This window comes from Mchenga conophoros, linkage group LG7 (assembly GCF_057382185.1).
Source record: "Mchenga conophoros isolate Kocher_MC1m ecotype Shallow Benthic linkage group LG7, M_conophoros_male_GT1.1, whole genome shotgun sequence".
NCBI classification, from domain to species: Eukaryota; Metazoa; Chordata; class Actinopteri; order Cichliformes; family Cichlidae; genus Mchenga; species Mchenga conophoros.
Window position 1 is genome coordinate 68,387,147 of NC_140532.1, and position 138,729 is coordinate 68,525,875.

Sequence of the window (138,729 nt, forward strand, 5' to 3'; positions counted from 1 at the left end):
TGGTATAAAATATTAACCTTAGAATGAGAAACAGACCCATGGCGGGGCCTTCCCCTAATTATTAAGTTAAAGATGAAAAGGAGCATTTAATGGTGATGCGATGAATACAAACACCTGCAGCTGTTTAATGGCGGGAACAGGGAGTTTAATGATGGCGTGTTTGATCGCTCTTTGCTGTACCCGACCAAAGAGAGCGAGAGAAGGACAGAGGAGGCGACGAGGAGGCGAAGCTGATAAGAGGAGGAGGAGAAGAGATTCAGCCTGCAGAGACTCCACAAGAGCCTGACCACGGCTCAGAAATCCTCCAGCACACGTTACATGATCCTCCTCACTGAGCATGCTCAGACTGGGCTGGCTGTAGTGGATGGTAGAGCAGATCAGCTACTGACTGGAAGGTCGGTGGTTCGATCCTTGGCTTCCCCCAGTCTGCATGCCAAATATCCTCGGGCAAGATACTGACCCCAAGCTGCGTCCATTGGAGTGTGAACGTTGGTTAGATTGGGTGCATGTGGCGTGTTGTATAGAGCGCTTTGAGGACTCTGGCAGAGAGCGCTCTATAAGAATCAGTCCATTTACCATTACTCCTCCTCCTCCTCACCCAGCACGCGCGGACTCCTCCTCCTCCTCATCCCCATCATCATCATCATCCTCCTCATCCTCCTCACCCAGCACGCGCATGGCTGCATGTTGTTGACCTTTGACCTCGGGCAGTCTGACATCAGACCGTGACCCCGGCTCGTGTCTCTGCAGGATCAGCCGGCTGTTCAGCGGTGCAGAGCCCATCGTGTTGGACAGTCTGAAGCAGCACTACTTCATCGACCGGGACGGCGACATCTTCCGCTACATCCTTAGTTTCCTGCGCACCTGCAAGCTGCTGCTTCCTGAAGACTTCCAGGTGAGCCCCTGCAGCAGCCGGCACAGGTGAACGCCTGTTCACGGTTCAGACCAGTTGCATTACTGATGATCTTTATATGGCTGCCCATCCGTGAGCCTGGGTCTTCCTGTTAAAAGGGAATTTTTCCACAGGCAGCGGTCCGCTTGTTGATTTCCTGTTATTGTGCGACCCTCAGCCTGAAGTATGAAGCTCGCTGAGGCACACGTGTGATTTGGTGCTACATTAACAAACCTGTAGCTGTATAACCCGTGAGCTTGGGCCAATCAGTGACCAGCAGAGCGTGAGAGGATCACATGCTGAGCAGAATCTAAATAAACTAAACCGAGACAACCGGCACGCGGTTTAGTTTATTTAGATTTCAGTTTCCATGGAAACAGCTAATGTTTATTTTACTTTCATGGTCAAATTTCACAAATGGGTAAAACAAACTCTGAGGAGACGTGAAGAGTTTGACTCAGAGATGATTGGTTCATACTGAGACTCGTTTTAGCTCGGACTCTGCGGCGGCGCAGACGAGTGTCTTTTACTAAATGAAAGCAGGAGGTGTGTGTTAGCAGCATACTGTTTCCTCTGATCTGTGTGTGTTGTTACTGAGACACCCGGCTCACAGTGAGTCAGACGGCCCGCGGACACACCGCCGCTTTACATAAACACACCCACCCCCACTTCCACCGGGGGGGGGGCTTCGATGCAGCAGGACGCCTGAGGCAGTGAGGGGAAAAACCACAAACCTCCATCTGAGTGTCAGACAGAGAAAATCGGAGGCAAGAGAATTAAGTGTGCTCGGGTTTTCAGAATAAAAGCACCAGTACAGCAGGAAGTGAAGGTCAGGAGAGTTGTCTTTTTTAAAGGGAAATAGGAAGGAAAGAATTAAAGGAAAGAAGAATTGGAGAGAGGATGTGATGTGGAGCTCCTCGTGCTGCTGGGATTCTTCTCTGTGATTGGTAGATTGATCCTACATGCTCCAGCTGTTGATCTGACAGTTTTCAAATACCACGCAGGAAACAGGTCGTCCATCATGAGGTCATGTAATCAGGCTGATCTGTAATTAGCTTATTATTTATATTGATCAGCTGATCGTTGTCATGTGACTCTGTCCTCAGGACTTGCCCCAGCTGTACGAGGAGGCTCGGTACTACCAGCTGACTCCGATGGTGCGCGAGCTGGAGCGCTGGCAGGCGGAGCGCGAGGCCCAGCGGACGGCGCCCTGCGAGTGTCTGGTGGTCCGCGTCACACCTGACCTGGGCGAGAGGATCGCGCTGAGCGGCGAGAAGGTCCTCATCGAGGAAATCTTCCCCGAGACCGGAGACGTGATGTGCAACTCTGTGAACGCCGGCTGGAACCAGGACCCAACCCATGTCATCCGTTTCCCTCTGAACGGGTACCTGAGGCTCAACTCCGTGCAGGTGAGTCCGCTCGCATCGCCAAACGTTCTCCACACGCCAGGAGCCGAGGAGAGGCGGGTCTCATCTGTGCCTCCGTTTCTCCCTGCAGGTCCTCGAGCGCCTCTTCCTGAAGGGCTTCGAAATCAAGGCGTCCTGCGGCGGCGGCGTCGACTCGTCCCAGTTCAGCGAGTACGTGCTGTGTCGCGACCTGCAGCACAGCCAGTCCGTCATCAGCACGCCAATCCGGATTAAGCAAGAGCCTCTGGACTAAAGAGCAGCGGTGACCGTGTCACCTGAGCACGCCGAGCACACCTGGAGCGGAGGCCTCAGGAGGCGGAGCTTGGCTGCCGTGTACATAATGGTTTTTCTAAGTGTCATTACATTTTTATAAAGTGCTGTTTGTATATTTAATGTGTTTGTAGCTCAGCTGTTGTTCTCATAAAAAGAAACCACACAAAGCTCTGCCCACTTTCTCCTTCTCTTTATTTCATTTTTTTTGCAAAGGTACAAACGACTGTAAAACGGCCCGGCGGGCCTCAGGTGCGAATACACAATGTAGGAAATATAAATAGTCCCAAAAATGGCGTCCTTCAGTTCATAGGGCTCTACGCCATCGCCACACAGACCGACATTAAAGCGTTAAAAACCTTCCGGAAACTTTCAAACTGCATTTCAACCACGAGGCTCGAGTCCAGTCGCACGCAGCCGCCGCCAGGAGGAGGAGCACTTCCTGTTTCACCTTAAAGGGACAGTCCGTCAGTCTACCTGCTGAGAGTCGTGACGTTCAGACCCCGCCCCCTTCCAATGAAGCCACTCGTCATCAACATTTTTTCTAAAGAAACGACTTCATGAGGAAAAATGGTTTTTTTCCTCAAACGTGTAGAAAGTTGGAATTTTAGGCTACAGTTGCCCTACGGTAACCGCGGTAACCACAGTTGCTAGGGAAAATAAATAAATCTGCATTCTGCAGATGGCGCTGCATTCAAATCCTCGTGATCACGCGGCCGATGTTTTCCGAGCTGCATGGAAACCATGCCGGAAGTTGTAATAGTTCACCTTCAAAGTAAAAGCTTTGGCGTCACAGGCAACAAGATTTTAGCGCGTTTGCAGACAAGGTGCGTGTTCAGCGGGCGATCACAACAACAACGGGTGGTTACCAGGGCGTCAGTCTGCGTTAACAGGATATTTGTAATTTCATTATCTGAGAAAAGAATCAGCTGGTTAATCAAAACAAACTGGACATTGATTTTTCTAATCGATAAAAAGTTTTCAGGTTGTGAAATCTTGCTAGGTTTTGCGCTCGATTTGCCCGAAAACGCCACGACTTCACCGATCTGACCGTCCGGCTCTCACACAGATTTGTCTTAATGTTAAACTGTTCCTTTGACGAACACAACATCGTGAAAAGAAGCTCCTCCCATCACGTGACGGAACTGAGCCGAAGGATCTGAGCGCGATCAGAAAACTTTCAAAACAAAACGATGAGCCTGCGAGCCTGGCGTCCTGAGTGGGCCAACAGGAAATCTAAAGAGGTCGGGAAAGGTTTGACTCAAAGGCACCTGTTCAGGTACAGCGCTGGAGTCCGGAGGCACTCGCCACCTCATCTCACAGGAGAAGCTCAGTGTCACGCTGCATGCCTGTCAGCTCAGCTCAGCTTTTTATGGCGTCACAGGAACACCACGTGAAACCGCGCGAGACGGTTCACGTGTTGATTGGCGGACTAATTGCGTGGAGTTGCAGCGGAGGAGTTGCTGTGGACGAAAGGTTTCTAAGAGGAAGAGAAACCACAGCAACCAGAAACATTGGCGAAGAACAAAAGGACCCAAAGTGGCGCCCTGACGAACTCCACGCTGAAGTAGAATTTGCTCAAATGAGTAACTAAGAGAATAATTACAGGTGATGTGGTGATGTTCCTCAAGTCAGCGGCTAGACACAACAGAGGAGATCTCCCACACAGCTTCTCGAGGTCCAGCTGGATTGTGGGTAATGGAGGGGGCGGAATTAATAAGGCAGTTTATTTCCTGGTCACATGACTTGAAACAGTATTCAACAGCAGTTTGTTCCAGACGTCACTGCTGGACTCAACTACAGGGGTAGGCGTGGCCACAGCTTCGATAGCATAACCCAGGCCGCGTTTCACACCCTGTTTTAAACTGCATCAACGAGCAGCCGAGCACCAAAACAGACCAGCCTTTCAGCCAATCACAATCTGTCCAATCAGCCTTGGATCTGGTTTCTGATTGGCCTGATCTGGATGAGAGCAGTGGAGTGCTCCGCTAACGGAAGGGCGAGCTGAGGCGGGATGTCCTTTTCTAAAAATAATCGTAAAAGCAGAGCTGAGCGTTGAAAGGTGCCGTAAGGACTGAAGACCAGAATCAAACACCTCCGCTGGAGGACTGGGGGCGAGGGGGGGCGGCTGCGGTGGCTCCCTCCTCACTTCAGCAGAGCCTTGTAGAGTATCAGGGAGCGAGCCGTGGGCCGATCGTGCTCCATACAGAAGATTAAGTCCCTGAGGTTAACTCGTGTGATGCGCTGGCGGGGCTGCTGGCGGGAGGAGCCGGCCACGGAGGAGCCGGCGGCTGAGCCCGAGGACACCTGGAGAGGAGGAAGGAGAGAGGAGGCAGTGAGCAGGAAACAAACATTGAAGGAAAAAACATCCTGATGAGCTAAAGCTGCACTTGCTGTGCGACCTCTGACACACCGTTTGTCTCGCGGTCTTAAAAAGTGCCTGAAGCACAGCGACCTTTGACCTCCATGTTTGGTGCATTTAGAGATGCCGGGTCTATGCCGAGGCTCCGCCCCATGTCTGCACAAGCTCTCCCACGCTGCTTTAATCCCTCGCTGGGTCCAGACCTGCTGCCGGGCCACACCTGCGTGCGGAGGGCGCGCCGGCAGCCGGAGGTCAGGTGACTCCCAGCCCTGCAGCGATTAGTAAAAGTACTGAGCAGCTGCTGCTCCAACATGCCCGTCGCAGCAGTTCCAGTCACACGGTCTAAGGTGAGCCAATCATATTCAAGCATCCAAAACGAGAGAAACTGATGAAGCCCCCCCCCCACGACCGAAAAGGCCCCAATAATCCAGAAAGGCCCTGAGCGATGGGTTCTCACAGAGCTGCAGGTATCTGCAGTCAGCTGATGGCGAACGTGATGGCGAGCTGCAGGCTGACCCGATTACCGAAGCCGACCAGGCTCATGTTGGCGAGGAATTCAGAGCGAGCTGCTCCTGAGGATGACGGATGCTCTTCCTCCCTCTGCTGGATGTTATATGAAGGAAGATGGACTTCCTGTTTCATTCAGAGCTGACAACGCCACAGTGACACCTGCGTGCACGCGTCTGCGACTCAGTCCTGTCAGCACATGTCACGGCGTCCGAGCGCTGCTCCCTCTCCGCTGGAAATTTCCAGCACAAAGAGATTTGTGTTGCCTCTTTCTAATCTGCCCTGGAGCTGCAGCAGTTTGCCCTTCAGCATCCACTGCAGGCCCGATCAGGCTTCAGCTGGGTCTGCCCGCCCCGGACCCGCCCCGGACCCGCCCCCACCACCTCAGGCTGTAGCCTGCTCTGAATGCACGCCTGCAGACGCCTTGTTTCACCAACAGGAAGCACAAACGCTTCCTTTCATTCGGCTTTGATCGCCTTCAGGCTCAGTTTGAACTCCTTTGTTTCTAACAGTGGGGCGCATTCGTGAGAACACCTGAGCAGGTGTCACGGCACAAACGCAGACTCTCCCAGCACCAACCACAGCTGCCCCGACACCGCCTCGCCCCACACGAATGCGACCTCTGTCCCTCAGCGGGCCGTCTAAGCTTGTACCATTAACACTGATGGTGTGTGAACTCACGCTCAGCGGGGGCTCAGGTAAAGGCTCCATCTACACCGACGCCCTGCGGGCTCGTGAACGCCCCTCAGGGTGACTACAGGAGCCACTGCGGTTCACTCTGCAGCGCTGCTGCCACACGGTAAGGTTTGAGCTTCTCATTGAGCTGACTCCTCTGAGCTCAGAGCGTCCACGAACACAAACGGCGTCTGATCCTAACGCAGGCTGAGCTCAGTGAGCTCGCGCCACACACTCCATCGCGTGGTCATTCCTCTCAACCTCCAATCAGGAGCTTCATTTCCTGAGAAAAGCACTGACAGCTGCAAACATCTGGAGCCCAACCCAGTTCATAAGCCAATAAGTTAACTCATTAGTCAAACGAGCATGGCGCCAGCACACCGTTACTAAAACATGAACACAGCAACTCCGACCGGAGTGCCTCGCCCCTGTTGCCCCGCCCCCACGCTTGCTGCCAGCTGCTCTGTATCTGCTAAACGAGCCCAGAAATGCTGGATTTCTCTGTAGGGGCTTGGCTTTGTCTGCGGCTGCTGGGGGGCCAGCCCCAGGCAGGACAGGATGGGCAGGGGGGCACCACCCACCCCCGCTGTCTCAGTTCATTTCAGAAATGAATGGCTGCCCCTGAGGGGAGGGGGAGGTGGCAGAGGGGGAAAGTCAGACCCTCACAGCCCCCAGGCACACACTGACCCCCTTCACTCAACTCTGCTCACATTCACAGCCTGAATTGAGGAGAGGGAGGGTCGTTATATACACGCGCGCTCTCTCGTGATTGGTCAGACACGCTGCAGGTTCTCCACTCTGTGCCATTAAAAGCGCAGCAGCAGAAGAAGTAAACCTACAGTTCCTCTGACGACCAGCGGAGGCAGCAGTGAGTCATCACCTATACGGGTGGATAAAGGTGGAGGTTGTTCAGTAATGTATTCAACTGGTCATGCAGGGGCTCTGAGCAGTAGCGCCCCATGATGCACAGCTGATTGGAAGAACAGCTGAGCTAGCAGCTGACATCATCACACATACACGATGATGATGATGATGATGATGATGATGATGTGGTTCCCTGCTGTGTTCTGTTTCTTACACCACCTCTGAGCTGGTGTCTTACCTCTGTGCCAGCTCCGCCCGGTGAGTCCAGCTTGCGTTTCTTGCGCGGGCCGATGGCGGCGAGCGCAGTGAGGTTGGCGTCTCTCTGTCGCATCTGAGCAAGCTCCTGCTGCTGCATCTGTGGGAACAATCAGAACATCAGGAATACTCACATGACTCAGTTTTTACACTTAATGAAGTCACAGACAGACAGGCGCACAGACAGACAGGCGCACAGACAGACAGGCGCACAGACAGACAGACAGACGCACAGACAGACAGACAGACGCACAGACAGACAGACGCACAGACAGACAGGCGCACAGACAGACAGGCGCACAGACAGACAGACGCACAGACAGACAGACAGGCGCACAGACAGACAGACAGGCGCACAGACAGACAGACAGACGCACAGACAGACAGACAGGCGCACAGACAGACGCACAGACAGACAGACAGACGCACAGACAGACAGACAGACGCACAGACAGACGCACAGACAGACGCACAGACAGACAGGCGCACAGACAGACAGACAGGCCCACAGACAGACAGACAGACGCACAGACAGGCGCACAGACAGACAGGCCCACAGACAGACAGGCGCACAGACAGGCGCACAGACAGGCGCACAGACAGACAGGCGCACAGACAGACGCACAGACAGACAGGCGCACAGACAGACAGGCTCACAGACAGGCGCACAGACAGACGCACAGACAGACAGGCGTACAGACAGGCCCACAGACAGACAGGCGCACAGACAGACAGGCTCACAGACAGGCGCACAGACAGGCCCACAGACAGACAGACAGGCGCACAGACAGACAGGCGCACAGACAGACAGACAGGCGCACAGACAGACAGGCGCACAGACAGACAGGCGCACAGACAGACAGGCGGACAGACAGGCGCACAGACAGACAGGCGCACAGACAGGCCCACAGACAGACAGACAGACGCACAGACAGACGCACAGACAGACGCACAGACAGACAGACAGACGCACAGACAGGCGCACAGACAGACAGACAGGCCCACAGACAGACAGGCGCACAGACAGACAGACAGGCCCACAGACAGACAGACGCACAGACAGGCGCACAGACAGACAGACAGGCCCACAGACAGACAGACGCACAGACAGACAGACAGGCCCACAGACAGACAGGCTCACAGAAAGGCACGCGCACAGACAGACAGGCGCACAGACAGACGCACAGACAGACAGGCGCACAGACAGGCCCACAGACAGACAGGCGCACAGACAGACAGACAGGCCCACAGACAGACAGACGCACAGACAGGCGCACAGACAGACAGACAGGCCCACAGACAGACAGACGCACAGACAGACAGACAGGCGCACAGACAGACAGGCGCACAGACAGACGCACAGACAGACAGGCGCACAGACAGACAGACAAACGCGCAGACAGGCCCACAGACAGACGCACAGACAGACAGACAGGCGCACAGACAGACAGACGCACAGACAGACAGGCGCACAGACAGACAGACAGGCGCACAGACAGACAGACAGGCCCACAGACAGACAGACGCACAGACAGACAGGCCCACAGACAGGCCCACAGACAGGCGCACAGACAGGCGCACAGACAGGCGCACAGACAGACAGACAGACAGACAGACAGGCGCACAGACAGACAGACAGACAGGCGCACAGACAGACGCACAGACAGACAGGCGCACAGACAGACGCACAGACAGGCCCACAGACAGACGCACAGACAGACAGACAGGCCCACAGACAGACAGACGCACAGACAGGCGCACAGACAGACGCACAGACAGGCCCACAGACAGACAGACAGGCCCACAGACAGGCACACAGACAGACGCACAGACAGGCGCACAGACAGACAGGTGTACCTCTTTAGCCTTCTGCTTGAGTCGAGCCTGTTCAGGGTCTTCTTGTCTGGCACGACTCTGGAAGTAAAAACAGAGTAGATGCATTAATCTGCTCATCTTCACCTGTCAGACATCGGCCCACAGCTCAGACATTATTAAAGTTTGGGGTCAAGGGAGCAGGTAACCTCGGTAATCGACACAAAGAGAATCCTGGGTGATGTTGCAACAGCATCCACGGGTGGAAATGATCACCTGCCCCAGGCCACCGTGGCGGGTTTAGATTGAACTCCTGACCTGTTGGGGCAGCAATGCACCACGTTGCTGCTAGTCTGCTTTATGCAATTATGTGATCCCAGCATGTGATGTCGTCAGACTGCATGTCACCGATTGGCTGGTCAGTAGCATCACTCGGTTCGTTCATGAAAATTCAAACCGCCATTTTTGAAAAGAACTGGTTACAAACAACAACAACGGTGTGTTCCCCGAGCGAAAAGCCACAGAGCGAGCAGCAGGTATATCGGCTTTGAAGCGCTCGTGTCGCGCGATGTTCTGACATGTTGCTATGACGACGATCATGCAGGTTAGGTAGTAAAGCATTGTGATGGAAAACCAGTCGATCCAAGTCAAGCCGTGGCGATCCATGGTGAGCCGATCCGAGTACTAATGGAGAAGGCTCTGGAAGGAGGGAAACGGTAACTTCAGGCGTGTGGCGTTGTTACAGTTCTGGAGTTAAGTGGGCGGGCGAAAACAAAAACGCTGGTGTCCAAGGAAGAACCCAAAGTTAGACAGCGGAAAACGGAAGAGAAAATGGCGAGGCATTGACGAGCTCGTTTTGATGAGAGCAGCCAGTCAGTGGTTTGTTCCAACTGTCGGCAGCACGACTAAAAAACTGTGAAATTATCAACCACAAATGGTCTAAATGAGGAGGAGGAAAGCATCCTTCGAGGAATCACAGCTGCGCGGGGTTACATCAGTCTAAGTACATGCGGGACGAGGACCTATATGTTCTCCCCATCTTTTACCTACAGTCTGTTCTTTCAAATCAGAGTGTCTAAGCTCAGGCGGGGACAGAAGCACGAGCTATTAGTGTGAGCTCATCAGTGATGAGCAGAGAGACGCCTGAGGGCACACAGCGAAGCAGAGATCGTTACAGAAACAACCTTTTCTCTGTCAGAGAGGACAGAAGATCCAGGACCGCAAACAGAGCTCCTCAGTTTGGACTTCCTGCAGCAAACACACCTGAAATCTAACCTGCGTGCACGCTGAGGGTTAGACTGCGAGCCGCCGCCTTCATCCAGACGGCTCACGCACTCATTTTAGAAACACGCCTGAGAGTGAAGGTGTGCTTTCACTGTGAGCTGTGATTAGTGGACACTAGGGGTGGAGCTGAATTTGAATACGGTGTTCGGAAAGGCACGAATATCGCGTTTTTTACGAATAATTATTTCAAATAAATACTTTAAAAAATATTTGTATTCGGAAACAAGAAAAACTTTATATCAAAAAGCTGAGTTTCCTCATGAGACTGCAGCGCATGAGTGCACGAGCGAGTGACGTGTGGGCTGCTCCACAGCAACAGAGAGGCTCGGCTGAACTGCATCACTGGTTTTGTTGAATAGATTTTTGTTCTACCTTAACTGGTTTCCGGAGGCAGTTTATAAGTTTCGCGAGGATCTGAAGATTAATCAATTACGCTGCATTATTGACGTCTGCACAGGTGCTCTCGTGTTCGCTCTGTTTACGCAGCTGTTAGCGCGACATTTAGACCAGCGGTCCCCACCCCCGGCCATGCACCGGTACCTGTCCGTGAGCCTTTTGGTACCAGGCCGCGAGTGTTGAGGTTCAGGTGTGAAATTTACGGTTTTCAGGGTTTTATCGTTAATATTTATTGTTTTGATCGTTACCTCAGTTTCTCTGTCTTTTGCCGTGTGTTATCAATAAATTTTATTTGGTACCAGTACTGGTTTTATTTTGCTGCATTTATCCGCAACACCTTAAAGGCCGGTCCGTAAAAATATTGTCGGACATAAACCGGTCTGTGGCGCAAAAAAGGTTGGAGACTGGATTTGGACAACAGGCTGTTAACAGAGTAACGTTAAAGTTCGGTTTAAAAGGTTAAAACAACGCTTGTGTAGTTGTGTCGAATTGTATGCACTTGTGGGAGTTATACAGTGGGGCAAAAAAGTATTTAGTCAGCCACCGATTGTGCAAGTTCCCCCACCTAAAATGATGACAGAGGTCAGTAATTTGCACCAGAGGTACACTTCAACTGTGAGAGACAGAATGTGAAAAAAAATCCATGAATCCACATGGTAGGATTTGTAAAGAATTTATTGGTAAATCAGGGTGGAAAATAAGTATTTGGTCAATAACAAAAATACAACTCAATACTTTGTAACATAACCTTTGTTGGCAATAACAGAGGTCAAACGTTTACTATAGGTCTTTACCAGGTTTGCACACACAGTAGCTGGTATTTTGGCCCATTCCTCCATGCAGATCTTCTCGAGAGCAGTGATGTTTTGGGGCTGTCGCCGAGCAACACGGACTTTCAACTCCCGCCACAGATTTCCTATGGGGTTGAGGTCTGGAGACTGGCTAGGCCACTCCAGGACTTTCAAATGCTTCTTACGGAGCCACTCCTTTGTTGCCCGGGCGGTGTGTTTTGGATCATTGTCATGTTGGAAGACCCAGCCTCGTTTCATCTTCAAAGTTCTCACTGATGGAAGGAGGTTTTGGCTCAAAATCTCACGATACATGGCCCCATTCATTCTGTCCTTAACACGGATCAGTCGTCCTGTCCCCTTGGCAGAAAAACAGCCCCATAGCATGATGTTTCCACCCCCATGCTTCACAGTAGGTATGGTGTTCTTGGGATGCAACTCAGTATTCTTCTTCCTCCAAACACGACGAGTTGAGTTTATACCAAAAAGTTCTACTTTGGTTTCATCTGACCACATGACATTCTCCCAATCCTCTGCTGTATCATCCATGTGCTCTCTGGCAAACTTCAGACGGGCCTGGACATGCACTGGCTTCAGCAGCGGAACACGTCTGGCACTGCGGGATTTGATTCCCTGCCGTTGTAGTGTGTTACTGATGGTGACCTTTGTTACTTTGGTCCCAGCTCTCTGCAGGTCATTCACCAGGTCCCCCCGTGTGGTTCTGGGATCTTTGCTCACCGTTCTCATGATCATTTTGACCCCACGGGATGAGATCTTGCGTGGAGCCCCAGATCGAGGGAGATTATCAGTGGTCTTGTATGTCTTCCATTTTCTGATGATTGCTCCCACAGTTGATTTTTTCACACCAAGCTGCTTGCCTATTGTAGATTCACTCTTCCCAGTCTGGTGCAGGTCTACAATACTTTTCCTGGTGTCCTTCCAAAGCTCTTTGGTCTTGGCCATGGCGGAGTTTGGAGTCTGACTGTTTGAGGCTGTGGACAGGTGTCTTTTATACAGATGATGAGTTCAAACAGGTGCCATTCATACAGGTAACGAGTGGGGGACAGAAAAGCTTCTTACAGAAGACGTTACAGGTCTGTGAGAGCCAGAGATTTTCCTTGTTTGAGGTGACCAAATACTTATTTTCCACCCTGATTTACCAATAAATTCTTTACAAATCCTACCATGTGGATTCATGGATTTATTTTTCACATTCTGTCTCTCACAGTTGAAGTGTACCTCTGGTGCAAATTACTGACCTCTGTCATCATTTTAAGTGGGGGAACTTGCACAATCGGTGGCTGACTAAATACTTTTTTGCCCCACTGTATGTACGTTTATGTTAGTCTTTTGCAGACAGCAAGACGTAGGCTATAGGCTAGTTAACCTTAGCAGAGGTTCCCGTTGTCCATTCACTACTTACTATAACATTAATTAGAAGTGTAATGCAAAAAAATGGATTTTTACTCGAATACAAATACTTCCCCCCCTCAACAGATACAAATACCGGCTGCTTTGCACATCTCTAGTGGAAGCACTGATCACTAGGCAGGCCCATAAAAACACAATTTGATTTCACGTCCACGAAATTATAACCTTTAGAGAAACATGAGCTTTCTTGGTGAGTTTTTCCACACAAACATCACACGTGGAGTTCCACAGGGCTCAGATGTGGGTCCTCTGCTGGTGGACATTCACAGACACACACATCTATCCAACGTCTCCGTCATTGCAGCTCTTTATACGTTGGCTCTGATCTGACTTCGCTGCATGCAAGCTGTTTGTTTTTAAGAGTCTCGATGGACCAGCTTACTTAGCAGAACTTCTGAAACCATATAATCCTGCGGGCGCTGAGGTCCACCAACCAGCTGCTCCTGCAGATTTAACAGCCTTCCCATTGGCTCCTGATCTTTAGAACCTGTCTGGTCTCTCAGAAGCAGAAGCCCGGCCTTTTATACAATTGCAGTTTGATTTACTTGTTTCATTTTGTGTTTAGTTTAGTGATCGTTTCTACTTAGTGTATATTTGATATAACTTTGCATAAAATGTGTTACATCAGGACGGGGAACAGGAAGCTGGTCCTCTTCAAACTCAGCTTCTTTCAAAAACATTTCATTTTAAACTGAACTCTTCAGAAAGGTGAACGCAGAAACGTGTCCGTACCTTGGCGGCCTTCAGCAGCATCTCTCTCTCCTGCTCGTCTTTCCTCTGTTTCTCCAAACGCTCCAACTGCTCGAAGAAACGCAGCTGAGAGCGAACGTCCGACGTCTGCTCGTAGCGCTCTTCATCCTGATGGGGGGGGAGGAGAGAAACGGGACATGTAAACCAGACTCCATTTAAATATCTGCTAATTTAACATCAGCCTGCGCAGCTCAACGGTAACAGCAGATCTACAGCGGAGTCGTCCAGAAACAGCCCGACGGCGGCTCGATCTAAACGCAGGTGAGGCACGCTGCGAGCGTTCTTACCTTCCCGCCGTCCGTGCGGTGCTGCGCGATGGCCGAAACCTTCTCCAGCAGGGTGCGCAGCCGGGACTGCGTGGCGTGGGAAACCAGGTTCACCACTTCTGGCGGGACCTCGCTGACGCCAAACTTCTTAGCTGAGGACGAGAAAACAGAGATCATCAGGACGGGACGCCGCTGCACGTCAGCAGGTGGTTTCTGCAGGTCGATCATCCCGGCTTCATTTCCTTTCTGAATTCGTCTTCATCAGCGCCTACAGTTCTCCTCCTGTCCTCGAACTAGTTTTAGACTCCTCCCTGCATCCTTCACTAAGAACAGCCGACAGAGGAGGAGGAGGTCCCGACTGACTCAGCTGACCTTTGAGGCTGAAGGTGAAACAGGCTTTCAGGCGTGATACCTGAGCAGGTACAGGAGAATCAGGAGACCCGCTGATTTGCTGAGTTTTCACACTGACCTGTGTCCAGGATGCGGCGGAGCAGCAGGCCGCTCGGCAGGAAGGCCTCGTCTTTACACGAGCGGATCTTTGTGCCCACGAGCTCCGAGCTGGTGGCGAGGATTCGGGCGTTCTCCTCATTGAGATTGACGCCAGCCATCGAAGCCACGTCGTTGATGTCGTCGTCATCTCTGCGGGTTAAGAAAAGGAAAGCGGGAAGGTTAGGGATGTCGAGGCTGAGGAAGAACGTGTCAGAGCTCAGGTCCACACTGCGAATGAAGCACAGCAGCGTTCCCCAATCTCATTGGCCCAAAGATGAAGTCACTTCCTGTTTTTTTAAACGCACACACTTATTTTTTATTGCAGTGTATTAAAATATGTTCCTCTCACACCTACACTCAGCTTTGCTCGCTGTGGGCACACACTGCCCCCTGCTGCCTCATCTGTGAACTACGCTTCCAACAGGAAGTGGTGACTAGTCTTTTTTTTCTGTTGGAGCCTTCGCCGGGTCAGAGTAACACTCCGGCTCATCGCAACCCCTCTGACCCAAATCAGGAACCAGTCAGAGCCAGAGACGCTGGACAGTCACTTCCTGCTGTCACAGGTCACGCGTGCTTCATCATCGTGACCTGTGCTCACAGAGGCCCAACCTTAAGAACGCTAACCTTCTCCAGACTGATCCGACACGGTCAGGTGTTCTCAGCTCATGTTTTTAAATGAATGTCACTTGTGCCGTTTCAGGTGAAGCGACCCTCGACCGTCCTCAGTAAAGCCGACCTGTGTGACTGAAACAGCTGTTCTGCACTTCCTGTTTTGATGCTTGTTTTTTGGCGCTCCGGGGCCTCCGTATCTCTGTTCGACCTCCGGGACTAGTGTATCCATCGTTCCGTGTCCATTGTTAGTTTACAGGTGTCACAGAAGCTTTTTACTTTTTAAATAACGTTTTGCTCACCTGAACGTCCCGCCCCCTGGATCGCTCAGCTTCTTCTGATTGGCCTGAGCTGCAAGGTTCACAGGGCTTTTGCTGATGATGGTTGTGGGTCCTCTCACCTGCAGCGTAGCTGAAAAGGGAAAAAAGCATGCTTATTAAAAAAATAAAAAAGCTCCTCCCACCAGCTGTGAAACAGGCCTGATAACCCTGCGGTCTGCTGCCACCTGGTGGTGGCGCTTGCTGCTTTTTTTTAACCTTTAAAACAGCCGATTTATTTAAAACTGAGCAGCTTAAGCTGCGGGAGGCTCCGCCCCTTAAAACAAAAGTGACTCTCCAGGTGCGCCGAGCAGCTCGACAAACTCACCCTGAGGTCTGAAGACAATCGGCGCCCGAGCCTGCACGGTCTGCACTCCAGGTCTGCACACAGGCTGCAGGAGAGCATCATGACATCATCATTACATCATCATCACAGAGGGCTGAGCCTCAGACTTCCTCTGAGGGGTCAGCGTTCACTTGTTTGTTGACGGCGAGTGGCGTGCTCACGGTTACCCGCAGCGCTCCGGTGAGGACGTTAGAGTCCGAATAAACGAGTCTGACGCAGGTTTGCAGCTGGAGCGTTTTTCCAAATTAAAACATCCAAAATATTTTCATATTTACAAGGTCAAAGGTTACAAAAGTCTTTTTGTTGACCTGTAACCTGACGATTCTTACCAGAGCCGCCGTGCCGATGGGTGCGTTCAGACGGACGGTGCCGCCGGCCGGGTTGACGGGCAGCCGCGGCCTGATGGTGGCGGCGGTGACTGAGCCAGGGGTGGCCGGAGGCGTGACCACGGCGCCGGGGGGTGCAGTCATCAGAGACTGCTGGCTGTTGAGCAGCGTCTGCCGCAGAGCGGGGAGGCTTTTCTGTGGAGACACACACGCTTAACACCTGCAGTAACACCTGCAGTATTCGCAGTACTACAGCCGTACCTTGAGGAAGGGGATGAGGTAGGGTTGTGGCGAGGACTTCAGCTCGGCCTGCAGCCGAGTGGTGAACTCCTCGGGCTCGATTTTGGCGTCCTGAAAACATGAAGACGGCATCGTACGATCACATGACCCCATAGGTCCAATCAGGCGGCAGTGAGCAGGAGGAGGAGCTACTTACGAGCAGGTCCTGCACCAGGGCTTTCACGTTCTTCGAGGTATCCGGCGAGGGCGAGTTGTGGGACGCCAGCTTGATGAGCGTGGCGAGGAAGTTCTTGCATTTCTTTACGTTTTCCTGCATTTCCTGTTGAGGACGACAGAGGGTCAGAGACAGGAAGTGCCTCCATCACAGCAGCCCAAACCTGCCGGATACACCTGAACCCACCTGGGACACCACGGTGACTCTGGTGGCGGGCGAGGCTGCGGGCGCCGGTGTGCCGGTCATGGGGGTGGACGGCACACCGGCAGGTTTGGCGACAGGCGTCCCCCCCGTCGTGATCACCGTCGGCGTCTTCTGGGGGGTCGTCATCTTCACCGATACCGGCGTGATGCTGGGCGCCACTGCGAGCGCCTTCTGTAAAGCAACAGAAAACAGACAAGTCACATGACCACCATCAGGCTGACCTCATGTGACACACGCCGCCGCGTTCGCTCTAAATAAAGACCTGGTGTGAAGATGGCGGTCTGATAAGTTTTAAAAGTTTAGAGCTCAGGTGTGGAAGGTGAGGCGGGGTCTAACACGTCTGTCGCCTTCATCACAGGCTAGCGACCACCAGTGTTGGGAAGGTTACTTTTAAAATGTATTCCATTACAGAATACAGAATACATGCCCCAAAATGTATTCTGTAACTTATTCCGTTACGTTACTCAATGACAGTAACGTATTCTGAATACTTTGGATTACTTAATATATTATCGTGCTTTTTACAACTACGTGAATGTACTATTGCTGTGTGATTTATTACTATTACTGAAGGTCCGCGACTCCGAACTGTAGTAAAGGGACCTCTGACTAATACGGCGGGGTCCCTGTCGGCTCGTAGCTGAAAAATAGCTTTACTTTGTTGTGTGGGTCAACTTTTCTTGCGAGAGACAGAGAGAGGCGTTGAAAGGCTGCTGCAACGGAACTTATTGTTTCGGAGGAAAACAGGAACACAGTGTACAGTCGAGTCTTAACAGCTTACTTACAACTGGGCTCGTCAGGCTCTCTTCTTGGCTGCAGTGGTTATTATTATATTTACATGCTTCCAGCTCCCGTTTTTCCTCGATGACAACTCGTACCTTTCCACTCCCCTTTTTCTCCCTCCTCGCGCTCACAGACCCATAACGTGTATGGCAGTCCATTCTCCCTGCAGCACGGACTACACTGCCCATGATGCTACATTCTTTAGAGCTATGCTTGTAGCATTCTGCCTGTTAGCTTAGCACAACAACGAAAAGGCGCTCTCTCACCCAGGAAACACACAGTCGCAGAGAGAGAGAGAGCGTCGCCCTGTAACCATGGCAACCGTAACGCTGCCGCCTGGAACAACAGAACGTAGCTGTCAAACAAAACCCAAACAGTCCTGACAAAATGAAACAGGAAAGTACCGCAGTGTAATCCATTTATTTCAACAAAGTAACTGTATTCTGAATACCACCTTTTTAAACGGTAACTGTAACGGAATACAGTTACTCATATTTTGTCTTTGAAATACGTAACGGCGGTACATGTATTCCGTTACTCCCCAACACTGGCGACCACACAGTTTGACCCACAGCCGTGTGGTACCTGTGGGTACCTGTTACTACAACCTGATTAGTAACAGGTACAACCCCACGCACGCTGAGGCGGTACTAACTGTTAATGGAGCGTTAGAGACTGGTGGAAAAGAGGCTTAAAATAACCATCAGGTGTCACATGACGTGCTGCCAGCAGGAAACACACCTGCACTGCGGCAGTCGTGGAGGGAGGCTGAATCATTCTGGTCTGAGTAGGTGTGGCCAGGCGGACGGTCTGAGGGGTGCCCGGTGCCTGCCGACAGCAGGGAGGAGGGGAAAAAACAAACCGCACCATCAGGTAACATCAGTTCCACCAATCACAAACAAGCACTACAGAAGGACTTCCTTTTTAATTCATTAAAGCCCCTCCCCAGAGCTTTAAAAGGGGAGGGGCTTGACTTCTAACATAAGATAAACTTTATTAATCCCTCGGGTGGGTTCCTCTGGGAGATTCGGTTTCCAATAGCAACACCGACAGAAGTTACAGAACGTGAGCAGAAGATTATCTATACACACATATGTAAAGAAAATATACGAAAGGGATAAAAAGAATAAACAGAATAAGAATACAAGGGCATTGAAGTCTATTGCACCGCTGACTGTTAACAAAAAGTATTGCACAGTGAAGTGAAGAGGCTCTACAGCTTAGCTGTTCCCCCTCCTTTGGCCTCCTTTGGCCTCTGTTCTGGCTGCAGCAGTAAATAAATTGAAAAGTAGGGCTGGGTATCGATTCCGATTCACGAGGTCCTGATTTGATCGATTCGAATCAGGGAAATTTTGTCTCAGACAGTCAGAAATATTATAATTCTGATCATTTATCAGCACATATTCATATTTTTACAGCTTGTCAGACTTTATCAGAGGTGTGAGCATCACAGCAGAGGCCTTTGTGTCAAAGTAAGTGAGCAACACACAAACACATGAAGGAGATTTTCCTGTTCTGGCGTTTTATAGCAGACAACCTTAAAATATTCTGCAGTCGATCAAACACAGAAGAAAACCATGAATCAACATATAAACATGACCTGATGCTGCTGAAGTGAAGCAAAGTTACAGGATTAGAGACACAGCATTTTAAAAAGTTTACATTTGTTCAGTATTGAACAGCAGAAATTACGCTTCCTTGTCAGAGGTCAGTTAAATTAAATCAAATAAAGCACAGCGGCCGACAGCGCTGTGAACAACGGGTGACTGGTGCACAATAATGCAGAAAACAGATTTATAGAGGGGAAACTGTTCTTGAAGTACAGAGAGAGAGCTGTGCAGGAAGTGTGACTTTCTCGTGGTGGAAGCAAAACATCCAAAGTCAGAGTGAGTCCATGACGATGTTTATGTGATGCGGAGTTTGGATCTGCAGCTGGTTCAGTGAAGTTTGGTTGGAGAGACAAAACTACCGCTTCAGAATCGAGCCCAAAAAAGGACGTAAACACAAAGGGCGGACCCCCCGACGCATCAGAATCTGTGAGCTGTCGGCTTTCTCACCTGATGGCACGTACACGGGCACGCCGTTGGGGCTAAACGCCGACAGCTGACTGATTCTGATGCGTCGGGGGGTCCGCCCTTTGTGTTTACGTCTCTGTGCAGAATCGTGTTCCTGCTCGCATTTACTGTTTTAGCTGTTTGGTGGTTGTAGAAATGTTGTGAGGTTTAACCTGAGATTCTGGCGTTTCGGGCAAAATCAATATATTTAAAAATCGATTCAGGATTTGAATGAATCGATATCGCCTCATTCAAGCTAGAATTGATTATTGATTATTGAAACCCACCCCTACTGAAGAACTTGCCTGTGATTGGTCAAGCTCATCAGATTGGGAGTATGACAGTGAAACAAAAATTAAATGTGAAGTAAAAAACTCTCGCACCTGCATTGTGTGGGCGGAGCTTACCGTGGGGGCAGTGCTCACCCGGATGGTGGTGGCGGCCGTCGGCGTGGCGGGTCTCTGCGTGATGCTCGTCACCGCCTGGCTCTGCTGCGTCTTGGCCTGAGCCTGAGCGAGGACCTGCTGGGGGACCATGACCAGCTGACCCGTCTCAGTCCGGACCAGAACCATACCTGCAGGGGGAGGAGGAGGGGGCAGGTCAGGACATTTACTGTAAACTGAGCACTTACTACGCCTGAACGCAACACCTGACTCTTCACTTCCTGTCTCAGCTCTCACCTTTGACCAACCCACACAATCAATCGTTCTCAACAATCTGCTGAATATGGTCACGTGACCCCGAGGAGCTGGAGACTCGAGCTAGTCCACTGATCAGAATCCTTTATTGATCACTGCTGTGGTCGCTGTGGCTCACACAGCAGGAGCAGGAACTCAAACAGAGCCAACGTCAGTCTGACAATCTGCCTGCTGATCAGATTATTGATTTAACATTCACACAACAAAAACCTCAAAGCTGCAACTATGAAACGTTCAGATTAGTCGATTAATCAGTCATAAACTGATCAGCAGCTGATCACTTCATCGATAGCCTTCCATCAGAGGCTACCAGCTCTCAGCAGATCAGTTACTGAACAGAATCAGGTCCTCCTCAAAGGGACGATCGATCACTGATCGGCTCACAGATCAGCTGGGAGACTGTGGGTCACCTGGTGTGTGTGTGTGTGTGTGTGTGTGTGTGTGTGTGTGTGTGTGTGTGTGTGTGTGTCCTCACCTTGGGGCATGGTGAAGCCCTGGGGCAGCTGGATGGTGGTCTGCTGCTGGGGCCGGACAGCCAGCGAGGGTTGCGAAGTAGCGACCCGGGTGGTGGCGGCCACCAGCCCGGGTCTCTGCTGCGGGATGGAGGTGGCCACCACGGCCGGTCCGGGCGGCCTCACCACGGCCACGGCTGGCTGGGACACCCCGTTGACTGCGGGTTTAGCCCCGGGGGAGGGTGACGTGCTGGTCCCGGTCTGAGGGTGGCTGATGGGGGCCTGGACCGGGGAGGGGGTGCCGGTCAGTATGACCGAGCTTCCGGTGGCGGGCTGGCTGGGCACGAGCACCTTGGCGTGCATGAGAGGGTTGTTGTGGTTCACGACCTGAGAGGCGGAGGCGGCGGGGGCTGCCGGCGGGCCGCCCTGCGGGTCGAGCCCGTTCTGGGCCGCCGGGCTGGGGAGCCTCTGCAGGACCGCGGAGGGGGAGCCCCCGGAGTGCTGAGGTACGGGGAAGCCGGGCTGTGAAGTCGCGGGGCCGGCCCCGGCGGTCGCAGGAACACCGGGAGAGCTCACCAACTTGGCGGCTCCGGTACCGCCGTTCACGCTCTGCAGTCCGGGCGGAGAGCTCCTGACCGCCTCCGCAGCGCTCGGACCCGGGACCGCAGCCCGGGGGAAGCTAGCGCCGGCGGCCGGAGCGCCGAGAGGTCCCGGTCCCGGAGAACCGGCGGGCGGAGGCGGTCCGACCGCGGCCAGGCTGGCTCCCGCGGGCCCGGCGGAGGTAGACGAGGGCAGCGGTGCGGCGGACGGCGGCTCGCTTGCGGCGGGCTCCGGGGTCAGCACCGCTCCGGGATGTCCTTGTTGCGGCTGCTCCGCGGACTCCGCTCCGCGCACTTTCCCTGAGAAGTGGCCCGCGGCCGACGGAGCCGCGTCTCGTTTCCCGGCGGAAAACGGAGGCGCGGGAAGCTTTCGGTCGCCTAGCTGAGATTCCAGAGAACCGACCAGGTCGCTCACCGCCTTCTCGTCCACCTCATTGAAGAGCATGTCCTCCAGTGGGTCGGAGGCTCCCGCCATCTTTGATGCTGGACCGTTGTGCAAATCGTATTTTAGAATGTACGCATGCGCCGAGGATCCGGCTCGCTTCCGAGCATAGAGATAGGAGAGGCAGATTTTCCATTAGAGCCGCAGCTCTTTGTGTACAGGTGAGTTCGCAGGTGAGGGCAGAGTCCAGCCACTCAAAACTTTATTTGAACACAGGTTCCGTTCCGTTCAATTCAGCCAACGAGGACAAAGAGGCTTCGTATATAACCCGTAAAAACAAAAGTGGAGTAAAAGAAAACAAAAGGATCCAGGAGAAACCTGATCAGATTCTATCTATCAATCAGATTTCTCAATAATCTGGTCAATAAATCCTGCTGATTTTATTCCACACATGTTTACATCTGTGAACTGTCACAATCCACCACTTCAACAGAGCCACACGGTCCTTCCTGCTTCCAGCTCTAAAGCTTCCGTTTTTTAGAGGTGGGCGAGGAGCTTCGGAGGCAGCTGAGATAGTTCGGGAGGATATTTCCTAGAGGTTAAAGACATCTGACCTGGGAAGAGCTCCCAGGAGAAGGTGGAAACTGACCAGGCTTCAGACAAACATTGGATGGTGAATAAATAAAAGAATATTAATAAAGAATCAAGAAAACAAAACTGACCCTTTAATTAAACGTGTTGTTTGGTATGGTGCTATGGTAGAGTAGTTCTATTGTTCCATACGAGGGCCAGCAGCTGCCGTCTCTTCTATCATCCTCAGATCTACAGCTGACGAAGCCGTGAAATATCGCGATGCTGGGTAGTATCGTTAGCCCCCGCGCTCAGAGCCTCAGATGGAGGAGCAGGTAGCCATGTTGTAGCCGCGGAGCGCAGTAGAGTCAACACACACAGACCCCCCCGAAGGATCGTTTCTGTTTCGCGTGTACTTCACACAAGGCGCCTGTCCGTTTCTCTGCTAGAAGCTCCCAGTCACGGACAGCACCATGAGCGGCGGGACCCCCTACCTCGGCAGCAAGATCAGCCTGATCTCCAAGGCCGAGATCCGCTACGAAGGCATCCTCTACACCATCGACACCGAGAACTCGACAGTGGCGCTGGCTAAAGGTAGCACTGCCGCGTGAGTGGAGGGCTCGCGGCTATGCTCTTGCTCGGTTTAAGCTTTGTTTGTGTTGCTGAGTTGCGGCTGCGCGGGCGTAAACAACGGTGATTAGCAGTTTTAGCCGAGCTTAGCACGCTAAACTAAACCCATTGGCTAACACTATCATGCTAACATTCGTCACAAAAAGCGTGTTCTGCCGAGCTAGCATGAAACTGCACCGACTTATTCGGGTTCAAGCGGATAAAGGGAGGCTAAACTGCTGTGACGGCTCACACCAGCTCTCTGTGCGCAGATAGAGTAACAGGTGATTCACCTAACCGGCTAACGCTAGCCAGTAGAGGAAGCCGACACCATGCTCGTTTCCGGTCAGCCTCACCTGCTCGCCGCACTCTCTGACGTCACTGAGTGCACGTCACAGACCGGTGCAGGCGGAGCCGGGACAAGTAGTATAGTGGATCGCGTGGTTTTGTGGTGCTATGTCCAAGCGTTATGTTGTGCGAGTGAAGCACGGTGTCACGTGACCTGTGACAGAGCAGGAACAAAAAAAAACAAAACAACACACACCAGAGTGAGGGCTGTATGTATATGTGTTTCCTTAGATTTCCCAGAGCCCTCTGCAGGTATTCCGGGTGATCTGAGAGGAGATGTGTCCGGTCTCCTCCCAGCTCAGACCACAGCTCCTCTGACCGCCATTAGGTGCCTGACGATCAATAACTAGGTCACCCAATGCTCTCCTCTCTGTAGTAGGGGCATCACCTAGACTACTGTTCTGCTCTAATTAGCATTTGGTGCTCCATTAGGGTGAATTTAAGAGGGGTGGTTTGAACCCTGTTTCCCCTTTGACCTGTGATTCTAGCAGCACTTTGTTTCCTCCTCTGACAGTTCGTTCGTTCGGCACTGAAGACCGGCCCACCGACCGGCCAATTCCGCCTCGGGATGACACGTTTGAGTACATCATCTTCAGAGGCAGCGACATCAAGGACCTGACCGTGTGCGAGCCACCCAAACCCACCTGCTCGCTGCCCCAGGACCCTGCCATCGTCCAGGTACGCCCGTCCTGAGGAGGCAAGGTCGTGTTTGGCCTGTGGGCTGTCTGATTGGACTTGGCCCCTCTGACCTGAGGGTCCTGACCGATCCACTTCCAGTCTATCTTATGTTGAAATATTATTTCCACCACTTCCTGTAAGCTGAGCTATGTGTGAGAGAGCTTTATTTTAATCTGTCCCCTCTGCTATCACAGGACCTTTACTGTGAAAGGGACAAATTAGGCTTCCTGTTTCAGTTTTCTGCGAGAAATGAAACGAGGAGCTGATGTGACCTTTAACCTTTCTTCCTCCTCCTGCAGTCATCTATGAGCTCCAGCTCCTCGTCCGCCACGGCGCCAACCCCATTCCAGTCAGCCGGTTCCTACGGCCTCTTCAGCCGAGCTCCGGTCCCCGCCTACAGCCAGTTCAACAGCAGCCCGTTGGTGTCGCCGCAGCTTGGTGCTGCAGGTAAGCAGGGGGGGTGGGGTTCTCGCCGGGCATGAAATCCAAGGGTTGAGGGTAGATCAGGGCGATATGGCCAAAAATATTTATCACGATATATATTTGAAAATTTGCGATAACGATATAACTGACGATATAATTGATGCGAGACAAAATACAACTCCACAACATTACTAGCGCAAAAAGAAAACCTTCCATTTATTTTCACTAAAACAAGAAGCTGGTTTTTATGTACATTAAAGCTTTATAAAAATGTAACAGTGCAAATGCAAATTCCTTGCTGAAAGTTTAACCAAAAGGCATTTCCAGTAGAAATGGGCTGACATATCCTGAGCATAACCATGTATAATATCCACTGAAGTTAAAAAGAGGTGCTTTGCAACATTAAACTGCAGTGTGCAGTACGTATTTTTCGGACCATAAGGTGCACGGGATTATAAGGCACATTAAGCGAAACAAAGCAGTCAGATAAATCAAACTTTATTAAACTCATTCTTCTTGCTTCCTCCACTTTTGTAACATTGATTCATTAATGTTGAATTCTCTGGTAGCTGCTCTATTCCCATGTTGTTGCAGTGTATTAATGACTAACCTCGTATTGTGGATGGATTATCTCAGTTGTTCTCCTGACTGAAGTTTGGTCCGTTTACAGCATCCTGCCATGCGATTGCATTTGTTTCTAACCATGAAGAACCTTCACGTTAACTTTTATAAGTGGAAAAGTGTTAGTGTTCGTCCTCCAGCTTCACTGTTTATGTTATGCTAACATAGCTGTGTCGCTAGCGATCACGTAGCACATCATTATATACCAGCTAGCCCAACTTCAGTAACCCTACAAACGTCACTGCTGTTTAGTTTCCTGTCTTCATTTATGTTGGACGTGATAGCAGAGCTGTACGTTTGAATTCAGAAATCTCTCAGTCAGAACATGCTATATCATGCTTAGGTAACTAGCGAAACTAGCGAGCTAACTTCCGCTAGCTTCCTGCTAGCTTCTAACTCCGTTAAATGTAATAACTTTTGTTTTCATGGATGCCTGGAAGTTAAACTTCATAGTTACACCTGGTAAAGCAGCAATGCTGATCGTTTTATTAAAGATGAAAGAATTTAGACAGTTTTTAACTCTCAGTGATGCTGCAGTGTTGTTTGACCTGAATAATACGGAGTTTAGGACCCAGATTACTCCCAGATTTAAGAGCATCTTAGTCCGACAAATATGACAATAACGACGGCCGCTTGCATGTTCTGCAAAAAAATGTGCTTTGTTGTGTATCTGACGGACAAACACCAAACCAGTTCCACATCACTGAAGTTGGGTTAGTTTTTACAAACCAGTTCTGGTTCATCTGTTTCACTCAACAATCGGCCATGTGCGTATGAAAACAAAGGCACTGCGCATGCGCGTTTTACTCATTCTATCGCGATATTTCATTTTCCTATCGTTGCCTAACATTATACCGGTATTACCGTGAACGGTATAATATGGCCCAGCCCTAGTTGAGGGTCTGTCTGTGACCCTTGTGCCACATAACTCATGCCACAGGAAGCGAGCAGGGGTGGTTTGTGGCGTTGGCGTGACTGAGCCATCAAGGCCTTCATTTCCTGCTCCACATGACCTCCACGCGGTCCAGAGGATTAAAAGTCAGCTGCGATGTTGAAGCTGCCGCTCGCAGCGCGTTGTCTGCTCGCCAGTTGTTATAAGAAATCCCGATTGCAGCAGAGACGCAGCGAGAATTTCGCCTTTACTGTTACTGCAAATGTTTGTTTCACGTGATCGTGTCATGGACCCATCGCAGTTCGCCTTTTAATGTTTTTGCTTTATTGTGCAATCTTTACTTTGTGTTAAATGACTTCAAAGGTCAGCACAAATTCCTGCGCTGCTTCATCACCGTGTGATGCTGAAGAGTTGTATGAGTCACTTCCTGTCCTCCTGCAGTGCTGAAGCAGGAAGTGAGGAACACCTACACGCCCTGCTCAGTTTCTCTGATATGAGTTTCTCTCGGCGTGATCATTGATGATCGAGTAGCGCCGCACTAACTGTGACCTTTCCCCGGTTCTGCAGGTCGAACCAGCCCAGGTAACCTGGACCCTCTGAGGAAGAGTCCGGTCCTGGATCAGGCAGCCAGCGCCGCCCCCTCAGCCACCACCACTACTGCACCGGCTCCTGGCCTGGGACGCCGAAGCCCCGCCCATGGCCGCACAGCCTCCTCAGGACAGAGCAGCCAGAAGGCGCAGCACTCGCAGGAGAGCGTGGACACGAGGAGAGGTGAGGCTGTAGATGCGGCGTCGGCACCACACATACCGCTCTGTGTTTACAGTATGAGCCAATCGGAGCGTGACGTCCATCCTCACGGTGTCCTATCAGGTAACTGGAAGTCAGTTGAGTGTCACCTGACTTCCTGTTACCTGCATGTGTGATTGCTAACATGTGACATTACCTCGAAGTGCTGCGAGGTCGTCCGTCATCGTGGATGTGCCTCAGTTCACGTCCTCGTGTCTCCCCCTCTAGTTACCACGGTAACTAATGTCCTCCTCGTCCTCCCTCTATTCTTCAGCTGCCGCGGGTGCTCCGTCTAACAGACGCGGCAGAGGAGGCGGTCACCGCGGCAGAGGACGCTTCAATGTGCGCCGGGACGGCCCAATGAAGTTCGAGAAGGACTTTGACTTCGAGAGCGCCAACGCGCAGTTCAACAAGGAGGAGCTGGAGCGCGAGTTCCAGAGCAAGCTGAAGCTCCGAGGTGAGGTCACCGACGGTGGGCCGAAATGCAGCGTTAAGCGTAACGTTCGTCTGAGCGTGTCCCGTTTCTGTTGTTCGCCTCGCAGACGAGAAGGCACTCAACGGCGAGGATAAAGGCGACTCTGGCGTGGAGACTCAGAATAGCGAGAGCAATGCCGACGACGAGTGCGACCCGCTCGGGCCCAACTGCTACTACGACAAGTCCAAGTCGTTCTTCGACAACATCTCCTGCGATGACACGAGGTACGAGTGCTGTCAGTGTGGGCATGGCTTCTGTACACTGAAGGGGGCGCGGTCACTAACAATGGAAATGTTTTCTGTCCGGCAGGAAGACGAGCGAGCGGTCCGGAGGGTCGGGGTTCCCGAGGTGAGTCGCTTTAACCATAGCCCCGACCACTTCCTGTGTGTAGCGTGCCGCGTCTCTCGCTCACCGCCGCTTGTTTCTCTTGCAGGGAGCGGAGGCAAACGTGGGCGGAGGAGCGGCGGATGAACGCTGAAACCTTCGGCATCCCTCTGCGTCAGAGCCGAGGTCGCCAGGGCTACCGTGGCCGCGGCGGCACAGGTTATCGCGGTGGGCGGGGTCGCCCGGCCAGCCGGGGCTCCTTTGGGCCACCGCAGGGAGGCGGTGGCGGCTACAGGGGAGGATACAGAGGAAACCAGGCCGGCCGGGAGTTCGCCGACCTGTCGGCGTACCGGGTGAGGTCACGTTATTGTGTTTTAACTTCGAGACAGTGAAGGCTCAGGGGGCGGGGTTAGAGGGCTCCTGTCAGACCAACACATGACTTGAGGAAGTAGGAGCTGGAGTTCCGCCCCGTCCTTCTGACCTTAAAGTCCGTCGCCTCTCGGTGCTAACGTTGGCGTTTGTTCCTGTTTTTCTTGCAGAAGGACGACAAAGTGGCGTCGTAGTAACGGTGGGAGGAGTCGTCGGCACAGAGGCGGAGCTTCTTCAGAGGAAGACGAGTAGTTGTTGCTGTTTTGTTGAAAATAATGAAGTTGTGTATTTGTCACCAGCACCGGTGTCGATGCTTGATGCAGCGTAACCTTCCATGTCTGTCAGCGGCAGCGGCGAGAAATCCTCGCAGGCAGCAGCGAGGCGTTTCTGTCATGCCGTCTGTGACGACTTGTCCGACCAATGCCTGCTGACGTAGCTTTACGGGCACTTACTTTCCTCTAACTTCATCGCCAAAATGGCTGCCCGCTCGCTCTCACCTTTTGTAATGTGTATTTTTCTACTGCTGCGTAGACTTCCTGCGTTCTTCTTCGTTGCCGACCCGCTCGCCCTCACGCGTCGTGACCCGCTGTTTCTTTCCCGCGTTTCCTTTGGTTGTGGAATAGGGTTTGGTGTTTTCTCCCTCGGTGTCGCGGTCTCACGTTAGCGTAGCCGCCGACGTGCACACGTCACTGGCGTTTCTTTTTCTTTTTTTCTTCCCGGGTCACACACTAACCGAAAGGTCAAAGTTCACCTTTCTGTCGCCACTTTGTTTTTCCTCATAGTTTGTTTCAGTTGGAGGTGCTGCGGGAAGTACGGAGGACGTTTAATGCTTAAATTAATCCGTTCCCACAGATTCATTAGAATTCCATACTTACCATATGGAAGGTTTAAAATGCCACCGTTTAGAAAATAACTTGTAGATGGTTCACTTCATGTTCCTTGAGCGTGTTCAGTGATAGTTCAGGAACTAAGATGTCAAATAAACTTTATAAAGAGTGAGAAATGAAACCTGCAGCAACAGGAAGTGCTAGAAATATTTTAATTCTGACACATTAAAAACAAATGAACTAAATCAGGTGTGATATTCGATGTTTGCTGTCAGCTGTGAGAGTCCTAAAGACACGTACAGATGATTGAAATCACACTGACACATTAAAAGCGTCTGCAGACAAAACTGAAGCTTTTTCTTGATTTAGGCATTTAAAGTCTTCCTTAGTAGAGTGCGTTTTGCACTTTCCTCATCGTTAACTCGTTCGTACACTAAATAACTCTGCGTTACGGTTACCCTAACGCGTGAGCCGTAGCCGCTGCAGGAAGTGATGTCAAGTAGAACAAGCACGAGCTCGCTGTAGCATCGTAGGTTAGCAATATTCAAACTCTTGGCGGGTTCTTACTAACGTGAGTCCTGACTCCGCCCCCTCACAGCCAGGCACGTGCAGTGTGACCTCAGGATGCGTTCAGGGTTTCCTTGGCGGTGAACGCATCCTCTCAGTTTGATTCTCGCTGCTGTGATTGACAACAGGTCGATGCCCCCGCCGTCCAATCACAGAGAGACTTGAACAGGAAGCGAGAGATTTTGGACTCGATGTGTCACAGGACTTGATTTAAAGGCCAGTACGGAAGCTCATCAGGGCCAGTAAAGGTGCAGAGTAATGGCTGGATGGACTGGAGTTTATATTTGGCCGTGATGGGCCTCCGTAGGTGTTGGAGCTGCACTTTGACACGTGTTTAAAAATCAAACTTGTTGAAAATAATTGTGTTTTTAATGATGACACGAGCAAAATAAATTGAAGTCACTGATTGTGTCCGCCTGCTCATTGTGTCTGCTGGAGGTCAGAGGTCATCGTCAACACTTTGGTCTAAAGGTGATTGATCTGTGTCACGGGGTTACAGGCTGGTGCGGGGTCATCGCGAGCCGCCACAGGTGCTCCAGGTCATCGGTGCGCGCCGCTGCTCGGCGCTCATCGGGGTCTTCGCCTGCTCTTGCCTCAGCATTCCCTCAGGTGAGCTGCGTCTCCACCCGGGTCTGATGATAATTCCAGGTCTTTGAGTGCAGAGACGCGTGGACAGGTTTTCCACGCTGAGCCCAGGTCGTCGAGTCTACAGCAAGATAATGATCCAAACATAAGTCCGAGCCGTGGCAGAACCACCTCAGGAACGAAGAACGAGACGGTAAGGTTGTAAACGTGGAGGTCCAGCACAGTCTCCAGACTGAAACCCCATCGAGCTGGTTTGGGATGAACTGGACAGAAGAGTGAAAGCAAAGCAGCTACAAAGTCCACAGATAAGATAAGATAAGATAACCTTTATTAGTCCCACACGTGGGAAATTTGTTTTGTCACAGCAGGAAGTGGACAGTGCAAAAGTTATGACGCAAAAATTAGAATACAATAAGAATAAATACAGTACACAACTGTACAGAATAGAATAAAATAATATACTATATACAGTAGAATAAAATAAAATAAATATATACAATAAGATAAAAATAGAATACGAATGCTATATACAACTGAGTAAAAATACAACGATGACAGAAAAGATTATTGCACTTAGTATTATTGCACATGTGTGGATGTGTGTGTTTGTTCAGTTAAAGTCTTTATTATGGAGTCTGACAGCAGTGGGGAGGAAAGACCTGCGAAATCTCTCCGTCCCACACCGTGGGTGCCGCAGTCTCCCACTGAAGGAGCTGCTCAGTGCTGTCACAGTCTGCTGCATGGGGTGGGAGATGTTGTCCATCAGGGATGACAGCTTAGCCGCCGTTCTCCTGTCACTCACCACCTCCACTGGGTCCAGAGGGCATCCTAGAACAGAGCTGGGAGAAGATTAGACTTCTGTTGTAGACAGAATGCAGCGGCTGTGTTCAGCTGTTACATCTGCCAAAGGAGACACTTTAAAACATATTTATATGATTTTTATTAAATAAGGGTAGCATGGTGGCATGCCTGTTGCCTCACAGCAAGAAGTTCCCGAGCTTAACGCCGCCATGTGGGTGGGGTCTCTCTGTGTGGATGTTCTCTACATGAGTGTGTTCTCTCCGAGTACTCTGGCTCTCCGCCACAGTCCAAACACATGCAGGTAGGAGGGTGGGGTTCACTGGACATTGTAAGCTGTCCATAGGCGTGAATGTGAACGCTTGTTTCCCCACCTGTCACCCTGTGGCAGCCGGGACAGGCTGCAGTTTGACTGTAGCCCCTATAATACATAACTATGCAGCCCAGTGAGTATAAAATCCACAAAACTACACATCAGGTTTTTCAGTTACAAACACAGGTGTAACTTCAGTTGGTTTTGTTTTTTGTTGCTTAAATTCACACAAAGTGTCAGAAACCTGCAGTGTGATGAAAACACTGGTCACCAAAATTCAAACCTAATTTTTCAGGATTTGTTGGGTTACCCCTCTGAGTCCAAAATATAATTGGACACTTTTGACTACAGTTAGATTTTACGTTTGTATTTTACCTTTAATTTTTCTCCTTGTTGTTGGTCGACATGGGACATTTTTTGTGATGACCTTAGAAAATTACCATTTCTTCCCACACAAACGTGACAATAGTACTCAGGGAAAAGAAGAACTTATTTATATAAATATATGTCTACATCCTCCTACCTATCTATACATAGGTAGGTAGATGGAATTGGAAATGTTAAATATTTGGTTCTGATCAACGAGATCTCAGATTTGTTATAATCTTTAAAGCTGAGTGAATGTTTTGTCCTACCTGGATATAAGGTGTTAACCAAATACCTCCTCAAAAACTGATTATTGCATTTTTCATTAACCAAGTCAAGACCATCTAGTTTAATTTTATGTAAATCTGGAGTCGGTATATTTGAAAAATTGTTCTTTATCGTATTTACAAGGACTGTTGGGACATTCTGTGAGACCTTTTTATAGAGCTCGGATGAGCAACTCATGTCATATTTCTCATTAAGCCTGTTTAATTCAAGTATATCTCCATTTTCATCCATTATATGTGTCACAGACCAAATTTGTTTTGTCATCCATTCTTCCACAAACATAGATTTCCCCCGATTCAATATCACCCTATTGTTCCACAGTGGAACATTGTGGGGACTAAAGTTATGTTTAAACATTAATTTCCAATTTAACAAAACTTGTTGATGAAATTTGGAACGTTTTATGGGCAGTTTACAAATTTCAAAATCACACACTAAAAGGAATTGGATCCCCCCAACTTTGTTGAAAATAAGAGATGGTATCAAGAACCAGATCTCATTATCATTTTTCAAGAAAGATCGGAGCCAATTAATCTTTAAAATGCCATTCATTATTTCAAAATCGATTGCTTTTAAACCCACCTCTTCATAATCTTTTATCACGTCCCTGTTACTAACATAATGATGTTTATTTTTCCATATGAAATTAAAATTCACCTTATTGATGTCTTTTATAATTCTTGGTGGGATGGCTAGGGAACAAGCTGGACAGATTCATCTGGACAAAGATTCAACCTTGGTCAACATTATCCTGCCGAACAACGTTAAATCTCTCTGTAGCCAATGGTTCAGAGTTTTTTTGCATTTGTCAGTTGTATTCTGAATATTCTTTTCTTCACTATCAGCCATGCATTTAGTTATCCAGATTCCAAGATATTTGATTTCATTTTTGACAGGTATATTGTACAAAGAAGAGTGAGAACAATTGTGGATACTCATGAGTTCACATTTGTCCAGGTTCAGCCGTAGTCCAGAAGCATCAGAAAAGATCTTTATTGTATCTAAGGCCAATGGAATTTGTTCTTTATTTTTTAGAAAGACTGTTGTATCATCGGCAAGCTGACTTATTATTAATTTGTGGTTATTTATGTCTAATCCTTTGATGTTTGAATTTATGACAGTAATAGCAAGTAATTCAGTGGCTACAATAAATAAAAGATGTTAGCATAACATAAACAGTGAAGCTGGAGGATGAACGCTAACTTTTTTTCCTCTCGATAAAAGTTAACGTGAGGGTTCCTGATGGTTAGAGACAAATGCAGTCGCATGGCAGGATGCTGTAAACAGACCAAACTTCAGCCAGGAGAACAACTGAGATAATCCATCCACAATACGAGGTTAGTCATTCATATACTGCTGCATGGGCTGGGCTGCAGCTACATGGTAAGGGTTTAAACACTGAGCTTTAAAATAAACAGTGATGATGAAAACGGAGAGAGACCGACAGTGATCACTGACTATTTTAGGGGTGTTTCAGATTAAATAGAACAAGATACAAAGCTTATTTTAATAAACAACAGTGTCATATGCAAAGCTAGGATGGCACTAGGGGTGGCAAGAGAGCATTTTAGGGTGGCACATGCCAGCCCATGCCAACCCCGTAGATCTGCCTTGTCGCAATATCGACGCAACATCGTCACTAATCGGCTTCCATACTTCAGTCCCGCTGCCTTTGAGGACGTGACGGGTCGGGTCTGTGGGCGGAGCTCGGGTGGTGGGTTCTATGCTGTGATTGGTTGGGAGCGGCTCTTTCCTCGCGGTGCTCCTCCCTGACTCCCCACCACATTCAGTCCAGTACCGGCTGCGGAGGGTCGAGTCTCACCGGGGAGCGTCTTCAATTTGTCCACATCGAGCACCGAGCAGCCGCCATCATGGCTCTGACCGCCGACGCAAACTTCCAGAAGCTGAAGCAGTGGCACGAGGCAAACGGCGCGAGCCTCAACATGAGGGCCCTGTTCGAGTCCGACCCGGAGCGTTTCGGCCGGTTCAGGTGAGGACAGCCGGAGGACGTATCCCCGTGGTTGGAGGTCCTCAGCGCTCCGCCCGGTTATCGATTCTCCTTCTCGGACTGTGACCGCAGGTGACCGACAAGGTCACCGATCCGCTCCGCGCGTTTCCGCTGTAAGCCCCCCCACCCCGTACTCCCTTCGTCATCATCGCCCCCCGCCCGGGTACTGAGCCCGAAACCTGCAGACCAGAGGCCCGACACCCGGTGGCTCCCTCCTCTACCGATATGGGTTACTGTTAGCTGCTTGCTAAAACGACTGCTTCCATTATCGGACAGTCTGCAGAGATTTCCTGTTTGTGCCGAACCTGCGCACGTGCTTACTAAGCGTTCACCAACACACCACCAGGCCCTCGCAGGTGGGTCTCAGGTGTGGGGTTGACCTCATACTGACGTTTACGTTGCAGACTGTCACGGGAGCGACAGGTTGCCTGTGGCGCGTCTGTCCGTTAATGGAAGCAGAACACCTGAAGGAAGTTTCAGGTGTTCTGCTTCCATTATCGGACAGACGATAATGGAAGCATTAGCCCTGACATCGGGCGAGCCCCCCCGCCGGGCTCGCCCGATGTCAGGGCGGGATGCGGGCGGTAATGAAGCACAGGAGCCGGGGGTGGGACAACCGGGCACCGGTTCTGCCCGCGGGTACGTGCGCTGTGACGCATCCGCAGACAGACTGTTGAGGGTGATGCTGCGGTCATCACCCTCAGGCGGTTGCTCTGTTGTTGTTCAGGTCCTGTGTTTGGCTGCTCTGTGCGTGTCTGTGAAACTGGGTGTAAATAAAGGTTTTTGGCTCTGCTCACAGCACCACCCTGCAGACGGATGATGGCGACATCCTGATCGATTATTCCAAGAACCTGATCAACCAGGACGTCTTGGCCATGCTCCTGGCCCTGGTGAGAACACACTCGGTCTTTGATTTTGAAAGGCAGCTGGAGCTCACCTGTAGCAGCAGGTTCAGCTAAAGGTGAGCGGAGGAGGCGTGCCTTATCTGCTCAGAGCTCCAGTGAAACAGGAAGGTTTCCACACTTTATTTGGAAAGAGAAGCGTTGCGCCACGGCACCAGTGGCGGGCGCCGTGTCGACATGTCACCGCTTCCTGGTGGTGAAATGAGCTTCCTGAAGTCACCTGATTGCTGCCCGTGTGTTTCCTGTGTGCAGGCCAAGTCTCGGGGGCTGGAGGAGGCGCGGAAGAGGATGTTTTCCGGAGAGAAGATCAACTTCACCGAGGTAACGCCTCCTCACACGTCCACGTAGAAACTAAAAGGGGAACGAAGGTCACGTGACCGCTTTCCTCTAGCTTCACTTATCCATCATTAATCCCACGAAGGTGTTTATCAGGTCGATCGAGCAAAGGTTTGTAGAGCGAATAAATGATTCAGGTGTGTGTGTGCACTCGCGTTAAAGTACACCTGCGCAGGCTCGACCTGTACGCATCTAAATTCCAACTGACACTCAAACGCACCACGATGACTTTATTTTGTTGGTTTCAGAGACGCTCTTCATCCTCCACCTGACACCGCGCAGACTCAGAGCTGCTGACACACACACACACTGAAGGTCAATGTATTGCTCAGCAGCGGCTGATTGAGCAGCTCCTGATCAACACGATGGATCACAAATCTTAAATATTTACGCAAACACGTTTGTATCACTTAAATCAGGCTGTGTGGTGACGTCATCGATCACAGGAAGCTGTTATAATTTTACCAAACACTGTAAATGGCTCCTGTATCAATAAAGTTCAGCCTGTTTGAACGTGCTGATGGATCCTGACCTGATCGGGGGATTCCACAGATCTGATTGATCAGTATGGTGATGTCACACCTGCTGATCTCTAACCTGGGAGCAGGGTAGGGTCACAGCATCTGTTGCCATGGTGATATATCCCAGTGTGAGGTGGCCCTCAGACTCGGAGGTGACTCCGACATCAGCGCGTGCGTTTGTGTGAGGGGGTCGCTGCTAACCCCGTTGTTGTTACCGCATGCGCTCACAGGGCCGGGCCGTGCTCCACGTCGCTCTGAGGAACCGCTCCAACACGCCGATCCTCGTCGACGGCGAAGACGTGATGCCCGAGGTCAACAGGGTGCTCGACAAGATGAAGGCGTTCTGCCAGGTGAGTGTGTGTCTGTGAGCGTGTGTCAATGCGTGTGACGCCTGGAGGTCGTGACCTTTGTGTCGTGTGTTTACAGAAAGTTCGCAGTGGTGACTGGAAAGGCTTCAGCGGGAAGAGCATCACTGACGTGGTGAACATCGGCATCGGAGGCTCCGACCTGGTGAGTGACCGCTGAGCTCTCGCACGCGCGTCAGCAGTCATGTGACTCACTGTGTTGTGGTGCGTTCAGGGCCCTCTGATGGTGACGGAGGCTCTGAAGCCGTACTCGGCGGGAGGACCGGACGTTTGGTTCGTTTCCAACATCGACGGGACTCACCTGGCCAAGACGCTCGCCAAGCTGAACCCCGAGACCACCCTGTTCATCATTGCCTCCAAGGTCACACACGCCTAACTCCTGGGTCTGAGCATGCTCAGTCGGTTGCTTTCAGTTTCGAGAGACTATTGGTTTGAGTTACTGTTTGCTAACTCTCCGTTCCTCACTCTGACCTCCTCAGACCTTCACCACCCAGGAGACCATCACCAACGCCGAGTCCGCCAAAGACTGGTTCTTGCAGACCGCCGCCGACGTGAGTAGACCCGAGCCTGACGCAGCTGCTCTAAAACACACAGTCGCTTTAAAATGGAGGCAGACGGGGTCAGGGGTCAGGGGGTCGGGTGGTGATCTCTCCATCACGCTCACGAGCTTCTCTCCTCTCATCCTCCACAGAAATCTGCTGTGGCCAAACACTTTGTGGCTCTGTCCACCAACTCAGTGAGTCACACACGCAGGCAGACACACACACACACGCAGACACACACACACACGCAGACACACACACACACAGACACACACATGCTCACACGCAGACACACACACACACACGCAGACAGACACACACACGCAGACACACACATGCTCACACGCAGACACACACACACACACACACAGACACACACATGCTCACACGCAGACACACACATGCTCACACGCAGACACACACATGCTCACACGCAGACACACACACACACGCAGACACACACACACACAGACACACACATGCTCACACGCAGACACACACATGCTCACACGCAGACACACACATGCTCACACGCAGACAGACACACACACGCAGACACACACATGCTCACACGCAGACACACACACACACGCAGACAGACACACACACGCAGACACACACATGCTCACACGCAGACACACACACACACGCAGACAGACACACACACACACGCTCTCATGCACACACAGGCAGACACACACACGCAGACACACACACACAGGCAGACACACACACGCTGCTCTAATCAGATCATCTGCAGCCTCTCTGTCTCCGCCTCCTTCAGGCTAAGGTGAAGGACTTCGGCATCGACACGGCGAACATGTTCGAGTTCTGGGACGTAAGTGCGCCTGTTACGATGATGAGGAGGATGATATGACTATGAATGCATGTGACTCGGATGGTTTTCAGCGGCGGGCTGGTGACGTGTAACCTGGGTAACAGGTTTTTGAGTCGACCCTCGTTATTTATTTAATAATATTCGTTTGTGTTGATTCTGGCTCCTTCACAGTTAAATTCATCGCTTTTCTTCAGATTTAAGGAGCTCGTCATTTTTACCGTAGTCGGAGTTCCTTCGTGTTTCTCGTGAGGTCGCTCCTGTCGTGACCTCGGTTAACGCTGCCATCCTTCTGCTGAAAACAAACTGACAGAAAGCGGCTCAGTGCGAGCTCGCTGCTTCCTGTCACTGCTTTTATTTTGACGATCTGCTGCCCTGCCTGTGCTCTGATTGGTGGAGTGACTGTGTGATGTCATGTTTGCTTGTCCTCAGTGGGTCGGAGGTCGCTACTCGCTGTGGTCGGCCATCGGTCTGTCCATCGCTCTGCACGTGGGTACGTCTGTGACTCTGCTGTCGCCGGGGCAAAGTTATCAGTCAGTGATGGCGTCGTCCTGTCAGAGGAAAGAAGGATTATTCTGGACTGAGAATCAAGCAAAGCTGCTCTGCAGCGAGCTGAGCTTCAGCCTGTTGATATGTGCACGACTGAGTTGTTGTCCCTCCTTCTGAGAGCCTGATTGATAAACTCTGGTTTGTTTTGTGTTTCAGGCTTTGAGAACTTCGAGCAGCTTCTCTCCGGAGCTCACTGGATGGTACGCCGCCGTCTCTTCTGCTTTCTTGCGAGCGAGTTACTTCACGTTCGTCCGCTGGACAAAAATGGATTTCAACACGTGTTATTTGATCGTTGCGTCACTCTGAAATGTTTCCACGCTTCCCGTCAAGTTACTGAACAGGACACTTTCACAACTCGGGCTCGAATGTGAAAGGCGAGAGAATGGCGCCCTTTGTTTCTGCACGCGCTCTGTGCACAATACTTGCACACGCTCTGCTGACTGCAGGTGAACATCTCACCTGCAGTCAGCAGAGCGTGTGCAGCCTGACAGCAGGAGCATGAACCTAAACTCTCCTCCCCCCTCCTCCCAGGACAACCATTTCCGCAGTGCCCCCCTGGAGCAAAACGCCCCCGTGCTACTCGCCATGCTTGGCGTCTGGTACATCAACTTCTTCCAGGCAGAGACCCACGCCATGCTGCCCTACGACCAGTACATGCACCGCTTCGCCGCCTACTTCCAGCAGGTCAGTGACGCAGGGAGGCGGGTCTGCAGGTGTGACGCCTGCGTCACGTAACGGGCAGGAGACCACAGAAACCTTACATTACATCAGACTGCGGCGTGGGGGTGGAGTTTCGTGTTCGTGATGAATGTTGGCGCTGATGACCCGTCTGTTTGGTCTTCAGGGCGACATGGAGTCCAATGGGAAGTACATCACCAAAGATGGCGCCCGCGTCAACTACCACACTGGACCAATCGTGTGGGGCGAGCCGGGGACCAATGGGCAGCACGCCTTCTACCAGCTCATCCACCAAGGTGAAGCTCCACCCTTTAATTATGTAACAGTGACCGCTCGTTAGTGAACATCAGGGCAGCTTATCACACCTGCAGCCCCAGCGTAGGTCACACAAACCTTCATGATCCAAGCACAGGTGAGTTAAAATGGTCACAGACGACGTGCCGCGTACCTGGAGCGCCCGAGCCTGAAGCTGAAGCTCCTCCCCCTGTGGAAACACCTGTACAGGTCCTTTTGTAAACATAATCAGATGTCTTTTATTTAATAAGAGACGTGAGAGGGGCACACCTGAGTGTCTTTGATCTGCTGCTTATTGATCTGAGAACATTCGAGATGCTGTGATTGGATACCACAGGGCTCCTTCCACAGATGATTGGTGGCGTCGAATGCTCCCCCCCCCCCCCCCACAGCAGAGGGAGCCGGATTATTCTGGATCACTGAGGCCAGACAGAGTTTTCTTCTTTGGTCTGATCTGATTGGAGCTCGCCGCCTCGTGCGTCTGAACAGCCTGTGATCAATACCCAGAGTTAACAGACTGCTTGTCCTTCCTCAGGCACTCGTATGATTCCTGCTGACTTCCTCATTCCTGCTCAGTCTCAGCATCCAATCAGAAACAACCTCCACCACAAGGTCTGGACATTTAACGTTACCTTAGCCAGGCTGAACTGATTAGCTGGAGGAACCGAGAGCACACCTGGATGATGTAACGCCTCACGGGTGTTGTGTGCTTCATGCAGATCCTGGTGGCGAACTTCCTGGCTCAGACCGAAGCGCTGATGAAGGGAAAGACTCCGGACGAGGCCCGGAAAGAGCTGGAGGCCGCCGGCATGTCGGGAGATGCTCTGGAGAAGCTGCTGCCGCACAAGGTAAGAGCGCACACCTGGACACACCTGTGTGTGACCATCAGAGTAGAAACAGTCAGGTGACTGTACAGCGTGTCGACGTTCCAGCGTTTAAATGATGTTTTTCTCTGCAGGTGTTTCTGGGGAACAAGCCGAGCAACTCGATCGTTTTCAAGAAGCTCACCCCGTTCATACTGGGAGCTCTGGTCGGTGAGTACTGGCTTTTTAATCAAACGTGCTGCTGTGGGCGGAGTCACTGCAGGTGATCTCCGGTTACTGTAAACTTCAGTTGCACCAATAACGTCTCAGGTGTGTCCATTTAAAGAGGAGGAGTCTGACACAGCTGTGTTGTTCTTTCAGCCATGTACGAGCACAAGATTTTCGTCCAGGGCGTCATGTGGGACATCAACAGCTACGACCAGTGGGGGTGAGTCACACCTGGGCGGGGCTAAACTCGGGTTTAAGGTAGATTAAGCTTCCACGTTTGGGTTTTATTTTACAATTAAACATATTCATTTTTTTAAAAATTTTTAACGATCTTGAACGGTCACTTTGCTGCCACTAATAGACCTCCATACATTCCCTTTTTTAAATAACTTAACCCTTTAGAGCCGGTCGGAGCGGGCACGCTCTGTTTTGCGTAACTATTTTTAAATTATTAGAAGACAGGGGCATTGGTACACTTTTATTTACAAAGCTATGCTTGGATTGCTGCCTCCTTATATTTGTACTTTGGTCACAAGGACAAATAGTGGTTCTTACTCCTTGCGCTCAAATGATCAGCTGCTGTTGTCTGTTCCCCTTGTCCGCACAGAGCTGGGTAAGAAAGCCTTTGTCCACTCTGCGCCTTTTTCATGGAACATGTTACAGAAAGACTGGAAACTAACTGAATTGTTGTCTTTAAATGTTTTTAAAACTAAACTCAAAGGCCTACAGGCTGCCTCAATAATGTGTAATTGTTTTGTGTAATTTTAACTTTGTTTGTTCGTATGTATTTGTCTTGAAATGTGCTGCCTCTTGGCCAGGACTCCCTTGAAAAAGAGGTCTTTGATCTCAACGGGACATTCCTGGTTAAATAAATAAATAAAATAAAAAATCCCGGCAGCACTGCAACCACATAAGCTAGCACAATATTTTTTATTTTTTTTTGCATATGAAACCGGAGGAGTTGTACTTACATCTGATGCCATCAGCTTGTCCTCGGTCACAGTTTCCTTCCACATACAGCTTTGCAAAAACTGCATAAAAAGCGCTTGCAGCAACAAAAACATAATATTCCAGAAACACGCTTTGCCGATCCGATCAGCTGTTCATAACACTTCCTACGTCCATCAGCGCGAACTTTTGCATGTCCGCCATGTCCTGCCCGAAACCGGAAGTGACGTCATTTTCGCGGAAATGTAGTTGTTTTTGTTTTTGTTTTTTTTTACCATCAGGGCCTCATGAGCCTATACTGGTGTTTTTAAAAGTTATGTTTGACTTTATGACTTTCTGTGTCGTTTCTGGGATGCTTAGGACTCATATTGCACTGCTGGAAATAGTTTATTTTGATGCACATGCTGCTTTTTTGCAAATTTGCATTATAATATTTATTTTCGTTTTTCCTGCAGTATATAAAAATTGGTGTATTTCAAAAATAAAACTATGAAGACACTCAAAATAAATTTCCTGTGGTGGGAAACTAGTTTGTGCAACTTTTTTGTATTTGCAGTTTTGAGGGATAAACCTCTTAAATTTCTCTAACTAGAAATATATGTTAAAAAAGCAAAAACGATTTTCAATTTTTTTGTAGTTTATTGCACTTTTTTTGCAATTTATGTAATTACTATGCACTTAATGCAGACATATTATTAAAATCTGGGCTATAATTGTTGTATTGATGTATAGCAACTTGAAATGCTCCCAAAGATGGCTCCACAGCATGTAAAAATATAATATAAGCTCTGGCGGACTTGGTTCTATGGTAGGTCTTAAAGGGTTAAAGTTGTTGGGTTTTTTGTATTTAAATTAAAACAATGAATTTTCACTGTATTTATTTTATCACGTCTTAAAACATGTATTCAGAACTGCTTACTCTTCATCGTGACTCCGTCTTAGTCTAGTTTTACATGTTTTCATTTTGTGCTTATGTCAGGTAACCTTGAGGGTCTTTAAAGGCGCCTTTTATTATTATATATCCAGTTGTTCAGTGATGACGTGACGAATCCTACTTCCGGGTCTAAAGTAGTCTGCGTTTAATATGGCTTTTGTGTTGTTAACATGTTTAATGTTTTGTATTTTCTTATATTTGATCTCAAAAAGCTCCTAAAACAGTCAGTGATCCCTGTTGACCTCCCTCGGCTTTTATTACTGCTAATCATTTATTTAAGCTCAGTTTTTAAAACCTTAGGATGTAACTACAGCCCAGCCCATGCAGCAGTATATGAATGACTAACCTCGTATTGTGGATGGATTATCTCAGTTGTTCTCCTGGCTGAAGTTTGGTCCTTTTACAGCATCCTGCCATGCGATTACATTTGTTCCTGACCACCGAGAACACTCACGTTAACTTTTATCGAGTGGAAAAAAAGTAGCTTGTTTATATTATGCTAACATAGCTGTGTCGCTAGCGGTCACGTAGCACATCATTATATACCAGCTAGCCCAACTTCAGTAACCCTACAAACGTCACTGCTGTTTAGTTTTCTGTCTTCATTTATGCTGGAAGTGATAGCAGAGCTGTACGTTTTAATTTGTTTCCAAAACCCCGCAGTCAGGACATGCTATATTGTATTTAGATAGAAGCTAGCGAGCTAACTCCCTGCTAACGTCTAACTCCGTTAAATGTCATAAATTCCGTTTTCATGGATTCCTGGATGTTAAACTCAATTGTTACACCTGGTAGAGCAGAACGATGATCATTTTATTAAAGATGAAAGACTTTAGACAGTTTTTCAACTCTCAGTAATGCCACAGTGATCGTTTGATATATGGACCTGCAGCGGAGTTTAGACCCAGACACGGCTAGTGACGTCAGACTGAACAACCGGATTTAGTCAAACTTGCCTCATTGGTACCAGCGGTCTTCCGTACGTTTCCCTTACAAAATAATTGTTGTTGACCAACCAGCGTTGCTGTGTAAAGTTGTGTTGCTGACCCGCCTCTTTCCGCCGCAGGGTGGAGCTCGGGAAGCAGCTCGCCAAGAAGATCGAGCCGGAGCTGAAGTACGACTCGGAGGTGACCTCCCACGACTCGTCCACCAACGGCCTCATCAACTTCCTGAAGAAGAACTTCGCCTGAACGTTGAGCCGGCGTTAGCCGACCTCATCCTCCATCCTCATTGGCTGAATGATGTTTGTCTTGTCGTACGCTGTGAGCACTTCCTGTCTGTTATCTGTGTGCTAAGAGTCTTCACGTGTAGACGAGTCCTGAAAACGTACACGTTTGTGTAGGTGACCATGCCCAGTCAACTGTGACTTTCAAAATAAAAGCCTGTTTGTCGCCAATGCTGTTTGGTTTCATTGTGAGGTCACAGGAAATGCTTCTGTCCAATCAGTGAGCTTGTTTAAAGGAGAAGTCGGCTTCAGCAGTCAGGTAATTACTGATTACTGATCAGGTGTGATGTTGGACTGGCCTCGCTGGACGACGGGGGGGGTGCTGAGCTGAAGCCTCGCGCTGATGTTTGGGGCGGGACGAGGGAAATGCTGTTGGCGCTGCACAACAAGGCCGTGCTGGTGACACATGAGCAACAGGTAACGCACACCTGTAATGCTCACTGGTGCTGATTTTACACACCTGCTCTGAACTTATCATCCAATCAGAGGTCAGCAGTACCTATGCAAGTCATGGATTCTCACATCAAAGCAAATTTAAACTCTTCTGTGACAGAGCGTGGTGACTCACAGCCAAACGACCGTTTTAAACCTTTTCTGGTGGAACAAAAGCACCTGATCCCAGTTCAAACAGGTGAGTTATGACACAGCGTGTACAGGCGTTCAGTTCCTGCGTCAGCCGGCGAGCATGTTTATTTTAACATGACTCACTGCAGAGCCTCTAGTGGACATCAGGGGAACTGCAGGTGTGGAAGCGATGAAGGGTGCTGAGTCTTGACTTCCTGAAGTTGAACAGTTGTTATTAAGACGTTTAAGATAAAGTAGGATGATTTTGATCTGGATCAAGCAAAGGTGCTCTTATTTTAAAGCCCTAATATTGAATGAACTCTTTAAAGCCTGCTAGGAGTTTAACGTTTGTGTGGAGCAAACATTGATTAAAAACAGCCGCATGCCTGCTCCGACCTCCGTGCACAAATGCATCGTTTGTGCTTCAGTGAGCGCCAGCCCGCTCAGACTGGACGAGCAGGAAGCGATCAGATTTCTGATGGCTGCGCTCCAACTGGCACTCAGTTTACCCTCAAGGGTTTTTTTGCACTAATAAAGTGGAGTAAAGTATTTTGTCAATTATATCATCAGTTATTGCAAATTTTCAAATGTATATCGTGATATTTTTGGTCATATCGCCCTGCTCTAATTACCAGGCCTCTGCAGAACTTCAACACATGCTGATGAGGCCGTTTAAATCAGCTGTGCTGGATCAGGGACATGTCTAAGACCTGCAGGACACCACCTCGAACAGACTGTAGTTAAGAGGACAGGCTGCACAGTGGGAACATGGAGCTGTCGTGTTGCTGCCATCCGATTACAAACAGGCTCGTATTCTTATTAAAGATGTTCGTTTAAGTGGAAATATCTGAATTACACATTATCCTGAGCTTTTTGATCAGGGTTGAATTTATTCTGAAATAAATAACTGAAAGTTAAAACATCAATAACTCAAAGGTACAATTTCTTTTATTTTGAAATTTTAATTTATCCAAACTTCATGTGTGACTCTGAAATTATTTTCAGTTTGAAGTTTTCTAATTATTTCCATATATTTACGTTTATATTTGTTAACACTTTACGTTTCTAAGCCGTCATCTCTAACTGGTTTCCTCTCAGTCACCTTTGGGAACGAGGGGGCCGCCACTCGCCGCGGAGACGAGCTTCTTGCCACCTTCTCCTCCATGGCTCGGGCGGAGGAGACATCTACGCGGTGTTCTGGCCCGGATGTCACGGCAGTCAGCCGAGGATCCGTCTCCCGTGGCGAATGCCGTATGTCACGCTCTGCTGGCAACCCGGCCCAGACCGTTGTACGTTCATTGACCGCCGCCATGTTCGACCCGTTTTTAAACACACCAACTGTCAGGCGGCGGAGCTTCAACACTCGAGCTTAAACGAGACACTCTGAAATAAACACATCCTCCATCTTTTATTTACAGTCTGTGTTTTACTTCTTCAGAGGTCTGAACTAACCTTCACCTCCTCATGACGAGCAAACAAGTGGAGGAGGCGTGGCTTTAAACACCCCTCAGGTGAGTCACATACAGAGTTAAAAAGCAAACAGGGAATAAACATGCAGCTCTCAGGAGCTCTGAGGCTGCTCGTGTCCTCCTCGTGGAATAAAAGCAGGATGTATAACATCCACACAGCTGCTGCTCCACGCCAGCCTCACGTCTAAAAACATCTGGAGCGCGAGCGTCTTCAGTCCTGAGGCTTCACGAATGCTCTCTTCGCCGCCTCGTGGTTCTCCTCGTCCGCCTCCTGCGCCACTCGCTCTCGCTTCGTTGCAAACTTCTTCTTCATGCTTCCAACTAAACTCTCGTACCTGCCGAGAAAAACAGCAGATGAGAGCCTCGCCTCACGCACTGTGTGTGTGTGTGTGTCTGTAATGAGCTACAGTAGGAACACGCAGCGCTTCAGCATCAGAGGGAAACAGTTCGTACCTCAGAGCCATTTCTTCATCTGTGACGTCTGTTTGCATCCGGCTCAGGTCCTCCTCTTCCTCCTCCTCTTCCTCTCTGGGGTTCATCAGAGCCATCAGCTTCTGCAGGGACACACAGGACGGTTCCAGTTTAAATGCTGCAGAGCAAACACTCAGAGAGACTCGTCGTCCTGGGGTCAGGAGTCAGGGGGTAGGACAGAGGACCCAGGGTGAGGAGTCAGGGGGTAGGACAGAGGACCCAGGGTGAGGAGTCAGGGGGTAGGACACACCTGAAGCCTCCAGGTGACAGAGGCAGGGTCGTACTGGGATGCTTCTGCTGCAGTTGTACAGCTGAGATCTTACAGCAATATTTAAACATGAATAAAACAGCTGGTCGTTTCCATGGTAACCTTCAGTCAGACAGTCCCTGCTGGTTTAAATCGAGGCTGATTATTGTTAAAAAAACGAAGAACAAACTGATGTTTCTTAGCTCTGTGTCCTCCCAAACACAGCAGTCAGGTAATCTGACACTCCGCGAGGTCAGGGGTCAAAATAAAAACAGGAAGTGGGCGTGAAATGACACACACCTCGACTTCAGGATTGAAGCCTCTGAAGGAGAGTCGGCCATACTTCAGATCCTCGCAGGGAACGAAACTCCTCTCCTCGATGATCAGGTTCCTGCAGGAGCAGAGACGCCACAGTATTAAGAACACCTCCAGAATAACATCATCCGCCTCCATGATCACATGACCTCTGACCCCTAAGTACTTAAATCACACTTCACTGTGTTCAGACTTCAAACTAGACTCCATTCAGAAAACTGCACATTAAGCAGCTGCATGAAGAAAGTCCTTTAACGACGGTGCGGCGAGGCTGTTATACTCCTAGAGTATTTAAAGTAGAATGGGAGGCAGAGCCTTCAGTTTTCAGGCCCCTCTTCTGTGGAACCAGCTTCCAGTTTGGATTCAGGAGACAGACACTATCTCTACTTTCAAGATTAGGCTTCAAACTTTCCTTTTTGCTAAAGCATATAGTTAGGGCTGGACCAGGTGACCCTGAATCCTCCCTTAGTTATGCTGCAATAGACGTAGGCTGCCGGGGATTCCCATGATGCATTGAGTTTTTCCTTTCCAGTCACCTTTCTCACTCACTATGTATTAACAGACCTCTCTGCATTGAATCATATCTGTTATTAACCTCTGTCTCTCTTCCACAGCATGTCTTTATCCTGTCTTCCTTCTCTCACCCCAACCAATCACAGCAGATGGCCCCGCCCCTCCCTGAGCCTGGTTCTACTGGAGGTTTCTTCCTGTTAAAAGGAAGTTTTTCCTTCCCACTGTCGCCAAAGTGCTTGCACATAGGCTCGTATGTATTATTGTAGGATCTACTGTACAATATAACGCACCTTGAGGCGACTGTTGTTGTAATTTGGCGCTATATAAATAAAATTTAATTGAATTATACATTTTGCTTGAACTAAAGTGGGCGGAGCCTGAATGACGCTCATACGTACTCTTTAGCCTTGAGCTCGGGTAGGTCCAGGTACCAGTGCTCATCACTGATGATCCTCCGCTCGTCCTCCTCCAGCTGCTTCTTCGTCTCTGCATCCAGACGTCTCTGCATGAACTGTGGACACACACACGTCACCTTCAGCTGACGTTTCTGTGAGGTTTTAACCACACCTGCGCTCATGAATGATTTACTGCACTCAGCTGTGATTGGCTGAGGTCTCCCTGCAGAGAACCACAGCTGTTTTTCTCAGTGTGAAATCTTCCACATCTGCAGACCAGATTTTTAAAGTAAAGGTGAAAATCAGCTGAGAGGGTTTCATTCTGATTGGTCAAGGCATCAGGCCCCAGAAACATCTTCTCCACGTTGGTTCAGCCTCCCCAGGAAACAAACCAGCACCCTGTAGGTTGTAACCGCCCCCTGGATAATTTCCCCCAGGGATCAATAAAGTATTCTGATGTTATATCCGGTTCTGATACAGTTTTTAAAGCATGAATTTCAGCCGTTGTTCCCATTATTAGTGACGTAAAACAAATACCTGAGCATCCACACCGGTTCAGATTCGCATCACGTGACAGATCATTTTAAAGTCAGAGCTTATCTTTAGTGTCTCATACTCATACACACATTATTTATTAATAAATTACATTTACAGCCTGTTATTAACTCTGCTGAACGCCGATTTACTCTCCAGGTCACACTTGACATCAGGTAATAAAATTTAGCTTCTGTGTGAGATTTAAAACTTCATGTGAAGCAGAAAACCTTAAATCATCAGATTTCTGAGTGGAGTTATGCGCCGGCGCATTACAAAGCTAACGTTCTGCTAGCTATCGGCTGCTAGCTGCTCTCGCGTGTCCGTTAGCACGCGCAGCTTCACTCACCTTCATCCGCAGCAGGTTTTTGGACAGCTTCACCGACTCACTCGCCATCTTTAATCCAAGAGAATGCGGCTAACCGAACCGGAGGACCCTCGGTGCTGCACACCGAGCTAACGCCACGCTAAACAGAGGCAGAAAGAACCGAGCGCCGAGCTGCTTCTCCAGCCCTGCTAATCGAGCTCTGATGTGCAGCCCAGGGGCGGATCTAGAGAAATTTTCTTAGGGTGGCATGAGGGTGGCAAAGAAATCAAATGGGGTGGCAAAATCAAAGCCTTTTCCCCCCAAACACTCATGCAGGTGGTTACATGTGGTTACATGATTCAAATGCAGTAAGTATGCACGTTTTTCATATAAATATAGTCGATAACTTAATTATTGTCTGTAGCCCACATGATTACACACTTTAGTTACATAAAACATGTGAGTTTTGATGCTATGTACTGTATAGCCTGTATGATAAATAAATATGTAGCCCAATAAGTATAAACTCCAGAAAGCTACACAACATGGGGCGCTTCATTTACAAACACAAGTCTAACTTAAGTTTCACTGTTTTTGTTAGAAAACAGTCACATTGTTGCAGCTTAAATTACACAAAATGTCAGAAATCTGCACCGTCATGAACAAACATGTAAACCTCATTTTTCATGATTTGTTGGATGAACCCACTGAGGTCTGAAATACAACCGGCGATGTGTGACTCCTTTGAGTTTACGTTGTTTATGTCCAACACAGACATGTTGGGTAAATGTTTATAACTTGAAATGCAAATATAAAACGTACATTTTATAAACATAAACAACTATTTATCTAAAAATGCAGCCAATACACCGTTTGTTTCATTTTCTACAACCATTTAAAAATATTACTAAAACTAAAATGAGAGAACAATCAGGTGTGGCAATAAGATGCCCCACAAATGATGTGTGCCAGTAAAAACAAGTTTGTCCACCAAAAGACAGAAGAGCACAGGGACAAACCTGCAGGCCCGACAACAGCAGGTGTATCACTCCGCTGGTTTTCTACTTAGTGACAGTGTTTACGTTGCAAATGTGCCTCTGACAGTCATTAGCGCCCTCACTGACACACTAAACAAAACGACTACACAACAGAACGACTACACAACACACTAAACGTCACAAATCTGCCACATCTAAACTCTCTCTCTCGCTCTGTCTCGCTCGCCCTGTTACCGTCACTCCCCAAACTTTTCCCTCTTCCTAAACAACCAAATCCCACATGTTGACTTTTTTTTAATTGGTCGACATGGTGCATTTTTCCACCAATAAGAAAGAGGTGGCTTTTTTCCTTTCTTTCCTGTTTTCGTGCTGTCCTTACAAAACGCTTAAAACACACACGTGACGACAGTGTTTAGAACGAAGCGTGGCTGATATATATATGATCATAACTCTGGATTTACTGGCCTGTAATTAAAATTTAAAAACTTTGAAGTCCGAACTTTCAATGTGGCTGAAACAGAGACTCAGCGTGGCTGCAGCTTGTTGCTGTGTCAGCTTACATCAGTCATGTGATCTGGGGCCCGTTCTTCGTACGTCGCTTACTACATCCAAGATCAAATCATCGCGCTAACCGTGAGCTCGCTAATCCGGTTCTCCGAACACACCTGCTGTTGACGATTAGTACAGCTGGATGAAGTAATGTGAGATCACTGGGTGTCGTAAAAGGGGCTACGCATCGAGAGTAGAAACATTGATCGGCAACCCTCTGATTGGTCGGCGAAAATGTCGAAGGAGCGCGCTCGGTATTTTTCGGCAGCAGAGCAAGAACTCTTGAGTGAGGGATTTCAGGAGTTTCAGAGTTTAATCAGAACGCAAGGGAACACTGCAAAGGCTGCAAAAGCAAGGAGAGAGGGCTGGCAGGAAGTTGCTGACAAATTAAACTCGTAAGTAATTTAATAATAACAATAATAATGGATTGGATTTATATAGCGCTTTCCAAGGCACCCAAAGCGCTTTACAATGCCACTATTCATTCACTCTCACATTCACACACTGGTGGAGGCAGCTACAGTTGTAGCCACAGCTGCCCTGGGGCAGACTGACAGAAGCCAGGCTGCCATATCGCACCATCGGCCCCTCTGGCCAACACCAGTAGGCGGTAGGGTAAATTTATTATATTATATTACATTATATCCTCTTTCACATTAGAGCCACAACAGGACCCACTAGAACATGGGAACAAGTAAAAGTGAAATATAAGAATATTCTACAGAATGGTAATTAATATTTATCACTTATATTGCTTGTCGTCTCTTGGAAAGAGACCCTGAAATAATCTGTTTGTTTGTTCATAACAGCAACCAAGAAAAGGGCAGAGCAACAAAAGACAGGTGGTGGTCCTGCACCCCCTCGTCAACAAGTTGGTTAAGTGAATAATACCCTCACGGGAATATCGATATCTCTCTATGAGCACACTGTCGCGCTGAGCTAAAGGATCCTGTCTGTCCCGCAATATACGCTGAATTCTGAGGACTCTCCTTATCAATCTTGCACCTTCCGCAATGGGTTGCTCGCGTATACGGACAGGACATGGCTGCGACAGGCTTCCCAAATCCACCTTCGCTTTTATAGCCGTGGTCTCTCATCTTGATTACACGAAGTAATTTACAATTACTACTCTGAAATATGAATTACATCTGTAATAATCACATACATGTAATAGAATGTTAATAGTTCATTTCCCTTTTTTAGGGAATGACCTGTATGTATCTGTGTGACATCAATAAAAGGATCAAGTGCTGCATTACCTTTAGTTACATTGATGTTATTTATTTATGGTGAAACAGTGGTGGAATATCGCTGTTGTTTTCGTATAAATGAAGCGGACATACCTGCGTGGCCGCGATCTAATCCTGTTTACATAAAGTAAACCTGCTCCCGAGCAGGTTTACGCTTACGGCTCTGTTGCTATGACAGCAAGTCCCGGATGGGCTTCGGGGAACCGAACGATCCAAGATCACGCGAAATCGTCAACAATCTAATCCAGCTAACCTACTTAGCGAGGTACGAAGAACGGGCCCCTGGAGGTGCAGCGTGTCCGTGGACCACAGAGGGTTAATAACACTCACCTTCCTTCCATTTCCACAGTGTAACATCCACCCACCTGTGTAAAATCCAAAATTCCCATGGTGTTGTTCAAAATGTGCTCTGGCACGATCATGAGCATCGCTTGCTGCTGAAAACAAGAAAAAAGCCGGTCCTGCTATGGGCTGAACCATTTGTTACTGGTGCAGGGGGGACACTATGCAGTATATTCAGTTTTAGCATTTATATTCACTGCTGACTGTAACTACGCTCAAACTGTTAATGCTGTCTTACTTTAATAAACAACACTGTCATATGCAAAACTGGGGTGGCAAGGGATCATTTTAGGGTGGCACTTGCCACCCCATGCCACCCTTCTAGATCTGCCCCTGGGTGGCATGGAAATCAAATGGGGTGGCAAAATCAAAGCCATTTCTTTATACATATGCAGGTGTTACATTCTGTAATATGCATTATAAATGGTTAAAATACATCAAGTGCAGTATAAGTAAACGCATGTTTTATATAAACATTCTTCTTATTTTCTCAAACTACATAATTAAATATCTCAGTTACATAAAACAACTCCAGTTTGGAATTTATGTACTGTATCCACCATATAATAAATAAGCATGTAGCATAATAACTATAACACACAGAAAGCTACACAACATGAGGAGCACAAAGTCAAAGTAAACTTTATTGTTATCTCTGCTATACACAGTACAGTATATAGAAAGACGACACAACGAGGGCTGTGAGTTCGAGAGTCCGATGGCTTGCAAGAAAAAGCTGTCATGCAGTCTGGAGGATCAGGCCCGATGCTATGATAGCGTCTGCCGGATGGAAGGAGAGAAAAGAGTCCATGTGAGGGGTGTGAGGGGTCAGGCACGATGCAAGAGGCCTTACTGATGCAGCACACAAGATGTCCTGTAGCAGAGGGAGAGATGTTCCGATGGTCTTGGCAGCTGTTTTAACTACAAGTTTCTGACAATGACAATAAAGACATTCTATTCACACTGCTTTTATTAGAAATAATCAGACTGTTACATGTTACTACACACTAGCTACACACTAACTACACACTCCAAGAACACTAAATGTCACAAATCTCTCACATGTCAGAACTTCCTATTGATGTCGTCTTGCCGTCGTCACATCCAAAGCTTGCCTCTCTCCCCAAACAACCAAATGCCATATAATTTTTTGATTGGTCGACATGGTACATTGTTCCACTATTCATTGCTAATTGTAGAAAGGCTCAAATTCCAAATAAAGAACATTATCATATGCAAAACTACGGCAGCAAGAGATTGTTTTAGGGTGCCACCCCAGTAGATCCGCCCCTGCTGCAGCACCAAGTTTATCAATAATGATCAATAATACTTTAAGGAGTCTGTATCTGTATGCTCATTTATATTCTATCTATCAATCCCTAAATGTGATCAGCTCCTGATCCTTGGACTCACCTCTCAGGAATCTAAAGCCCCTTCTCCATTAGTACCTACTTGGATTGACTCGACACGGATCGACTGGTTTTCCATTACAATCAAGTACCTCCTAATGTTCATGGTCGTTGTCATACGTTTTTTTTTTTTACATTTTTATGTTCCCCTAAAAAGGTCCAGGGGGTGAGGGGAAATAACGAAATGTGTCCGGGTCAAAAAAAGGAGACAGCGAGACAAAATGGTTAAATTAAAGAGTTTTAGGGGAGTCACATGATGGAGCGTTTGGGAATGGCCGCGCCATAGAGAGTCTCTGACCCCCATCGATCCTACATTAGTTTTAAAACAAGGTAAACGCTCCCAAATAATATATTTCCTCACTGCGGTGACTTGCTAGATCAGTGTCCTTGGATTTATTGAGAGACATGGCCACAGGAACTAAGAAGAAGAGCGTGCAAACCCGAATCTCCACGGTGGCGGCGGGGGAAAGTAATGCTAGCAGTGCCAAGGTTAGCCCTGCTAGCCAAGAAGAAGGGCCAAAGATGGATATAAGCGGCCTGTTTGCCGAAACGACTAAGCTTGGAACTATCCTAACTAGTGTTGCGGCCGATGTATCTCACATCAAGTCAGATATGGTGGAATTTAAAAACGCTATAAGTGCAATCCAAATACGGATGACTGAAGCTGAGGGCCGCATTTCAGATGTGGAAGACAAAATGAGGAGCATAACAGAAGATAATGGCAAAAACGCTAAAAAGCTTGAACAACTTTGGGCCCGAGTAGACGACCAGGAAAACAGAAACCGCAGAAAGAACGTTCGGCTTATCGGTCTGGAAGAGGGTCTGGAAAGTGGTGGCAGCATAAATGATTATGTGATGAAGATACTCGCGGATGGCCTAGGTCTACGAGGGGAGGAATATGAGCTGGAAAGATGACACAGAAGTACGAGACCACGCCCGGGACCTGGTCAGCCACCTCGAATCGTGCTGGTGAGATTTCTCCGTTACACTGCACGACAAAAAGTTCTCATGACTGCTAAACAGAAGAAAGGAATACTGTGGGAGAACTGCTTCTTGTCATTTTATAAAGATATGACCGCGGAGCGAGCGGCGCAGAGGAAGCTTTTCTCCCCAGTAATGAAGAAGCTATGGCAGCATCAGATAAAGCACACTCTGGCACATCCAGCAAAACTTCGATTAACATGGAAAGGCCAGCAGAAGAGCTTGGATTGAACCGGCTGTTCAAACCCCCACAAGGCTGCCCGCTGGGATTGAAATGATGGGAGAGGCGTGAGTTTCTCAAAATGGGCTCATTGAGTCAGCACGGATAAGTTCTTGGAGAGGCTACGGCTGCTGTGAATACTCAGAATAACATCTCTGACTGCAGACTGGATACATCTCGGGGAGGCACACTGCCGTGAGTTCTCAGAATCGGCTCCTTGAGCACATGAAATGACAACATCACAGAACGCAAGTATGGCGAAGCTCGCGGCTCTCCAGCGGGAGATTGAGAGACCAGTGTTGGACTGTAGAACTGCTTTGAAATTCATATGAGCTGTTCGCACTAAAGTAAAAGCCACCATCACTTCATGTGGATACCCCTTTGGCGCCAGCTGCAAGGCCGGAGCCGAACAAAACACCCTGATAACAACTGTGTTTAGTCTGTTCTTCCCATTCCCTGCAAGGCCACCTGGGTTGGCTGGAAGACTGTTTACTTAGCCTGGCAGGGCGAAGGACACTGTCTCAGCTGAACTCTGGACACACACACAAATACATATTCTGATACTGATAAGCACTCACCGACGCATCACCCTCCCTACCCCGGATCCAACGCCACCTCCAACGCTTACCTCCCCCATGATGTGGACATCGGGTCAGCTGGAGGCGCAGTCAAAGATTGCAGCGGTCCCAGATCAGATGTACACACTGGAACTCTTTGCCATGTTGCTGTCTGTGTTTATTGTGCTATGGTGTGTTGATATCTGTGCATTCCTGTATTATCCTTCTGTGTTACACATTTCAATGTTTTTTTCCTGCTACCTAGCCTGACCTGTCTCCCCAATGTGATGTTTGTGTATTGTAAGTACGGTCGGCAAGGTCTGTCATCTCGGTTGTGGGCAAAAGACCTAAAACTGACAAATAAAGGCTATCTCATCTCATCTCTCATATATAAGAGACAAATATTGTTCGTTTAATACGTTGGCATTATTACATTTGGCTCAATGCTTACATGTACTGTATAAACACATGTTCATACTTTTATTCCACAATCAGAGAGAAAGAAACAGAGAGAGAGTGCAGGACAGACAGACAGGTGACAGTCTCAGGTGTACACACTGCTACACAACAGCACAGAGAAGCAGGATTTAGTGTTTGTGTTATTACGAGTGTAAACAAGAAGAGTTCCAGATGGTGCAGTGGACACATGTGTGACTGCTGTGATTAAAGCATCTTTCTTTCAGCTTAACGAGTGAACCGTCAGCTCGTTCAAACACACGTTAAAGTGCGTTTGGCTCGACATCACCGAACAGAGGCAGCAATATAACACAGCTCACATTAACAGTGCAGTGAATCCTGCTTGTGCCGTGATGTTCAGGACTGCAAACCGAGCAGCATCACTGACTTTCAGCCTGTTGTGTTTGTGGATATATGACTGACTTTAATGATCCATGAAATCATCACAATCTCTGTGAGATTAAGGTCGACTATATATATATTTAGAAGTAGAGGCTTTAAAACCAAGTTAACACTGAAAGTACAAACATCGCTAATGTCACATATCTTTGCTGACATGTGGCCAACAGTAATGTTTTAATGTTCTTCATTATTAAACATTCGCACATAGATAAATGACGTCATATTCAGTACTTACTTTTGACAGTTCACTCTTGGCCGCTCCCTTCTGCCGTATTTTGTGCCTAGCAGGGCGAAGGACACTGTCTCAGCTGAACTCTGGACACACACACATACACTGATATGCACACACTCATCCCCCCTCCAAACGCTTTCGACGCTTATTCCCCTCCGATGCTGACGGCGGATCAAGGAGACTAGCGCACGCAGGCCCAGATGTCTCTCACCCTTTACCCCCCCTGTTGCTTGTCATGTGTTTCTTTGGTGTATTAAGAGTGTTTTCATTTGCAGAGGTGTTTTTTTCTGTTCTCAGACTGATCTCCCTGTTGGAGCTCAGTCTGGGGGGAGTTATTTTTTCTCCTTATCTTTCCTCATGTGGTGCATTTTCCATTGTTATGCCTCTCTGACCTGTCTTCCCCATGTGATGTTTGTGTCATGTATGTATGGTCAGAAGGGTAAGTTGGCGCTGGCAAAGGTCGGCAGCCTTAACCCAATTTCCTTTGGGGTCAACCTTCAGGATCAATAAAGTTTTATTGAATTGAATTGAATTGAAAATTCTCCACACCCACCGCCGCGCTATGAATTGTGGGACATATGGGACCACGAAGCGTGCACCGGACCACGCTTGATATTTGGGGAAATCGACGGCGCATTTGAAGTACACTTCGAATTGGGACAGCCGTCGTCGCGTGGCGGTGACGTAATCACACTCAAAATGCGTACTTCAAGCGTGCGGTCTCTGAATTGGGACACAGCCCAATTTGCATTTACGTGAAATGTTGTCTTCACTTGTATTAACATGTTTTTGGTATGAATTCTGCTGTCTGTATTCTATGTATCATATGGCAATAAAAGTAGTTTTATCTTCAATCCATTGTTTATTTGCTGAATTTTAAAGCAATTACAATTTTTTTAACCCAAATATGACTGTAATGTAACCATTGTGATGGGTTATGAGCTTTCTACCCAATTTTTGGTAACCTCAACTTTAATCAATGGTCAATTCAACCCAGTTTTTGGATAGTTATCCTAACCCAGTATGCCAAATCAAACCAGTAACCCAGGGTTGGCTCGGTCTATATTTGACCCAGCACTGGGTTACAAATGCAGTTATTTTTAACCCAGCAGCTGTTAGTGTGTATTAAAGAATGGTAATGATCAACTGCTTTTCATCCAGAAAACTGTTGTTCATGTTAGCCAATGTGAGCAACATTTAGCCAACTTGTGCTCTCATTTTAGTTTTATTTTGCCCCTCACCCCAACCAGTCAAGGCAGATGGCCCCGCCCCTCCATGAGGCTGTTTCTGCTGTAAGTTTCTTCCTGTTTAAAGGGAGTTTTTCTTTCCCACTGTCGCGTAGTGCTTGCTCATAAGGGGTCATTTGATTGTTGGAGTTTATGATGTAGAATTTAACTGCACAGATGTAGCCCCACCAACTGTTCTGTCATCATTACACACGAGGATATTTTGATATTTAATGACAAAAAAAGTTGAGTTACCTAAAACACAGGTGCCAAACTCCAGCCCTCGAGGGCCGCTGTCCTGAAACCTTTGCATGTGTCCCTGCTGCAACACACCTCAATTCAATTAGCAGGTTATTAGGAAGACTCTGTAGAACGTGACTGCATGCTGAGGTGGCAAATCAGCCATTTGATTCATGTTACAGTAGCTCATGACTGAATGAGCATGGTGCAATAAAAGTGCATTTAGAAGCAAGTGTTTTACATTTACTTACATTTAATTGAGCAGCATACTTGACTGTACGCGGAGGCTTGCCTCCAACTCTGTATATTTTTATATATTTTATTTTATTGTTGACTCTATTTAATTTGTAAAATGTGTACACACACACACACACACACACACACACACACACACACACACACACACACACACACACACACACACACACACACACGTAGAAACACACGTTTAGTATACATCCATCCAGTAATGCATATACTATTATATATTGTACATATATTTATTAGTCTCAGATTTAGCCATTCTTATATTTTGCTTGTTCTTATGTTATTGTATTTTTGCACACCTCTGTTGCTTGTGAAGCTCGCACACAAGAATTTCACTCGCATGTACTGTACCAGAATACCTGCACATGTGATGTGCAGAGATGGGCAGTAACGCGTTACTGCCCATAGTAAGGGATTACTATTGCAAAAACAGTAATTAGATTACCGTTACTTTCCCGTAGGAACGCTGCGTTACTGCGTTACTAAAACCGTGATTTTTTGCGAGAATGTCTCACGACAGTGACGTAAGCGAGTGCGACGTTCGTGACAACAGCTGTGTGCAGATCAACAGTGGATCATATATCGAGTGCAGAGAGAGTATGAGCGTGCAGCGTTTAAAGCGTGGAAGTACTGACCTTACTTTGAGTTTGATTCCATAAAAAGTGACAAAAACATTAGTGTCCGCTGTGCGTGGGAAGAAAACTTATTTTTACAGCGAAAAACCCCTAAACTTCCAACAAGCACCGAGTAGCTACGACGTGATGTGAAACTCACAGAGAAACTCGCGGATTCTTCCACTGACCGCGGCACACCTGCACCAGGGTAACCCTCCGCCTACCCCACTCCTGCTTTACAGGTGAAAATAGAGCAACAGGACCGCTGAGTCTTTGACTTTATTTATTTTCTGCTGTGTTTTACTTGCATCTATTTGAAAGTCTGAGTGTAAACACAAAAAAAATATTTTATTTTATGAGCTGGAATGTGCAGAAAATAGGTTTAAATGTTAAACTAATTTCTTCCAGTCAGAGAATGTTGCAGATAATTAAATGTTTGCTTGATGCATAAAGTTAAAAGATTAAAACTAATAAAACAAGTTTTAAAAAGAGACTTTTCCATCTGATTACATTTATATGATGATTATGCAGAAAAAGTAGAATTGGGCTGAAAGATCTATCACTTTATCACCTCTTCAGGGTGTAAATCGTGTTTTTAAAAAGTAACTAAGTAACTAAGTAATTAATTACTTTTGAAAATAAGTAATCAGTAAAGTAATGGGATTACTTTTTGGGGGAAGTAATCAGTAATTAGTTACTGATTACTTTTTTCAAGTAACTTGACCAACACTAGTGATGTGACAATAAAAGTGATTTGATTTGAGATCTGGTTTTCTTTGCCAAATGATGAAAAAAGTGACCACCTTATAATTGGTTCACATTGACAGAATTTATTTGTCTTTGTTGGTCTCTTTATAAAAATGTCATGCCCTCTTTGTATTTCTCCAGTAGTTACTCTTGAATTCTGTTTCTATGCGATGTTGTTAACGTTTACTAACTGGTGTGAGTGCGGGGAAATGTTAGCATGCTCACACACTAGCTAAGCTAACAAGGCGCTGACTCAGTAAACCGCCATATTGATCACCATTGTTGCTCTACTTTACAATACCTCTGCTCCGGCTGTGAGTGCCCTCCCTCTCAGCCCGTACCCACCCTTTCAGGCACCACAGATCCCAACAGTGACATAGCGAGCCAGTTCGAGTTGGACTTTGCCCTCCCCCCAGTCCTCCAGTGCCAGTCTGGACACCTGGCGTGTACAGTCCAGCCTGTAACTTAACCAGAACTGGTTGTTGCCTCCTGTAAAATGTCGTTTTTGTCTTTTTGATCCACTCGTCCATGCGTGTATGCAGAAGCATAACTGTGAAGATTAACATTTTAATAAACACCTGTCATGAACATACATGTCTTCTTCCCCAGGTGTGCACTAACTGCTGTGCTAGGCTCAGTTTGTGCCCAACATGCTGAGGTCCCCTGGGTTCCAACAGGAACCTGGCCATGGAGAAGGTGGCCAACTCTGTCCTCTTCCCCTGCATGCACGCTGCATAAGGGTTCACTGGGTTTATTATCATGTGTGAAATATCAGTGCATCACGAAGAGAAACTGCTCTTGGTTCGTCTATAGGATGTTCAGCTTGTTGGCTCTAGAGAGGACCAAAGGGTGCTTCCTTGTGATGAACACCTCACATCTGCATTTCCACAGCATGGAGCACAAATTATGTGTAGGATCTACAGCATGAGTTAAAATGGTAAATGGCTGTATTTGTATAGCGCTTTACTTAGTCCCTATGGACCCCAAAGCTCCTTACAGTACATTCAGTCATCCACACATTCACACACTGCTGATGGCAGCTACATTGTAGCCACAGCTGCCCTGGGGCGCACTGACAGAGGCTGCCGGACACTGGCGCCACCCGGCAACAGGTGAAGTGTCTTGCCCAAGGACACAACGACCGAGACTGTCCAAGCCGGGGATCGAACCGGCCACCTTCTGATTACAAGACGAACTGGCAACTCTTGAGCCACGATCGCCCACTGATTTCCAAAGGCACGAAGAAAAAAAGCCCTCACTGTGTTTGAGTAATTAAGAGTTCTGATCTATGGGCTGATTTAGGAAACAGGATGAAAAAAATGGAAGAATCAGTTATTTAGAAGGAAAGGTAACTTACCAGTAAACAAATCACGCTTCTCCAGTCCTCTGCTGACATCATTGACTGTTACCAAATCACATGATCGAGTTCTGCTATATCTCATAGGATACTGTAACTGGGAATCAGGTATGATCTGTGAGGAATTTTATTTGTGTTAATCCAACTAATGTCATTAATCACATGTGCACATCATCCATCTGTATAAAGTCGGAGTTATTTGGAATTAGATCTTGGAAATTATATCTAATGATTGTAGAACAAAGTTCATTTCTTTTTGCCTGTGTGGTTTTCTGTAAATATACTTGAACAGGTCTAGTTACCACTTTTTTAAACCCTTACGGGCGACCATGGCTCAAGAGTTGGGAGTTCGCCTTGTAATCGGAAGGTGGCCGGTTCGAGCCCGGGCTCGGACAGTCTCGGTCGTGGGCAAGACGCTTCACCTACCGCCTACTGGCGATGGCCAGAAGGGCCGATGGCGCGATATGGCAGCCTTGCTTCTGTCAGTCTGCCCCAGGGCAGCTGTGGCTACAACTGTAGCTGCCTCCACCAGTGTGTGAATGAGTGGATGACTGGGTGTGTGAAGCGCTGTGGGGTCCCTAGGTGGGACTAGTAAAAGAGCTAAACAAATACAGGCCATTTACCTTACAAGGTAAAAGCACTGGGAATGTAAACCATTACAAACAACTTATTTGTCCTCTTTTAAACAACTTCAATAATTTTAAAAGTAAAAGATCAAGAGAAGAAGATAAGAAATGAAAGGAGAAAACCAGAAATTACACTCAGTTAATTACTTTCCATGGCATGTTTCTGAGAGCATACATGTTTCTGGGTCTCCTGTCAGGTTCAAGCAGCACCTTCATCCTCAGCTCTGCTGCTTCCGTCATCACCAGAACTCCTCCGTCAGTCCGTCACACCCGTGCTCCACCAACTCCACCGGCTGCGGTTAAACACTGTTCAAGTTCAAGCTTCTCCACCTTCTCCACCTTTAAGTCTCTACTGTTCTTCTCTGAACACATCTTCGCCCTCTCAGGTCCTCCGTCCATCACTCTCCACTTTCCAGCCTCTCAGAGCACACTTCCTTCCACCTGTCACATGACTCCTCTGTCCTTACTGATGTTATATTCATGTTTCTGTGAGGTGACTTTAAATCAAACGTATTATTATTCATGTGTTTGGGAGGAAGCCGGAGAGAACACGAGAACACGGACAGTTCCCTGTTGTCATTAACAAATGTACTCAAACAGAAGCTAACCTGGCATCATAACTACAGTGCTGACTTTGGCCACACCCCCACTCACCTGTTGGTTTTCGCCCTGTGCTCACAAACACATCGATAAAAGCTAACGCTCCAGGATCTGTTTACATACTCATGTAAATATGCACATGTGCAAAAATGATGTTTACAGTAAGATGGGTCTCTTATGGATGATAAACAGATAATCCAAATCTCAGATTAGCTCATAATCTCTGATGATGTTAGCTATACAGGGCACATAAACAAGCTAAGTGACATAGTGAGACCTGAACAGTTTGCACTTTGGCTCATTAACATGAGAGATACAGCGAACTTGAATCTGATGATTTAACCTGTTGTAACGTTTGCAGTACACAGACGGTTCCAACTGAACTGAGCAAAAACAGCAAAACACAAAAACAGCTGCGTGAACGAAAAGGTCTTTGTTCTGTTTTTGAATGTACACACAGTCGTAACTGATCTCAGGTGAGCAGCAGCTTGTTCCAAAGAGCAGCAACTGAAAGCAGATCGGAGATCTGATCCTGGAGCAGCAGGTGCTGACCCCCACCCAGAGCTACCACAGGATGACCAAAGACGCGGCTTCAGTACTGTGTGGTCAGATTTCCATGGTAGAGTCAGCCGTTAATCGCTAATCATCAAACATCATGAATCAGACCCAATACCAAAATTACTTTTAAATACTTTATTGCAGGACAGTACTGCAGTACTCTGGGTACTCTGACCCACTGTGAGCTGTTACACCTCCACAGCTGGCAGGGGCTGTGCAGGGGTTTACCTGCTAATCCAGGTGTGGATGGCCGCTCCACCCTCAGAGGAACTCCTGGATCACTACCTCCTTCAGAGAGTGGGAGGACGCTTCCCCACGCTCGGCATCTCTCAGAGCGGTCAACTCATCCTGCAGCTGAGCCACGGGCCGGCCCAATTGGTACCCGAGGTCCACCAGCAGCTCCAGCAGCGGCGCTCTGTAGCGTGTCAGTCCGTAGCGCCTCACCGGAGGCAGCGCTCTCTGAGCGGCGGAGAACGCCCGCTCCGGTTCGTCCAGGTCCCGGTAGCAGACAGCGAGGGCGGCGAGGGCGGGCACGAGGAGGGTGGGCTTCTGCCAGGGCAGCAGCTTCTCCTGGATGTCCAGCACGGTCTGCAGCAGCTCTGCGGCTGGCCGGAACTGCCCCGCCCGGAGCAGGCCGTGCGCCCGCTGCTGCTCCTGCTCTGTGAAGAAAGCCGAGAAGCAAGGCGAGTGTCTGACGCAGCGCGTGGCGTACAGCTTCGCCAGGTAGTCCTGCAGCGCCAGGCGCCGCTCCCCGATGCTCTCGGGGGAGAAGTTCCCCGAGAGCATCTTGCGAGGCAGCTGCACCTCCTCCAGCTCCTCGTCAAACTCCTCCAGCAGTTTGTGGTGGAAGCGGGAGAAGTCGCTGTAGCGGCGCTCCACCGAAACACGGCGGGAATCGAAGCTGCCAGAACGCATCACCACCACCTGGTAGAGCTGCAAACAAACAGAAAGAACCGTGACCTTTGACCTTTAAAGTTTAAAGTTAACTCTGCTGCAGCGCAAACAGCCAGTCAGAGAAACAGGCTGGACTTCCTGTTCCCTCTCAATGGTGAACCCACCGCAGGCGTCTTTTCTCTGAGACGTTATGCTGACGATTACATTCATTCATACAACACCGAATCACGACCGATCACCTCGAGGTGCTTTACACTGTAACATAAAGACTCTACAACCATACAAAGAAAACAGAGAACCCCCAACAGTCATGTGACCCCCTATGAGCAGCACTTTGGCGACAGTGGGAAGGAAAAACTCCCTTTTAACAGGAAGAAACCTCCAGCAGAACCAGGCTCAGGGAGGGGCGGGGCCATCTGCTGTGATTGGTTGAGGTGAAAGAAGGAAGACAGAAGAGAGACAGAAGTTAATAATAACTAATGATTAAACACCCAGTGCATCATGGGAATCACCCAGCAGCCTACACCTATTGCACCATAACTAAGGGACTATGTGCTTCGTCCTGATGATGATGCTGTGTTTTGGTCCTCTGGGGCACCATAGACATTATGGAGCACATTAGCTTCTGTGACCGCACGGCATCGGTTACCTGCACTCATCAATGAACAGCTCCCTGACTGAGTTTTACATGTTTGAGGTTTAAAATGAACACACCTGACAGTGGCAGGCAGGGAAACTGTTGGGACCGCACAGCAGGTGGACAGGTGAGTGCAGGCAGGTGTGTTAAAGCTGGTCTTTGGGTTGCTTATTATCTCAAATATGTCTCAAATATGATTTCACTGCTCAGCCAGTGCCTCTTATGACCAGAGTTCACCTTTACTGCTTCCTGCTCCAACAGCCACACCTTTGGAAAATAAGCCCCTCCTCCTCAGGTTAAACTTTCACTTCCTGCGGGCTCACCTTCACTGAAAGTTAGCTGGGAACATTTACAGGTTAGCCGCTTTGCCCCTCATCCTCATCCTCTGTCTGAAAGAATCTCTTCTGATTGGCTGTCCCTCAAAAACAGAAGGTATTTCACCTCTATGACATCACAGGGATCCAAGAGTATAAAAACTGCTGAGCAGAGTGTTTGGAGTCGGCTGGTGGGTGTGTTTCGGTGTCTTACCACGTATTTGTGTAGCACGTGCTCGACGATGCGGGTGGAGGGGATCTCAAAGAGCAGCCGGACGGGTCGCTCTCGCTGCTTCACCGCCCTCCAGTTCTGCTGCAGCTCCTTAGTGGTTAAACTGGAAGAGCCGGGCAAGTCCTCTGAAACAGCAAACACAGCGAGTCAGCACCCACTGCTGGACTGGCACACCTGTGGAAAGGCTGCATTATTAGGGGCGGGGCCTCTTTGACTCTACGTGCTGCTTTAGCAGCTGCCAGCCTCTTTGAAACCCACCTCCCTACCAGCTCCTCTTTTCACTGTTTCTGACGTGAATCATTGGCTGCAAACACATAAATATCTGCCAGATTAAAGCTCAGCGTCACTGTTTACTCGGGTGGAGGTCTGAAATGTGAGTGAGACTTGACCTAAAAGTTTGACGTCTCAGTTCAGACAGAAGAATGAAGAAGAGGAAGGTTAAAGGTGAAAGATGACAGAACCTGGAGTCATTGCGTCCACCTCAGTCAGGTCTTGGGCTCCCTGCTGAGCTTCTGCCATCGGGTCCAAACTGCTGATCTGAGGCCAGAGAAGCTCGCTTATCCTCCTGATGTTCACTCAGTGATGGGCAGCTGTGTTTTCTGGCTCTGCTTCATCTCTTTTGGATTTTTTTATTCCTGTAAAGATCAAAGCTGCCAGTGTGGCTCCTGCAGGTGAGTGAGGGGTTAAAAAGGCCCGAGCGGGCCTGCCGAGCGTCGCTAACAGAAGAACGTGCTGCACGTTTGCGTGCTGACAGACGAGTGCAGGCAGGAGGAAGTCGACTTCAGCAAACATGCTGAAGAGGAAGTGAAATGAAAGACCAGTGTGTCGTAAATGGTGTGTGAGAGAGGTGCTTGTTTCATGGCTGCGGAGCAGCAGGCGGGTGGAGTTAGCTAGCAGAAAGCAGTGTTTTGCATGCAGCTCCTCTCTGCTCCTCTAGGGGGAGCTCTGAAAGCTCTTTAAGCTTTAATGTCCATCTGCAGGTGCACAGGCAGGTCAGAGGTCACAGGCAGACACCACTGAGTAGTCTTTATTAGATTTACCTTGACATGCTTCACAGTGTTAGAGAGGAACTCAGACGAGCCCTCTGAGCAGCTTTCTGTGACAGAGGGGAGGAAGAAGACCTCCAGCAGAACCAGGATCAGGGAGGCAGACGTGGTTCAGACGATGCTTGCTGCGGTTTAACAGGATAAATCAAACTGTGACTCATCTGCACAGCTGAACTTTGACCTATGGTGCTCAGAAGGAACTGAGACTAAAGTAAAAATAAAACCAGTCTCAGTGACGGAAATAAAAATGAAAGCCAGACTTTAGAAAAACAGGAAACCTGACCACAAAACTACCCCCCCCCCAGCTGCGTGTCTCCACCCCTGCATGATCACGTGCCTGGCTCAGGGCGGCAGCAGGGCGCAGTTTTAGAGGAAGCACCTGCGCAGACTCGGTTCTTCTGTGCTGTGACGCTGATCAGCTGTTTCTCCGTCAAAGTGAAAGTAAAAGTGTTCTCGCTCGCGTCGCAGCTCCAGGATCAGCTGATCCGACAGGTTCGCTCTTCCTCCTCCGCAGGTGTCCTGGACACAGTGAGTCAGGTGCCAACATCACGGCAGCCCGAGCCGTTATTCCTCGCTCTTAAGGGCGATCGTGGCTCAAGAGTTGGGAGGTCGCCTTGTAATTGGAAGGTTGCCGGTTCGAGCCCCGGCTTGGACAGTCTCGGTCGTTGTGTCCTTGGGCAAGACACTTCACCCGTTGCCTACTGGTGGTGGTCAGAGGGCCCGGTGGCGCCAGTGTCCGGCAGCCTCGCCTGTGTCAGTGCACCCCAGGGTGGCTGTGGCTACAATGTAGCTGCCATCACCAGTGTGTGGATGGGTGGATGACTGGAGGTGTAAAGCGCTTTGGGGTCCTTAGGGACTAGTAAAGCGCTATATAAATACAGGCCATTTACCATTTAATAACCACGTGGGAGGACACGGTGGAGAGGTGATGGAAACACAGTGGCTGTAAAAGGAAGCAGGTCGCACTGCCCTAACCCGGCATCACCAGAGAGATGCCGAAATTAAAGGATGATTTATTCATTAAGGGAATAAAGTGATCAAACCTACCTGCCTGTGTGCAAAAGTAACTGCCCCATAAACCTGATAACTGTTTATTGTGTTTGAGTTGGTACAGCATTTAGGAGAGGAAGTTCAGTAGAATACAGTAAAATGCAGTAGAACATGCATCGGTTTTGACAGCAGGCAGCTGATGGCGTGCTCACCGTGCCCACCTGCACCAAACAGGCTCAGACACTGATGTCCACTTTTCTGTAAATAGTTATTATCTGACCGACTCTTCCTGCTCCTTTATTTGTGAATGCTGCACAGAGCGAGCGTGGTGGAGGTCTCTGTTTCTTCATTTCATTTTAAATACAGACGTTCAAATATTCTGGTAAGCTCTGGTTTCTGCTCTGACTCTCAGCAGCTGAAAATGACAAGCCAGCGAGCTGAAGATGCCACGGAAACCAGCGAGGTGTTCCAGCTGCTGGAAAAGTACTGCAGCAAGAGGTCAAAACAGCGCTCACCTGAGATGGCAGTGAGGACGATTGCTGCCCGCCGTGTGAAAGGAAACGTCCCAGGTTGGTTTGAACTGTGAGCACGCAGCTGGTGCTTCCTCCTTCCTCTGCTCACCAACACGGGAAAGATTCTCTGTGGGTCTTCTGATGTGCTCACCTGTGTGCTCACCTGTGTGCTCTCTGGTCAGTTATCTTTCCTCAGGGTCCAGCTCCCAGTGCAAGTTTCCAGAAGTCTCTGGAGGTTGTACTTGATGGAGAAGGTGAGTGAACAGGTGTTTCTCTGACGTCCTGTCCGTGTCGAGGCTCAGACTCATCACGCCGACCGCTCAGTTTGTTTCTCAGGTGAGTCTTCCACCTGTGATGAGGTGCACAACAGGACGCTCAGTACCTCAGCGCACACGGATGGTGAGTGTCCAAAGCGGCAGCAGGACGCTTGTGTGAAGGTGAGGATGTCGGAGTCCTTTTACTCTGCCTGTTCTAACGAGGCGTCTCGCTGTGCCGCAGACATCGTCCAGAGGCTGGTAGAGCTGATCAGAGCGGAGGGAGACGACATCGACAGGAAGGTGAATCAGACGCGTAGATGGCTGCGGCAGGTAGGCAGCTCAGTACTGAACACCGGTGTATTTCTGTCAGATCAAACAGAACCTGGACCTCCAGCAGCAGCTCAGAGACCTGGACTATGACATGTTCAAGGAGCTCACCTCCAGCGTGCAGAGCCTGGTCCACCCGGCGGAGCGGGCGGCACCCTCTGAGGTTCACATTCAGAGGCAGAAGATCGCTCTGGTCTTCGAAGTGACCAGCAGGCTGTCAGCCACGAGTCTGGTCCACCAGAGGAGGGTGCTGAGCTTTGGAGAGCAGTACATTCAGGAGAACCACTCGGCTTGGGTGGAGCAGCACAGAGGCTGGGTGAGCATGAAGATGTGTTAGAACGTGAACTGTTAACTTTCACTGATGTTGAAGCGATTTCTGTGAAATGAAAACGATTTCTGGGTATGTTGTCTCTGTCCAGGCTGAAGCTTTCAGCATCGACTGAGCCGCACGAACCTCAGAGGAATCTCCAGGTGGAGGTCACCACGCTGTCAAAGTTCAAGTATTTGAGCCATATTTGTTTTGTAAAAGTAGAATTTTTTAAAATAAACTTTTGAAAAACACACATGCTGACTGAGTGTCACTGACAGTCTTTGTAAACTGAGAAGTTCTTACACCCATCAAACTCTCGCTCCGCCTTCCTGGACGGTCAGTGACCTCGCAGCAGCCATGTTACTGGTCACACGATGTCATTACAAATGCTCCAAAAGGCTCCAACAGCACAAACGCGGTGCAGAGCTCAGCCAAGCAGCTACAGCCACCTGTGTCACCATCCACCTGTCAGTCAAAGAGGCCACGCCCCTAACAATGCAAACTTTCAATCAGCTACAGAGACCAAACGGTTTGTGTATCAGACTGTAAACATGTTGATCTTAACACAGGAGTCTATGAGTGCTGACTTCATTCAGTTCAATTCAACTTTATTTATACAAATCACAACAACAGTCACCTCGAGGTGCTTTATATTGTAACCAGACCCCACAATAACACATACAGAGAAACCCCAACAATCATATGACCCCCTATGAGCAGCACTTTGGCGACAGTGGGAAGGAAAAACTCCCTTTTAACAGGAAGAAACCTCCGGCAGAACCAGGCTCAGGGAGGGGCGGGGCCATCTGCTGTGATTGGTTGGGGTGAGAGAAGGAAGACAGGATAAAGACATGCTGTGGAAGAGAGACAGAGGTTAATAACAGATATGATTCAATGCAGAGAGGTCTGTTAACACATAGTGAGTGAGAAAGGTGACTGGAAAGGAAAAACTCAATGCATCATGGGAATCCCCCGGCAGCCTACGTCTATTGCAGCATAACTAAGGGAGGATTCAGGGTCACCTGGTCCAGCCCTAACTATATGCTTTAGCAAAAAGGAAAGTTTGAAGCCTGATCTTGAAAGTAGAGATAGTGTCTGTCTCCTGAATCCAAACTGGAAGCTGGTTCCACAGAAGAGGTGTTTCTGTGCCGTAGCCTGACTGTGACACATCGTGAACGTTTCAGTCTGTCGTCACAGTCCACTGAAACTAAAAGTCAACCACCTGAATTCTTTATTTTACCAACAAAAACATGTCTTTAGTTTCTGTTATTTGTTAATGATCCTTCAGAGGGTTGTCTCTTTACTTTTAAGTGTTTATGAGTCACATCTACCTCTTTAAAACCCTTTCACCTCTTTCATGAGACCAAACCGTGTGGAAGGGGGTCGGTTTAAAGGAAACGTCCCAGTTTAAACCGTGACGCTGCAGACATTGGCGGTCCTAGCCTGTTTGGAGCGCTGGGCAAGCACTCCCTCTGCCCCCCCCCCCCCCCCCCCCCCACACACACACACACACAGGCAAAACATATTAAGGATTGTACATTAACATAAAACTGTTGTACACTACACACACACACATATGGAGAGAGAGAGAGTATGCATAGTATGCAAACAGCTACCAAACAGCCATCATAATTCGTCATACAATGAGAACAGGACAAATCAACAACTGACACTGACTGATTACTATTAAAATCTTTAACATAATGTATTGTTTGGAGTTTAGTCTGTTACTGTTGCTATTTTTACCATTTCTTCTTGGAGCAACTGTAACTCACATATTTTCCTCAGGGATTAATAAAGTGTTCTGATTCTGATTGGTTCAGGATGACCTGCCATTATCCAATCACACGTCTGCTTACCTGCATCTGTTGCTCGTTTCTCCTCCTCTTCTTTTCTCTTTTTTCTAAACTGAGCACCTGATGGCTTTGAACTTTTCTTGTCCATCTTGGTTTTAATTTTGCACTCCAGCATGAACACAAATCCCCCAACCCGAGGATCACAACATAACCTAACAGACCCTAACACACCGACACCTTAGTTCACAGACTCCCTTTGTCTAAGGTGCATTTCTGGGATTTCACACAACCCAGGATTCAGATCATGAATCCATGATGGGCTTGGATTTACATCATTATGAATGAAATGTGCTTTATTTGGAAGCAGCAGGGCCCCTCCCCTTTCCACAGGTTGTGTGACACTTTAAATCATCAAACTGTAAATTTTAAATTGTTATTGATCCTTTACCCCGAGTCCTAAAGTGTATATTTATTTTCTTACTCCTCTTTGTTTACTTGCACTGCTGTAGCTGGAGCCTCGTCGTCTCGTCTCTATATGCTGGACTGTCTGTAGCGGAGATGACAATAAAGTTTATTTTGACTTCAGCAGCGAGCACGCGCACCGAGGGCTCTCGCGCTCACTTTACGTGTACAGAATTTCTAAAAAACATCGGTGCAGATTATACGTCTGTATCAGGATGTCTGGTGTTTTCGTGTTTGTTGGTTTGTTTTTATTTTGTTTTATTTTGCGAGTTGGTTATTAGATGCTGCTCCCCGCCGATCTCCTCCCTGTGGCGCAAGCAGCAGGCGCACCTCGCAAACGGAGGGCACCCTTACTCCCAGCAAAGGGGCGATAGAAAACCGATCAGTGCCTGTGACATTCCCAGTATGCGCTGGCTGATGTTGGGGCAGCATGAGCATTTTTTTTTTTTTTTTTGCCGATGCCCGTGATGCCGCCCCCCACCACGATGCCGCCCGGGCAACCGCCCGTGTCGCCCGTATCTAAAACCGCTACTGCATGCAGAAGCTGAAAGGAGGTGACTTGGTAAAAGAAGGAAAATCACTAAGTAGGAATTATTAGTCCGAAGAGCCAGGGAGGGACTTTTTTCTGGGCTCATCAGAGGATCTAACAGATCAGGAAGTAAACACCTGTGTCAGGCTCTTTTAGCCACGTCACTGACAGTAAAAGTTTTATTATGTTGGTTCTGATGAGTTTCAGCTGGATGTGTTCCAGGCTACGTCTTTAAATCCAGTTTGAAATGCTGCTGCTGTAGGAGGTCGCACGTTTTGCTTGCTCTTCATCACTTTTAAAAACTCGGCCTAAACTTTTGGCGCTGTGCACAATCGTGCGCCGCCGTATTTTGCAGACATGTCCTCGCCGTCTCAGCTCTTCAGGTCACTCATTACAGGTCGCACCTCGTACTCACCTTTCAGGTCGTAGCACCTACTATTTGTGAGCATCTCCCCTTTATTATCAACTCTGAGGCTTGTCATCATGTGCTTTCTTTCTCAGTGTAACCATCACCCAGTGTTTAGTTGTAGGTTGTGTACATTTACTTCATGTCTTATCTGTGTTTAGTCGTCAGTCTGGTCCCTGTGTTGGTTTACCTTTCTGTTGGTATTGAAGTGTCACCTGTTCTGTTAGTTCCTGTTTTATTTTGATACTTCTTTGTGTCGTGTGCAGTTCTGCTTCATTAGTCACATTCAGTTCACTTGTGTTCCCCAGGTGTCTCCACTTTGCCCATTCGCTTTTGTGAATTTAAACCCTTTGTCTGCATCCTTTGTCGTGTTGTTCCTCATATTCCTGCTGTCTAACCTTAGTTTCATGTTTATTCTCTTCTTCATAAGTTCCCAGTAACAAAGTTGAAGTACTTCCACATCTCATCTCCTTCGTCCTGCACTCTGTCTGAACATGGTTAAAAGAGAGAGGGCACGTCTCCTTTCTACGAGCAGCAGATTCAAACCTGGCTTAAAGCTGGGCATGGGGCCATGAAGCCTGGAAACAGGATCACGTCCCACCGACACAAACTCACTGAAAAGCCAATTCTGATGGAATGACTTTGAGTCTCGGTTAAAAGTCAAACATCTCTCGAACACCCTAAAGCCCCCAGCTGTTCCCCACCCACAAACATCTGGATGACACACTGAGTTTGTACCATGGTGGGGGTGAGTGTCAGAGGACTTCAGCAGACTGTAACCTTGGACTAAAACCACAGGTAGCCCCACTCGTCGGACGCCCTCTGCTCGTGCAGGCATGATGCTCTCACTGCAGGTAAAAATGAAGACACAGAGACCTGCGACACTCGGGAGCTTTAATGGTCCATCATTTACAGGCGTGTACAGAAGCAACACAGCAGCACAGGAAGTTCAGTCAGCCGCGGCCAATCAGCTGAGAGCGCCGCCTGTTCAGTCCACAAATCACACAAACCCTCAGTCAGATCACATGACTCACTGATGCTCTATAGTCACGAGACCTCAAAGCTCATCAGAGGGGAGGACCTTCAGACGGAGCGTTCACACCAAGCACGAAGGGAAGCTTTCACGCTGTGACATCGAAAACGAGACAACAAGAAGAGAGGCGAATGCGTTTTGATCCAATAAACAATGTATTCACCCGATCCTGCTGGCAGGAAGTATGGAGAGAGCTCAGACGGACGCCAGAGGAATCGCAACGCGAATGAGGCGGGAGTCGCACGATTTCGCTTCTTGTTCACTTTGAGCCAAACTGTGGATCCATCACACAGCTGAGAGAGTGCCATGGTTGCCTGTGCAGTTTGGCGCCAAAGTAAAGGAGAAACAAGTTGTCGAGGCAAAAATTTACCAAAAGTTCATTTCTACGATGGATGGCGGTTGGCTGAAGGGGGTTTTGAAAGAGGTGAGTCAATGTGCGAGGGTCTTATTGGACATCCTTCTTACTCACGACATCTTGCTCTGATGAGCTGATCGTACTGAGCTAACCGCCGCCATGCTTTTCAGCAGTTCAGCCCGAAATGCAGCGAAAGAGACGGGATTCAGACGAACGTAGACGGCTTGAAAGTGTCAAAAACAGGCCTTTGACTCTTTGCAGGCAGTCAAACGGAGCAACACGGGGACGTGAATGCTGCACACAGCGAGGTGAAACTTTGCTCTGTGGTTCGTGTGAACGCAGCTTTGGATCGGCGTGGGAAGCCTTACAGGGAGCGTTCCTCGTCCTGGATCTGCCTTCATGAGGAAACACCTGCAGATGCTTGGGCATGGTCTCGGTGACCTTTGACCTGGTCAGTAAGTCGTCATTGATGGATTCGTGGCGCTGTGATACAGACTATGAGCCGGTATGATAGCTAATAACTTCCTGTGGTTGCTACATTGGACTCAGAGGCGTAGATGGACGCGTGATGGCGGCTGATGTTCTGCAGAAGCTTGGTGGTGCGTCCCCAGCTTCAGATGCCCATATAGGTGTTCATCTTCCCCAGGGCGTCGCACACAGTGGTGAGGTCGCTGCGCAGGTCCTGCACCACGTCCTCAATGCTGCGGGTGTCTTTGAGCAGGTCGACGCTCTGAGTGTACGGGTTGTAGTACACCGAGAACGGGCGCTTTATCGTCTTTGCAAACTCTCTGCGGGAAAGGAAGCACGCACAGGAAGTCACGGCGGGCTCGGTCCAGGCAGGAGTTTAGTTCCTGTTCAGACTTTAAAACATTCACGATGCGTTCAGTGACTACTCGCTGCTTACCTCATCTTCTCCTTGGCCTCCTCGAAGCTCTCCGACACGAAGTAAACCTCTTGGAAGGTGGTGATGAGACACTCCTGGTTGCAGGTCGTCTTCGGGTCAAACATCTTTACACATGCCTTTTCAGACAGGGCATGCTGGGAAAAACATCAGCAGACAAACATCACTTCCACCGTGCGTGTGTGCGTCTGTGTGTGCGTGCGCGTATGTGCATTGTGTGTGTTACCCCCAACTCTCCAATAGACGACAGTAAACCGGCTCCATAAGCTCTCAGCTGACCGTCCTGTTTGCACAGTCCGAACTCGATGGTGAAGAAATAACACTGAAACACACGAGGCTCCATCACTGATTGATCACTGATTGGTTCCTTTAAAAACTGGTTTCTATGGCATCATGTCCAAACCTCTGTGTTAGAGACATCAGCTGTTCAGATGGCCTGTGCTTTCATGTAATATCATTTTGCACCACAGGGGGTGTAACCACGCTAACCCTCACAAACAGAAGCTCTGAGCAGCAGCTGGGTGGGGCTTCTGTCCCATCTCTGTGATGTCATGGAGATGTATGACTATAAAAAACTGTGTGAAACTGAGTCTCTAGAGCGCATGTCTTTGCGTTGTTGATTCTGTTTTGTACTGAGTTACAGGGCTTCAAAGTAACTGAGTACTTTTACTCTGTTACTCTAACAGAACAGATCCACTTTAAAGTGATGCTGTAAAGTTAAAACATGTTGGTGATGAAACATGTTCTTCTAGCGCCACCATCAGGTGACACTTCATCATTACATAAGGTGAGAATAGGACTCTCATCGTTCTCAAACAAAACATGAAGAAATAATTTTCGAAATTAATATAATTAACGTGTAATAGGGTGTAAAATATTTAATCTCATACAGCTGCTATTTTTAGTACCATTACTCTTAAAGAGATATTTATTTATTATTTTACTGGCTTATTTCAATTTCTTTTATCCTAAGTCTTCCGTAAACCTCCCACAGCTGGATTCGAACCTCTGCAGCGTTACCATGATGATGAAACTCACTGTGGCGAGTTTCTGAACGTCCTCGTCAGACGCTCCCAGGGAGGCCAGACCGATCTCCTGAGAGAACTGGGCAAACTTTGGATCAGCCAGTAGGGGGACGTGACCCAGCAGCTCGTGACACGTATCTCTGAGAGGAGGAGGAGGAGGAAAGATGGATCACTACAACTACTGAATACACAGAGTGGATTTCACCTCTTTGTCTGCGTGATGCTGAGCTGGAAATCATCAAACTCATCAAACTAGAGATGGATGAAAGGTGGATGTGAGGTGGAGGTACTCACGGCTCGGGGGTGTAGAGCGGGTCGGTGCTGTGCCGGATGTACTGAGTGCAGTTGAAGACTCTGTAGGCCAAACCAGCCAGGAAGTCTCTGGGAGACAGATAACCTGCCACCGGGCGAACGGTGAAGCCAGAGCGCTCTGAAACACACAGGAAGCCACACAGGAAGTGAGGTCATCATCCTGTTCAGCTCTGGCCCGTTCTCATCCATCAAAAAACATCACCGTGGAGGGATTATGTCATCAAAGAGGCGGGGCAGCCACCAACAGCGCTTCATGTTTCAGCAGAACTTCTGGAATCTGTAATGTGACTCATGGGTCACCTGAGTCCAGGTGAACGTGTTCAGAGAGACGTACCTCTGAGGAATAGTGAGACGTCCTCCAGCTGCGGGATGTTGTCCTCTCTATAGCCACAGTGCTCAGTGAGCAGCGGCAGGTTCTTCAGGTACTCTTTGCAGGCGTGAGTCGGATACAGTTTGGTCAGCTCTCTGAACACCACGCCCCACGTCTTCACCTCCTCCTCCGTGTACTCGATACGAGGGATGGGCTGCCCGCTGTGGGGGGAGGGGCACGCGAGACGTGAAACACGTGAGAGGTGAAACACGAGAAAACACGACGAACGGACGAACATACTTACAACTTATAATTCATGGCCACTTCCACAAAGTACTTCCTGCGCTGGCGATAAACATTATCTTTAAACCCCTGACAGGAAGGAAGAGGACACACAGTCAGAGTACAGATATCCCATCATGCCCAGCTTTCTGCCACCTCCGCGTGCACCTATGGGCTGCTCGCAGCTTTGCTGCCACTCGTACGTCCCACCAAGAAAGGCTGACATCTGACACGTTAGCTGGACCTCCTCCAGTGTGTCGAAGCCCCAAAGACGAATTTATTTTGTGTGGATCGAAGAGCGGGCAGGTGTGTGTAAAAAGCCCCGCCTCTTCCACGTGAGGGGGCAGATGAGCAGCACATTGAACTCAGCACCTCAACCTGTGGGGAGGAACTCATTCTGCAGGTCTCACTTCCTGATCTATGCCACCTACAGGCTGGACAGCTGCAGACTCAGTTAAAGTTTTCCTCTTGAATGAAAACAGCTATAGGAGGTCCAGAGGTGAACTCAGAGATGAGCCCGAAGACCCGAAGGAGAAACTTAACACCCTGACCTGCACACAAAGGCCCTAAACACTGCAGTCTGGCCCCCTCTTTGTCTCGAATGCAAGATGAACTCACGTTGCAGGCATCTGTGAGCTGTTCTTTATAAATAAAGTTGAACTGAAACGACTCACGGGATGGTCGGCGTCCAGCTCGGACCCGTACATCAGCACTCTGTGAGAGCACTGATCCAACTCGGAGATCTTCATGGGAAACCAGGGAACCTCGTCTTCATCTGAGAAGAACACAGAGAAGTCTCACAACGCTTAAACACTGCGGCCTGTCAAACCTTTACATTCTGTATGATAGCTTTTCATTTCACAGTGTTGTCCACTACCTGCTGTTAGTGTCTGTTAGCCTCTGTTAGCTGCAGTTTTAGCTGCTTTTAGCTTGTGTTGGCTGCTTTGTTAGCCTCTGTTAGCCTGTGTTAGCTGCAGTTTTAGCTGCTTTTAGCTTGTGTTGGCTTTTTTTAGCCTCTGTTAGCCTGTGTTAGCTGCAGTTTTAGCTGCTTTTAGCTTGTGTTGGCTTTTTTTTAGCCTCTGTTAGCCTGTGTTAGCTGCAGTTTTAGCTGCTTTTAGCTTGTGTTGTCTGCTTTTTTAGCCTCTGTTAGCCTGTGTTAGCTGCAGTTTTAGCTGCTTTTAGCTTGTGTTGGCTGCTTTTTTAGCCTCTGTTAGCCTCTGTTAGCTGCAGTTTTAGCTGCTTTTAGCTTGTGTTGTCTGCTTTTTTAGCCTCTGTTAGCCTCTGTTAGCTGCAGTTTTAGCTGCTTTTAGCTTGTGTTGGTTGCTTTTTCAGCCTCTGTTAGCCTCTGTTAGCTGCAGTTTTAGCTGCTTTTAGCTTGTGTTGGCTGCTTTGTTAGCCTCTGTTAACCTCTGTTAGCTGCAGTTTTAGCTGCTTTTAGCTTGTGTTGGCTGCTTTGTTAGCCTCTGTTAGCCTCTGTTAGCTACAGTTTTAGCTGCTTTTAGCTTGTGTTGGCTGCTTTGTTAGCCTCTGTTAGCTGCAGTAGCTTGTGTTGGCTGCTTTTTTAGCCTCTGTTAGCCTGTGTTAGCTGCTCTTTTACAATGTGAAAATGTCAAAACTGTTTATCAGGGGAAAAGTGTGATTTTTAGGACACTAACTGGCAAAATGTGACAATATCAGGAATGAATGAGCGAGTTTATGCATGTTTTCATGTATTAGCTCCCTGACTTCAGCTCAGGAGATGAACTTGAGCTGCGGAGGAAGACAATATGATTTTGCTTAGATGTCGAAGACATAGTCTCTTTCCTTCCTGTTTTTGTTTCTTTGGTGAAGGGGACGCCTTCTCCAGTGGTAAAACAGGCGTGGTCATTTAAATATCGCTCCACGGCACGTGAACACCTACGACTTCTCTTCTCCTCCACCTTTGCCGTTTTATGCACGTGGCTAGAAACTGGCCACTTTAGTCAAAACAAGATGAAGAGATCCAATCAGAACTAATCAGGTACTACAGAAAAGGTGGGGTGAGTGTGAAGTGATCCAATCGGAAGTGACCTCATTGTGCAGCGTTCCATCTGCTCCTGATAAACAACGAGGGAGGGGCGGTTCAGCCCACTCCCATGAAAACGTAACAGAAGAGGGAGAGAAGAAGAGACGCGGTCTTTGTAAACATCGTGGAGAATCACTCACCGCTCAAAACACAAATTTTACATTTTAGATTTGAGTCACTGAATCAACTTCAGATTACGTCTGCTGTAATCGCATCACATTTAGTTGACTAAAACTAAAGCAGTAGCTGTTAAGACAAAAGCAGAAAGCCTCCAGAAATCCAGGTGTGCGCCTGAGCGCGCTCATACCTGCTTCAGCACACCACACATGTGCTGGCGTATTGAAGGACACGATGTTGACGTGGTCTTTGAGATGCTCCAGCAGCTCGTTGAACTCTTTCTTGCTGCAGCTGCAGTCTGCAAAGATCTCCACCTCGTTAGGAACTCGCTTCGACATCCGAGACTCGATGTGGTTCAGGTTCACGTGCTTCTCCTGCAGGAGGACGCGAGGACAGAGAGGGTGAAGATGGAGGTGGGGCAGAGGTTCAGGCGTGATCTGTTTTTGAGGGCTTCCTGACCTGAAACAGTCTGAGAGCTTTGACCAGACAGCCGACCTCGTTCTTCAGAGAAAACACCACTGCCGTTTTCCCAGAATCCTCTGTGCCCTCTTTGTCCGGCTTCTCGTTGATGGGACAGAAGGACGGACGCCTCGACTGACAGCAACAACACAAACATGACAAAGAACGTGAGGTTATTGTGACAAAATGAAGCGTTTCAATCAATCAATCAAAGCTTTATTCGCCACATGAAGGTTGCCCCCCCCCCCCCCCCAAGCTTACACACACAACAAAGACATCACATGGGGATACAAGTCGGAGATCGGTAGCGTTACAGAAAAACACTGAAATATATACTACAATGGGAAAGTACAAGAGGAAAAAAAGAGACCTCTACTCATGCTGTGCTTCCATGGTAGGACAGCACAAGAACAGGAAACAAAAAAACTCCTCTGCACAGAGAGCACATAAATGTCCACAGCACAACTCTGTGAAAGACATGACAAGCCACAGGATTGGGTGGGGGGTGAGGAGTAATCTGAAGCGAACACAGCAGCCGCCCTGCACAGCGCTACCATTCCAGCGCGGCACACAGACCCGCCGTGTTCCCCCGCAGGAAACAAGCATCGAAGGCGTTTGGAAAGGGAGGGGGATGAGTGCGTGCTTATCTCTTGGCGAAGGTGGTCGCACTTTTCTCCTCTCCTCCTTCCCCTTATCTTCCCTGCTTAGCCTCTTGTGTCCTTGTCTTGTCTCGTGTGCATTACTTTCCCTGGAACAGTCTCTCACTGTCGTTCTCTAAAACCTAAAAGAGGAATTATGGATTTGATCAACTGGTCTCTGAACGCTATTGACACCCTTTTCTCAACGAGAAGTCTGGGCTCGGGAGAGCCCGAGTGCCCTGGAGGGACTTTCCCTGCCGGATACACGATGGACGGGTGGCAGAATCGGAGGATCATGTGCCTGGCGGGACTGTCGATCGAGGACGCTGAAGATATCTACCTATTCGGAACCATGATAACAGGGTTCTTGCTGATCTGAGCTGGCTTGGCCCTGGCTTATCGGAGAATTATGAGAGCAGAACCAGCTGTTCAAACCCCCCCAAGGCTGCTCGCTGGAATCGAAGCGATGGGACGAGGCGCGACCTCTCACAACGAACGCAGCATGGCTAACACCTTGGAGACGCTTACAGCTGCCGTGAAGACTCAATAACACCATTGAGCATATATTGGGATACATCAAAGAGAGGCCTGCTCAAAATGAGACCCTTGAGCGAAAGTTGGATCACATCGCAGAACGGCTCACTGCAGTTGTGGGGTCTCAGAATCACAAGAATGACAACACCACGGAACAGAAGTTTGATACCATCATGGGGAGGCTCTATGATGTTACTTACGCTCCATGATGTTGTCATTCTTTTGCTCAAAGAGCAGGTTCTGAGAACTCACGACTGCAGTGCACTTCCCCAAGATGTGATCCAATTTGCGCTCAAAGGTGTTATTCGAGCGAGCCCCTCCAGATGTAATCCAGTTTTTCACTCAGAGGTCTTGTTCTGAGTATTCATGGCAGCCGTGCGTTCTCCAAGATCTTATCCATGCTGCACTCAATGAGCCCATTTTGAAAAACTCACGCCTCGTCCCATCGTTCCAATCCCAGCGGGCAGCCTTGTGGGGGTTTGAACAGCCGGTTCCGCTTCCTTAATTCTTCCATAAGTCAGGGCCAAGCCAGCTCCGATCAGCAAGAACCCTGTTATCATGGTTCCGAATAGGTAGATATCTTCAGCACTCAGGCTCACCCGAGCCCAGACTTCTCGTTGAGAAGGGGTGTCAATTGCATTCAGAGACCAGTTGATCAAATCCATAATTCCTCTTTTAGGTTTTAGAGAACAGACTGTGAGAGACTGTTCCAGGGAAAAGTAATACAAAAAACACGAGACTAGACAAGGACATAAGAGGCTAAGCAGGGAAGCTAAGGGAGAGGAGGAGGAGGAGAGGAGAAAAGTGCGACCGCCTTCGCCGAGAGCCAAAACAGATGTTTAGAAGCATCAACCAATCAGGCCTCTGACTATGCGATGGAGGTCTCATTAGCAGGGGCGGATCTAGAGAAATTTTCTTAGGGTGGCAAAGAAATCAAATGGGGTGGCAAAATCAAAGCCTCCCCCCCCCCCAAACACTCATGCAGGTGGTTACATGTGGTTAAATGATTCAAATGCAGTAAGTATGCACGTTTTTCATATAAATATAGTCGATAACTTAATTATTGTCTGTAGCCCACATGATTACACACTTTAGTTACATAAAACATGTGAGTTTTGATGCTATGTACTGTATAGCCTGTATGATAAATAAATATGTAGCCCAATAAGTATAAACTCCAGAAAGCTACACAACATGGGGCGCTTCATTTACAAACACAAGTCTAACTTAAGTTTCACTGTTTTTGTTAGAAAACAGTCACATTGTTGCAGCTTAAATTACACAAAATGTCAGAAATCTGCACCGTCATGAACAAACATGTAAACCTCATTTTTCATGATTTGTTGGATGAACCCACTGAGGTCTGAAATACAACCGGCGATGTGTGACTCCTTTGAGTTTACGTTTGTATTTCACCCTCAGATTGTTTCATTTCATTTTTTCTTTTCAGCTCAACTGAATTTATTTATTTATTTTTTTACTTTCTTTTTATTGTTTTTCTTTAAACATTATACGGGGGGGGGGGGGGGGGGGGGTAACAACAAAACAAAACACCAAAACAACAACAACAACAAAAAGATAAATACAACAGGTAGGATAACAAAACAAACCCATGTTGGATCTCCTTGTTTCTACAGTTTGATCATTTCTCATTATCAGTGTGTTGGTCTTTATCCTGTTGGGTTTATGTACTCAGTCCATTTCTCCCACTTTTTATGGTATTGATCTTCCTGAGTCCTTATTCTGTAGGTCAATTCTTCCATAGTTTGTATTTCATCTATAATTTTGATCCATTCGTCCTGTGATGGTGGGTCTATCTTGTTCCATTTTCTTGTAATTGCCTTTTTACAGGCAAAAAACAACTAAATTCAGCTCAACTGACTTTAGTTGTTTTTTTACTGTAAAAAAACACAGACATGTTGGGTAAATGTTTATAACTTGAAATGCAAATATAAAACGTACATTTTATAAACATAAACAACTATTTATCTAAAAATGCAGCCAATACACCGTTTGTTTCATTTTCTACAACCATTTAAAAATATTACTAAAACTAAAATGAGAGAACAATCAGGTGTGGCAATAAGATGCCCCACAAATGATGTGTGCCAGTAAAAAACAAGTTTGTCCACCAAAAGACAGAAGAGCACAGGGACAAACCTGCAGGCCCGACAACAGCAGGTGTATCACTCCGCTGGTTTTCTACTTAGTGACAGTGTTTACGTTGCAAATGTGCCTCTGACAGTCATTAGTGCCCTCACTGACACACTAAACAAAACGACTACACAACAGAACGACTACACAACACACTAAACGTCACAAATCTGCCACATCTAAACTCTCTCTCTCGCTCTGTCTCGCTCGCCCTGTTACCGTCACTCCCCAAACTTTTCCCTCTTCCTAAACAACCAAATCCCACATGTTGACTTTTTTTTAATTGGTCGACATGGTGCATTTTTCCACCAATAAGAAAGAGGTGGCTTTTTTCCTTTCTTTCCTGTTTTCGTGCTGTCCTTACAAAACGCTTAAAACACACACGTGACGACAGTATTTAGAACGAAGCGTGGCTGATATATATATGATCATAACTCTGGATTTACTGGCCTGTAATTAAAATTTAAAAACTTTGAAGTCCGAACTTTCAATGTGGCTGAAACAGAGACTCAGCGTGGCTGCAGCTTGTTGCTGTGTCAGCTTACATCAGTCATGTGATCTGGAGGTGCAGCGTGTCCGTGGACCACAGAGGGTTAATAACACTCACCTTCCTTCCATTTCCACAGTGTAACATCCACCCACCTGTGTAAAATCCAAAATTCCCATGGTGTTGTTCAAAATGTGCTCTGGCACGATCATGAGCATCGCTTGCTGCTGAAAACAAGAAAAAAGCCGGTCCTGCTATGGGCTGAACCATTTGTTACTGGTGCAGGGGGGGACACTATGCAATATATTCAGTTTTAGCATTTATATTCACTGCTGACTGTAACTACGCTCAAACTGTTAATGCTGTCTTACTTTAATAAACAACACTGTCATATGCAAAACTGGGGTGGCAAGGGATCATTTTAGGGTGGCACTTGCCACCCCATGCCACCCTTCTAGATCCGCCCCTGCTCATTAGGCCCTCCCATGAACCTCCTCTGAGCTCTTCTCCTCCTGCCTGCAGCTTCTCCCTTCACCTTTCCTGTGGATTTTAATGCCACCCTGCACCTGAGGGGGCGACAGTGAGTCAGCCCTCAGTCCAACGGGACAGGAAGCAGCACCTCCAGGTCCAAGAGGAGCGTGCAGGCAGGGTGGAGTGGGTGGAGAAAGAGTGTCAGGGGTTTGGAGATGTGGAGATGCTCAGATGTTTGTTGGAAGTGAGCAGTGTGGACAGAATCCTGTCATCAGGGGAACGGCTCAGACTCAGAGAGGCTGAGATGGTCTGAGCCTGTGCAGAGGAGGAAAGGTGAAGGGAGAAGCTGCAGGCAGGAGGAGAAGAGCTCAGAGGAGGTTCATGGATGCAGTGAAGGGAACATGCAGAGGGTCGGAGTGACAGAGGAGGGTGAGTCGTCTGTGTCCTGTGCAGATTTAGCTCAGACTCCCACCAGCAGGGGGCAGTGTTTGAGCGGGAGTCAGGCTGAGGTGCTTCTGCTGCTGTGAATGAATTTAAACTGTACCAGTGTGTCTGCTGGCCACCTGACCTTCATCAGCTGATGGAGCCTTTTCTCCACCCTAAACCTTTTTACCTGCGTGCTTTTGTTTCCACTGCGTAAACTAAAGCACAGTTCTGTTTCTGGTTGGGTGACTTCCTCTCAGTAACGCCATCAGTATGATCGCTTGCTCTGATAGGCCGGCCTCATAAAGGCGTGGAGCGTTATCTGATGCAGACGGCGACAAATTTCCCCAGAACTGCTGTTCAAACACACGGTGGCAACGGCGTGAAGCAGCTTGCTCTGACAGCTGTTAGCGTCATGAAATAAAGATGTGGAGCTGCCGACGGATGCTCGGACAAACAGCCCATAGCCTAGCAACCGACGACACGCTGCTTACCCAGAACTCTGACAGCAAAGACCCCACAGTGAGCACGGACACACAACTCTGAGTGTGTACTCTGAGTCTACTCTTTACCTCATGCTGAGCCTGGACATTATCTTTCGCTCTTCTTCAGTGTCTGGATTGTGGACGGTTTTTGTTTTTTGTGGACGAACTTTGATCCCTGTGAGCCGACTGGCAGGAAAATGCCGCCTGCAAAGCTGCATGGAGGGAATATTTAACGTGTGATGTAAACGATGCAGAGCCATCAGCCTGACTGCAGGTTTTTCATGTTGGCCCAGAGAAAAAGAAGAAATATTGCTTAAATACAGTCCAGAAACATCACTTTAGGCTGACCGTTTCATGCTAGGGTTTAAATTGTATTTGCATTTGTTTTTCTGCTTTTCTTTGACAGATTTCCTGCCATTAGAAAAAGATGTAAATAGAGAGAATGGTGCAGAGATAAAACAGAAATAAAAGGAATAAATAAATTAAAGTGAATGTAAATAACGAGTATCACAGAAAGAACTCTGTAACATAAATTCATGTCAGATTCATTAGTTCCTGTAGATTTCTTTTGGCACATTTGTTCCTCCATAAAGCAGAGGGTCGAACTAGAGTGTGGAGATGAATCTTCAGTTACTGATCTGATCGCTCTGGGCAGTTCTTTTTAAATCGTTTGATCTGTTTCTGCTGCCTGGATGAATATTCTGAGCTGATGGGATTACTGCCTTGCTCAAAGGCTCTTCAGCAAGAAGGTTGTGTGATGAGCCAATTCAAGTAAAAAAGTACTAAAAGTAGAAATAATTAGTTTGACTTTGAATTTTTGGAGCAGAATTTGAGAAATAAAAAGTTTCTTATTATCTTCTCCTGATCAGCAATCAATAAAGTCCTGAAGCTGCTCTCAGCTACAGTACTCGAGTAAAAGTACCCAGTTAGTCTAAAAGGAGGAGGATGAAGACTCCTCACCATCTGTCCGCCGGTGTGCCGCTGCCGCTGATGCTGCTGGTCAAACATGGCCGAGTCCAGCGACAGCCCGCGCCGCGACCAGTACTTGCTGGAGAACATCATCATAGCCGGTTGCATCCTGGGGATGGGTTCGCCATCGTCCTTCATCACGTGGCCCGACGCCATCGGGAACCAGTGAGTGTACGAGTACCAGGACTCCAGCCTGTCGCTCTGCCGCCGCTCAGGAGGACGAAGAGGAGGATGCTGCTGCTGATGCTGCTGGAGCTGTGAGCCGCTGCCGACCCGCCTCCTCAAAAATACTCCCCCAGGAGGGGGAGGGGGGGTAAGCTCCACCCACAGCAGTCTCCAGGTGGGCGGAGACTTTGGCAGCAGAGTGACATCATTAGAGCACACATAGCAGCTCAGAGACACACCTGAACACAAACACACACTCATTTTCACATCTCCTTGAGGACATTGAGCTGATGTAACACTTTACCTGCTGTCTCACTCTAACCAATAGGAGCTAATGCCTGACCCCAACAATGACCTAACCACAGCTGAGGACCGCCATTTGGTCCTCCCAATTACTGGTCCCCACAAAGATGTTTAAAGGAGCACACACACACGCACACAGGGACCTGCGTGTTTAAAAGCAGTGAGATTGTAATGCCACGTTATGCCCCTGAATAATGACTGTGAATTATTATGTAGTTTTAGTTTGCATTATTCTCCTGAGTTACATTTGTTAAACTGCATTACATTAGGCTGCTGGCTTATTGTGAATGAATGATATTGTTTATGATGCATGATACTGCTGAGGTATAAGAAATACTGTTTTCAGAGTCAGGACCTTGTTTTCTGATAATAGAGGAGACAGAGAGCTTCTGCCTGGTAAAAGGTCAGAAGCATCAACGGGCGGGGTGAGGCCGAGTGCATTTGGAGGTTGAGACACACACACACAGTAGTTAGACTCATGTTTAGGTAAGAGTTCAAATAATAGTTTGCAAAAGCTTGTGATGCAAAATTGTGTCTGCCTAAGGGACAGTTTGCTCCAGGAGATAAGCGAGAGTTATTAACAGGAAGCACCTGGCCTCGAGACGGAGAAGATGTCCTTTTAAATGTGTCGAAAGTCGTCAACAGAACATTAGTGGTGTTGAAACGTATGCATGTGTTGTATCTGTTTGACGCGTGAGGGGGCGTCATAAACAATACCCTGATGTTATGAAAACAACTGCTTGTGTATCGTTGGGCGGAGATCGATGCTGTCGGCGTGCAGTGTTCATGTCCCCACGCGTGTGTTCATTAAATCATCCTAACTCTCCTGGACCAATCGTTGTCTTTGTGCTCACCCTCAATATTTCAACTCGTAACACCCTGACACACCTGGTCACCCCACCTGAGCGATTTCCCGCTGACGTCGAGTGTCATGTGACAGGTAGGACATAAAGAGTAAGAAAGGCTCCACGGCTCCGCCCTCTCCGGCTTGGACGGACCATACAACTCCCGCAGGTGAGGGGCGTGTTTCCTGCTCTCACACACCTTAAATACCTGCCTATGTTCATAAATCCTGTCACACAGCTGACCTTCACCCACAGAAAGTCATGTGACCACAAATCAAACATGATTCCCACCTGTACATCCTGCTGTGGCCCCGCCCCCCCGACTGCCAGACATCAGAGAGGGTGGTTTGGTTCGACTGTAAACATCTGCAGCTCTCGGCCTAATGAGCTTTGAGTCTGGAATGGCGCCGTGCTCTGATTGGTCGTTTCAGATCTTAAACTTCAGTTTGAGGTTTCATCAGCTGTGGGCACAGAGGAGCGGAGTCCTCTATTAAACCTGTGGGCGGGCAGGTGATGGACGGCTGATGGTTGGCTGATAAACGGCCATGATGGCAGCCGCGGTTATCAGCGTGCGGAGACAATTTCCTGCCACACAGGAAATGAAAGCTGCATCGGGAGGAGCCGCGGCTGCTTTGTTCCTGAGGCTTTATGAGCTGATTGCAGGTGATACCTTCATCTTCCTCCTCCTCCTCGTCGCCTTTAAAACCAAACTTCTCCAATCTAAGGAGGCAAGGAGGGGGAGGTGGTGAGGGGGAGGTGGAGGAGGAGGCCAGGAGATATCTGACAGTCGCATGAAAGCAGCTGAGGTGACATTTGGAGCAAACGGGAGGAGGCGTGACATTTATGAAGATGAATCGAATCATTTCCTCACATCGATGCAAGCAGAGCAGCTGCCCTCCACCTCCCCTCCCACTCTGACTGTGCAGTGGCGCAGCTCTCTGATTGGAGCTTGGCCCTGCAGGTGTGTTTTCCTTCTGCGTGTGACACAAAGCGAAAACGTCCGCGCGAGCATCATCGTAAATAATCTGGCCTCCCGTGACGAGCTGCGATGCTGTGTCCAGCTGTGGTCTCCATGGTTACTGACAGGTCAGCTCCAATAAGAGAGAGAGATGGCACTCAGTCCTTAACGTATTTTAAGGTGGAAGCAGACCTACAGCTGCTGATATTTATGAGGACAAAGTTCAGCGTGTGGGGGTGGAGGTGAACATGGTGCAGTCGGACTCTAAAGTGTCCCCGTATGCTGAACCGTCCCAGCAGCAGCGACCACAACACGCGCAGGATGTTTGATTGTATTCGGTAAATCCTGAGTGTTTGACTCACATACACCACAGATTTCAGACAAACTGAGCCTCAGGATTCAAAGAAGTGTTTGTGCTGACGTCGGTGAATACGACCCCAGACGCTCCTCCTCTCAACGCCAGCCTCGTTCATATCATCTCCACAAATCGAAGAGGATTTAGTTTTTGTAGTCCGCCTTCAGCACCCTGTAGTTTCAACATGCGTCACGTTAAAGAGCAAAGGGTGTATTGCACCACTTCACCTCACTACAAGCAGCAGGCGATTTTAGACCCAGACAGGCCTCAGGGCTGTGTGCTGCTACATCATTGAGTCTACAGGAGGTGGAGGCCCTGAACCACTCAGGACTCCACCCAGCCACCTGTGGCATCAGTGCCTAGTAGGGGTGCAACAATACACAAAATTCACGGTTCGGTTCGATACTTTGGTGTCACGGTTCGATATAAAAAAAATGTTCATGCCTTTTAATTTGTCATTTATTAAAATTATAAATATATATTTGAACTCAAACGTGCAGTTTTTAAATTTAATGTTGCTGAAACAACAAAGTAAAAAAATAAATCCAATGGAGAAATCTCTCATCTTTGGAAAAGAGTTTATTACAGAGAAATGTCTCTTTCCAAAATAAAAGCTCTACTATATGCTTCTTCTGGGCTATATTCTCAGCAGCATGTTAAACATATCAGGTCCCTATAAGGAGGATCATGTGCTAACGGCTGTCTAAATGACTCGGGTAAAGTTTGTAGCATGCTTGTTGTTTTTGTCTTTGCACTAGGATGATGTCGGAGTAAATGTGCAGTCATATTCGTTGTGTTCCCACTAGTGCTGTCAGCGTTAAGCTGAAATGACGTTAACGCCACAACACGGCGAATCTCCGTTAACGAGCTACCGCGGATCGCTCCGTGCATGGGGCTGGACGGCCAACACGTTAACGAGCTAACTGCGCTAACGCACTAGTTCCCACCCATGTAATTGAGCATTGCATGGCACATCCAACATACTGTTTTACTTTAGTCCATGACTCGCTTACCTTCAGGGTCATACGTCACATGAAAACCAAAATAGTTCCAAACGCCAGATCTGAATGAGAGTGGGGGAGGTTCAATTTGCCATGTTGCAACGAGCTTAGCTTCTGTCTCGCTAGCTTGTGCTGCGCTCATTGGATCTGCGCTCGACAGTGCAGCCTAGGCGGAGTAGTCGAGCACAGATCCACTGAGCGCTCAACACAGACAGCATCGTCAGAAGGAAAGTTGATAAAATAAATTACAAATGTTGTATTGTTCGATACATATGCGTACCGAACCGAAAGCACTGTATCGAACGGTTCAATATCGATACCAGTATCGTTGCACCCCTAGTGCCTGGGTAAGGCTACAGCATTACGGAGCTGTGTCCTCGTTACATCAGGCAGGCGATGCAGACCAAAGAGCTCTACTGCACCACCTGTTAGCGTTCCTCAGGTGGAGCCATGCTGGACGCTGAGGTCGTCTGCACTCACAACATGAACCAGATTCAGTGTTTCAACCCTGAGAGGAAACTGTGTGTGTGAGTGTGATCCAGATGTCACAGCTGAGACGGTTTCACGCTGCAGGAAACAAACTTTATTTCTTTGGTTTGTTCGCCGTCGTCATGGTGACAGAAGCTGATGACGTGGAGTCTTTAATCTGATCTCAGAACAGAGAAAAACGTCAGAGCGCCAACAGGAAGAGGAACACAGGCACCTCCTGTCAACAGAAAGAGCTCCTCCCTCTGTCACTGCATGGCCAATCAGGGCTCTTGTTGGCAGAACTTCCTGGATCTGAAGCCTCATTCATTCAAACTACAGCCAGACAACTGCTCCACCCTAACCCTATCTTTAACATATCTGTAACACTCAGGAGGCGGAGCCAACAGGTGAATGATTGCTCAGTCACTGGTTGGCTCCACCTCCTCTTCATCAGGATGAATGAGGCTTCAGAGTGGAGGAATGCCCGATTAGAGCCGCACGATACAAGAAATTACAAAAATAAGATTCTTAATAATCTCTTTACACACACACACACACACCCTCCTCCAGTGAGGCGGGGCCACAGATTCACCCCGCCCACACACAGTCCATCTCCACTCTTCACTACGATACAAAGGCCCCTCTGCCACTCTGCTCGCAGCTGCTTTCTCTCGAGTGTCCGTTGGAGACGCCAACCTCCCGCCGAGCTGCTCCGGAAGTCGCCGCCGAGCCGCAATCGGTCGAGCCTGCACGGCGAGACTCGACGTCAAAGCCCAAGATGGTGGCGACAGGGCGAGGGAGGTCCTGAGGAGGAGCAGACAGGTCAGGGTGAGGGGTCAGATGGACGTACCATGACAGAAGACGCTCCCTGCACTCACCTTGCAGCTCCTGATCTGCAGACAGATGCCCTCAGCTTTCTGCAGGATCTCCTCGATGTCCAGCTTCATGGAGAGCTCGTTGATGTGCTGAAACACACAGGTCGGTGAACAATCTCAGGTGTGCACAGATCTCCGGGCAGCTTTGGGGCGATGCTCACCTTCAGGATCTCGTTGAAGCCGTAGTTCTCCTCCATGATCTTCTGCTTCTCTGAGTCCAGGATGGCGCAGCACACCAGCAGGTGAAAGTTCTCGCAGGGCAGCCCGGTCCACATCACCTGAGGATGAACCACACGTGAGACCACAGGAAGAACGACACCTGTCAGCACCTCCGACCCCGCAGGAGGACACCAACCTCCCAGAGCCGCAGCACGTCCACGAAGCTCAGTTCCCTCTTGAACCTGATGAGCAGCCAGCGGAAGCAGAAATACAGGTATCCTGAATCCTGAGACTCTGAGACACAGACAGAGGGGGCGGAGTCATTCAGAGCCGCCGCTATTCACAGCAAACACACACGCACAGCTGCAGGCGGCGTACCGAGGTAGTTCCAGAAGGCAAGGTCGAGCAGCCTGAGCAGCGAGCTGAGCTGGATCAGCTGAGTCTTCATGCCCTGCATCTGCTCCTCAAAGTTCTCGTGCTGCAGGACACACGGCGGTAAATCAGCACGCGGTTAAACGTCCGAGCTGTCAGAGCAAAGATCAGACTCACCATCTGGTCCATGAAGGCCACGAAGCACCAGAAAGCCTCGACCTCATTCTCCATGACGTAGAGGATGGGCGACAGCAGGTCGCTCATGCCCTGAACGTAACCTGCAACACAGAGAGCTTCCTGTCACGACCAGGAAACAGGAAGCAGCGCCGTACCTGCGGAGGCAAAGCGTTCGCTCACCCAGGTCGAAGTCGTACATGCAGTAGGTCATGAGGATGTCGTGCAGCAGGACCAGGCCCGGGTTGTCGATGCCCTCGTAGAAGCGGTTCGTTCGGTCTGTTCGGTTCACGTCCTTCTCTGAGAGCGCAGACACATACGTCACATGACCTTTGACCTTTACCCCCTCACGGCAAGCTGTACCACCCAACTCAGAAGACCAAAGCGGTCGTTGCTCAACTCCCGCAGCTCTCCCTCCACCTCACCGCGGCAGTAACTGAGCATTCACTCGAGTACCTCACTGAAGTACTGCGTTCACTCCCCGTACTGCAGTATTTCACACGTAAAAACTCCTTTAACTTTACAGGTAACGCCTCAGATCTGATCCCGGCGACAGTGTTACGATCTCACCCACCTGCTGCACCCGACTCCACGCTGACATCATCTCCAGCATCAGAGCAAGAATCAATCGCTCATCAATGCTTCTGATTCTTTGGCACATCAAACATCACAAACACCTTCAAATGTGACGTCATCCACCCGCTACACTGGACTGCTCGCCATCAGGAGCCCCGCCCAAATAACCAAACAAGGCCTGAGCCGAGGTGCTGCTCACCGATCAGACTGCGGTAGTCTCTCAGTCTGGAGTTCCTCCTCTCCTGCTCCTCACTCACAGATTTCCACTGCAGCTTCATCCTGAAGTATTCATCACTGACACACACACACACACACACACACACACACACACACACACACACACACACACACCCCTCATGTTAACATGATATACACACCAGTCAGGGTAATCAGGTATGTGTGTGTGTGTGTGTGTGTACGTTTTCTCTCTCTGCAGGGTCTTCCTCTCCTCGTGCGTGCTCTCCCAGGGATAATACCCCAGCAGGAACTTCCAGGCCTCCTTCCTGAGGGCGTGGCACAGACCCTGCAGACGACACAGACGCGTCAGGGCGTGGTCTCTGCTCGTTTCAATCAGTGTCACAGGTCAAAACACCAACGAGTGCTTTACAGTAAACTCAGGCATAAAAACCAAAGTGAAGATCAAACAGCCCAAAACTGAATAAATGAGTGATGCTGCTAAGAATCACGTCAGCTGATTGGTTCAGAGCTGGACACACCCACAGACACGTACGTACCCCCTTGAAGACGGCGTGTTTCAGGTCTGGGACATCCTTCATCCTCCCGTCTGCATCCTGGTGTCGCGCCCAGTCGTCTGCAGTCAGCGGCGACTTCCTGCTCACCTCGGGCCTCGTGCCCAGGTCGATCTGACGGGGTCAAAGGTGAGCAAAGAGCATCACACGGCTGACACACCCGCTGCCACGCGTCTGCCGAACAGCCAATCACATTAGACCCCTCACCCTGGTGATGACCTCGAAGCCCGGCTCTTCCTGCTGGTTGATCTCCAGCCCCGGGATGACCTCGCCCAGCAGGTCGGCCACCTCCTCTGGGGGGCGCTGTTGCTGCTCCTCCATCCCCCGCAGCGCGTCGAATAAGTAGTTTGTGACTTTGGAGAAGCCGCCGAGCGTGGTGACGTACGGGTCCCGCTTGAACTTCTGCAGGAGACAAACGCAGAGCTCATCAGCCGACGGACGCCGGAACAAGATGGAGCGCACGACTCCAAACGTCATCTGAAAATAAATCCTACGACGTGTTTTCACAGACAGAATTCTACGTGTGAAACCAGAGCAGCCAACAGCCCACCGCAGCGACCTCGCTCACAAAACCAACACACAGATTTATTTAGTTTGAAATAAATGCGCTGATGCACAGCAGCTTCCGCAGAAACATCTGCGTGAAGATCACACGTTAATGTGTCCGTTTAAATCACCATGGTAACAGCTGCTGAACCCCTCACTCACTATGAGGACCATGTGATGCTCACACTTTTATGTGCAGCATGTTTCAGTGCGACAGAGTCCCTGTGCGCACGTCGCCGCACTCCATGACGTTGACACGTCGCATGCTAAAACCTCATAAATGTGTTTTTGTACCTGCAGTACACCACAGGAAGCTGTGGGGGCAGCATCGCTGCATCACCTGCCCAGACTGCACTCAGCACACAAATAATCGAAGAGAAATCAGACAGGTTAATCGACGACCAAATAATCTATAGTTGCACCCCCGTGTGCGCGCGTGTGCGTGCATGTTTGTGCATGCGAATCCAGATGTTTGAGCCTAACAGCTGGCAGTGAGAGATGGTTAAACTTCTTACGTGAACCAGGCCGAAGTTGTTGTCGTCCAGAAGGTTCTCGAAGGACTGCGACAGAGCTTTGTTTGGCGTGCTGACCAGCAGGCACGTGTGGTCGCTGGGAGACCTGCAAACAGGAAACATGTGACCTCAGTAACAGCTCACAGGATCAACGCCGGCCTTCTGATAACAAACGGGTGCTTATTATTCACGGCGCGAGCGGCAAATCAGACATCAGAGGAAGCGCTCGTCTCTTTGGGGTGTACAGATTCTATCAGCCAATCAGCAGGCAGCACGTGGGCGGGACGTCATTATGAAGCCTGATAAGAACTTTAATAACAGCTATCTGCCCCCGCCTCACCCGATATTTGGATCAGAGGGACGGGAACGCTGCCGCACGCCTGTGGAAATCATCCATTAGCATATAAATGACCCGAGAGAGCGGCGCCGGCGCCAAATCTCCCCGCAGCCCCCACCCCAAGGTGGAGTAACATTTATATGTCTTCCTGACTGAGAGTAACTTGAATAAACTGTCTGTGACACAAACACCAATAACTTGATCTGTATGTGAACCTGACCAGCCCCCCCCCCCCCCCAAACAAAAACAAAAAAAAACAAAAACAAAAAAAAAACAAACAAAAAACAAACAAAAAAAAAACAGCCCTCCTTGAGGTGGAGGGCGGGGTCAGAGCTTAACATCAACCGCTGGACTCACTCTATGAGCAGAGCGAACCTCCTCAGGCTGTCCAGGAACGCTCTGCTGCCACCCTGGTGGAAGTGCAGATGTGGCAGCGGGGTGGAGGAGTCCTTCAGCTGCAGGATGATGAAGGTCCAGCCCTCCTCCCTCACCGTGACGGAGCGGAGGTCACTGACACTGAAGGCGAAGGCCAAGCGGCTCCTCTCGTGGCTGCTGTTGAGAGAACCTGGAGACAGGAAGCAGGGATTAGAAAAAACAGGGATTTCAAAATAAAAGCTCAGATCAGCCGATGCACCCGTCTGGCTCAGGCTGCTGAGTCTTCACGACCTGCAGATGCAGCCCGGCAGCTCGAGGCTAGGCTGCAGTCGACAGCATTAAAATTCCTCATCGCTGCCTCATCGTCTCTGAATCTGAGTCACGTGATTCCAACATGCCGAGCAGGTTAAAGCAGCCGCTCACCCTCCATGTTGGAGCTCCGCCTCTTCCTGAACGACACGGCGTTCACCATGTCCCACTCTGTCTCGTAGCTCAGCTGAGCCTCCAACAGCTGCTGAGACTGTGGACGGTCCCCTGGACACTGAGCCCACTCCACCACCGAGCTCGAGTCCTGCGCACACACACTCTTAAATCACCTTTACATGAAGTTTTATGTTTTTTTTGGTTTGTTTAAAAATCTGTTCTTGGAAACTTTGAAGTTTGAATGTAATCAAATCAGGAAATTCGGTTTGTTGATACTCAATTTGAGTCAATAAAGTTGAACTCTACTGAGTGGGAGTATTTGGACAAACCTTCCCAGCACAGAGCATGTTTGAGGGGTCGACGCCGTCCTCCAGAGGTCTATACTCCACCACGATCTCGGCGTCCTGACGGCGAGGACACACATTGACACATTACTTCATCGATCAATCAAACAAATCACAGGAGCGTTCAGGAAGAAAGAGCGCTTCTGTTCCGATCGCATAGATCTATAAACAATCAATAACAGTGACAAACCGGAGCTTTATTCCAGCCAATCATGTGCAGTTTAACAGGTCTTTGATTAAGCAATCAGGTTATCGCCCTGGTATCAAACATGCTGCTGGTGTGTGAGGATGTTTTTCTCTTCAAGTCGTTCCATCGCAGAGACATTCTGATACTTAATCGATGACCAGGCTGACTAATCGATACCAGAGTGTGTCGGGACTGTTACCTTTTCAAGGATCCGGAGGGTTCCTGAAACCAGGAAGTCTGGCTCGATCTCCTCATCACTGCTGGGATGGAGGAAGACTCCCTCGTGTTCAAATATCACCTGTGGAGCAGAGTCACAGTGAGGTCAGCTGAAGGATCAATACAGCAGGCAGGAAGTCTGATCACATCACATGACGTCTGAGGACTCAGGGCATTGTGGGAAAAATAACCTGCGATACAGCGAGAAGGTGGCACACCTGTTCACACCTGTGCCACCCGCAATCAGAGCTTCAGATAAAACCACTGATCAATACTAATCAAAACAAATCAATCAGGTTCCCCTGAGATCAATCACGCAAACTTGAAGCGGTCTGCTGAGGTTCACCGGTCCGCCCAGGGACCACTGCACGCTAGCTTAACCCAGCCTGTCCCCTGAGAGCCCCGACCCTCAGCCCTACGCCGCCCGCAGACAGCGTCCGGGCCGGAGAGGCGGACAGAGGCCGGCGGATAGCCGCCTCCCGAGGCAGCTGCGGTCGGTGAGCTCAGTGGCTATCCGAGCAGCGGCGGCGCAGAGCCGGAGGACAGAGCTCCCGGCCCGACAGGACGGAGCCCTCTTCTCCCCGCCGCGGAGCTCCGGCCTCCGCGGCAGAATCCCGGAAACGCGATCATGTTTTACCTTGAACGCAGGCTCCGCCGCCATGTCTGGACTCACTCTCCCAATGACGACGGAAGCTCACGTGACCACCAACTTCCAAAACACAACCGACAGCTCAGCTTCCGGTTTAAAAAGGTCAGCTTCCGGTTAGAACCACGCCCACTTCAACGGGTCAGCTGACGGCCCAAAAAAAAAAAGACAAAAGAGCTTAAATTGAAGTAAAAACTGACAAACGCACGGATAGATGTTACAGCCCAGGGGCGGATCTAGAGAGATTTTCTTAGGGTGGCAAAGTCGAAGCCCCCCCCCAAACACTCATGGTTACATACGGTTACATGATTCAAATGCAGTAAGTATGCACGTTTTTCATATAAATATAGTCGATAACTTAATCATTGTCTGTAGCCCACATGATTACACACTTTAGTTACATAAAACATGTGAGTTTTGATGCTATGTACTGTATAGCCTGTATGATAAATAAATATGTAGCCCAATAAGTATAAACTCCAGAAAGCTACACAACATGGGGCGCTTCATTTACAAACACAAGTCTAACTTAAGTTTCACTGTTTTTGTTAGAAAACAGTCACATTGTTGCAGCTTAAATTACACAAAATGTCAGAAATCTGCACCGTCATGAACAAACATGTAAACCTCATTTTTCATGATTTGTTGGATGAACCCACTGAGGTCTGAAATACAACCGGACATTTGTGACTCCTTTGAGTTTACGTTTGTATTTCACCCTCAGATTGTTTCATTTTATTTTTCCCCCATTGCCTTGTTTGGTATCTTTTCAACTCAACTGAATTTATTTTTTTTACTTTCTTTTTATTGTTTTCTTTAAACATTATACGGGGGGGTAACAACAAAACAACAACAACAACAACAACAAAAAGATAAATACAACAGGTAGGATAACAAAACAAACCCATGTTGGATCTCCTTGTTTCTACAGTTTGATCATTTCTCATTATCAGTGTGTTGGTCTTTATCCTGTTGGGTTTATGTACTCAGTCCATTTCTCCCACTTTTTATGGTATTGATCTTCCTGAGTCCTTATTCTGTAGGTCAATTGTTTGTATTTCATCTATAATTTTGATCCATTCGTTAACTAACTACTTAATTAACGCTCTACGTCTCTGACCTCTGCTCCTCAGTCGGTTTCTTTCTGGTCTCAGTTTGTCGAGGACGCAGACTGGATAAAGGTCAGTAACAAAGTGAAGAGATTTTATTTGGAAAATTCACCTTTACTCAGTTGTTATGGAATCATGTCACTACGTTCATCTCTAACAGCATCTTATCAAAATCTTTTCTACCAAAACGTATTTTGGTTTAGACTTTAGTGAGAGACTCTCATTAATCAAACTCCACATCCATAAATGTGACTTCTCCACTCTCAGGACAGAATCGGAACAATTTGTTCCTCTTACAACAAGAAAGCTTTAAAACCATTAATAATCTCACGGTGTCTCTCGCCTTTCCCTGTTTGAATCTGCATTTCTGTCCTATTTATTTGTACATACTCTTCCACTGTATCATAATTTTGCACTACAATTTTACATCGTGCAGTTTTCTGCTTTTTGTTGAAGATTCTGTTGAAATAAAGTTGGAGAAAAAATTGTTTCTTTCATGAGCAACACATCCCGACATTTCAAAATAAAGTAAAGTCTGGAATGATCAAACTCTTAGAAATGAGACAAAAACGGATTAAAATGAGGTTCAATGTTTTTATTTCATGCCTCACAGTGACTGCATCCTCCTGGAACAGCTGCCTCCACCTTTGGCCACACGTGAAAAATGTCTTCGTCAGCCTAACAGTTTTGATATTGTCACACACTGATGACATCATCAATGAACCCGATCAGTGTATTGAGACACAGCAAGAACTTTATGCTGAAAGGTGAACACACCTGTGGTCTGCAGGCACAGGTGAGACGCCTGCTGGCTCTCCTCAGTCAGAGGCTGTGTCCCAATTAAGAGACTGCACGCTTGAAGTACGCGCACTACGCGTACTACAAGTACGAGAAGTGCGGAAGTGAGAGGCTTGTGAAATGGGACGGTATACGCTTCGTCCTGCTGTTCAGGTTGCCTAGCAACCATGATACTAACCGCGAGACACGTTGCATACAGCTTTGTTTGACAGAAATGAAGGAGAAAAATGTTTTGTTGGTCATTCATTTTTGTCATGACATCACTTTAGTTGAGTATCTGAGGCTGAGACCACGGCACTGTAAAACATGATTGTTGGGCTTCATTTCTGTGCTGAACAGGGGCGGACGTGGGGGTGGCTTACTGGGCTTAAGCCCGGGTTGTTTTGTCAGAAGCCCGGGGTCTTTTGGAGTGTAATTTTTTCATAGTTAGATGCCTGGCTGACAACTGTATAAAACAAAAAGTACACACAATATTCGAAGCACATAGTGCACACTGTGGGAATTTACGACTGTGCGTGAATCCCCCCTGATATTGGTATGATCCGAGCTCAGGTACTAAGCGGCTGTCTCCCAATTCAGGGTCTGCAGCCTTAAAGTATGGACTTCAAGGCCAATTACGTCACAGCGGCGCGACGAAGGCTGTCCCAATTCAAAGGCTGCTCGAAATGCGGCCCTCAAATGCGTCCTTCATTTCCCTGAATTTTAAGGATGTGGCAGTGTAGACTTCGTGGCCCAACATATCCCAGAATGCATAGCGTGGCGGTGGGTGTGGATAAATTTGCAGAAAAAAAACGGTGGATGAGGGGCGGCCAAAGAGTGAACTTTAAGTACTGAATATGACGTCACTTATTTATGTGCAAATGTTTAATAACGAAGACCATTAAACATGACTGTTGGCCACATGTCAGCAAAGTTATGTGACATTAGTGACGTTTGTACTAACTTGGTTTTAAAGCCTTTACTTTAAAATATACGCCGTCCAATAGCTGAGCTTCATCTCACAGAGAATGATCAAAGCTCATGTAGAAACAAACAAATGAACAAAAGATTTTCTCCTTCATCTCTGTCAAACACAGCTGTATGACACGTTTCCAGCTGTTAGTATCATGGTTGCTAGGCTACCTGGGCACCGCAAAGGAGGCTTTTTTTTTAAAAAAACTTTATTGACAAACAACAGTATCAGCACAACGGAGGCTAGACCGGCCCATTACACAAGCCTCGCACTTCCGGCCTGAGCGGTCTTTGAGTACGCGGCCCTTGAGGATCGTTGAGCCTGCGTACTTTAAGGCTGCAGACCCTGAATTGGGAGACAGCCAGCGACTGAGCGAGAGGGCGGGGCAGCTGCTGCCTGTGAGTGCGCTGTTGGAGAAACGGAGCCAGCCATACTAAGGAGAGCTTAAGTTTGAGCAGGTACCAAAGCAAATCATTCGTACCGTACAAATAATGTAAATATGACGGTGCATCACGAAAGATTGATATCAAACTGATCACTTGACCAATATTACGTTACTCGCTCTTCAAGTGAATCAACAAATGGCGAAATGAAAAGCCGAACAAATGCTATTTTTTTAGAGTCTTAGCTTACGTGTGTTTATTTCATATTCTCAGTTCTTACCCTCCCCGACTAAATCGGTTTCAGTTATGTACTGAAAGATAAGAATGGACATTAGAGGCTTCTTTCAAAGAAAAAACTCAGGTAAATGTTATTTTATATATTATGCTTTGTATGTTGTTCAGTATATTTCTATGCAAAACAAGAGGGATTTGAGTACACAGCAGGATATTCACATTTGTAACCAGATATTTACACTTTAGGGAGAAAACATTTTTACTGTACAACATCAATTTAGAGTAAACTTTTGTTTTAGATAAATATTGAAATATATTTTGAATTAGTTAAATGTCAGAATAAAGAGAGACAGAGCTTTCTATTTTTTAATCACTTTGATCAAATTTAGGAGTACATGTACACTAAGTTTATTGTTAATTAATAAGAAAACTCCAGACGATTCCATTCTGAAGCTGAAGAAGCTTCTGATAGGTTAGTAGAGTCCATGTGAGTAAACTGGTGGCACAGCTGTGGATGCATATAAGGCAAAACACAGAGCCTGTTTCTGTGACATGGGAAAATCAAGAGATGTCAACCAAAACACCAGGAAAAGAACTGTGGAGCTCCATAAGTGTGGCTCAGTTTGAATACAATTTGGTGCCATTTACAATTAAGAAATACAGATAGTTTCTCTCTTTACTCTTAAAGTTAACAAATATGTTTTTATATTTATCTAAAAAAATAAACATTTAGTCTAATTTGATCTTACAATTAAAAAATTGTTTTTATCTGAAGGGTAAATATCTGGTTTCAACTGTATATTTGATGATTGTCAGCACAAAGAGAGGAAGAGGGGAGCAGAGAGGGAGATGGAGAATGAGGACAGAACAGATGAACAAGAGCAGGTGAGACTCACATGTTAGTCAAATGGTTGTTTACCAGAAGTATCAGCGTATCACAGGTCCTCATGTATCTCGTACCTCGTGTTTCTTTTTAGGTTTGTTATTTTTCAAATTCTATATTTATTAAGTTCTGCAGCTTGTTTGCACAACAAGGCTAAATAATTATATAAACTTTTCTCAATCTAAATATTGTACTTTGGTAGAATTAAACAATAAGTGTAGTGCAGGTCTATGATGGTTTTTAGTGCTGCTATCATCTAGTTCTGATTCTGGTTCTGTCTTGGTTAAGTCCTCAGTAGTCCTGATTTTGAACTGTTGTAGTCCTGCTTTAATTCAGGATCAGTTCTGGGTCTGGTTGAATTGGGGTTTAGTCCTCGTGTATTGATGTCTGGCTCCGCCTCTGGTGCTGAACAGTCATTTAAGGTTAGTTAGTAAATAACAATTAGTTAAATGGTAAATGGCCTGCATTTGTATAGCGCTTTTCTAGTCCATAGGACCCCAGAGCACTTTACACTACATTCAGTCATTCACACACTGGTGATGGCAGCTACATTGTAGCCACAGCTGCCCTGGGGCGCACTGACAGAGGCGAGGCTGCCGGACACTGGCGCCACCGGGCCCTCTGACCACCACCAGTAGGCAAACATGGGGTTAGTATCTTGCCCAAGGATATTTGGATGCAGCCAGGAGGCAGCCTGGGATCGAACCACCGACCTTCTGATTGGTGGCTGACCTGCTCTGCCACCTGAGCTACAGCCACCACCAATGTTGTTCATGAGACTAAAGTCAACTCCCTGTGGCAATGTAAATATAATATGGCCAATATTATAGTATTGTCAGATTATTATGATTGATTATATATATATATAGATAGATATACACACACACACACACACACACATATATCACTGACTTTCAGCTTGTTGTGTTTGTGGATATATGACTGACTAATTATTAAACATTCGCACATAAATAAGTGACGTCATATTCAGTACTTTAGTTCACTCTTCGGCCGCTCCATCTTATTAGGGAAATTCTACATACATAAATGTAAATTTCTAAACTCAACCCCATCATTTAATTTGTTTTTGATTGAAATTGAATATTACTTAAACTCTCTTAAATTAACTTCCAATAAAAAAGGTTTATCATTGATTGAAATTCATTCAGAAATGTTTAAGGAATGAGCTGTCACAACTTTCAAATACAAAGTTGTTATGAAGTCTGTCACATTCCCCCCTTTTTTCTTTTTTTTATCCTTTATTTATTTATCCTTCTTATTTCATTGTGCTGTATATTGTTACTCTTATTTGCCTTGTATGTCTACTGTACAAACTGAACTGGAATGACTGACTGTTCGCTTTATAATTCCAATAAAGTTTGAAAAAAAAAACCCTCTTCAGCCGCTCCCTTCTGTCGTATTTTGCGGCAAAATTATCCACACCCACCGCCGCGCTATGAATTGTGGGATATATGGGACCACGAAGCGTGCACCGGACCACGCTTGATATTTGGGGAAATCGACGGCGCATTTGGAGTATGCATTTGAAGCACACTTTGAATTGGGACAGCCGTCGTCGCGTGGCGGTGACGTAACCGCACTTAAAATGCGTACTTCAAGCGTGCGGTCTCTTAATTGGGACACAGCCAGAGAATCACGTCAAATACGACTGATGTGAATGTGTCACTTCCTGGTTGTGACAGGAAGCCGCTGCTGGAGGAAGTGACACGGAGGCAGTGAAGAGGCACACACCCTCTTATTTTAGAAAATAATTTAATAACAGGTGAATGTAAAAAACATCAGTGGCAGGACGCGCATCTCCTCTGCTGCTAATACTCTTTAATCAGCTGATTGACAAAACAAAAGCACATTGCACATGAGTCTCAGAGGGGCGTGGCCAACAGCGGCGGTGGTCGGTCCAGTCTCTGCATCCGCTCCCTTTCTCGCCGCGTCGCCTCAGTAACACTCAGTTTGTTTAACTAAAGAGTCCACAGACAGGCGACGGCGGCGTCCTCTTGACACACACACACAGGCGCCAAACACACCCTCAGCACCCCCCTCCCCCCGCCGGGTAAATGAGATATAAAAGGGAGGGAAATGACTCCAACTGAAAAGTGAGGAACTAAAGAAAGGTGATGAAGAGTGAGGGCGGCACTCAGCTCTCGATACTTACACTCACACCGACGCGCTCCCGGAGGGGGCGTGGCTTCAGCGGCCGGGGAGGGGGACGTCTGGCTTACCTCGTCTGCTCTCACTCAGTCACCTACAGCCTCTCATTATTGATCTATTATTGATCAGTCTGATCAGCCGTCCTCGCCGAGCGATGGGCCGACGCCCCCGCTCACGCTCACCCCCGCCCGCTGACAGCAGTCCCACAGCCGCCGAAGGCGCTCCGAGGCCCCGCCGTCCGCTGCCTCCAGCAGCAGACGCTACAAGGGTGTGGGGGGGACAAAGGGAGGGATAAACAAAGGTTGGGGTGGGGGGTGGGGGGGGGCATGCGGGAGGGGGACGGGGACGGAGGGCAGGTGAACATGCTGTATACAGGTGAGTCAAACTGTTTATAGTCACATGGTCATATAATACGAGGCAGTACAAGCCAATCAGCATGGGCCGACGCCCTATCTGAACAGCTGATCTCAGATCTACTACAGGGCCACACACTCTGACCAATCAGATTCCAGCATTTCTTTTCCCAGTCCAAGTTTTTAGGACCCCCCCCCTTCAGATCTGAGAGCAGCTGTCCAATCACAGCTTGTCTAATGTGATGTCATTATCTGTGTGTGTGTATATTACATGTTTCCACAGGGCTGCGCTCAGTGGGAGGTTCTGCAGGGCCTGCTGGAACATGTGACGCACCTGAAACACAACAAGGGGGCGGAGACAAACACCACTGAGTGCTCAGCTAGACTCCACCCTCTTTTCTTGATTTGATTCAGTCTCAGACTCACCTCAGCTCGCTCCTTTAGCTCCTCCTCCACAGCAATTGCTCTATGAACATACGCACACACACACACACAATCAGGACGCAGTAATCATTGATCACTGATCTGGCGGGACTGTCGACACGCACTCACATTTTCCAGCTGCTCAGACACTTGGGGGTGTTACCGCTCAGCATCCGGGCCTGGAACTTCAGGTGCTCCACGTTCCCATCCAGCCACTCCTGGTGCAGCAACCTGAGCAGACACACAGCAGTGACATCGCTGATGTGGGCAGAGCTAAACTGTCCCTGCGGTCGGATGATTTAAATCCAACGACAAACAGGAAGTAGATGTATTTTCCATCTCATTACTGGAGTCAAATCACTGACAAGTGGCATTAAGCTCCACCCAGTCCTCCTCCAAGTGTGTACCTGAGGCCCAGCTCAGTGTTATTGGGCATAGTGTAGCACAGTCTCTCCAGAACCAGTGCATGCTGGGATGGCGGCAGGCAGCTCAGGTAAAGCGCGACCACCTGCAGAGGGAGACATGACATCAGCAGACTACAACTACAGACCTGCCGCTGAGCAAGGCAGCGAGCGCTCACATCTGTGTGACGACGGCACGGAGTCGTGACATCACGCAGGTGAAGATGGCGTGTGGCAGCAGACTCGACCTCTGACCTTGTTGTGGAAGCGGTAGCAGCTCCAGAACTCTGCGGCGTTGAAGGGGAGCTCGAGTCTTGAGGGGGTGGTGCTGAGGCAGCGCTGGACCAGGTCTGAGAACGTCCTGGACTGTGAGGCGGCGGTGGCGGCGCGGGCCTGCGGGCTGCAGCTGAACGTCAGGTAACTGCAGAGAGAGGGAAACTGTGAGCAGCGGGCGCGTGCGGTCGAGGAGGAAGTACCTGTGGCAGGTGAACTCACTCCATCCACAGCCTGTGAAGCTCCTCCAGCTGGGTGACCGCCCCCAGTGCGCGCTCAAACGCCTCTGCCGCGTCCTCCACCGAGCCGTGCAGCCACTGCCACCGACTACAACGACAGTGAGCACGTTAACCCTACTGCGCCCGCTTTCATCATCACCGCAGGACGCCATTTATGAAACCTTAAACACCAACCAGTGAATGAGGTGGAGGAAGCTCATCTGCTGGCTCAGCCGCTCCTGCAGCTCCTTCTTGATGACGGGACCTCCCAGCAGCTCGGAGGAAGAGGAGAAGCCCAGGATGTGCCTGAGGGAGGAAGAACAGAGCGCCATCAGCTGTCCGTGCGGACTACAGCTGGGAAGACGGAGGCGTCGGGACGTACCGCAGCACATCTACGGGCGTCCTCGGACTCTGCTCGTCCTCGCAAAGCGACAGCACGAAGCCTCTGAACAGCGGCGTGATGGCGCCCGCCTCCTCCTGTGGACACAGAGACTGTTCTTAGCGTCGAGAGGCGGAGCTTAAACTTTATTCACAGACTCACGGTCGAGCTCACCTGAGCCATGAGGAACTTGCAGCAGTGGTAGAAGACCTCGGCGTTGTGGGGGCATTCGGCCAGAGCGTGGAGCCACATGCTGACCGCCCGGTCGCCGCTCCCGCCGTGCAGGTGGAGGTCGGCCACAGCGTCTCGCAGAACGCACGACTCGGGACAGAACTCGAGCAGCGACTCGCACAGCGCGACGCCCTCGCTGTACCTGCGCACACACACAGCGAGGCGCTTCATAGACCACGATGTCACCGAGCACAAACAGATTTGACCTTTGACTTCACAGCTGTTCACAAACCTGACACGATGACATCACACGAGAGAACAAACATGGCGCACTCCGCACTGACCTCACAGGTGACCTCGCGTCACCACACCTGCTCCACTGGTCAGGTACGGTGCGGCTCACTAACCGTGTGGCGAGCGTGACGAGGTCAACCGACCAATCACAGAGTCAGAGCGGTCTGAGGTGGGCGGGGCTCTGATTACTCGAATGTTCATCCCGCTTCCTCACAGTGTGATGTCAGCAGCGAGCTCACCTTTGTAGCAACTTGTAGAGGAAGATGAGGTTGGTGTGCAGAGGAAGGCAGGCCAGCGTCCTCTCGCTGTCAGATGCGTGGTCGTCGCTGCACTGACGGACGCCATCTGAGAGGAAACAGTCACACAGGAAGTGGAAACCAGTTAAGCTTAGGGAGACAAGAACCTCGCGTGTCTGCTGGGTCGCAATGCCATACCTTGGAAGAGAGCGATGAGGATGTCGGCAGGCGTGCTGATGTCCTGCGGCGTCCTCCATGGCAGCAGGAACGGCTCCCTGCTGACTACACGGGACGGGCCGGACTCCGCGGGGTCATACAGGCACGCCGGCAGTCGGTCGAACTCCGTCAGGTGGATGTAGGAGAGCCAGAGCAGCGCCCGGTCGGCGGCCATCAGGTGGTCGGCGATGCTCCGGTCCTGAGGTGACTTCAGAGCGTTCTGAGAGGAGAAATCCAGACAGCAGATGTCATGTCACATTAGTCCCGCCCTCTGGAATACAGGTGACAGCCAGTCATGTGGCCCCCAACATGGCTGCACACTGACGTAAACAGCTGTGACGTTACGTTTGTGGTGCACAGCGTGAGGCAGGTGCCCGAGGTCGCGGCTCACCTGCAGGACGGCGAGCGCGCTCTCCAGCCGGCCCGTGAACAGGCTCAGCTGGACTCTGTAGAGCAGCGCCTCCATCAGCTCGAAGGACAGCATCTCTGTGACTCCAGACGACGCCTCGGCGAGGAGGAACTGCAGCAGACGCTCGCACACGTAGTCTTTCCCTTCAAATGAGCTCTCCAGGTTCAGGTACTGAGCAGCAGAGGTCAGAGGTCATTATGACATTTACCTGATAAACAACGCTAAAACCACCAACGCGCCACTGTTAGCCCGCTGAGCTGTGCGGTGAGCTAGCGGCTCCTGCGAGCAAACCACGCTCACTTACGTTCCACCACACTCTGTAGTCAGGGGCGTGCTCCACCGCCATCTCGCACATCTCCTGCACCTCCTCCCGGCTGCCCCGCCTGGAGAACAAGGACAGGTAATGGCTCCACACCTCGGGATTATCGCAGTTGCTCTCCAAAGCGCGTGACAGCGTGTTCAGGGCGGCTTCCAAACACTCTGCCGCAGAGCTGCAGGGGACAGATTCAAGGTTAAAGGGGGTGGAGCTCCGCAGCACAGACCTTGAGGTAGGCGGGGACTTACGTCTCGCTCTGACTGAGGTATTTGAAGGCGAGCTTGATCCACAGCTGAGTGTCTCGGGGGCTCTCCAGGACGCTGGCCTCCAGGTTGGCGATGTCGTCCGTCTCACTGATGAAGTAGCGTTTGTCCTCCGAGGTGACGCACGCGTCCAGAGCAGAGAGGCCGGCGTGAGCGCCGCTGTCTGCACGCACACAGACACACGTGAGCTCACTCAGACCTGCCATGGAGGAAACGACGAAATCCTCCCCGTTCACTAACCTCTGCCAGGTGTCACGTGACCGGCCGCCATCCCCTCGTCGCCGCTGCCGTCGTCCTCGGGACTGAGGTCACTTTGCGTCGATGGCTTCGGCCTCCACCTCCTCGCATCCTTGTAGGTGGTGTAGGGCGGGACTGAAGATGGAGGGGACAGGTGAGAAGCACGGAAGCGGCTGGAGCAGTGGGCGTAACGTTACGGGAATGCTGACCTACCGTGGCGCTTGCTTTCGTTGACTTTGCTGACGAGGAGGACGGCCTTCTGGTCGACGCCCATGCGGTCCTTGTTAGAGCCGAACAGCCTCTTCATGTACTTCTCTGCAAACAAACACAAACACCTGAGCTTCCACGTGACACACCTGCCGACCACCAGACCGAGGCTTCGCACCCACCGCACCTGTGGCGGCGCACACGTCCTCGTCCGAGCTGCCGTCGGAGCAGCCGATCAGCGACAGGTCGTAGGACAGGATGTCCTGGAAGAGCTGGTTCCCGCTCAGAGTGCAGTTCCTCATGTGCTGCCTGCGGCGCAGAGGGACAAACATTAAACAGGAAGAGCTACAGACTCAGGCGGGTAACATTATCGTCACGGTAACAGGGCGACACATCACGCAAACGTGCCGCTGCATTGTTTTACTTTGTGGTGTGACGTCCACCAGCGATCAGCGGGGTGTGTGCACACTCAGCGGTCAGGCTCAGGAATATAACCCGCACGTGCCCGCCGTGAGGTTTCACAAAGACATGCAGTGATTCTAGTTGCTCCGTGTTGCTGGTTAACCAGCTTTTATCCGACTGTTCAAACTTTAAACTGTTCTTCTCTCTCTGCTGATGCCGGCTATATCTTTTGGTGCTCATAACTTTCACACTAGGGCTGGGCCATATTATACCGTTCACGGTAATACCGGTATAATGTTAGGCAACGATAGGAAAATGAAATATCGCGATAGAATGAGTAAAACGCGCATGCGCAGTGCCTTTGTTTTCATACGCACATGGCCGATTGTTGAGTGAAACAGATGAACCAGAACTGGTTTGTAAAAACTAACCCAACTTCAGTGATGTGGAACTGGTTTGGTGTTTGTCCGTCAGATACACAACAAAGCACATTTTTTTGCAGAACATGCAAGCGGCCGTCGTTATTGTCATATTTGTCGGACTAAGATGCTCTTAAATCTGGGAGTAATCTGGGTCCTAAACTCCATAAACTTCAGGTCAAACGAACACTGCAGCATCACTGAGAGTTAAAAACTGTCTAAATTCTTTCATCTTTAATAAAACGATCAGCATTGCTGCTTTACCAGGTGTAACTATAAAGTTTAACTTCCAGGCATCCATGAAAACAAAATTTATTACATTTAACGGAATTAGAAGTTAGCAGGAAGCTAGCGGAAGTTAGCTCGCTAGTTTCGCTAGTTAGCTAAGCATGATATAGCATGTTCTGACGGAGAGATTTCTGAAAAAATTCAAATGTACAGCTCTGCTATCACTTCCAACATAAATGAAGACAGGAAACTAAACAGCAGTGACGTTTGTAGGGTTACTGAAGTTGGGCTAGCTGGTATATAATGATGTGCTACCTGATCGCTAGCGACACAGCTATGTTAGCATAACATAAACAGTGAAGCTGGAGGACGAACACTAACACTTTTCCACTTATAAAAGTTAACGTGAAGGTTCTTCATGGTTAGAGACAAATGCAATCGCATGGCAGGATGCTGTAAACGGACCAAACTTCAGTCAGGAGAACAACTGAGATAATCCATCCACAATACAAGGTTAGTCATTAATATACTGCAACAACATGGGAATAGAGCAGCTGCCGGAGAATTCAACATTAATGAATCAATGGTACAGAAGTGGAGGAAGCAAGAAGAATGAGTTTAATAAAGTTTGATTTATCTGACTGCTTTGTTTCGCTTAATGTGCCTTACAGTGGGGCAAAAAAGTATTTAGTCAGCCACCGATTGTGCAAGTTCCCCCACTTAAAATGATGACAGAGGTCAGTAATTTGCACCAGAGGTACACTTCAACTGTGAGAGACAGAATGTGAAAAGAAAAATCCATGAATCCACATGGTAGGATTTGTAAAGAATTTATTGGTAAATCAGGGTGGAAAATAAGTATTTGGTCACCTCAAACAAGGAAAATCTCTGGCTCTCACAGACCTGTAACGTCTTCTGTAAGAAGCTTTTCTGTCCCCCACTCGTTACCTGTATGAATGGCACCTGTTTGAACTCATCATCTGTATAAAAGACACCTGTCCACAGCCTCAAACAGTCAGACTCCAAACTCCGCCATGGCCAAGACCAAAGAGCTTTCGAAGGACACCAGGAAAAGTATTGTAGACCTGCACCAGACTGGGAAGAGTGAATCTACCCGTGATCTCATCCCGTGGGGTCAAAATGATCATGAGAACGGTGAGCAAAGATCCCAGAACCACACGGGGGGACCTGGTGAATGACCTGCAGAGAGCTGGGACCAAAGTAACAAAGGTCACCATCAGTAACACACTACAACGGCAGGGAATCAAATCCCGCAGTGCCAGACGTGTTCCGCTGCTGAAGCCAGTGCATGTCCAGGCCCGTCTGAAGTTTGCCAGAGAGCACATGGATGATACAGCAGAGGATTGGGAGAATGTCATGTGGTCAGATGAAACCAAAGTAGAACTTTTTGGTATAAACTCAACTCGTCGTGTTTGGAGGAAGAAGAATACTGAGTTGCATCCCAAGAACACCATACCTACTGTGAAGCATGGGGGTGGAAACATCATGCTATGGGGCTGTTTTTCTGCCAAGGGGACAGGACGACTGATCCGTGTTAAGGACAGAATGAATGGGGCCATGTATCGTGAGATTTTGAGCCAAAACCTCCTTCCATCAGTGAGAACTTTGAAGATGAAACGAGGCTGGGTCTTCCAACATGACAATGATCCAAAACACACCGCCCGGGCAACAAAGGAGTGGCTCCGTAAGAAGCATTTGAAAGTCCTGGAGTGGCCTAGCCAGTCTCCAGACCTCAACCCCATAGAAAATCTGTGGCGGGAGTTGAAAGTCCGTGTTGCTCGGCGACAGCCCCAAAACATCACTGCTCTCGAGAAGATCTGCATGGAGGAATGGGCCAAAATACCAGCTACTGTGTGTACAAACCTGGTAAAGACCTATAGTAAACGTTTGACCTCTGTTATTGCCAACAAAGGTTATGTTACAAAGTATTGAGTTGTATTTTTGTTATTGACCAAATACTTATTTTCCACCCTGATTTACCAATAAATTCTTTACAAATCCTACCATGTGGATTCATGGATTTTTTTTCACATTCTGTCTCTCACAGTTGAAGTGTACCTCTGGTGCAAATTACTGACCTCTGTCATCATTTTAGGTGGGGGAACTTGCACAATCGGTGGCTGACTAAATACTTTTTTGCCCCACTGTATAATCCCGTGCACCTTATGGTCCGAAAAATACGTACTGCACACTGCAGTTTAATGTTGCAAAGCACCTCTTTTTAACTTCAGTGGATATTATACATGGTTATGCTCAGGATATGTCAGCCCATTTCTACTGGAAATGCCTTTTGGTTAAACTTTCAGCAAGGAATTTGCATTTGCACTGTTAAATTTTTATAAAGCTTTAATGTACATAAAAACCAGCTTCTTGTTTAAGTGAAAATAAATGGAAGGTTGTCTTTTTGCACTAGTAATGTTGTGGAGTTGTATTTTGTCTCGCATCAATTATATCGTCAGTTATATCGTTATCGCAAATTTTCAAATATATATCGTGATAAATATTTTTGGCCATATCGCCCTGCTCTATTTCACACTTTTTAAAATATTAAGATTTCTATGCCGTTCTTTGGCCCATTAAAATGAATGAACAAGCGTAGAGTTGGGCGATAGAACGATGACGATATGTATCGCGAAATAACTTTTTCTCAATAGAAAAATTTAACTATTGCGATAGACCTCGCCGCTCTTGTCCTCTTAAAAAAAAAAAAAAAGAAGGACAGCCAATCCAAATGAAGTAGCGCAGAGCCGAACCAATCACAGCCGCAGTGTCACGTCACGTGACTTGTTACGTACAGCACAAGTGCCAAGCCGCACGTGTGTATTTGTTTTGGGAAGCAGCCAGCCGCCGTGCCGCCGGGTAATGGAGGAAATGAGTGTGCCGACTAGAGAAACATCAACCGAGAGCGTGACCGAAGGTTACCGAAGAGAAAACAGATGATGGTTCCAATGCCGGAGAGATTGTCGAACGGAAGAGCCACAGAAGCTCCGTAGTGTGAAGGTATTTCTGCTATTTCAAGACTGACAAAAACAGAGCAGCCACTGTAAATGTGCCGAAAGCAAGTCTGGAAATACGATAAAGCGGTGCAGCTCAGTCTCTGACTGGAAGCGCTAATTCGTCATTCGGCTTTTGTCAGACTAAAGTAACTGTTACAGCTGTTTGAAAAGCTCAGCTATACAACAAGGAGAGATCGAGAATTTCCTTTTAGTTCTCAGTTTATTTGATATTGACAAAAGTTAGTCAGTTTTGTCTGTTCTTCTGTAAAACAAACTAAGATTTATTTTTAGAATTAATATTTTGTTTCTAAGTGGAATTGACAGTTTAGTCTGTTTCATTTGTTCTATTTTGAAACTTAAACGCTTTAGCGGCTGCCTTTTGTGTAGTTTGCAATATTTGCCTTTATTTATCTGAAAAAGTCTCATGTTCCTTAAGTACATCTACCCTGTTGAACTTATTATGGGAAATAAATATTTAAATAAAAACAAGCTGCTGATTATTTCACATTTTACTTGTGAGCAACGGCACATTTAAATCTTACAAATATAGTTATTTGGCTGATATCGTGATAGATATCGTTATCGCCTGAAATGAAAAACACATATCGTGATATGAAAAAAACCGCCCAGCTCTAAACAAGCTCAGTGCGATGAGCAGCGGTTCTCAGAGCAGGAGGCCCGGGTTTGAATCTCGCCCGTGGAAACATGTTTCACGAGACAGCTCAGGGAATCGTCTTGTATTTCTGCTAATTCATTACAATTCTGCAATTTTTATGATTTCAGCAGCTTTTCTAATGTGTACTTCAGCTTCTTCAGCTTTTCAGCAGATTCCACTACACGGCATTCACACCGCACTTTCGCAGGAAATGCAACTTTTTCTAGTTTATGTCTGTGAGCACAAAGCTGACACTGGGAGACTTTGTGTCAAAGTAACTGAGGATAAAAACATGAAGCAGACTTTCCTGGCCTGCCTTTTTATAGCAGATAACCTTAAACATATTCTGCAGTCGATCAAACACTGAAGAAAACCATAAATCAACATGTGAACGTGACCTGAGGTTTGATTACAGAAGCTGAGCGATCGTTTAGGTTTAAATTTCTTCAGTTTGAACAGCAGAGATGAGGCTTTGATGTCAAAGTAAAACAGCGAAAGTCATGACGAAGTTCATCAAACGTGAAGCTCAGTTTGATCTGCTTTTGCTGCTGGTTCAGTGAACTTGGGTTAGAATAATGATAATAATAATAATAATAATAATAATAATAATAATGGATTGCATTTTATAGCGCTTTTCGGGACCCCTCAAAGCGCTTTACAACACCACTATTCATTCACTCTCGCATTCACACTGGTGGAGGCAGCTACAGTTGTAGCCACAGCTGCCCTGGGCAGACTGACAGAGGCGAGGCTGCCATATCGCGCCATCGGCCCCTCTGGCGGTTAGAGTGATGCAACCTGCAGCTTCAGGATCTGTGAGCTTTTGGCCTTCAGCCCGACGGCGTGTCTGTGGACGTGCCGTCAGGTGAAAGATCCACGCTCTGTTTTTACATCCTCGTAGCTGCTCTCACTTACTGCTTTAGCTGTTTGTTGAAATATTTCCTGAGCTTTAACCGGAGATACATTTAAATGCAAAAATCGATTCAGGATTTAATGAATTGATATCACGTTATTCAAATAGTTTGTTTTGTTGTTTTACACCCCGCTCACCATCTGCAGCCGTCGTCGTTGCACGTTCCCGTGAGGTCGAAGCGGCAGAAGCACTTCTTTGCTTCGATGGCGTTGCTGTACGTCACCGAGCTCAGAGACAGCTTCTCCTTGGTCCTGTAGTACGGGCTGAACCTGAGCGGGAGGACACAGCTGTGAGCCGACCGCACAGACCACATACGAGCTCTGCTGCTGTCGGTACGACGGAGCTACCTGTAGGACCTGAAGGCCAGCAGAGGGCTGTGGTACGGTCCGAAGGGAAGCGGCCTCAGCTCCAAGCCGCCCGACGAACTCACCGCTGTCTCCACCTCAGCCGGAAACACCTGGATGACCGGACACACAGAGCGTTAGCGTGAAATTCCCCCGAGACCTTCAGCTGCCCCTCTGACAGTCTCCGCTCACCTGTGCGGCGAGGGCGGGGTCCACGTCCTCCCCCAGCACCTGCAGCTCCATCAGCAGCAGATCTCCCAGAGGTGTCTTCTGTCTGTACAGCCGCTGCAGGGCGTCCACGTCCAGCCCCGCGAACATCTCAGCAGGAAGCTCCACGCCTGCCGAGCCACTGGGCAGCGCCTTCACGGGCTTGGCGGCAGTGCCGACGTCTTTGGGCGGAGCCGAGCTCGTGGCGTCCAGGTGGGGTTTGGTGAAGGAGCAGCTGGACTGACGGAAGGAGGAGCGACGGCCGCCTCTGGCCGCAGCAGCGGGCGCAGGTTCTGGTTCGTGATCCTCGGCCTCCGCGGGGTCCTCGCTGTCCAGCGTCAGCTTGTCCTGGGAGAGGTCGTGCAGCGAGGGCTGCGGCGGCGGCTGGACCTGAGGGTCCGGGGGCGTGGCGGATCGCAACGGCGGCTCTACGGGGAGCTCTGGCAGGACGCCTTTGTTTCGCAGCACCTGCGCCTCCTTCAGCTTCTGGATCTTCAGCGCGTACTCAGACTCGAGCTGCTGCAGTCGTTGCTTCTGAGCGATGAGCTCGGCAAAGTGGCGCTCAGAACCGCGGGGCGCTGCGTCACGCCGCGGCAACTTGCTGAGCTGGAAAGGATAACGTTACGCAGGGTAAACACACCTGCACACAGCGGCGCTCCATCAGAGCTTTCTTATAGTTTTATCGGCGGGTGCATGTAACCACCAACGCCTCTGAATCCATGGTTACCGGCGCCGTGAGGAGCTGCGTGAGCGCAAGCGTCCTCTGTAACAGCCCGAGTTCGTTTAGCCAGCGCCTCCCCACTGTGGGTCCCACCCTGATCCTTGCCTCAGCTGTTCATTAGCTGACTGGATGGGTAATTAGCTTTATTAGCTAACCAGCCAGCTAACTACAGCTAACTGCCTCACCTGTAAGTTTCAACAGCAATTCTTCATGCAACTGTTTTTTCAGAATAAAAGCCTCTCTGGCTGAGTGTTTCTCTGCTGAGGAGACAAACACACAACCTGCAGGTTCCACAGAGAAACAGGAAGACTCACCGCGGGCCGGCTGGAGTCCGCTCGCCGTTTGGGCGCCCTGCCGGCGGCCAGGTGAGCCTGCACCAGCTCCTGCTCCAACCGCACCGCCACCGTCTTCTTCACGGAGACCCGCTGCTCCACCCGGTGGACCTGCAGAGGACGTGGAGGCGGTCAAACGACACCAAACAAAGAGACTTCACAGCAGCCAGGAGGAGTCTGAGCTTCATGTCCTGCATCTGAGTGCCGCCGTGCTGACGCCACACTGGGGTCGTGTAGATTTAAGAGAAACACCCAACAGCGAGTTGAGGCGGTAAAGTTGGCGTACCTGCTCGCGCAACTTCCTGAGGAGCGTCTTGTTGGCGCCGACGATCCTCTCCGACGCCTGCAGCTGCTCCCTCAGTTTGGCCACTTTGGCCTCGGCGGCCTTCAGCGACTCGTTCTTCTTCAGCTCCTGCTGCAGCAGGTGTCGCAGCACGGCCTCGTCTCTCTGCAGCAGCTCCCTGAGGGCAGCAGACTCCCACAGTCAAAGCGGCGCCACCGAAAACCTCACACCAGCTCCAGGTGTGTTTTAAGAGCTCACCTGTGTTTGCTGAGCTTCAGCTCGGCCTCGCTCAGCTTCAGCTCCACCGCTGGCTTCAGGGAGGAGTCGATGGAGTCTGCAGTGGCGGGCGAGGCGGAGCCACGAGGGCTCTGTTCCTTCATCATCCTCTGCCTCTCCCTGCTGTGAGCGTGCACACCCACAGAGTTAGTAAAAGTCTTTGTGTGTGTGTGTGTTTGAGAGAGGTCACGTGGGTACCTGGCGATCTCCTCTTTGAGTAGGCGGTACTCGGCCTTCTTGGCGTCAGGCAGAGCCTCTGGCGTTCGGACCGGGTTGTTCTCCTTCTCAGAGGCCGACGCTCCTTTTGGCTTCGCCGCCTGAGAAATAAGAAGTTCAGAGTCGTGACATCATCACGCAACGCCGCAGACACATTCCGGCTGCACAACGATCGTCGTCGTGCCCGGACGGTTCAGGTGAACGCACTCACCTCCACCGTCCTTCGGGCCTCTTTGATCATGAACTCCAGGCCGCCAAACACCGCCTGCGATGAGCTGCAGGCGTCCATGTCCGAGTCGCTGTCGTCAGAGTCGTTGAGAGAAACCACCACCGTCTTATGTCTGGGCAGCTGGACAGACAGGTGAGGGGCAGACAGGTGAGGGGCAGTTTCAGGCTCCATGTTTGTTTCTAAATAAGGAGCGGTGTGCAGCGAGCCTCTTACCACAAGCGGTGCTCTGGCGGCGAGGTGTGCTCTGGCGGCCTTGTTTGGGCGGGGCTGAGGCACCGTGTTCAGACTGACCGTGCTCAGGTTTCCTCTGGGTGGAGGCTGAAGGTCTGCAGGGGGAGGCCCACCTGGAGAAGGAGGAGCGCTGGAGCTCTTCTGCAGAGAGAAAATCATCATCATCATCATCATCATCATCATCAGCACAATCTAAACATGACATCATCACGTGACGCCGCGGACCTCTGAGACCACCACCCTCTTGTTGGCCATAGACATCAGGCAGGTCTCCCTGAGGAGCATCTCCTCCTCCTCCTCTTCATCAGCAAATGGAGGTTTTGGGGGGGGCTCCAGCTCATCTGGGGGAGGGGGGAGGGGAGGAGGTGGGGGAGGAATGGCGGAGAGCAGTGGGGGGAGGAAGGGCTGCGAGAATTCCTGAGGGGTGGAAAGAAAAAAAACCAGACATCAGCGAGCTCCTCGGAAGGTAACCGTGGTGATGAGGAGGAGGGGGCGTACCATTCCGAAAGGAACGGGGTCGGCGCCGTACAGGTGAGGGATGCACGCCGCCTCCTCCACAGACAGCAGGTTGCTGTGCGTTGGCGACGGGACTGAAACGCAGACAAACCAGTTTAAACGGGAAACAGGAAGCGAAAGGTGCGTCAGGTGCACCTCCTGCCCCCTTACCTGGCGAGCCCGTCTCACTGTCCGTGTCCATCGCCACCTCGTCGTAGTTGTCGTACTGGTAGAGGTTCCCCGAGGTGTCCAGGCCCGGCTTGCCTGCAGACTTGCGGTGGTCCCGGTCCCTGGACTGAGCAGACACAGGTGAGTCAGCACAGGTGAGAGTCAGGTGACCACACTGGGCGTGCGCACACGGCACCTTACCTTGCTGCGCGTCCTCTTCCTCCCACCCACCAGTTTCATGAAGCGGTTATATTGTTCGTCCTGGTTGGACAGGTCGCGGATTCGCCGGATCTCGTCCTCCCGCTTGCGGCGCTCCTCCTCCTCCTGCCGTCGCTTCTCCTCCTGCTCCCTCTGCTGCTGCAGCTTCCACGTCCTCACCTGCTGCTTCCTGAACGCCTGCTTTGCCACCGAAACTGTGAGACACGTCACACAGGAACACTCAGAGCCAATCAGAGCTGGCTGCTGTTTTTCCGCTTCACTTCTAAGCGTGCTCACATTTAAGGCGGCACAGCCCGCACATCTGTCTCACCTGGGCTGATCTTCTTGGTGATGTGAGCCTTCCCCGGGGGGCGGGCCCTCTCCAGCGGGCCTTTAGGTCCGGCTTTAGGACACGGCTTGAGTCTGTCTCTGTCCTGAGGTCTGGGCCCGGTCTTGTTTCGCTCGCGGTCCCTGTCCTGAGGTTTGGACCTGGTCCTGGTCCTCTCTGTGGCGGCTGCGGCAGTGGAAGCAGACCTGGTGGTGACCCTCTGCCTGGCGGGTGGGGCGGCCCCGGGGCCTGAGCTCTTCTCCTGAGTGGCTTTAGTGATGCGTTCTTTGCTCCGCCTCATCACCTGCTGCTCCTTCTGCTGCCACTTCTTACTGGCCGACTGCAGAGCGAGGAGACGCAGCTGCAGCTCTGACAGCTCCTCCTCCTCCACCACCACCACCTTCTCCGTGGCCTGACCACACACAGAGGAGACGTAACGTGACACAAACCAAACGCCATCGAAGCGAACGGCTGAATCTTTTCCCTGCGGGTAGCAGCTGCACGGCCTCACCTTGTCTGGAGAGTCCTCGCTGGACGCCGACGACTCGCTGGGACACGGCGGCGGCGGTTTCTCCTGCTCCTCCATGATGCACGGGTCACACGGCCTCTCGTCTGCGGGCTCTCCTCCTTCTGCTCGCTGTTCTCCCTCACCTGGACACACATTGCACAGGAAGTGAAAACACAGCGTCTTCATCAAAGGTCGCCTGCTCCTCACTGCACGGTGCTAATCAAACTCTGGTTTGGGGGCCGTGAGGGGACTCTGCAGGGTGGACCGGCGTGCGTTGTCACAGTTTTCACTGCTGCATGAACCGAAGATCCCGGCAACATGACGACCTTCAGTTCCATCGTTAAAAGGCTCATTTTTTAGATTCGTTCTGGCAGAAAGAGGCGAATACCCTGTCATCCTGTTACAGCTGCGGGGAAGAAGGTGGAACTTCCTGTTTAGTGACCCTTTAAAGGACAAACAGCTGAGCTGAGCCTTGCACTGGGCCTCTCACGGTCCTGACACACACCTGGCACCTGGACCGTCAGGGTTCAGACACTGAGGCCGTACCCAGACTGCAGAAGCGTTTGTCACACTCGGGCCGAGACATCCCCAGCTGACCTCCGGAGCACCATCTGGTGTTAGCTAGCTCGTGAGAACTTGAGCTTTTTCTAAGAGCTCGCGCCGTGTGAGCTTGTAATACCTGAAAAATCTCTCTGCCCCATTAAAGTGACAGAACAGCGAAGTGGACAGATCAGCAGGTCACATGTGCGACATCAGCAGAATCCCACAGCGCCCCCTACTGTTGCAGTAATAAGCAATGTGGCAACCAACCCCGGTCCACCCTACAGTGAAACGTCCTTTCAGAGGATCAATCGGAGAGTCTGCTGCATCGGTACGGTGTACACTCGTGCCGGCGGCCTCAGTCTGCTCACCGCCGCTCTCGCGCGTCCCCTCTTCTGCTTCTTTGGCACCTTTTCCTTCCAATTCTGCTCCGTTATCTGTGATTGGCTGATCCCCTTCACCTGTTGACACACAGAACAGGAAGCTGTAGAAACACTTTACACAGCAAACAGGAAGTGATTGGTCCTCAACATGGTTTAAGTCGCCAAACAGGTAAAAAGGGGCGCGTCTACAGCTGCGATGTGAAAGCAAACATTCGGATAACGAACTCACCATCAGGCTTCGCCCACTTCTTCTGCAGCTCGTCCAGGTCGGCCGGCGTGGGGAGTTTCTGACGAAGCGGTTTGATGTTGAAGGCCTGGAACACTTTCTTCCTCTCCAGCTCCGACACCTCGTCCGCGGCTGCTGCCGGACTCAGAGCCAGGCCCGGTTCAGCTTTGGTGTCCGTTAGAGCGGCGGCTACGCACTCCACCACGTCGTCCCTGACTGGTGACGTCCGTGGCTCCAGGGCCATCGTCTCCTCTTTGCGGATGCACTCGAGTTCGATCTGGATCTGTTTGTATTTGGACAGCAGATCCTCGAAGGACTCGTCACCACTGCTCTCCGGCCTGGGAGCGCCGTGAGCCACCTTCCTGAGCCGGTTCCTCCCGAGAGGTTTCTCTGAGGTCTGCGTTAAAGAACGCTGATCAAGAATTACTGATCAACAGGGATCAATACTCATTTCATTTTTAAAGTCATGATTTAAAAGAAAAAATATTAAAAAATAAAATTTTCAAAAAGACTTAAATCTTTGCTACCAACGAAAAGCTTCATTTTTAAGAATGTGTAAAATTAAAAAACGAACAAATTAAGAAATCCTCACAAAAAAAATGTCCATGTAAAAGAAGCAAATTTCTCCTATCATCGGATTATTGATCGCAGATCAAATGGCAGAAAACTCGCAGCCCTCTGAAAACTAATCAAAGCTTTCTCAATTATGGAACTCATGATGTCAGTTCGTCAGCTGAACCTTTAATTATTGGCTTCACATCCAAACATTATTTATTAACGCACTGTGTGTGTGTATTTGTAGTTTGTAGAAGGCTGACCTCTAAGCTGTTTGTTATACACTGCACCATCTTTCATCTGTAACACTAAAACTCCGCTTGTGGGATCAATAAAGTATTGATCTATTGATTTGGGCTTTTCACAGCTGTCTTCAAGATCTTTTCAATATGATCGATCAATCAATATATGAACGAGGAAATAATTGATCACTGATGTAACCGTGTAGCGGATGAATGAGGACAGCTGATGGGGGAGTCGCAACCACACATACGTCATCACAGCGCCGGTTTCGTTTCCTGCTGTCACGCACGCACCTGGTGGGAGTGTGAAACGTGAACCAGTCGAAGCCCAGAACACTCACAGATCAATGGGCTGTTCATTAAACCAATATGTAATCAATGAAACCCTGACCGGCTCCTCGCGGGCTGCCTAATTCAATCACCGTCCCGGGGGAGAGGGCACGTGACACAGCAGAAAGGATACGCTTCCTCGCGGGGGAGCTGTGGCTCTCTCCGGGCAGGTACCGTCCGGGAGGCGGCCTGCTGTTGCCCCCCCGGCCGCCCCGGCTCCAGCCCCCGGGGCCTCCGTTCGGCATGCCGCGGTGCCGGAAGCGTCCCAGTGCGCCGTGGCTCCGCTCCCAGAAGCTGGACCGCGGCCCGGGCTCCCCGTGAGAGCCGAGCCCGGGAGGCTGCTGCTGCGGTGGCGGGGAGGGAGGCCGGTCGGGCCCGCTCGGCCCGCACTGCTGCCGGTGGCCGGGCGGGAATGGGCCGTGAGGGCCGAGGCTGTAGGGCATGAGGTGGCGGAAGTCCGGCGGCGGGTGGCCCAAGTGCGGCGGCGCGCCGTGCGGGTGCTTGTGCGGCTTTCGCGGCCGAGGAGGAGCACCGCCACGGGGCCTGCTCCCATCCCCCCGCCGTGGAGGCGCTCTCTCCTCGGTGTCATCATCGCAGATCTCTCCGTCTTCTAGCTCCCCGTCCTCCGCGGGGGATCGGTTCGGAACGTCTACGTCCATGTTGGGGTGACCGTCTGCAGCTCCCTGCTGGGGCCAAACTCAGCGGCGGGACCAGGAGCTCATTCCGCGGCTCTGAAGCAGCTTCGCGGAGGTTCTCTCCGCTCTGACCGTTAGCTCTCTGTTAGCGCTCTGCTAGCTCCGCTGCTACCAACAATCACCGCGATAAAACCCGAGACTTCGCGAGACCGGAAAAAGCACGTAAAAGCAGAGCTGTGGGTTTTTCTCTTCCTCCCGGGAGGCGGGGACTCCGCATGTTGTTCTTACATTATTTATTGTTTTTATTTTGTTGACAGTTTTTGTTTGAGTATGTTTTGTTTTAATTTAATTTTAATTTATTTTGTTTTTTATTGTTTTTATTTTTTAGTTTCTTGTTTTTTATTTGTTTGTTTTCATTTGTTCTTATTTAATGTCATGTTTATTTTGTTTATAGGTTTCGTTTTGTTTCTTTTTTTTTTCTTTTTCATTTATTGTTTTAACTGGTAGCAGGCTGCAGTGCTTCCTGTCCGCTCAGGCCTCTGTGTGACATCACTGATGGTTATTCTCTGTTCCCTCAATCAGAATCAGTCTCTGTGTGTTTCTGTTAAAGTGGCCACAGCAAGAAGGCCAGATCTACCACCAGCATATATAATAAAGTGAGAGCAGTGTGTTTTGAAAGGAGAGCTTATATTTATTAATGCGGTGAATGCAGAGGTGAAGCCAGAAGAGGGTGGCGATGAGACACAGTGAGGAGCAGGAGGAAGGTGTAGGAACTGAGCAGAGGAGCAGGAAGGCGAGCAGGAGCAGCAGGTTGAGGAGGACGGAGATCAAGAAGATGAAGGACACAGTGGAGTGGAGCATGAAGTCCTCGTGGGAGGTTCTGTGTGGAGCTGCAGGTGGACACAAGTCAGGAAGATCATTGGAGTCACGTTACTTTAAATCACACAGGTGGCCTCGGTTTCTATTAATCATTTATTATTGATTATTTATTCTGTGAATTAAAATTTCAGTTTTCCATTTTAAGCAGAAGGTGATGCAGCAAACGGTGGATGGTGACTCAGAGTGGTTCTCACAGCTGCTCGATGACCCCAGTTTCCTGAAACGGACATAAGTCACACCTGTAATCGCTCTGTGTCACCTGTCAGTGTGCTGGTGTGGATGTGGACTTTGCAGCTGCAGGTTTTCAGATCCTTTCGAACCTTCCAGAGAGACTATGCTCTTCCTTCTTTGTTCTGACAAAGCTCTGAGAAAGTTTGGTACAGTTTCAGATTTTCAGAGCTTCAGTGGGTGTTAAAAAATATTCACGGTGTTTCCTTTCTGCTCTTGGTGAAGCGTGAGAAAATGCTGATGTGACACGAGGGTAACGTACGAACTCAGGGGGTCAGAGAGCAGTCGGACAGACGAGTGATCCACGTTGTGACCAGGATGTTTCTGTCAGGATGAAAAATTAAACAACTGAAAGCTTCACTGCCAGCCGGAAAGACTTAGTATGACAGGTGAAAACTGATCTGACAGGTTTCCACTGAAGGTGTTTTCTGGGAGCACTGGGATGTTGTTGTTCTGAGGAAAACTCAGGGCAGTTTGTAAATCAAAGCCAGAAGTGTTGTTTTAAATAAATAAATAAATGTTAATAACGTGAGGCCCAGTGGGAGCTTTGGCTTTAACATCACTTGGTTTTCAGAGGAACAAACATTCATGTGTACAGATTTGATTCTGCTGACTGAGCTGCTCTGATGCCAGGTCAGAGACAGACTCTCCAACAAGATGTTCAGAGCGTATGAAGGTGAGGAGGTTCAGTCGGCATCAGTAAACACCAGGTTTAAAATCAGATATATATATTATTATATAGATCCCTTCCCAGACGCCTTAACGCCCACTCACATCCTGGGCCATCTGACCTCAGGAATTCGCATGATAAGGTGGGGCCAGGTTTCACAATGAACTCACCCGAAACTCTGGCTGATTGGGACCCACACCCAGTTTCACACCTTGGCTCAGGCGATTAGAGGATCATCAGGGGGTCCTTTTGTCCCTCTGTGGGGGGTCACTCCCACTAGGTTTATATCTGGGACTCTCCACCATTTGACCTTAGAACTGAAGAAGCTTCTCGGATGAGAGGTGAAACGTCTTCAAGCAACTTAAAGAAGTCCAGACGCTTTTCTTTCCAAGCTCCTTTGTCTCTGAGTATTGCACACCTGTGCTTTTGGGCACTCCAGTGATGTTGCAGCTCTGAAATATGGCCAAACTGGTGGCAAGTGGCATCTTGGCAGCTGCACGCTTGACTTTTCTCAGTTCATGGGCAGTTATTTTGTGCCTTGGTTTTTCCACACGCTTCTTGCGACCCTGTTGACTATTTTGAATGAAACGCTTGATTGTTCGATGATCACGCTTCAGAAGCTTTGCAATTTTGAGACTGCTGCATCCCTCTGCAAGATATCTCACTATTTTTGACTTTTCTGAGCCTGTCAAGTCCTTCTTTTGACCCATTTTGCCAAAGGAAAGGACGTTGCCTAATAATTATGCACACCTGATATAGGGTGTTGATGTCATTAGACCACACCCCTTCTCATTACAGAGATGCACATCACCTAATATGCTTAATTGGTAGTAGGCTTTCGAGCCTATACAGCTTGGAGTAAGACAACATGCATGAAGAGGATGATGTGGACAAAATACTCATTTGCCTAATAATTCTGCACTCCCTGTATAAAAGAGAATGTCAATAAAAATACAAAAAAATCAGCTCTGAACTGTTTGCTTTTTATGTTTTGAGTTGTCTTGATTTTCAATTCAATTAAATTCAAAATTTATTTGTATAGCACATTTAAAAACAACAGAGTCGACCAAAGTGCTTCACAATTGGTTAAAAACAAGAGAAAAAAATAGAGAAACAAATACAGGTAAATAAGAAGACAGTAAATTAACAATAAAAACATAAAACAGGCCTGATGGTACTCATACTGAACTCGAATTAAAAGCCAAAGTCAAAAAGAGTTTTAAGACGCGATTTAAAAGACCGAATAGACTCTGAAGTACGAATCTCCTCTGGCAGATTATTCCAGAGTCTGGGTGCTGCTACTGCGAAGGCCCATCTCCTCTGTGCTTCAGTCGAGACCTCGGTTGTGCTAAGAGCATCTCAGTGCTCTTTGGGGTCGTACATGTTGAGGAGTTCGTTTAAATAACAGGGCGCCATATTATTTAACTTTAAAAGTAGGTAAAAGAATCTTATAATCAATACGATATTTTACAGGGAGCCTGTGTAAGTTTGCTAAAACTGGAGTGATGTTCATACAGTTTTTAAATACTGAAGCTGGCCCTACACCTCTGAAAAATGAACGATCGGGGGAAGGAGTTCAGAGAAAGAAGAAAACTCACTGGGTCAAAGTTTCCGTCAGGAATATAAAATCCAGTCCCAACGAGATAAAAAAGTCATTTAGGATGAAAGTCTTGTTTGACGGTGACCTGTTGTTTAGCAGGCCCATCCGAAGCGTGATTGAAGTGTTGCTAACAGGAGCACGTCCCAGTGGACGAAGGTTACTGAGATTCACGCCACCTCTGTAGGACTGCACCCATCGCCAGACAGGTGAAGGCTTCGTCGGCAGGACCGAGGGAGCAGGAGGTCCAACAGACCGGATCCAGCAATGGAAGCTGAATCTGTAACTGGACTGGTCCCAGAGAGGACGAAAATATAGTAGCACATCTGTAAGAGTACAAGGTTTCTTTACTCCATGTGATTTCAGGAAAGCCTTGAAGCGTACCAGGATGCCACCTCGTTTTCCCCGTCTTCTAGAGCGCTTCCTGCGAAGAAGGGTAAATGGTAAGCGATGTAGGCAATCAGGTAGATAAGATTTTCTGGCTTGCTTTCCAAATCAAGCATTCGGGGTTTTAGTGGCCGAAGGTTCAGAAGAGTTTGGCGATCATAGCCGAGTAAAGCAGAGCCATCAGGGCAACATAGAAGAATATAGGCAACAACCAGCAGACACAACCCAAAGAGACGGCTTGTCGTGCACGCTGGCACCATCTTGGGGATTTTTAATCTGTTTGATGCTTTTTTCCAAGACAAGGAAACAATTCAAATTTCCAGTTCCATTTCCACAAGCCCCGCTAATTCTAGAGACTTATTCATCATGAAGAAAACAAGACAGTCGATCAATCAATTATTTGCGCAAGGGAGGCCTCGTCTGTGTCCACCACGAAAATGACCCCCAGATCTGACCTCCTCCTGCTGCCTTTTATTGAGAGACAGTTCACACAAAACACGTCAGAACAAAGCCACGCCCCCTTGGTTCTAAGACAAAGCATTTTATGTATATGTGTGAACTTCTGTAAGAATGTGTGTGTGTGTGTGTGTGTGTGTGTGTGTGTGTGTGTGTGTGTGTGTGTGTGTGTGTGAGAGAGAGAGAGACCTCCTGCTGACCAAAGGGTCGTAAACCCAGGAAGCTTACATCAAAAGAAACAGATCTTTCAGATAGGATGTATCTACAATAAAACCTCCCCCAGCACAGAGTGGTTGGAGAGGTGGTCAGGATCAAAGGAATGGCTTTGATCCTACTGCTTAAACTAAGACTGTACAAATTTAAGAAACACAATGGCAACATTCAACAATTAGACTTAACAGTTACTTTCCCTAATAACTAGTTACTTGAAAGTAACGAGTAACTTGAAGTAACTGAGTTACTTTTGATAGAAGTAACTAGTAATGTAACTAAGTTAATAATTTAAAGTAACTTACCCAACACTGGTTAAGAGAGAGAGCGATATCAAAACAGCCATGAAAAGTCCCGCAGTGTTGTATTGAAGCAATCAAGTGATGAATAACTGTTTTCCAGTATGTTGTTTTGAAAAATACTTTTTTTTGATTGTTGATTTGTTTTTCACCGAAGCAGCTAATAAAACAATTTTGCCTCTTTCTTGTAAGATTCTAGACTTGTAGTCAAGACCGCTTAAACCAAGACCAAGACAATACCAAGACCAGAGGGTATCGAGACCAGGACAGACCGAGTCAAGACCGAGACCGAGACAAAAACATCTTTAAGCTGCAGCCAGATGCTGCTTCGTTTACGGGTCTCGGGCATATTTATGTGTTCTTGCTTTCGCACAGCCCTCCTCACCGCTGTCCACTGTCTCACTCACTGAGAGGACAGACGCACGCTCCACTTGACTGTCGCGTCTCTCACCCTCTCTGCTTTTCACATAATGGTATTATCCTATATCCTCGCATGTGATTGGCCACAATATGGCGGGATTGGAGCATAGCTGAGCCACTGTGTGAGAGCTGAGCAGCCAAAGTAAATTAAGTGAGGAGCGGCTCTCGCTCAGTGGGAGTCGACTCTGATTCACTACAAAGCGCTCTGTAAGCACGGCTCTTAGAGCTGACGCTTTTGAAATGACACATTATTGAACGTTACGTTGTGTGTCATGGATACTGGTGACTCCAAATCTCCCGACCACTATGTCGATCTGAGACAGAGAGACTGAGACAAAACCGAGACCACGTAAAAGTGGCCTCGAGACATCCAGCTCTATAAGATTCTATAACAGAATGAAACAATAATGCCAGTAATAAATAAAGACAATAAACTGAATGAATTACCAAACACTTATTTTATTTCTATTGGATCTGAAAATGTTGTGTAACACTACAACCTGAAACGACACATAGATGTGTCGGCCTGTAACAGCAGCTGTGAGATGAAATCGTCCAAATCACCAAAGTAAACTGGAGCTGGGCTTGTTGCAGGATCTGAAGTTACTAAACGTGTTGTGAGTGTGTGAACTCAAACTTAGGACCATATAATAATAAATATGTGCATGATGAAGGTTGTGCAGCACGCTAACGTCCTTACTCCACTCTGTGCTCGTGTGGGTCTGACTCTTTCACTCCTTTGATTTTTTTCCTCGTACCTTTTTTTTGCCTCTTCGTCACGTCTGTCTTCGTACGGAGCTGCCGAGTTCTCCGTCGTTTTGTACATCACTGTTTTTGGGGCAAATAAAATGCAAGTAGGGATTAAAACCGCAGAATTAATGATTACCGGTGCTAAAAATGCTGGCGCTTGATGCAGTGTTTTGACACAACATACTGTTAACAAACACAGAGGCTTGAACAGACATTAAATTCACATCCATCTGTTTCACTTTAAACATTTAAACATTTACGTGACATAAAGACATTAAAACTCACGTTAAAGTCACAGCAGAGCTTCTGTTAATTATTTAGCTTCCAGCCGGAGGCGCTGCTGCAGCAAACACAAAGGTGAACAATGCTTCACCCCAGGGGAAAATGACAATCGAGTAATGACCAAATATACAGCAGGTTTAATAACAGAATGATGCTGGTTAACTGACCAAATCTGTATAAGAAAAAAGATAAATATTAGATACACATCAGGTTTAAAAACCAAGTGAAAAAAGATTAAGGTTTTTTTAGTTGCTGATTAGCGATCAGATAAACACCAGATAAATATCAGGTACATATGAGGTTAACGCAGATAAAAGGTAAACTGGTAAATCCTCCCCTGGGTCCTGATCCCCTCTGACTCTAAAGACACCATGAATGCTAACATGAACATCGTTGTTGTGTTTACATACACTGCTAAGATGGTGAAGGGTTGCTTACAAGGGGGACTGAATATGAACATATACTCAGTTACCAGTAGGGGGCTCTGTGACTAAGGATGATGGAAGGAGAGAAGAAGTGAAGTGTATGGTGAGATGTAAAATGGCGAACTACTGCTGAATATATACGTTCCATTACAAACCAAGCCGTCTCCGTTCTTCTGTCGAAACACCACAAATTGGCGACGAGGATGAGTGCATCAGTTCCGAGTCCACCATCTTTTCTTCCACATGTGGGTGAGCCGCCGATTCCATTTACTACATGGCGGAAAATATTCGACAATTACATGCTAGTAATCAATGCCACGGGAGACGCATGGCCGGATGCTAGGAAACGCGCTGTTTTGCTACACTGCTTGGGCCCGGAGGGACAGCGGTTATTCTACACGTTACCGGAGCAAGGTGATACATATGCTGACGCCATGAGCGCACTGGAGAAGCACTTTGTGCCGAAAGTGAATGTCGTGGCGTGCCGTCATACATTCAGACATCGTATTCAACGAGCGGATGAGACTGTTTCTCAGTATGTGGTGGCTCTGAGAGCATTAGCTTCATCTTGTAACTTTGGACAAATGGAAAGTGAAATGATAAGAGATCAGTTGATCTCCAATGCTCATCTCAGCGCTGTGAAAGACAAACTGTTACTGGAGGATGAACTCACACTGGATAAGGCTCTAACTATTGCGAGCCAGGTAGAAGCAGCAGTCAAAAACGCTACTCTACTCTCCACACCCGGCTCGTGTCCGACCGCGCCTGTTCAGACAGTCGACGCGGCAAATTCCCACTCTCACCAGAGGAGAGGACCTCGCCCCGCTAAAGGCTGCACTCCAGACCAACGCAAACGGGGAGGTTCAAAGCAGCAGCAGCGGAAGTGCTTCAGGTGTGGTTCTCACAAGCACTTAGCTAATGATAAAAACTGCCCGGCTGCTTCTTCAAAATGCAATAACTGCGGGAAAAAGGGACATTTTGCCAAGGTATGTAAGTCGGCAGTCAGTGAAGTGAGAGAAGTAGTGGTTCCAGAATTGGCAGTACTGTGCGTGCAAGATGCTAAAATGATGGCAGCTATTCAAGATAAGCTTACCTGCACTGTCGACATTGAAACTGTACAAGGTGGCTCTAAGACAGTAGAGCTGATAGTAGACACTGGAGCTTCTGTGTCTATTCTGCCAGAAACTATCTACAGACAGTATTTTGCAGACTGTTCACTGGTGCGACCTAAAGTCAAACTAGTTACTTATGCTAAAGATGAGTTGGCTGTGATGGGTTGTCTGCCTGCATCAGTTGCACTGCATGCACAGAATGAAAAAGTTCCTGCTTCCTTCTACATTGTCAAAGCTGGTTCCCCGCTATTAGGCCTCGACCTCATTAGAGCACTGAACGTCTGCATCGTCGGAGGCAAAGTGGACCGTATTCAGGATGAAACTGCAGATGAGCCGGATTCGTCTAACCAGAAGTCTGCTGTGTACAATGTTGATCCTGTTCCACCAGCTCAACTTGGATGTGTTAAAGGGTTCATCCATAAAGTACAGGTAAACAACAATGTGCGGCCTGTACGCCAAAAGCTGAGACGCCTGCCATTAAGTGTACGTACAGAGGTGTCAGCAGAACTCTCTCGCTTACTCAAAGCTGGCATAATTGAAAGGATCGATGCAGCTGAGTGGGTGAGTCCTTTGGTCGTGGCCAGAAAGCGAAAAAAGGAGTTGAGACTGTGTGTTGACCTTCGTGAACCCAATAAGAGCATTATTGCTGACTGCCATCCTCTTCCTCATATGGAGGATCTGTTTTCTGACTTGGCAGGTGCCACTCACTACAGCCAGATTGACCTCAGCTCAGCATACCACCAATTACCTTTGCATCCGGAGAGCCGCAAGCTGACTGCTTTCATCACTCATGAGGGACTGTTCCAGTTCACACGTGTCCCATTTGGCCTAGCATCAGCACCTTCGGCGTTCCAGAAAATGATGCAAACGGTCCTGAAAGATCTGCCTGGTGTTCGCAACTACTTGGATGACATCATAGTCTACGGAACATCAAAGGAGGTGCATGATACACGCCTGCAAGCTGTTCTCCAACGTCTCAGAGATGTCGGCCTGCAGATTAATGCTGGGAAAAGTTCCTTCTGCCAGTCACACATCACATTCCTGGGCCATGTAATCTCAAAGGAAGGCCTACGTCCAAGCCAACATCACCTTACTGCTATTGCTGAGGCTCCTGCTCCAAAGGATATGGCTGCATTGCGCTCGTTCCTGGGTTTGTCATCCTGGTTCAGTAAATTTATTCCAGATTATGCTACACTGGTGGAACCACTGCGACAGTTGCTGAAAACAGACATCAAAGTTGAACTCCAGTGGAACGAGGCAGCGCGTGAGAGCTTCAGTGACCTGAAAAAACTCCTTCTGGAAAGTCCCGCACTTGCCGTCTATGACCCTGACTTACCTGCTTTTATCACCACAGACGCATCAGACTATGGGCTAGGCGCTGTGTTGACACAGTTACACCCAGATCAAGTGGAGCGGGTTGTGGCGTTCGCCTCCCGAACACTGTCTCCTGCTGAAAGAAAGTACTCCACCACAGAAAAGGAGGCGTTAGCCTGTGTCTGGGCGGTGGAAAGATGGCGTACATATGTATGGGGCCGCAGATTCACGCTTCGTACTGACCACCAAGCTCTTACTACCCTTCTCAGCACCAAAGGTATGAACAGAGCGGGCATGAGAATCGCACGATGGTCTGCAAGGCTGATGTGTTTTCAGTATGATGTGCAGTACCGTCCTGGTGTTCAGAATGTCATCGCAGACTGCCTCTCACGGGTTCCCCTGATGTACTCCAGCACTGACATTGATGCTGAAAAAGACCTTCTCTTGGAGATAGCTGAAGTTTCTCCTCTCTTGACAGCGACACCGTTGACGGATTTTAAAGCTGAATGTGAGGACTGCCCTGACCTTTCTCTGCTGCAACAGGTTATCCGCTCAGGCTGGCCTAAGGTGAAAAGGTCTCTCCCACCTGAGATACAGCCGTATTTCCTGGTGCGACATGAACTTGCTGTGGAATCACCGTTGGTTTTCCGGGGGACACGTCTGGTGGTCCCAAGGTCCCTGCGGGAAAAGGTGATATGCCTCGCACACGAAGGTCACCAGGGCATAGTTCGCACAAAGCAGCGGCTCAGAGAGCTTTACTGGTGGCCATGCATGGATACTCAAGTCCATGCGATTCTGTCATCGTGCTCAGTCTGTCAATTGTGTGACAAAACGGCCAAAACTGCTCCTGCTCCCCTACAGCCGGTTCAGTTTCCAGATGGTCCCTTTCAGCATGTGGCCGTTGACATTGTTGGACCTTTTGACCGCGGGTCGCAGGACTGCAGGTTTGCCATCACACTCGATTACTTCAGCAAATGGCCAGAAGTAGCCTTTACTTCATCAGCTACTACAGACACTGTGATTAGGTTCTTGTCTTCAGTTTTTGCATGGGAGGGAAACCCTTGTGAGCTTACGACAGATAATGGACCACAATTCACTTCATCTGCCTTTGCTGATTTCCTGACGGAAAGGGGCATCAAGCACATCAGAACAAGTGTGTATCACCCTCAAGCGAACGGGTGTGTTGAAAGATTCAACAGAGTGCTGAAGGACTGTGTTCAGGCTGCACAGGTGTCCCAGAAGCTGTGGAAGCCCGCCGTGACAGAGATGCTACAGAATTACCATGCTACAGCTCATGCAACGACTGGAGCAGCTCCGTTCCAGCTTCTCAGAGGGAGACCCATGAGAACAAAGCTAAATGTCCTGCCGTTTCCCAAAGACACAGGACAGTATGACCAATGCAGGGCCAGAGTCTCTCACCAGCAACGTAAGAGTAAACGCTACACTGATGCAAAGAGGGGGGCAAAACCTCCCCAGCTTGTGGTCGGTGACAGGGTGCGGATACGTAAACCTTTCCGAGTGGGGAAGGGAGAGAGACAGTTCACTGATCCACTGTCAGTGCAGCAACAGACTGGACTGAGCACCTTCATCTTGAGTGATGGAAAGAGATGGAATGCAGCCCGTCTCTCACTCTGCCACGCAGAGAATGCTGAGCCGTTACAGGCTGGTGACGAGGTTGAAAATAACACAAGAGAAACTCCTAAAAGACCTTCTGTTCCTAACAGACCGAGACAGTTACCAGCTTGGACCAAGGATTATGTTATGAAATGAGTTTAAAAAAAAAAAAAATGAAAAGAAAAAAAAGTGAAAAAAACACGCTTGAGCTGTTGGGTGCTAATGTTAAGTTCCATACTGCTAGTTCTGAGGTCCAAGTATAATAGAGGATTGATTTACTGTGATTTATTTGTGAGTTTTGTGACTTAAGGTTGTTAAGTTACTACAGTAACCTTAACGGTACAAGTATTCATTATAAAGGACTATTTAGGCACCATAACAAGATTGTATGTTAAGATCACGGGTATAGTTCAAACACCCAGTAATGTTATAAGTGAAATAGGTATTGAAAATGCTGTCTGGTTGCAAAGTTTACTACTGATAATGTTCTGTGCAAATAGTAATGTTGCCATGCTAAGTAAGTAATACTGAGGTAGTAGAATTCTGTGAGAATGAGGAGAGATGTTGTGTTTACATACACTGCTAAGATGGTGAAGGGTTGCTTACAAGGGGGACTGAATATGAACATATACTCAGTTACCAGTAGGGGGCTCTGTGACTAAGGATGATGGAAGGAGAGAAGAAGTGAAGTGTATGGTGAGATGTAAAATGGCGAACTACTGCTGAATATATACGTTCCATTACAAACCAAGCCGTCTCCGTTCTTCTGTCGAAACACCACAATCGTGTTATATAATTAGTAAGAGCTAAAGCCAGGACGGAGACCAGACACCCGTCAGGGAGGTGAGCTCAGAGCTTTGTCACATGTGAGAATGTTGCGATGTGGCATCTACCAAACAACCATTTTATTTATTGTTTATTTTAGCATTTTGCTCATTCTACATGTTGGCGTCACCGGAACGAAACAGGTGGTTTGTTCCTGTGTTCAGACCCACATTCTGGCTTCAGTGAAAAGATGCGTGCCCCATCGTTAATTAGAGAGATGTCGTAGTTACAGTGCAAGAATATCATCCCTTTAGTGTTTTGTGCTTATATTTATTTATTTGCTTTGCAAAGGCCCGTGGGGCTGTTGATATTCATTCCTGTTGTGTTGACAATGTGATTCTCGGGGAGCCGTGATGTGGTTTCACTGTTTCACCGGTGCACCATGAGCTCCGTGCTCATGCTCAGCTTTGTTGTTCGAATAAAAGCTCCCTTCCTGTGACTGTGTGGTGTATAGGGCACGGAAATGTGCCATGTTCTGTGGAAATGTGGTTTGAGGAGACTTGTCCCAATCCAGGTTTTAATTTGGACCCGAAACAGGAAGCACTTTGTGATGTCACGAACACAATTTACGTACAGCATCAGCAGCTGGCGGAGGGAAGCAAAGGCTCGGTCAGGGACGTACCCGATGGTGTTGAGGTTGAAGAAGGGAACACAAAGGCTACTGCGCTTTCTTATTTAAAAATGAAATTGGTTGGCAAGATGGCGTCGTAGCGCGAACACCCGTCTCGCTGTGCTCCGGTGAGGTCCCCCGATTATCCGTCTAAAATACGTGTTCACCTGGTGAAACGTTACAAATGTGCGTGGGAGTAACTCTATAATGAGTCTGGACGACTATTTTTCTAAAATGCCTAACGTCAGGTCTAAGAAAAAGACAGCTCCGGTTGTGCAAGCTAGCGACATTGTGGGTCCTATGGCGGCTGAGCCTGAAGAAGCTAACGCCAGCGACACAGAAATCTCCGCTGACGCTGAGGAAACTGGGAGTGATATCGACCCGAATATCCTTGCGGCTCTGAGTAAGATAACTGACAGCATTACAGCTCTGTTGGATGTTAAAGTTGATACTGTGCTGGCCGCAATCCGTGAACAGACGTCTCGGATCCAGGCTCTGGCGACACGGGTGGGAGACGCCGAGATACGGATTTCAGGCGTGGAAGACACGGCAGGTGTATTGCAGGCGAAAGTGGCTCGACTCGAAAAACAAGTAACTGACATGGCAGACCACATGGACGATTTAGAGAACCGCAGCCGCAGATGTAACCTTCGCCTGGTCGGGCTTCCCGAGGGCACGGAGGGAAATGATGTTGTCGCCTTCATGGAGTCATGGCTCCCCTCCTATCTCGAGCTCACAACTAAAAATGGGAAGATCAAACTAGACCGCGCTCACCGCTCTCTAGCACCGAGGCCGGGCCCCAGCCAGCGCGCCAGACCCATCATTATGAAGCTTCACAACTTTGCTGATAAACAACGTGTGATGGCCGCAGCTCGGCGCCTGGCTACGCAGCCGAACCAACCAACAAGTCGGATCAAAGTCTCCTTCTTTAATGATTATTCAGCGGCGGTAGCCAAGAAACGCAAGGCTTTCGACGAGGTGAAAAGCTGCCTGAGGAAGAAGAATGTGGATTATGCGCTTCTCTACCCCGCCACACTGAGGCTGTTTGCCAACGGCAAGGAGAAGAGATTTAAGACACCGGAGGCAGCTGCGTCCTACGCGGACTCGCTGCCCTGAATCCCCGTAACCACCGGAGTACTCCTTTTCTTCACACTATGCCTTAATTAACCGGTGTGAGTACTTGCCGAATCTAGGCGTATATGACTCTTTTTTTTCGTCCTCGCTGCTTATAAGCGACCAGGTGAAATCTTCCACCCCATCGGGCACCGGACGGACTGTGTTTTCGTCTATGGGTAGGCGTGAGTTACGCGCGTGCAATGCCCTTCGGCTTCCCCGACGGGCAGGAGGAGATTGGTTTTTCCCTACATGTTTAGTAGGGCTGTTGCCAAATCACTGTTCTTTGAATGTTCCGTCACACAGCTCTTTTTTTGTTGTTGTTTTTTTTGTTTTTTTCCCTGTTTTATTTTCAACCAGGGTGTGGTGAACCCTTTGGCTCAATATGCTTTGTGTGATACATGAATAAGTCTAATAATGAGTAGGCTGCGAATATGCACCTGGAATGTACGAGGGGTTCACAGCCCTATTAAGAGGAGGAAGATATTTACTTGTCTAAGAAAGGACGGTGTAGATGTTGCTATGTTACAAGAGACACATCTTGATAATAATGAACACTTGAAGTTGCAACAAGGATTATATGGACAAGTGTTTTTTTCATCCTTCACTACAAGAAGTAGAGGAGTGGCAGTGTTGATTAGGAAAAATGTACCTTTTGTAGTAACTGATTGCGTTAAGGATCTGAAGGGCCGCTACGTGATAGTCAAAGGGATTTTGCAAGGCCAAAATATCTTATTACTGAATGTTTATTTTCCACCTGCCCACCCGACTACCTTTCTTACCAAAATGTTTCTGGAATTAGCCCCATTTCTTCCTAACTCTACCGTTATTATTGGTGGTGATTTCAACTTAATGTTAAATCCGCTTATGGACAGATTTCCACACAGCATTGCAACTCCTTCTCCTCAGGCCAAAGCGCTTCACGCTCTATGCGACGAGTTTGGACTTGTGGATGCTTGGAGATATACTCACCCCTCCGATAAGCAATACACATTTTTTTCGGCTCCGCATAGGTCCCAAACTAGAATTGATTACTTTTTTCTCCCGAAAACTGACTTAGGTTCAGTAGTATCGTGCGACATAACAAGTATAATCATCTCAGATCACGCTAGGGTAATCATGGATCTCGATCTTAAAGCTGCGCTTCATAGGTCCCGCCACTGGAGGCTTAATACCATTATTCTTAAGGATGAGGAATTTACCTCTCACTTCTCTGTAGAATTTAAAGCGTTTTTGGATATCAACACCCCCTCAGCTACTACTGCCTCTGTTTTGTGGGAAACATGCAAAGCTTATGCGAGGGGCCTAATTATTTCGTATTCTGCGACAAAGAAGCGACAACGGATGGAGGAACAAAAATCTTTAGAGAGCGAATTGATGGATAAGGAGAAAACATATATTGCCTCCCCATCACCACCATTATGGCAAGAAATAACCACACTCAGGTCAGCGCTGAATTGCCTTCTTACCAGAGATGCAGAGAAGAAACTTAAATACACCAGACAGAGGTTCTACGAGCATGGAGATAAGGCCGGTAAATGTCTGGCGTACTATGTTAAGAAGCGCGCAGAATCGAATACCATTGCAGCGATATCTGATGAAGGTGGCCACAAGATATATGAAAACAAACTGATAAATGACTGTGTTAAGAAGTTCTACGAAGCCTTGTACTCTTCTCAACAAGTCCCGGAGGGGGAGCAGCTGATGCATAATTTCTTCACCCAATTCGACTTACCAAATTTGTCAGAGGAACAGAAGACTGCCCTTAACAGCCCTATAACTAAGACCGAAGTGTTTAAGGCTATTAAATCACTGCGAAGTGGAAAGTCGCCAGGGCCTGATGGCTTCTGTTGTGAATTTTATAAACAGTTTCGGGATATTATTGTGGAACCGCTTCTTGATATGTTCAACCACTCCTTCATTACGGGTGAATTCCCGCAGACACTGAAGGAAGCCAACATTTCCCTAATTCTAAAGAAAGGGAAGTGTCCTGATTTGTGCGGATCCTATAGACCTATAGCCCTCTTAAATGTGGATAGGAAACTGCTTTCTAAAATTCTGGCCACCCGCTTAGAAAATTTTTTACCTGTGCTGATAAGGGAGGACCAGACAGGCTTTATAAAAGGCCGAAACTCAGCCACCAATGTTAGACGCTTACTGAACGCTATTGTAGCTTTCAAGCAAAAATCTATTGACGGCCTGGTGCTTTCTCTCGATGCGGAGAAAGCATTTGACAGAATTGAGTGGTCTTATTTGTTGTATACTCTGGGCAAATTCGGCTTAGGGGAGAATTTTATAAAATGGGTCAAAGTTATCTACAATAATCCACAGGCAGCAGTCCTGACTAATGGACTTAGGTCTGATTACTTCAACACTCATAGGGGAGTTATGCAGGGCTGCCCCTTATCGCCCCTTCTATTCGCTCTGGCCATAGAGCCTCTTGCTGAGGCCATAAGGGCGACGCCCACAATACGTAGTTTAGAGATTGGACAGCTGTGTCATAAAATAACCTTATACGCGGACGACATCTTGATTCTTTTGACTAACCCTGTAACATCCGTACCCAGTCTCATTGAGGTGATTGACAGGTTTAGCCGTTTCTCTGGCTATAGAATCAATTTGGCTAAGTCAGAGGCCATGCCTCTCGGTACTCTTTTCACAATGCCGGCTACTGTTCCTTCCTTTCCTTTTAAATGGTCTCCTAATGGATTTGTGTATTTGGGGATCTTTATTACCCCGTCTCTCGACCAATTGTACAAAGCCAACTTCACACCCTTATTTGGCAAACTCAAACAGGACCTAGAGCGGTGGGCGTCACTTCCTGTCTCCTGGCTAGGACGCATTGCCCTGATCAAAATGAATGTGCTGCCCAGGCTATTGTATCCTATCCAAATGATCCCCGTCTTGTTCTCTAAGAGAGTACTGAAGGACATGAATGGTTGGCTCACCTCTTTCATCTGGAACAAGCGCAGACCCAGACTCAAGATGGCAGTGTTGCATCTGCCAAGCTCCAGGGGCGGCTTGGATCTACCTAATATTAGATTGTATCAGCTTTCTGCCCATTTAAGATTTGTGAGCGACTGGGTTAGGGGTAAAACCTTAATCTGGTCGGATATTGAGACAGCTCTGTCACAATGCAAACTGAGCGATCTATTATTTTGTAATGATTTTAACGGAATTAAGGCCCTTTGTACAAATCCTGTAACAATCAACACTCTAAAAGCGTGGCGAATTGTCCGCCGTCTTGAGGGAAGATCGAGAATAACATCAACCTTTACCCCTATAATGAATAACCCTGCTTTCCCTCCGGGTTCTTTGGACCCCGGCTTTCAACGATGGTCTGATAAGAATATTAAGTCTCTTGGTGACCTTTTCTCGGGTGGTGAACTCATGTCGTTTGAACAGCTTACCAACAGTTACGGCTTGCCTAGACAGGATTTCTTTCGTTTTTTGCAAATACGACACTATATCACTCACAATACAACCCTTGCTGAGCACCCTGAAGTATCTGATGTTGAGAGGGTTTTGTTTGGGCAACAGCTGACGGTGTCTCTGAGTTCATTTTACCATGTGCTTAATGCTTTGACTACCACTGATGCGCAGGGGATTAGAGGTGTGTGGGAGAGGGAACTGTCGGTAACCATAGATGAAGATAAGTGGGATACCGTTTGGTCTCTCGCAAAAAGGATTTCAATTTGTACTCGGACAAGAGCAATCCAATTTAAGATTTTACACAGATTACACGTATCCCCTCACCGCAGACACCTCTTCAGCCGCTCTCTTTCCCCTGTGTGTCTTAAGTGCAAAACTGATGTAGGGACTTTAACTCACTGTTTTTGGTCCTGTTACAAGCTTCAAGAATACTGGGCTGACATTACAGGTGAACTGGGGAAAATCTTCCACGTTGATATAGAGATGGACCCTTTGTCCCTGATTCTAGGTCTTCCAAGTGACCGCCTAAAAGCGGCGGCCAACAAAAGATTGTATAACACTCTAACATTTGCAGCCAGGAAAAATATCCTCTTACAATGGATCAACGATAGGACTCCCACTGTCTGTGGCTGGCGCAAAATAGTTTTTGAACTGATTCCTCTGGAATACCTCACACACGTTATACACCACAGTGTGGGTCAGTTCTACGGGATGTGGCACCCCTTTTTGGACTATATTGGACCGGACCTTTCCGCTATCTTATTCAAAGGACTACTACACTCGTGATCACCACCCGGGCGCTGTAAGACTGACTCACCACCTCTTGTATGTTATATTTTGTATTTTGTATCTTGTATTATGCCTTATTTAAGAGCTGTTGTGTACGTTTTGTGTTTGTACTGTTTTGTTGTTCTGTGTCTACTGTCGAGACACTGTCGTGTTAAAGGAAAATCTGCAATAAAAACAATGATGAAAAAAAAAAAAAAATGAAATTAAAAATAAATCAATGGTAAATGGACTGGTTCTCATATACCACTTTTCTGCTCTTCTGAGCACTCAAAGCGCTTTACACAACTTGTGCATTCACCCATTCACACAAGCACATGTTCATAGTGCTTTCTAAATAACATTCACACTCCACTGGATGCATCAGAGAGCAATTTGGGGTTAGTATCTTGCCCAAAGATATGTGGCATGCAGACTAGGGGAAGCCAGGAATCGAACCACCAACCTTGCAATCAGTAGATGGCCATTATTACTTTGATCCCAGCAGAATGATGGACTCAAAGGTAAAACTGGTGGAGTATTGGAGCATGCGTAACACACACACTGGTTGTTCTGTGGTGAATGACATCTGTCCATACAGTTAGGTGTAAATACCTCAGAAATAATCTCAACACGAAGCAGATGTGACTGAAATGTAGCTTTGACAGTCACAGCACGTCAGACAGCTGCAGCCCGCTTGCAGGGTTGGGGTCCTCTGCAGGAGGAAGGAGGCTTGCTCAGCCAGGTTATCAGCAGTAATCTGGAGTATTGCTTCTGGTTCAGTTTAAACGAGTTCCTCTTCATCAGCCACTGATGAAGAGGCTCGTCACTGCACTCAGAGGGTCAGGGTCGACCTTTCTGTCCCAACCAATGACTGTAGAAAACGTCTCTACAAAACATCTCTATCGCCCCCTGGTGTCTGTCTGCAGTATAGGTCATAAACCCCGCCTCCTCCATGTTAGCGGATTGGGACTGGGGCAAAGCTGGACTGGGACAAAAAATCGGCCCGGGCATTTTGACTAGAGACCGGCCCACCAGGATAAAGATTGAAAATGTGACGTCATTCAGGGGTAAAACCGCAAAGGATTCTGGGAACTCGTGGCAAGAGGTACTAGCGCACGCAGGCTTTCAATTGAACTCAGTTACACAGCGGTAAAAAGAAACCCAAAAAATGGCAAGAAGCTGTTGTATTATTAACTGCAATAGCCGGTCGCATGACAGCCACGGGAAGCCGACAGGTAAAGAGATCTTTTTTTTTTAATCGGATTACGTCGTTGAAGAGAAAATTTTTAAGCCATGTTTCCGAAGTAAGCCGACGGATGGTCTGGATATACCAAATATAACGTCTCAGAACACTCCAGCTCACAGGTTAGTCTGCTCCAAGCATTTACACAAAGGTCAGTCTGCTGTTGTAGTTAATGCGTCATTTTCATAACATAATTGGTGATATAGGTTACAAGCAAGAACAGAAATTGTCGCGCTATGCTCCTTTGTTTATTGTGCATAAATAGTGAATTGTCCTGACACAATATTGCGTTTCGCTTCTGTTATTATGGTACATTGACAAAAACATATACTTTTATTCACAGGATAAAACAGTTGTTTTGTATCACTAATTGCCCAGTACGATTACAGCATACAGTATTATTGTCACTGCTACATTTCTGTGATGCTACCAGAAATTATTTCCACTACTAATTAATTACCGTTGAGCTCAAAGGTTATATTAATAAACGGTTAACGAATGTGTATTTATGAAGACGATTTGTGAGACTGGTAAACTTATGATACGTACGATGGTCTTTCGTTCTACACGGTGCATTTCAAGGTCCTGCACCCATCCGTCGGTAAACTGTACCTGGGCTTGTTGCAGTGACCGGAAGTTACTAAACTTCACGAGTGTGTGCACTCACTCCAAGAACCGTATGATTATAAATATGAGCGTGGTGAAGTTGGGCAGCACAATAACGTCTTTTGTCCCTCTGTGCGCTCGTAAGGGTCTGACCCTTTCACTCCTTTAATTTTTTCCTCGTATCTTTTCTTTGTCTTTTCGTCGAGTCTGTCTTTGTACGGACCAGCATTGTTCTCCTTTTGTTTTGTACATTCCTTTTTTGTACGGCAAAGAAAAAACAAGAAGGTATTGGAACCGGAGAATGAACGTTTTGCGGTGCTGCAAGTGCTTGCATTTGATGCGGTACTTGGATTGTTTTGCCACGAGTTCACGGCATGCAGTGCGCGAAAATCACGTGATTGCTAAACAAGGGGGCGGGTGCATCCGGCCTCCTCGCCTGAAATTGGTCCAGCCCAGAGTCGATCATGACCAATTGGCCAATCCAACACCTTTCGTTATATATACCCTTCCTAAAAAAAAAAAAATAATAAATCCATCGGCCCATAAAAACAAAAAATCGCCAGCGGTCCACCGGGCAAATGCCCGGTATGCCCGATGGCCAGTCCAGCTATGGACTGGGGTCAGACTAAAATAAATTAATTCTCCTCAGATAAATTTTTTCAAGGGATGTAATCTGCCAATTTAGTAAACTGTACTATAGTGATGGGCAGATGAAGCTTCATGAAGCACTGAAGCTTTTCATCCAGTTGCTTCATCCCAGCGCAAAGCTTCTTGAAGCTTCATTTGCTCTAGTAGGACACCTACTGGACGTAAAAATATTAGTTGGCATGAATTTGAAGAGTGTGGCCTTTTGCACACAGCCTGTAAATGTCAACAACAAAAGGAGTGTGTAAAACATCTATATTGTAGTGATGGCAGTATACTGTGTATATTTATGCTGGCATTATGGAAAATGATCATTTACTCAGTCCTGGCTGCATGCCAAATATCCTTGGGAAGCGTATCTGTAACCGGAAGGTCGCCAGTTCGATCCCCGGGATCTCTGTCCTGGTCGTTGTGTCCTTGGGCAAGACACTTTACCCTACTGGTCATGGCCAGAGGTGCCGATGGCGTGATATGGCATCCTCGCTTCTGTCAGTCTGCCCCAGGGCAGCTGTGGCTACAACTGTAGCTGCCTCCACCAGTGTGTGAATGTGAGAATGAATGAATAGTGGCATTGTAAAGCGCTTTGGGTGCCTTGAAAAGCGCTATATCAATCCAATCCATTATTATTATTACTAATCCTGTGTTTGCCTGCTGGTGGCGCCAGTGTCCGGCAGCCTCGCCTCTGTCAGTGCGCCCCAGGGTGGCTGTGGCTACAATGTAGCTGCCATCACCAGTGTGTGGATGTGTGGATGACAGGATGTAGTGTGAAGCGCTTTGGGGTCCTTAGGGACTGAATAAAGCGCTATACAAATGCAGGCCATTTACCATTTATTTACAGTTAGTTGTTATCGGCATATTTCATTTACTGCTTTCTTTTAATAATTTAGCACTGAGTTCTGAGGACCTGCTTCAATCTGCAGTGTTTAATTCATGATGACAGGAAAGAATCTTTGATGAGATGAATATGAAATAAAATGAGATCAAATGAAATAAACATAAACATGAAATAAAATGAAATGCAATAAATGTAAAAAGAAATGAAATAAAATGAGATTCATATGAAATTGAATGAAATACAATTAGATAAATAATATCTAAATTATATAATATAAATATAAAATAAATTTTAAAATGAGATGATGATGAGATAGCCGTTATTTGTCAGTTGCAGTCGCCCACAACCAAGAAGACAGACCTTGCAGACCGTACATACACAAACATCGCATTGGGGAGACACGTCAGGGTAGGTAGCAAAAGAAAAAGCAGAGAAATGTGTAACACAAAAGGGTAAAAAAGCACAGATATCATCACACCATAACACAATAAAACACAGACAAGCAACATGGGAGAATATTCTTGTGTGTACTAAATAATAAAATGAATTAGATAAATATGAAATTATTTGAAATCGGTTGAAA

General features: G+C 48.3%; 10 protein-coding genes and 1 long non-coding RNA gene across 23 annotated transcripts in view; 5 read left to right on the plus strand and 6 right to left on the minus strand.

Annotated features, from left to right (window-relative positions):
* The window catches only part of LOC146571712 (BTB/POZ domain-containing protein kctd15-like), a 6,357-nt gene extending 3,619 nt beyond the window's left edge, over positions 1-2,738 (plus strand). The window contains exons 3-5 of the mRNA XM_085281048.1: positions 751-895; positions 1,999-2,301; positions 2,390-2,738. Coding sequence (XP_085137174.1) covers positions 751-895; positions 1,999-2,301; positions 2,390-2,551 — 610 coding nt within the window. The 3' untranslated portion in view covers positions 2,552-2,738. The remainder of the gene's footprint in view (positions 1-750; positions 896-1,998; positions 2,302-2,389) is intronic.
* A 7-nt stretch (positions 2,739-2,745) lies between these two features.
* On the minus strand, positions 2,746-22,548 carry LOC146571713 (transcription initiation factor TFIID subunit 4-like). Of its 4 annotated transcripts, none has more exons than XM_085281042.1 (15): positions 20,714-22,548; positions 19,966-20,114; positions 18,228-18,314; positions 16,686-16,874; positions 16,482-16,604; positions 16,307-16,396; positions 16,049-16,240; positions 15,702-15,765; positions 15,359-15,467; positions 14,428-14,597; positions 13,980-14,110; positions 13,675-13,800; positions 9,089-9,145; positions 7,215-7,331; positions 2,746-4,875 (listed from the first exon to the last, which is right to left on the minus strand). In XM_085281042.1, the coding sequence occupies exons 1-15, from the start codon at positions 21,762-21,764 to the stop codon at positions 4,714-4,716; spliced, it is 2,817 nt and encodes a 938-aa protein (XP_085137168.1). In that variant the 5' UTR covers positions 21,765-22,548; the 3' UTR covers positions 2,746-4,713. The 4 variants fall into 4 exon arrangements, with proteins under 4 accessions (XP_085137168.1, XP_085137167.1, XP_085137170.1 ...); XM_085281041.1 differs by having other exon boundaries at positions 19,948-20,114; XM_085281044.1 differs by lacking the exon at positions 18,228-18,314.
* Positions 22,549-22,699: 151 nt separating this feature from the next.
* lsm14aa (LSM14A mRNA processing body assembly factor a) lies at positions 22,700-29,567 on the plus strand. Its single transcript, XM_085281047.1, has 9 exons — positions 22,700-22,835; positions 23,713-23,876; positions 24,176-24,323; positions 26,380-26,583; positions 26,873-27,055; positions 27,141-27,297; positions 27,383-27,421; positions 27,507-27,750; positions 27,937-29,567. Exons 1-9 carry the CDS (start codon positions 22,715-22,717, stop codon positions 27,958-27,960), a joined length of 1,284 nt encoding a protein of 427 aa, XP_085137173.1. The 5' UTR covers positions 22,700-22,714; the 3' UTR covers positions 27,961-29,567.
* A 3,684-nt stretch (positions 29,568-33,251) lies between these two features.
* gpia (glucose-6-phosphate isomerase a) lies at positions 33,252-42,849 on the plus strand. The gene is made up of 18 exons (XM_085281045.1): positions 33,252-33,500; positions 34,318-34,408; positions 34,673-34,741; positions 35,508-35,627; positions 35,704-35,787; positions 35,857-36,003; positions 36,122-36,193; positions 36,334-36,378; positions 36,969-37,022; positions 37,452-37,512; positions 37,725-37,768; positions 38,100-38,252; positions 38,413-38,542; positions 39,076-39,152; positions 39,260-39,388; positions 39,499-39,574; positions 39,725-39,791; positions 42,520-42,849. The coding sequence occupies exons 1-18, from the start codon at positions 33,382-33,384 to the stop codon at positions 42,641-42,643; spliced, it is 1,662 nt and encodes a 553-aa protein (XP_085137171.1). The 5' UTR covers positions 33,252-33,381; the 3' UTR covers positions 42,644-42,849.
* Positions 42,850-44,184: 1,335 nt separating this feature from the next.
* Positions 44,185-47,713, minus strand: mphosph6 (M-phase phosphoprotein 6). The gene is made up of 5 exons (XM_085281049.1): positions 47,536-47,713; positions 46,656-46,768; positions 45,730-45,820; positions 45,165-45,265; positions 44,185-45,046 (listed from the first exon to the last, which is right to left on the minus strand). Exons 1-5 carry the CDS (start codon positions 47,581-47,583, stop codon positions 44,923-44,925), a joined length of 477 nt encoding a protein of 158 aa, XP_085137175.1. The 5' UTR covers positions 47,584-47,713; the 3' UTR covers positions 44,185-44,922.
* A 13,568-nt stretch (positions 47,714-61,281) lies between these two features.
* snx20 (sorting nexin 20) lies at positions 61,282-64,133 on the minus strand. The gene is made up of 3 exons (XM_085281336.1): positions 63,663-64,133; positions 63,184-63,326; positions 61,282-62,057 (listed from the first exon to the last, which is right to left on the minus strand). Exons 1-3 carry the CDS (start codon positions 63,718-63,720, stop codon positions 61,386-61,388), a joined length of 873 nt encoding a protein of 290 aa, XP_085137462.1. The 5' UTR covers positions 63,721-64,133; the 3' UTR covers positions 61,282-61,385.
* Positions 62,972-66,846, plus strand: LOC146571718 (apoptosis facilitator Bcl-2-like protein 14). Of its 8 annotated transcripts, none has more exons than XM_085281343.1 (6): positions 62,972-63,087; positions 65,650-65,806; positions 65,932-66,003; positions 66,074-66,306; positions 66,377-66,649; positions 66,753-66,846. In XM_085281343.1, the coding sequence occupies exons 2-6, from the start codon at positions 65,659-65,661 to the stop codon at positions 66,774-66,776; spliced, it is 750 nt and encodes a 249-aa protein (XP_085137469.1). In that variant the 5' UTR covers positions 62,972-63,087; positions 65,650-65,658; the 3' UTR covers positions 66,777-66,846. The 8 variants fall into 8 exon arrangements, with proteins under 8 accessions (XP_085137469.1, XP_085137470.1, XP_085137471.1 ...); XM_085281344.1 differs by lacking the exon at positions 62,972-63,087 and adding an exon at positions 63,809-63,872; XM_085281345.1 differs by lacking the exon at positions 62,972-63,087 and adding an exon at positions 64,671-64,739 and having other exon boundaries at positions 65,653-65,806.
* Positions 66,847-70,716: 3,870 nt separating this feature from the next.
* tph2 (tryptophan hydroxylase 2 (tryptophan 5-monooxygenase)) lies at positions 70,717-86,879 on the minus strand. The gene is made up of 11 exons (XM_085281054.1): positions 82,827-86,879; positions 76,675-76,809; positions 76,406-76,589; positions 74,729-74,829; positions 74,077-74,144; positions 73,797-73,993; positions 73,445-73,580; positions 73,164-73,290; positions 72,352-72,447; positions 72,129-72,262; positions 70,717-72,012 (listed from the first exon to the last, which is right to left on the minus strand). The coding sequence occupies exons 1-11, from the start codon at positions 83,259-83,261 to the stop codon at positions 71,838-71,840; spliced, it is 1,788 nt and encodes a 595-aa protein (XP_085137180.1). The 5' UTR covers positions 83,262-86,879; the 3' UTR covers positions 70,717-71,837.
* Positions 86,880-87,022: 143 nt separating this feature from the next.
* Positions 87,023-93,658, minus strand: tbc1d15 (TBC1 domain family, member 15). 2 transcript variants are annotated; one of them, XM_085281052.1, is made up of 17 exons: positions 93,413-93,658; positions 92,759-92,857; positions 92,358-92,432; positions 92,029-92,176; positions 91,588-91,795; positions 90,897-90,999; positions 90,043-90,237; positions 89,821-89,949; positions 89,506-89,609; positions 89,286-89,380; positions 88,694-88,810; positions 88,514-88,614; positions 88,343-88,442; positions 88,161-88,258; positions 87,967-88,083; positions 87,809-87,895; positions 87,023-87,734 (listed from the first exon to the last, which is right to left on the minus strand). In XM_085281052.1, the coding sequence occupies exons 1-17, from the start codon at positions 93,434-93,436 to the stop codon at positions 87,555-87,557; spliced, it is 1,980 nt and encodes a 659-aa protein (XP_085137178.1). In that variant the 5' UTR covers positions 93,437-93,658; the 3' UTR covers positions 87,023-87,554. The 2 variants fall into 2 exon arrangements, with proteins under 2 accessions (XP_085137178.1, XP_085137179.1); XM_085281053.1 differs by lacking the exon at positions 93,413-93,658 and adding an exon at positions 92,994-93,308.
* On the plus strand, positions 93,384-96,474 carry LOC146571721 (uncharacterized). Its single transcript, XR_014893162.1, has 3 exons — positions 93,384-93,740; positions 94,555-94,602; positions 95,144-96,474. It is a non-coding gene; the product is annotated as an uncharacterized LOC146571721 (long non-coding RNA).
* A 3,062-nt stretch (positions 96,475-99,536) lies between these two features.
* Positions 99,537-117,623, minus strand: zfc3h1 (zinc finger C3H1-type containing). Of its 2 annotated transcripts, XM_085281050.1 has the most exons (36): positions 116,925-117,623; positions 115,668-116,054; positions 115,427-115,516; positions 114,519-114,658; positions 114,011-114,419; positions 113,683-113,894; positions 113,485-113,608; positions 113,317-113,408; positions 113,044-113,235; positions 112,801-112,959; positions 112,570-112,707; positions 112,341-112,459; positions 112,125-112,265; positions 111,870-112,044; positions 111,566-111,694; positions 110,516-111,136; positions 110,327-110,436; positions 110,117-110,248; positions 104,533-104,654; positions 104,352-104,453; positions 104,142-104,273; positions 103,887-104,064; positions 103,627-103,813; positions 103,305-103,493; positions 102,896-103,133; positions 102,701-102,806; positions 102,171-102,369; positions 102,000-102,094; positions 101,813-101,923; positions 101,622-101,726; positions 101,382-101,547; positions 101,133-101,233; positions 100,855-100,956; positions 100,729-100,768; positions 100,574-100,636; positions 99,537-100,209 (listed from the first exon to the last, which is right to left on the minus strand). In XM_085281050.1, exons 1-36 carry the CDS (start codon positions 117,448-117,450, stop codon positions 100,084-100,086), a joined length of 6,258 nt encoding a protein of 2,085 aa, XP_085137176.1. In that variant the 5' UTR covers positions 117,451-117,623; the 3' UTR covers positions 99,537-100,083. The 2 variants fall into 2 exon arrangements, with proteins under 2 accessions (XP_085137176.1, XP_085137177.1); XM_085281051.1 differs by lacking the exons at positions 99,537-100,209; positions 100,574-100,636; positions 100,729-100,768; positions 100,855-100,956 and having other exon boundaries at positions 101,131-101,233; positions 101,306-101,547.
* Between the last annotated feature and the right edge of the window lie 21,106 nt (positions 117,624-138,729).

Bases quoted from the DNA above. Each gene is read 5' to 3' on its own strand.
- lsm14aa (XM_085281047.1), top strand. From the start codon at position 22,715: ATGAGCGGCGGGACCCCCTACCTCGGCAGCAAGATCAGCCTGATCTCC. The intron at 24,324-26,379 runs GTAAGCAGGGGG...CCGGTTCTGCAG, and splicing joins GCCGCAGCTTGGTGCTGCAG to GTCGAACCAGCCCAGGTAAC. The intron at 26,584-26,872 runs GTGAGGCTGTAG...TCTATTCTTCAG, and splicing joins GAGCGTGGACACGAGGAGAG to CTGCCGCGGGTGCTCCGTCT.
- snx20 (XM_085281336.1), bottom strand. From the start codon at position 63,720: ATGGCAGAAGCTCAGCAGGGAGCCCAAGACCTGACTGAGGTGGACGCA. The intron at 63,327-63,662 runs GTTCTGTCATCT...TTGCTGTTTCAG, and splicing joins GGTGGACGCAATGACTCCAG to AGGACTTGCCCGGCTCTTCC. The intron at 62,058-63,183 runs GTAAGACACCGA...GTTTGTTTGCAG, and splicing joins ACGTGCTACACAAATACGTG to CTCTACCAGGTGGTGGTGAT.
- mphosph6 (XM_085281049.1), bottom strand. From the start codon at position 47,583: ATGGCGAGTGAGTCGGTGAAGCTGTCCAAAAACCTGCTGCGGATGAAG. The intron at 46,769-47,535 runs GTGAGTGAAGCT...GTGTGTCCACAG, and splicing joins AAAACCTGCTGCGGATGAAG to TTCATGCAGAGACGTCTGGA. The intron at 45,047-45,164 runs GTACGAACTGTT...TTTTCTCGGCAG, and splicing joins GATGAAGAAATGGCTCTGAG to GTACGAGAGTTTAGTTGGAA.
- tbc1d15 (XM_085281052.1), bottom strand. From the start codon at position 93,436: ATGGCGGCGGAGCCTGCGTTCAAG. The intron at 92,433-92,758 runs GTAACAGTCCCG...CCTCGCCGTCAG, and splicing joins CCCTCCGGATCCTTGAAAAG to GACGCCGAGATCGTGGTGGA. The intron at 89,950-90,042 runs GTGAGGGGTCTA...TGACCCCGTCAG, and splicing joins GCTTCGAGGTCATCACCAGG to ATCGACCTGGGCACGAGGCC.
- zfc3h1 (XM_085281050.1), bottom strand. From the start codon at position 117,450: ATGGACGTAGACGTTCCGAACCGATCCCCCGCGGAGGACGGGGAGCTA. The intron at 112,266-112,340 runs GTACCCACGTGA...GCACGCTCACAG, and splicing joins CTCAAAGAGGAGATCGCCAG to CAGGGAGAGGCAGAGGATGA. The intron at 100,957-101,132 runs GTACACACTTGG...GTGTCTGCTCAG, and splicing joins AACACTGAGCTGGGCCTCAG to GTTGCTGCACCAGGAGTGGC.
- LOC146571713 (XM_085281041.1), bottom strand. From the start codon at position 21,764: ATGGCGGGAGCCTCCGACCCACTGGAGGACATGCTCTTCAATGAGGTG. The intron at 15,468-15,701 runs GTGAGTTTGTCG...TTCCCTTTTCAG, and splicing joins GATTGTCTTCAGACCTCAGG to CTACGCTGCAGGTGAGAGGA. The intron at 14,598-15,358 runs GTGAGCAAAACG...CTTAACCCGCAG, and splicing joins CCAGGGGGCGGGACGTTCAG to AGATGACGACGACATCAACG.
- gpia (XM_085281045.1), top strand. From the start codon at position 33,382: ATGGCTCTGACCGCCGACGCAAACTTCCAGAAGCTGAAGCAGTGGCAC. The intron at 37,769-38,099 runs GTACGCCGCCGT...CCCTCCTCCCAG, and splicing joins TCTCCGGAGCTCACTGGATG to GACAACCATTTCCGCAGTGC. The intron at 39,153-39,259 runs GTCTGGACATTT...TGCTTCATGCAG, and splicing joins GAAACAACCTCCACCACAAG to ATCCTGGTGGCGAACTTCCT.
- tph2 (XM_085281054.1), bottom strand. From the start codon at position 83,261: ATGAGTGTGTGTTTGTGTTCAGGTGTGTCTCTGAGCTGCTATGTGTGC. The intron at 74,145-74,728 runs GTGAGTCGTTTC...CCTTCCTGTCAG, and splicing joins AGCTGGACGCCGACCATCCC to GGGTTTAAAGATAATGTTTA. The intron at 73,291-73,444 runs GTGAGTACCTCC...TCCTCCTCTCAG, and splicing joins CCGCTCTACACCCCCGAGCC to AGATACGTGTCACGAGCTGC.
- LOC146571718 (XM_085281337.1), top strand. From the start codon at position 65,545: ATGCTGCACAGAGCGAGCGTGGTGGAGGTCTCTGTTTCTTCATTTCAT. The intron at 66,307-66,376 runs GTGAATCAGACG...TATTTCTGTCAG, and splicing joins GAGACGACATCGACAGGAAG to ATCAAACAGAACCTGGACCT. The intron at 66,650-66,752 runs GTGAGCATGAAG...GTCTCTGTCCAG, and splicing joins TGGAGCAGCACAGAGGCTGG to GCTGAAGCTTTCAGCATCGA.